General features: G+C 40.9%; 1 protein-coding gene and 1 long non-coding RNA gene across 8 annotated transcripts; one reads left to right on the forward strand and one right to left on the reverse strand.

Moving 5' to 3' along the window:
- Positions 1-40049: 40049 nt before the first annotated feature.
- LOC115343622 lies at positions 40050-45611 on the reverse strand. The gene is made up of 2 exons (XR_003924207.1): positions 45382-45611; positions 40050-45059 (listed from the first exon to the last, which is right to left on the reverse strand). It is a non-coding gene; the product is annotated as an uncharacterized LOC115343622 (long non-coding RNA).
- A 350-nt stretch (positions 45612-45961) lies between these two features.
- TAB3 (TGF-beta activated kinase 1 (MAP3K7) binding protein 3) lies at positions 45962-94656 on the forward strand. 7 transcript variants are annotated; one of them, XM_030019826.2, is made up of 8 exons: positions 45971-46154; positions 73980-74168; positions 77210-78344; positions 78489-78662; positions 81893-82053; positions 85326-85419; positions 87019-87102; positions 89973-94656. In XM_030019826.2, the coding sequence occupies exons 2-8, from the start codon at positions 74067-74069 to the stop codon at positions 90119-90121; spliced, it is 1899 nt and encodes a 632-aa protein (XP_029875686.1). In that variant the 5' UTR covers positions 45971-46154; positions 73980-74066; the 3' UTR covers positions 90122-94656. The 7 variants fall into 7 exon arrangements, with proteins under 7 accessions (XP_040980735.1, XP_029875686.1, XP_040980734.1 ...); XM_041124800.1 differs by having other exon boundaries at positions 78525-78662; XM_030019827.2 differs by having other exon boundaries at positions 45972-46154; positions 78585-78662.
- Positions 94657-126314: the final 31658 nt, after the last annotated feature.

The raw sequence follows: 126314 nt of genomic DNA on the forward strand, positions 1-126314 counted from the left end.
GGAAAGCAGCAATCATGTCAGCAGGTAGGATTCATCTCGCTGTCGGATAGCGGAGGGAAGATGTTCGATGTTTTGCAAGGTATGGGCAAGCGGCTCCAGCATTCAGAGAGTGACTGAAGAAGGCATAAAGTTGTCAAGTGTTTTCCTTACCTCTATGGCTGCGGTCAGCTAGAAGCCGCCTGTCCAGAAGGGAGGGCTTGAAAGATTACGTGCAGCTCTATAAACTGATGAAACCTGAATCTGAGCTGTTCCAGCTTAAGTAGCTACTGTTCACTAGCAAAGATGCATTTCTTAAAAAGACACTGCTGTATTTACTTTCATCAGCTGCTGGGAGACCACGCCAAACACTCTACAAAGCGTCTCGCGCTAGGTAAAACAGAAAAACATTTTTCCTCCTCAAGTACTAAGTTGATGAATGTAATTATTTCTAGGTACGTTTGAATGGTAAAACCAGCTTGGCTTTGCTTGTTTGCCCTATTACTACTGATACGTGTTTCTCTTTGAGCAAGATGCTGGAAATAACTGCCTTCAGCAGCACTTGAAGCCCACAGAGCCCCAGCGTGAGACGTGGGGTTTGCCCGACGCATTGGCACGTCTCTCACTCGCGGTCCCTCGGGAGGGGGGATGCTAATCGGCCGCTTGTCTGCTGCAGGGAACATTTCCCACGTTCCTCCTTCTCTTGGCCCTTTGCAGGAAATCTGGAAAATTTCCCAGGCCTGGCGTCTCTGAACAATTCCCCTAAATGCCCCAGGGGCATCTACAAGCCCTGGGTACCAGGACACAGGGAGACAAATTCCCAGGCTTTGTTCGTTTTAACTTATTTCAGGCTGTCTTCAGTTCCAGAGAGGTGTAATGGTAAACCAAAGCAGACCGCAGTCAGCTATTTTTTTTTTTTGATGAGGCTTTTCAAACAAACGTTTGAAGAAAAAGCAACATGAAATGCAATTTTAAGGGTAGAAATAAGATGCTTTTCTGATTACTTAACATATCTAAACCAGAGGGCTGTGAAATGAACAGCCCCAGGCGGGTCTGACCGGGAGGGCTCCGGAGCTGGCGTGGGGCTGTGTGACGGATTCCAGGAGAGAGGGACTCCCTCTCCCCCGCTGCCTTGTGTAAACCCGAAATTATTCCTTTTCCTCTCCAAAAAAACTCCCTTTCTGGAGTAAATAGCATTTGTCATTACCAGGAGGGGATGCTGACACTCCTTTTTTCTTACAGCTGGCATCATTCATGTATGTGCGGTCGGGCTATCAGACCGAGCAGACGGGCTAGCTTACAAAAGTAGTATCAGCACATTTGAGTCGATAACACATTTTTTATCATTAAATAAGTCTCCTAAAAATTCCTGCTTCAGCCATCAGCGAAATATTTTACCTACTAACAAACAACCGCATCTGGCTGCTGTGCCGCATTCAGAAATCATTAAGTCAGGCCATTAGAATTCATTACATTTTCTTAAAAAATCACAATGGGCATATTATCATGTAGACACACGCACATACACCCACACATTGTTTTCTGCCCAGGGAACATTCCCTGTCACCTTTCTCAGCAATCATGCGCACACCAGGAGCATCTTTGATTTTAATGAACTCAAGATTTTCCCATAACTGCCCGTCTCCAGGGCTCTGAGAAAACAAACACTCAGGAACGGGGCTCATTTGGCTGCATTGTCACAGTCTCTATCGGCTATTACAATCTCGTTCCTACAATACGCGCTCAACAGCATCGGAGACCCTCGCCGTTATGACACGCGTAGATCAAAAGGGGTTCAAAAGCCTTCCACAGGTTTTAAGGCTTAGTCCTGCTGGTAATAACATCAATGATGAAATTGCATTTGTATTTGATCGGAGCAACAGCAGGCACCTTGGGTCTCATCCTGGGAAGTACTGAGCTGCCGCAGCCCCCAGTAAATCCAAAGGGAGTAGTAGCTCAGCACCACGCCAAAGCACATCTGTATTTATTAAGAATATATTTACCAGCTAGTCCAATTAAACTTGACTGCCTGTTCATGGAGGCTTTCTGCCCAGTAGCAGCTATGCAGGTATCAGCCGACAAACTGTAACACAGCAGCAACCGGAGCAAAAGGTCCTGGTGCTGATCTCTTCATCTTCTGAGCTGTACATTGTTCACAAACATTGATACGAGTCCAATAAAGGTCATAGCTCATTCATATCTAGCTTTAGGTGAAAGAACACCAAAGCCTTTTTTGTGCTGACAATGCTTCCCAAAATTTATTGTGACCTTCAAGAACCTGAAAATATTCTGCACCGTCATCATCTCAGGGTCAGTATACATTCAATATTCATTAAAAAAGGAAACTGCAGGGGTGACAGAAATCTGATGGTATAGATTAGCTGCTGAGATTTCTGAATTCCCAAATCATCTGGCGCAGAAGCAGCCAGGGGAGCGGGGGGAGCAGAGAGCTCTGGCAATTATCTTGTCCGAGTTAGTTACGCCTCCAGTTACGGTAGACACGCGGCCATAGGTACTTCAGTAACCGGTTGGCTCTCATTTTAGCTATTCCCTTCTCCCCAGCACCATGTCTTTGAGACCAGACCAGACAAGCTGCCCTCTCTCATGTCCTCAGACCATTCGTTACTTCGCTTCAGCTTGCCTCCGGTCATCAATTCGACACCTGAAATCCCCCTGATGGGGTTTGACCTGGCGAGGTGCTGAGTGACCCCGCGCAGTGCTCCGCAGAGCCGGAGACCAGGTTTGGAGAGAACTCCACACCTCCAGAGGTGTGACCCAAAACCCGACCGTTTCAAATTCTCTTCCTTCCTAATCCTTTTTGTGCCTTCGTCCAGCAAACAGTACCGCATTCTGGTTTCCATCACTTTCCTTCCCGTCATTTCTCCAGTGTATTTTCTGTCTAGCTATTTGATTTTTGAGCTCAGTAACTCACCAATTACAGCGTCTGCTTGGCATGATTTAGATTTTACCTACTTCATTATTGCACTAACGCTGGGGCTCCTGGCAATGAGTGTTAATTGTATCAAAGGCAGTTGTTCATATTAACGTATAATGTTCTTAGTTGACTGGGAGGGGAGGTTATTTTTACCGTAGAGTTAGAAAACATGCTTAGGCTAAATCTACTTAAATCAAGCAAATCCTGATGTGAGACAAATCTAGAGGTTTCTGGGCTGAGCCAGAATGATCAGGTGTTGTGCTGCTTCTGGAATGGCACAAAAGCGCATCTGGATTTCCTAGTCAGTATATTTTTTTATTCTCCTATTACTCTGAGTTTTAATTTCATAGTTTCCACCTTTGTATTTCGGAATCCCTTTCACTTTGTTAAATGCACCTCTCATAGAACTTTTTTCTTTAAAACACGTTACAGCCTATCCGCTTATTTGTATAAGCAAATCTGACAATATAAATAAAACAACAAAATACATCCAAGGGTCTAAAGAGGGTATAAATGGATAAAAATAAATCACACCGCTGGAAAGGGAAATGGAGAGAACTACGGAAAACACAGTAGTCACAGTAGTGTAGTAGCATACGTTAAGAAAGGTAACGTAGCTAGTAAACGAATGCACTCTAATTATCATCCACTTTCTTTTCTTTCTGTGCTATATATTTTCTTGCTTAGCACATTGCATGGTTCATTCTGCATTGCTGTTTTTGAATGAGTTGAGTGCTGTTTCCAAAAAGCTTTAATTTTGAGAAGAAAACACTTCTTTTTAGTAGATTTTCATATTGTTTTCTGGATTAAATACTTATCTGTCTGTTACTGTTCATGAATTCTGATGTTACCTTGTCTTGGAATCAGTAAGACACAAATAAGAATTTATGCTGTAGGAATAAGCAGGCTGAGGAGAAGAATTTAACCTTCTGCTATATTTCACTATAACTTGGAGATGGGTTCTTGAATATAAACCTAAAGTCATCTCTCAAAAACTATAAAATAAAGCCTTATTTTAATTGAGTTCACCATAAGTGTAGTCTTAAGCATGTTCTCCATTTCCAGATGAATTTCCAGAGGTCTCTGGACGTGATTTAATCACCCCAGCCCTGTTATCTTTCCGTAGAAACTAGGAACCACAGGCGAAAGCCTTAAGATGTTGCACGGGGCATAATTCAAGTGGCCTGGAGGTAGACAGTGAAGAACGGACCTTGCCAGGATCTCAAACACGCAACGTTCTCTCCCGCCTTCCCGCGGGAAAGCCTCCATCTCTCCTTGCTGTCACTGGGCTGATCCATGTTGACGTGGCTGCTCATCAGGGCTCTCCGGGCCGGGACCCTGGTCCCGCTGGGTGTAAACGGACCCTGGTAAAACCAGAACTGAGGAGTCCTGTGCAACACCATGTTTGCAGCTGGTTTTTCAAAAACGCGCAGGAAAGGCCAATAAGTAAAAGTAACCATGCAATAACTGAATGATGTCTGAACAAATGGACAGCTTGGACGTGTTTAAACAGAAAATGGACTAATGAATAAGATGTCTGTAGTCCATGAGAGGGCTAACAAACGTCTACACAAGAGTACTCTGGTGTTGTACAGTGCAGGCACACAGACTAGGGTATTTCCAAATAGAGAACTCAACGGTACACCGCGTATCCCCAGCCGACAGCACAGCTCTGTCCAGGGTTAACATAGGCAGAAAGCCCTAGCTTGTCAAACGGGACATTCGGCTGCTGGATCCCAAACGTGCTGTTTGACCACGACCTCTTACACCCCCCTTATGAAGACACGTCTTCAGAAGAAAGCCAAGCTTTGTGCCCAAGGCTAGGCAAAATGAACGCGGTCTCTGAAGAGCTGGGATTCCAGACAAACCCGAGCGGTGACGTGAAGCCAGCGGTAATCAACCTCATCCCGGAGTGCCAATACTAGCCCTGGACTACCCAGAATGGCTACTCTTGTCACTGCTATGCCAGTACCGCTTGATGTGAGAGTAGCCACTGGGGGAGGCAGGTCCTGGAAGAAACCGTCAAGATGACCTGCCTTTGGCAAGACTGAATTTGATGCGGTCTTTGCGTGGAAGTGCAGCTCAAACCGACCTGGGCCAATGGCTGACTTTTGCTATTGGTGTCTCTGAAAACGTATGTATTCAAAACAACAAGCAAAGCAGCTGAAGAACATTCTGGACACGGCTTTGAGTTTATCCACACTATTTCCTATCCTGGCGTATTTCTAACTCATATTAGATTAAGGATGTTTAGCGTTATGTTCATTATAGCGTCTTTCGTTGGAATTTTTCTCTTGGGTATGAAGAGATAATCCACATGAATATTTTTTTCCATTATGGGCCACATTATTAAGTCCATTATTGTATTTTAATTGATGCTATTATAGCACATTAAGTACTTTGGCATGGGTTAGAGATAGTTTGTTAATAACACCATTACTAAAATACTAAAAGCTGCATTTCTATACTGGTTGATGTTGAAGCTTTCAAAATTGTACTCATTCTGTCACGTAGCTTGGGATCACAAATCTGGCATTATCCTACTGTCTTTTATAGTGCTTCTAACTTCTCTAATAATCTGCTGTTGCAACAATGCCCCTATATATCACTGAACCAGAGGTGACGCAGAACAATATATCACTTCTGGTCACAGTCATTGGCTGTGTCAAACAAAATTTTATCCTACCCAAAAACTCTGAATGACTTCAGCTTTGCTATTTAGATGAGTATCGACAGAATAACTCTCAAGATATTTATAGAATTTACTCTTAGCAGATTGTGGGGCTTATTTACATTCTGTTGGGGTGGTTTTTTCCCAGTATTTGTTTCAGATGCCTTTGTGGCTCTTACATCCTCAGCAGAATTGTAAACACCTTTATCATCACCAAATCCTTTCCTGCAACATGCTGCATGAATTAACAGATTGAATGTCAGCCACAGTATTTCTATTTCTATTCATCATGGACAAATTTACAGTTTTCTGTCCTGTGTCATGTTCCAGGTTAAACAGAATTAAAGACTAGCAAAAAGCACAGGCACCTTCCTTTTTTAAAATACTAAGCAAGCTGGTTTACAGTGAAATAGAGTAAATGGGAAGGCTCTGATTAACATGTGGGCTGAGCTTTCTTTCAAGATAGGATTTTACTTCAAAAAGGCTGAGATGAAACATCTAGTAAGAATTTCCATCACTATGAAGTAAAGAAGGTAATCATTTAAGCTTGTACTCAATACTTATGCTTGGGTCTCAACTTAAGCAGCCGGGGTTTTTATCTGTACTATTTAACACTGTAAGATGTTCCTGGCATTGCAACTTAATCAGGTATGCTTTTAAATTATTACAACAGTCTCTGGGACAGTTTTGGCCTAGGGTAACTCGTACTCTCCATATTCTGTATCCTCGGGCTACGAGTTAGCACAGGTCAGGGACCATCCCCAAGACACAATTTGCATATGACTACGCGGCTTGGGAGGCTAAGAAAGACCAACGGTGTGGATGCAGACTCTTCTGCACCAGCTGACTTCACTGCCAGAGTGTCATCCTCGGCACATTTAATTTGCTAACAGAGACGTAGCCAGGTAGTGCCGTTGAAATGATGGCAACTTTAACAGGTCACATATATAATCTTCTACCGTTTTCTGCAGAAGCCCAAGTCACAGAAATGAATGAGACAGCCTATTTTCCAGCCAGAATGTGGAAAGACCATTCCCATCATCTTCAGTGAGAGATGAATCAGGTCTTGTAGGCAGAAAGCTATAAAGTAAAGGAACAAGGAAACCCAATCTTTTTTCTCTATAAGACTGCCAATCCAAGCGTGTTATTCATGAAACTCGAACAGCTCACATAAATTTCTGAAAGCTTGAGAGGGGGCTATCTGAATTGGACTATTTGACAGTTATACCCCTCACCCCAAATACTACAGCCCAGATCGGTGCAGCCCATTCCTGGCCTTGAGTCACGGTCAGGTTAAACGCAGCCCCTATGCCCAGGGATTATGTTTTATGAGCAGTGGTGAGGTGGTGCGGACACCGGGACTGCTCTTGCCTTGGGAGAAAGCAAGCCAGCGGTGAAAGTTCATTTCACCATGTTTTTCTGGGATAAAGCTGAGAGCTCAACCCTTTCCCAGCCATGAGGGGAGTCTAATTCACACCGTGCTGGGGTTTTTCCTTCTTTCTTGCAACGAGTCAGGGAGGGGGACCCTGCCTGGACTCTGTCATTAACCGGTGTGAAGAGCTTAAATACGCCAAAACCCTACCCTGTTGTTTGCGCACAGAATTGCTAAAGAGGAGATGTGATCAACTGGATGGATATCTCTGACCGCGTTGCTCTTCTTGACTTTAATTTCTATCTTCTTATCCCGCTTGACACTGTCCCCACAAAATATAAAATAATCTTTTCCACCGGTGAAAGAAATTAAAGCTACAGGACTGTTCATCACAGTTAAATGAGATTTGAAGGGCACTGCACAGAGGGGCTTTCTAACAGATTGCGATCAAACTGACAGCGACCGCTGTAACTTGCGCCAGCGGCACAACCGGGTATTGACGATGGGTTTTCTTTCAAGGGGAGAAATGCTACTCTACTACATATTCCCACCTTACACCTCCAGAAATGTAGGGCAGAGATTAGGTATAAATTCCTATTTGTCCTAGAATTTATATGTAGATTACAGTGTATGTAAGCCCTTAACTATGTGAAATAGATGAATTAAACTTGACATTTGTAGATAAAGCAAGTCAACAGCTACTTGGTTGCACATTTTTATGGACTCTCTGTCACATACTTTGCTAGGCATAGGTATTTCATCTAACTCTGTGAGATAAGTCTTACTCTCTCGGGCTTTTATTTTTTCAGAGTAGTGTTTCTCCTGTTCTCCCATGTGAGAAATTTTACTCCTCCTCAGATAATTTACTCCTTCCAGGGAAGACTGAGGGGAGTCAGGGTGGCAGCCAATGCGACTAGTGATGGCAATGCTGGAGCAGTGCCACAGTCCACGAACTCCCAGATGAATTACTGGGTTCTCTGAGCTTCTGCCTGGGTTGGTTAGTTGGGTTTTTAACACAAAATGGACTGAAAACAGCTCTCAACAATCTTTTCTCAGCAATGTGGTGTACAGTAGTCTACAGGCTGCAACTGCAGTGATGGGACCCGCAGGCATTGACAGAGAGCAAGAAGCAGTCCTTCCTTCTTTATCCAGGTCTCCTTTTTTTGTGTGGAGAACCACTCATTTTGACTTCTGGGTAAACTCAGCACTGGGAATGAAGGTATTTTGCTAATCCAGCTGCTTTCATTTCCCTGGAGAGGTTTTTTTTTTTTGGACCATCCTGATGACCTTCCCATAACTTTCAGAGCTTTTTTTCCCCATACAGTAGCACTGGACTCCAAGAGCTTCTCAGTTTTAATCCTCGTTCTGCTAGAGGGGTCCTCTTTACTATCAGGAGGTCAATTAATACTCCAACGCTCTATTTCCCCACAAACATCAAGGGATATTGTGGTAATAATTGGAAGCTTTGACAGAGCTCTCATTAGCAGCAGCTTCATTAAAATTTTATTTAAAAGAAATACAAAAGAAAAAAAAGAAGGACTCTCCAGCTGATATTAGAAAAGAGTATTTTATGCAGAGGAGACAACAACTTTGAGAGAAAAAAGTCCGAATGTGTTCGGCGTAACTTCTGTTCTTCTCTAGACATAAAAGGCTCCTCTCTCTGTTTCAGCGCTGTGCTGACTTCCAAGTACCCTTTTGCATGACCCGAGGAAGCATCTGCTAGGTTGGTGCAACAAAGTCATTGGGTTCTCGCCTTTTATTGTGAAAGATATATATATAGATATAGAGATATATATATATAATCCCCAGTCACTGTTGTAATATGCATCCCTTCTCTACTCCCTTTTTTTATCCACAGTGGGATATTATACACCCTGTCCAGCCCCTATAGGAGAGACACACGTGAAACACAGAGATCTTTGCTTCTTGAGCAGCAGCCCAACACCGAACACTGAAGGGATCAGACACCCCGTCTCCTGCAGCATGCGCTGACCTTAAACCAGATAAACTGCTTGCAAAAGGCTGAAAGGAAGGAAGTGAAATCAGGGGAACTGCGTTCTTTCCAGTCTTTTCCATCTACTTGAGTAGTGCTATGTGTAGCAATAGTGTGTAGCAATAGTACGTAGCAAGTCCTTGGGCAGAAATTAAAAAGGCTGATGGAATCCCTGTCATGTCTATGAAGTTCTTTAATATCCATATTAACAGCTGGGAAGAGTATCTTGGTAGACAGATATTTAAAAGCTGTCTTTCCCCAAAGAAAGCTTTCCCCATCCTGCCTCCCAAATGCGCTATTCCATTCCTGCTAATGGATTTGGCAAATGGGCCTTTATTTACACCCCAAAAGGGCACTTTCGTGGTCCTTCTAAAGACCCTGAAACTTGATGTAGCTTGCACATATTCACTTGCATTCAGAGGTTTTGGGGCCAGGGCCCCTCAGACACACAGTGTGAAAAGAGGCTGGCTTAAGGGAAGATGGGCCAAGGAAGATGTTATAACCAAACTGCTGCTTGCGTTACTTAAGTCTGTGTGTTTCCTAAGGGTCACGGATGTGATTTTTTTTATTTGTTAATTACCACCCTGATTGCCATACTCTGGTGCAGTTATATATAGAGCCTCCTTCCCTGAACAGTGGGATTTGGGGGGTTTCAACGCTCTCGGTGTGCCTGAAGCCGCGATGCAAGATCCTCTCTCTTTCAGCATTTAAGGACCGCAATATTGTTCTACGTTCTTATCATCGGCTTTGGGTTCACCATCCCCTTGCAAAAACCAAAGGGCAATTCTAGCACAAAGACACGCTGTAAGAAACAAGAGGGCTCACCACGCAGAGTAGTGTAACAGCTGAGGCTGACTTCATCCCGAGAAGTACGATAAGGGTTTTTAGAAGAAGGTTGGGCACCTGTCTCTGACCTGGCTCTGTAAAGCACGCTCGCTTAGCTTGCTGTTGCGTGCTCTGGGAGCTGAAAAATATCCTCTGTGGCTGCAACGGCTGAGGAACATTGCAGTCAATCATGCTTATCTGCATTGTTACTCTTTTTTGCAGTATTGTTTTCTATAGTGAAAAAGTAATTTGTCCTAAAAGGAATATTGCACGATTCATAATTAAAGGAAAAGAAGGTATTATTGTACAATTATGCCATGTTTGTTCTTTTACCCGGTCGGTTCTGGCCTGATGCAGATTTGTGAGTGGCAAGTGCTATAAATAGCCCAGGGGGGATATTCATCTTTCCCGGGTCTGGCGGGTGAGACACGCCGTCGTGTGCCCGGTCTCCCCATCCTGCCCAGCCTTGCCCCGCCGCCTTCTCCAGGTGCTCCGGTCCGGGCACATCGTGTGCTGCTGGCTAGACCCTGCAAGGCTTCCCGCCGGCGCCGGGCTCTGCGATGGTTCTCGGTGGTGTTTGCATCCGTCAGCCTCCGTGACGGCTCTGCTGTGCCTCTTGGCAGCTAGGAGTGGGAAGCATCCGTAAGGCTTCGGTACCCGATCACATGCGTCAGGACAGATTCAGTAGCCGATCACACGTATCACTTTAACGGAGCATTAAAATGCAGAAGCTCTAATCAGCTGGATTGGTATGTCCAGGCAGTCTTTTGAGGGATGCCGGAGGCTGATGGTGAGATCAGATATCACCCATATCTGCAGAGATGCATGCAATTTCTGACAATACAGACTCTGAAGGCGTTGCCTTGGGACATCAGCTCGAATGAATCTTGTGGGTAAGTAGGGAAATACACCGAAATGTTTAAGACCCTCTTTTCCTGGAGATATGCAGCAGCCTGCCTTAGAGTAATCACTTCTCAAAATCAACTTGTAATAGCAGTTATTACATTTAGCTTTTGCTTTGTTTGAACCTCATCCTGGGAAAGAGTAAGAGGATTTGGATAAAAGCCTAAACCCACTTAATCTTTTAGGTTTTTATGTTTCCTTAATTTGACTTTATTTTTTTAATGTATTTTACATATAAAATTCTTTTATCTAAGGAAGCTAAGTTTACATTATTTTGCTATCCCCGTTGCCTTTATTGCTAAAGCAGGATGAGGCAGTCCATAGAGCTGTAATGCCATTCTGTGGTCACAGGTTACACAGCATTCACCCTGAAGCACACATTATTGACAATATTTTAGTTCTCTAAAGTACCACTCTTGGTATTTCCCAACAGAGAGTACTTTCAGCTTTAAAAAGGGACTATATAGTTATTTTTCCCACCTTGGCTGTTTGCTGAACGGGTTCTTTGCTTATGCACATGGTGAAGACAATGTCCAGAGTTTGGACTCAGTAACTCACTACGCACCACGTTTGGGTGTATGCTCACGAAATCCTGATGTGAACAAATTCCCAGGCAAGGAACTGAGTGTTTCTTAAACACTTAGATACACAAGGGTACCGATACTTTTGCAAGACACAAAACCAAGCCAGGATGAGGTAGGAAGGCAGCAAAACCACGGCAAAGTAATTACGCAGCAGCAAGAGAGCAGCTCTGCCGACACCTCGGTCTGCACTCGTGGCTGGTAACGCCAATTAGCACGCCGCTGCCTCGCCTGCGGCACGTGCTTTAGCGTATGCACATTCGCACGTCTCGTAAATTTTTATCACATTTAGGAAAAATTGTCCTTCTGTTCCCTTTCACCCTTCCGGGAACAGAAGCGTCACCGCGGAGCGGGCGAGAGGCAGTTTCAGAGGCTGCGCCGGTCATTTCTTGGGTGCTGGCGGCTGCCGCCCAGGCGAGGCAGGGTGACTGCCCCAGTATGTCCTGCCTTGTACTGGGAAGTCAAACAAGCTGTTCTGCTGTTCCCCTTTGGGGAACGGGCAGAAAACTTGTAATATACTGAATGAAAGGAATAACTGTTGGTACACGTGCCACCAAATCTTCTAGGAGTGAGCAAGCATTTATTTTTAAGTTCCCATTCTAGGTGCTTACAGCAAATGCAGCATCACAGGTGCCCTTTTACCCCTGCTGCCCCTGCTGCTATTTGCAGCAATGGAAGCCCTCCGGTGCTCTGCAGCACCTCACACTCATCTTGATTAAGAGACTGCTCTCTCCTTAGAGGGCCTGTCACTAGCTCACCCGGTGCCAAGTTTGTGACATATCAAAAAAACTTAGTGGAAAGGGAAAGGAAACGGAACGGAAAGGGAAAGGAAAGGAGGAAAGGAAAGGAAGAGAAAGGCAAGGAAAGGAGGAAAGGAAGGAAAGGAAAGGAAAGGAAAGGAAGGAAAGGAAAGGAAAGAAAGGAAAGGGAAAGGAAAGGAAAAAAACAAAGGAAAGGAAAGGACAGGAAAGGAAAGGAAGGAAAGGAAAGGAACAAAAGGAAAGGAAAGGAAAGGAAGGGGAAGGAGAGCAGAAGCTTCCTTCTCTTCTCTTCTCTTCTCTTCTCTTCTCTTCTCTTCTCTTCTCTTCTCTTCTCTTCTCTTCTCTTTTCTATCTCCCATGATTCTTGAATTAAAAGATAGCTTTTCTGCTTCCTAGGGTGGTGAATACTTTGAAAAGTACTGCTTAGGAAAAAAAAAAAACCACAACGCTTTCCAAATGGTTTCATTGTGTTTACTGAAAAACATAGAGAAATGTTTTAGTCCTGCTAAACTGGGCTGCCAGGCCTGCTCCTGAGCCGGTTCTGCAGACATGATGGATCTGTGCCTACAGGCCTGTCACACGAATACCTGCAACCAGCTAACGCTGTTGTCATTAAGAAGTTTGAAAAGCTGCAGTTTCTTCTCCCTGCATCAAAGGGAGCCCAGATGGGCAGAAGCCAAGCAGTAAATCTCAAAAGAGGGCTTTGTCTAAAACACCACAGTAACCCCTGTGCTAACACTGACGACCTAATGGAGATAGTTAATTCCCAGATAAGCCCGGATCAATAAGCCCAGGGTGAAGCTTGTGCGTATCGACAAGAGTCGCCTTCCTCTAGCAGCTGCAGCATGGGACGGGGCAGGAGGTGGGGGCTGCGCTGGGGGACGCTTCCCAACTCTCATCCTTATCGACGTCTCCCGCTGCAGCAGCCACACTCCCAGCACTGACCAGCTAAACCCAAAAGTACAGAGAAAAGGCAATTCTTCCCAAAGCAGCACGCCTGCATCCTCCCTCCCCGCCGCAGAGTATCCCCCCAGCCCAACTTGCTGATCACAGCCTTCAGGCTCAGATACTGTTGTGATGGGGTTTAGCGCAAAACCGTGGCTGACAGGCAACAGATCGAGGAATAAACAGCAAAACCCTTGTTTTTTAAAACCGAAGAGCCACATGCCTCTCAGAGGACGGAGCTGCATAGAATAAGGACTTTTGCATTAGTGGGTTGCCCTGCAGTATGACAGGTGTCTCTTAGGCACCTGCCTTGCAAGCAGAGAAGAGAAGAAAAGAGAGGAAAAGAGAAGAAAAGAGAATTGGAGAGGAGAGGAGAGGAGAGGAGAGGAGAGGAGAGGAGAGGAGAGAAGAGAAGAGAAGAGAAGAGAAGAGAAGAGAAGAGAAGAGAAGAGAAGAGAAGAGAAGAGAGGAGAAGAGAAGAGAAGAGAAAAGAGAAGAGAAGAGGATGACTTTGCAAGGGGAAAGATCACACACAGAAAGTCTCCATTTAGTTTATCAGGCTATGGAGCTTGTGGGGACTGTGTCAATTTTTTTCAGAAATGTTTTTCTACAGAGCCAGTGTTGAAAAAAATGTGCACGATACTCAGTTTTCCACAAAACCTCCATTGATTTCTGTGGCCCAGATTCAACAAAATGCCTACGTATGCTCTTAATTTTGGCCTATTCTGTACCTTAGTAAAACAAAGGGGCAGGGAATACTTCTGCCCCACTAAAATCAAACCTTTCCTTACTGTCACAGCAGAGCCCAGCCCCAACCTTGCTCTGCAGAAGACTGTGTTTGTGGGTAGTTTGATTGCCCAGAGATCGAACACGAGGAAAACACAGAGCACTTGAGCTGGAAGAGCAAATTGGACCCAACAGCTGAGCAACACGGCGGTAGATGATGGAGTGCTGAAAAATGTACGCTGAAGGAAGAATGGAAGTACAATATTAGATGCTTAGCATTTATTTAAATTAACAAAAAAATCTTTTTAAAAAGCAGGCAAAGGATGTGGAAAAGATCTAGAGAAAAATGGAGTCCACGTTTTTATGTCCATGTTGCTAGCAACATTTCTTAGGCTATTTGTAATGATGTTTAAGACTAGGAATCTTTGACATTGCTTCCAACAAGCAGGCAGGCTAATCAAACTGACAACAGAAGCTATAGCAGCAGTTTGGTAAGAAAAAAGACAATCATTATAGGTCTTTGTACAAACACAATCCAGTTATATTAACTTAATACGGGGAGAAAATCTTTATTAGAAAGACACCATTTAACCTGAAAAGCAATCATGTGTCAAGCAAGTCCCACTTCCAAATGCCTCTAAGTGCTCTTCTGTGCAGGATTTATCATTTTCAAAGATTTTTAGTACTGTTTGATTTTTTCCACATCCAGCTGAGTGATCCCCTTCATGAGAGGGCACTGGCAGAAATCAGCCAAAGATCTCGCTGCTTGAAAATGACAGCAGTTTTGATAAGGTTCAGTACAACTTCTCTTGACACTGGTTTTCTGATAAGGGTCCTGCATGTGACCACAGCCAGCAGAATTACTGGCTCAGCATTAGGCATTTAAACGTTGCCATCCACCTAAGGCTCATACGTATCAATCTGAATATTACTTTGCTGACTCCCTCTTTGCAGGTACGTGATGACACACTAATCGGGGGAGGTATAACATAAAAATATGAGAAATGCGTATCAAATCTTGATTTTTAAAGCACCAAAATAATGGTTTCTTTTTCAAGCGGAGACACCAAAGATATTCTGCTGAACAGCTGCAGTGTTGGAGGAGGTAAAAGCGTGGCAGTGGTATCCAGCTTTTTCTGCACGGCAGCTCCGCAGTTGAGGAGGGACTACGGTCACTTAGATTTCGCCTGATTCTTGGTATGCAACAGTAGAATATCAAGACAAAAGATTTTGCAATAATTTTTTTCTAAAATCCAGGCAAGTTGCCTTGGTTACCCATTCTTCTCCAGCTAGACTCTTCACTGTGAGCTGAGAAGTTGACTTGACTCTTCTTTGTGAATGGAAATGCTGAAATTTCTCTTTCTATGTATGTGTGTACCTCACCAGTCGCAAAACCACCGAAACCACACCGCAGCTCCCCGTAGCCTCAGAGGGCACCGCGGGACTGACATCCCAGCGCTCCTCACTACAAGGAGGTGCAGCACCGAACTCACGGGTGACTCCGTTGTGACAGACACAGCTTTCCAAGCAGCAGAACTATTCACACTGGTGGGGTAACTTGTGAATAAAATTACCTGGCAACTATGAATTTTGCAGATTTAGGCCCTGTTTACTTGACTTGCCGTTGGTTGCTGTGACCAATCAAATCTAACCCGAGTTTCAGAGTGGAAAAACGTGCCAAATGCTGTTACTTTTGTCATTTAATACATTGTGACTTTACAACGTTGAAAAATCCCCAAGGCATACGTTACGCCAATTAGCTGGGTTTCAATAGTTGAATACATCTGAATAATAAATTCAATTACTACCTCTGTATATGTTATGGAAATGGGATGACATGAGGCCATACTGATGTTTATTTAGCTGTCTGAGGATGACACCGTTAAGACGAGAAAAAAATTTAGAAAAGATTATCATCTTCATTGCTGAAACAAGAGTGAAGCTAAGTCCTGCCCTTAAGCGGTCTGGAGAGCCGCGAGGGCCTGACGAGAAGCTGGTGTGGCTGGCCGGGGAGTTCCCATCAGCTTCCGCGGGCAATGGCTCAGGTCCTGGGCTTATGCCCAGTTAATAATAATATCATCGTGAGTGTAGAGGAAATATGGCCAGCAAGACTATTTTTTGCAAGGCAGCAGAATATATCCCCTGAAAAAGCAATCTGGTGGTTGGTGCAAGAGAGGAGCAAAACCTCAAAACCCTTCTTTTACGCTAACTTCAAGGTTTCATACTGGGAGTTTCCCCCGGTGAGGTCCAGCAACACTCATTTCTTGCACAGGCCTGAAGGAATTGGAATTCTCTTAGAGAGCTCAACTGGTTTGTGATAAACCCTTGTTCAAAACTCTGAGGTAGAAAAAAACCCAGACATGCGTTGTGAATTATACTGTGTCTTCTTTCTAATTTGAATTAACCTACATTCCTTCATTTTTTTAGGTTTTGTTTTTCTTGTTTTAACTGAAAAGCCAAAGAAAAATCAAAGGAGCAGTCTTAAATAAAACTTGTGATAATTTGTCATTTTACATGATATAAGTATATTCATGTTAGTTGAAATGGCTTTCTCTGCAGATAAATGCGTACGACAACTGTATTCTCAGCTCAGGAGAGAACATCAAATTGATTACACATGTATACACTGTGAAAACATGAAAATTTGCCTACTTTGTTTCACCAACATTTGACTACGCAGAAGTCATGAAACTACGACTTTGAGCATTGGCCTTAAGGACTAAACAAACAGAGCATAAGGAAAATCTTGCATCCCTTACAATTTTTGTGTTATAACCCCTCCTGGCTGACCTAATCACTCTTTATCCTAACCTTGTATTTAATTATGAGCCAAATAATTATTCTGCACTAACCATAGCATAAACGTCATGTTAATCAATTTAGGTCACTAGAAGCAATTCCTATTGAATCCCTATTCATCAAAGTTACCATCAATAAAAAGGCAGACAATTTAAAGCACTGACTGCAATTAAGGAAGCCTGGAGGCAAGGCTTTGCCTGAGCAGTGTTGCTTTTCAGCTGTCCATGCACTCCGGCTGTTTTCTGCCAGCTCTGAGGTGTCCTCTGGTGGTTATAACATCAACAGGACCAGCCACTCACTGGCCAAAGCTTTCCTGAAATCAGATCAAATGCCCCAAAAGGCAGATAATGGCTCAGGTTAGATGTAGGTAAAATAGAAGAGATTTTTTAATACAAAAAATTATCTGAAAAAGCTTTTATATGAGACATTTTTTTTCTTTCTTTGTAGCACAGGGAGTTGCCCACCTCCGTGGATTTCCACTGCCATCTAACCCATCCCTTGCTACGGCAGGGACCTAGTGTGATGTCCTGCTCTTTTCCCGAGCCACATTACACCTGCTTTGGTTATATTTTGCTTCTAACTCTATCAATCAGAAGTGCTGGCAAATATTTTGTGCCCTGCAATGCCTAGGTGTTTGCAGTATAATGCAAACCCCATTCCCGTTGCTCCATTAGCAGCCCGTGGACCAGTTTGCAGGGGTGACGGTGGTCCCTTCCGAATCTGCATTCCCAAAAATATTTCCTTGCAGAAGCTAAACTGCATGATCTTGCCTTTTGACACATCCTGTGTGAAGCTATGCTTATTCAAACACTCACTTTTTACTACATTACTGCTGCTCAAAACAGTAAGAGCAAACCTAATATAACCCGTACTGCAGCAGAGGAATTGCAGGTCAGAGATGTGAAGCCCAGTCTCACTGATACTTACTACAGAGAAAATCTCTGTAGGGTAAACATTGTCCAGGCTAAAAGCAGAGAAGGAATATGGACAGAAGGAGAGAATAAATCAGCATCTTAGGAATACTTAACAATGTGACCCTTGCTCCTTCTATACTGCTGACAATAACTTCCTCACCTTTAGCTGAAAATATGTATCTGAGGCTGGAGGGGATGGTAGGGTATAAAGATTTTATTAGAGCTCACTTGGTATGGCACACCAAGAGAAATACAGTATGCAGGTCATCTCAAATTAGTGCCGATAAAACTTTTATGTACTCTTTCCGAGTACTTATATGATACTCCCATCTCAGTGCTAGCCAAGTGCCATGTAGCATCCAAGTGCCTTGCTACACCACACCGCCCTGGAAGCCATAAAAAGGATGTACCAAATCAAAATGCATGGAGCTAAGAATGGTTTAAAATTATTATTGAAGCATTTTTTTATCTCTCTGCTGAGAAAGAAAATTATTTTATATGACTGAGGCCATGCTGTCCCAACCGTGCAAAATGCCAAAGGAGGGTCTCCAACAAGGGAAATCTCAGTGATGGAAAGCAAAATACCCACTGGTGCTTTACTATACTTTTTTCTGTGGCACTGGGCCAGACTGATGATGAGGAGCAATCGTACCTCAGCCCACTACAAACCCACAGTGCCAGCTCTGCCCTGCTGTTCGTAGATATCTGACCAGGAGCAAGGAGTCTGGGGATGCCAGCAGGTACAGGCAGGAGCATCATTTTCGTGGCTTTTTCAAAGCCTGTGCATTGCAAAGCAGTGAATTTTAAACATTTGAATGGTGACAAACTGAATATTGCCTTTTTAAATGTGGGGAAAGAGGTTGGTATGCAAGAAAGAGAAAAAAAAATGTAAAATTAGTAATGAAGAGAGACTACTTCAATGTGCTGAGTCCTTGGAAATTAGAGTTAATCCCAGAGAAAAGGATTTACAGGTAAAGGTCAGGTGCATAAATCATTAGCGCATTAATCTATGCATAATTTCATATTTACTGTAACTGCCTGAGGAAGCTTAATTTATTCTCCTTGTGCTCAGATAATAACAATGATTTTGGTCAGAGGTCTTTCTAATCAGTTATCTGCACCTGGTTTAACTTGCATATCCAGGAACACACTCCCTGATACAAAATGGCCAACCCCACTTCTCCTCCATTTTTAATACATTTTTTCAAAGGAAACTCTTCGCTGTGAAAAGATCACCCAGCGGGGATCCAAAAACTGAGAAATAGTACTGAGCTGTCAGGCTTAACATCCTCCTTCGGTCTTGCCCATTTCATTCTGCCCCAGCTGTTTTCCCTAGTGCTGTAATGAATAGGCCAATTGATTTCTTTTTTAGTACAAGGTCATTGCAATTTCCATTTTTAAGTATGAATTGGGCACTGAAACCCAATGTCATCGTTGTGCTTGGTAGTCTTTCCTGTAGCTAATGTTGCCAGGTTTAAATGTCTTGTTTCCAGACACTCATGATTTAGTAAGCTTTAACATTTGCACCAAAATTTTCCAGGCTGGAGGCTTGCTTTGAGTTGTCTCTTGTCGTTGATTTTAAGTTTAAGTCACAGTCATCCAGCTGTTTCAGGGAATTAAGGGAAAGTGTTTGTAGCGAAAAAATGAAGTATGACAGAGAGGGTCATGCTGGTGTCAGCAGCATGTCCTGCTCACTGCCAGGAAAATCTATCCACTCAAGCGTCGTAAGCGGCGAGCATTAAGAAGCAGAGCTTGTTTATAGTTGGTAAAGACTTATTAGGGGTTAACGGTGAATTTTCCAAATATTATAAATGAACTTTAGCACCTTGCAGCTTCACTGCTTACATACTCAGCGTCCTTAGTGAAGAACTGATCGCGTTTTCCCACCAAGCGACAGGGACTAAGGCATTTTACCGCTCGGTTGCTTCCTCTGGCTACCCAAAGTTGGAGAGACCGAGAACAGCTCCAGCGCTGGTCCTCCCCTCGGTGCCTCTGCCACCACTTGGGGATTAAGGCGAGAGCAAAGACCGCTCTTTGGAAACGCAAGTGATGAGGACCCAGACCTACAGAAAGCCGGGGAAAAGACAGGGACAAAGCGCCCAACTGAGAGTGAAAGAAGGGTGCTTGAAAATGTTGAGCAATTTTGCTTATTGCCGTCACCATCACCTCTACCTCCGAAATCCGATTTGTCCCTGTTTTGGCAAGGTGCCCTCTTGGGTCAGTTTTGGACAAGCACTTCTTTAAATCAGACCTGCTGGCAAACGGGGCAACCTGGATTCTCTGCAGATGGGTGGGAGCTGAAAAGCATCACATGTGCTTTTGAGGCTGGTATTCTGAAATGGGATATTGAAATGGGATGCTGGGAACCAACTTCATGATTCCCGTTCTAGCTGAACAGACGCGCACTGGGAGACAAAGTATTAATCATCGGTGGAGGTGCTATTAGGAAAGGAAAAGCCACTATTATTCTGATAGGGTGATTATTACAGAGAAAAGTTTAAGGATTTTAATTTCTCGCCAAACATGAGGAAGATTCTTGTGCTAGTAAAGACTGAGGTTGGCCTATGCAGAATTAAATCTCTGTATCGGAAGCGACAACCTGCCTCAGCAGAACCCCTAATCTGCCTCGTAATTAACTATGAGCTCCAAAGAGCCTGGATCAGCCATTCAGGTTGCCAGCTGCAAATTAAAGGACACAGCGAAGCTTAAGGCCTTGGTATGCCTAGGTAAAATGCTTTCTTCCTTAAATTAATAATGTCACAGTCTTTTATAGCATTTAACACTGCCAGATCGAAGTACTTCATAACTAAGGTCGGTATCATCGTCCCCTTTTTCCACAAAAGGAGAAGTGGCAGCACAGGGAGGTGAAGTAGCACATCCACGATCACCCAGTGTGCCCAGTGGCACTTGCCACCCCATAACTGGGGACTCCTGAGTCTCAATCTGGTGCTGCAACTACCAGATTTTCTTTTTTCGGAGAGAAACTATTTTCTACATAGAGTCAGAAACAGCATTTAAACCTGACAGGAAAAGTAACACAGAAGAGAGGCTGGGGAATGCATAGGCTGTATAAATGCTTGCAGAGGGATTAGGCCTCGCCTCGTATGCTGGTTTAGTTGGTGGGAAACTGTGCTACAGCTCAGACCTCCAAATTGAGCCTCAAGGCATCAGCGAAAATGGAACGAACTCTGCAACTTCTTGTATGATTCCCGATAAAAGGAAAAATTCTTGCTCCAGAAGCCGATGCAGCATACCGATGTGGTGCAGCAGGACGAGGCAGCCGGACAGCGCCGGCCTACGTAGCTTTTCAGAGTCCGGCGCTCTGGCTTCTGTCAAGAGACTCCTTAAATTATAGATGAGCCAACGTGAAGCTTTTCAGAGGCGCACGTCAGACCCTGTGTAGCACAAAAGGCATTGCCAGCATCTTTTCACAGGAAAAACAGACACAATGCGCTAGGACTGGAGAGTGATTGTCTCGTTTGGCTCAGGAAACCCGTCCCGTGCTCTCACTGGCCTGTCTCTGCCCTAGCTGGTTTCTCATCGGCAAAACCGTGGCAATGCTACTTTTTGGCAAAGTACTTTCCGCGTGAAACTGCTCCGAGAGGGCAAATTATTATTATTGTTTCTTGCTCTTCACAGTTGGTTCGCTTGCACAGGGGAACTTGAAAAACAAACACACAGATGCGTGGCCGGGGAAAGAATTAGAGGGCACCCCGCCTGGACCTCCACCCGTGATACGGGGTTCAGCAGACATGGCCAAACACACTTATCCTACAGCCCAGAGTCCGTGTAGCAACTTGCCTCAGCCTTAATCCCTGTTAATTTAGTCAGACATTTTATAGAACTGAATTTCCACAAATGAGATCACAAACTGGTTCAAAAGTACTACTCCGCCTCTAAACGCTCAGTTTTGGATATACGCTAGAAAGGTAAGTTGTGTTTAGCTTCAACTGCTAACGTACACAAATCAGAAGCTTGCAGAAAAAATGCTGCCCCATATTAAGGTTTTTTTCTTAATTTGCAGTTTTGAAGACGTCCTGTCAGAAGCACTTACGTGGCAGAAGGATGATGTATGGTGACGCTGCATTGCTCTATCGACACGTATTGCAAAATAATTAGCACAAATACAAATGGTTTCTTTAAATGTCATATAAAAGCTACAAAAGGAGCTAAGGCAGTCATCTGAACCAGCGCTGATAGTCACTGCAGCCACGGCACCTGAGAGGAGGACGTGGTCAATGAGACCTCAGGCAACGGGACTATCCACCGGCTCTAATGCCTTTCAGCTCATGACTCCTTTCACTAAAATGAACTTTCTAAAGGTAGGGCGAGGATATTCTTTCCCAAGATCTGACATTTACTTTTCTCCTTTTTCCAATACACTGAAGTAATCTCTCAGCAGAGATCACAACAATACGTGACTGGATAACCCGGCGCTTCCTGCTTTCTTCTTCATTTTCTAGTTTGTTTTCGCACACACCTGAACTCAAAAAGGTCAGCTCCTGAACACCGCACATCGCTTCTGCTCGTCAGAGCTACAGAGGTTTTGAGTGCTGAGCACAGGTTAAAAATGGGGAAATGCACAGGGTGTTACCAACACAGCCTCCACCATGCTCTTGAGGTTACAGCTGTGTGCCTTCTCCTCCGCCCCGACTGCTGCTGCAAGGCTGGAGCATCCTCAGAGCTGTCTTTTTAACACAGGAGCATGCCCGAGGGACTGCTCGCCTTTCATTTCCTCATTTTCATCCACGATTCCTCGCTCTCATACGGTTATGTCCACGTAAGCCAAGCAAACACCATGTCATTAGTCTGCCTTTACTGTGATTTTAAGAGCAACCTGCACACTGATTCCATATCAGGTCAAGCCCCAAATCAGTGCGAACAGCGTACTTTCCACTAACTTCCCGTTAACTGAATACATACATAGCAACTACCATGGTGGACACTAGCGAACAACCAAGCCTTTACCTCAGTATTTCCAATGTCTAAATTTAGCCCTGACGCAGAAAGTGCTCTCTCCTGTCTTTGGAACAAAGCTCCACCGTGTCTATCGCCGTCAAAGCCGTGCTCTGCTTTCCTGTTTTCACCTGTTTGAATCACGAGCATGCTCATTTACCTTACAGAAAGAAAGTGATTACATCTGCAAAAATCAAAACTGTGGTGCATTAGTGGTTGCATTCTTAAGGTTGCATATGACCTACACTTTATATTATATTGGTTTTGATATTGCCAGACTGAGCACCAGAGTGGAAGATTATTTTTCCGAACGATTCCGCTTTCTATCCTACAATCTACTAAACAAAACTTTCTCAACTGTGAATCTCAGCTAGCAGTGATGTAATTCACAGCCGTTTACTTAACTTAGTTCAGTCCACATTGAAATATATATGGTATACTTATCTTCAATTGCATCAAAATTGCTATTTGTTAAGAAATAAAAAAGCATAATTATGTGCTAAACTTGCATTTTTAAACAAAATGTCTGATTATCACAGGCTAAATGATTGTCTCTGATGTGCCAATATACTGATGCACCCGTGCAAATTCAGGCTTTGGGTCTGACTGCAATACAAAACGTAAAAGATGCCCAATCCCTGAAAATTTCATGTTAAACTTGAGATAAGAGACAGAAGCAGTCACTAGAGGGAGACAATGCAATTTCATAGAAGAACACCTCCAGAAAACTTTTCAGTTGGAGAATTTATAAAAAGCTGGATAACCCATGCCTGTGAGTCTCGTGGGTTAACTTGCTGGTATTACCTTGCACAGTGAACTCAGAACTACAGGATCAACGACGATATTTGCCTATGTTGGAAGCAGAGAACAGATTACTACAGAAAAAAAGAACTAACCTGCCCACTTTTGTCATGAGCAGTATTCCCTCTTAAATTGCTTTTCCTGAGAACCTGAGACAAAAGACTGTCATAGTCTTTGTACCTGTGTACCTGTTGCATGACTAAAAACCCTTCCACCTTGTGCTGGTCTTGGCTGGGATAGAGTTAATTTTCTTCATAGCAGCTGGTATGGGGCTATGTTTTGGATTTGTGAAATCCAAAAACAGTGTTGAAAACACTGCTGAAAACAGTGTTGATAACCGAGGGATGTTTCGGTTACTGCTGAGCAGTGCTTACCCAGCGCCAAGGGCTTTTCTGCTCCTCAGCCCACCCCACCAGCGCGGAGGCTGGGGGGGCACAAGGAGTTGGGGGGACACAGCCGGGACAGCTGACCCCGACTGACCCGAGGGATATCCCAGACCATGGGACGTCGTGCTCGGCACATAAAGCTGGGGAAGAAGAAGAAGGGGGGACGTTGGGAGCGATGGCGTTTGTCTTCCCAAGTCCCCGTTCGGCGTGCTGGAGCCCTGCTGTCCTGGAGATGGCCGAACACCTGCCTGCCCGTGGGAAGTGGGGAATGCATTCCCGGGTTTGCTTTGCTTGCCTGCGTGGCTTTTGCTTTACTTAGTTAACTGTCTTTATCTCAACCCGCGAGTTTTCTCACTTTTACCCTTCTGATTCTCTCCCCCATGCCACCGGGGGGGAGCGAGCGAGCGGCTGCGTGGGGCCAAGCTGCTGGCTGGGGTTAAACCGTGACACCCCTGAAGTGATGACTCCTTTTATTTTGCACTTTTAGCCTCTGAATGATCTGAACTGTCCTGACATTACTGTTCATTTAGCCATGAAGAAATTAAAACCCCTGGTACACATTTTCCTAACCCCTACTGACTTTTGTCCTATGAAGTACTCTGTGTTTTACAAATTTATTTAAAAGTAACTGACAAGCTTCCTCAGAAACAAAGCCTTGGGACCTCCGAGAAAATATGGAAACGTGATGAGGCACTGATAGGAAACCATTGGTTACATACTGGATTCAGAATATATTTAATTTTAAGTTTTAAGGGCTAGAAAGGAAAGTTAACAAATTCACAAGCTCTGACGTACGATATGGGCCTATTGCTTTTGGTAAAAATACTCACCCTCATTAACCAAAACGAACTCACCGCAGCAGCCATTCCTCTGCTTCATTCTCACTTCCTTCCTTTAGTTTTCTGTTTCATCCCTTTCCCCATTCTTCTTTGCCTTCTGCTGCCTGTGTCAGCATCATCGATGACCGGAGGTTTAGCGTTCTGTGCGTGTCCGACTACGGACCCATCAGACGATTTTGATGAAAGATGCTAAGAGAGGGGCAGCATAAATGTTCACCGTTTCACAACCAGCTTTATTATGACTAAGACCTGGATAAAGCAAATTGCATATTGGATTCTTTGCCGGGAGTACTTGGGTCAGTGAAGCCAACAGGTTTCATGGTAAGTTGAGGAAATTCAGGCAAAACACTGAGTGAGGATTGGCAGTAAAATAGTAGTCCCTGAGAGGGACTATAAAAGGATTGAAAATACTGCTGCCTCAGGGACCTCCTTGAACTTTCTCAAAGGCTTTTTTTCAATACAGGAAATTCATATTAGTTTAGCTGCGCTGAATTAGCAATATTCTTCCATGAGACAATTGTTTATGCTAATCTAATCACCATTATTCATTTGTAACAGTATACACACTGGAGGCTACCTAGTATAGCTATTTTGGTTTTAATAATAGTAATAGCTAAAATTATGCAAAATTTGTTTTAGATGGACCTAGAAGTATGCAAAATCAGCATCTGATGCAAAAGGCGCTAGTCTGAGGTAAAACATTTGTCAAACAGATGCTTTACCAATATCTACCACTCGAGTCTCGTCATCTGTAATTATGGAGCAAATGCTTCCTCCCCAAGCCTGCTTTCTGTTTACCTTTCAGACCCCTCATGAGAAAAAACTAAACCATAATCAGCTTCGGATTAATTTGTGTTCTCTGTCTTCACGGGAAAATATAATTCTACAGCCTCCCATTTCTGCCACTTGTGACAAAACTGAAGACGTCCTGCTTGCTAAGTCTGCTTGCAAGCATCCAGTGACAAGTGCTGTACCAGCTGCCCTCAAGTGTGACAAAGGACGTTTGTTGTTTTCTTTTACCAAAATCACAGTTTTACTTTTTTACTTAAGAAAAAAAAAATCCCTCTCCTCTCTTCAATTCTTTTATCTGCCTAAATCTTATGCAAATGACAAAGGTAATTATGTAAATTGCAGAGTGAAAACTGATGTATTCATTTACTCAGGGCTGAAAATGAAGGAAATGAATATTCAAAGCAGTGTGATGTACCACTGTGTGAGGCGACAAGATTTCAGCCAAACTGAATTACCTGTTTATTGGCAGCATCTTCGAACTGGATCTTGCTTTTATGAGTAACAAGGTCACTTGTCAACTAGTTCTCACTGAACTCAGCAATCAGAAGAAACAGTGAACCGCCACCTCCTGTCTTTCACCAGAAGCAAAATCCTGCACACAGCAATCCCCCTCCTTCTCAATTCAGAGGATCTGGACAACTTCTGGAAGAATGAATAGCATTTCTTGTGGAAACCCTGTTTCTGCTAAATTGGATTTAGGTGCAGTTCACTTCTGTCTCCACCCCAGGCGTTACACTTTCTTAATATATATTTAAAAAAAAATCCAAAGAAAAAGCACAATTCAGAAACCCTACAGCTGGGATGCCTTAGTGTTTTTTTCACCTAATCCTTGCCTCTTGTCACAATACTCAGCATTTTTCTTAGTTTGGGAGATCACTGTGGCGCTGCCTTCGATGGAAGGGTGAATTCACCTGCCTGATCCTACACAAAGAGCATTTGGGATTTATGATGATGGATGTGGTATTCAAAAGAAGTAAGGTCAGCTAAGGCACGAGTGAGCTGTATACTCCTGAAACAGTCTGGACTGGAAAGCCTCTGCAAACTGACTTTTTTCATCTCAGAAGAAGGGTCTGTTGCTTTTTTCTCCTTGAGCTCTGATTTGTGGTTTTGCTTGAGGGAAGAAGTGAAGAGTAGGCTGCTTGAATGATTTCAACGGACTGGTTTCCATGTCTTTAGAGCTGCTTGAACAGGCTTCTGTGTCATTACCAGGACTCTGCCTGTACGTATGATAAACTGTAAACTCTTCAGATGGCAAAGCAGATGAGATTTGGGGGAGAATTTGCATGAATTTCCTACAACTGGATAAAATAGCTGTTCAAATTACTGTGCAAGTCCACAGAGGTATAGCAGGTGGACTCTATTCCCATTTCTATCCCTTTAACACCCCTCTCTGCAAGAGTCCTTCTTAGGCACGGTAACAAAATTTTACTCACAGAAATACTTCTAGAGTTTATTTCAGAGTAACCTTAATGGATTTATTTACATCCTGACAATTGTATCAGGCACTTCAAAATACTGTTAATGACTCTGATAGTAGCAAGAAAAATGCATCATTTATCTATACTCACTTTCTGCTCCTAACTTAATTCAAGGTGTCATCTACAGATAAAAACTGTTGCCACTAATTTCACTCCTTCCATATGACTCAGTAGCCATTTACAGACATCGTTATGCTGACAATCTCCTCTGTATCCCATGTTAATTCTAGCTTCTTATTGTTTCTGAGTGTCATTCCCTTATTATTGTGCATGCAATTTCTGAAAATGCATTAGCGTTGGATATGCCTATATCGTTTTAAATTAGGGAATAATCCTTGTATTTTCAATGAGGTGTTATTTGAATAAAATATCAATAGAAACCTCTATACCCCTGTTGCAAACTGCAAAATAATTTTCTCCTTGTTATTTGAAAGCGTTCATCCAAAATTCCATACTTCCAAACATCAATTTCCTGAACAGTCTGTTTTTCTTCCTACCACAATATTTTGTTCACTGTCATTATAATGAATAACCATATTCTTTGCCATAATTAGCATTATATTAACATAGCCTCATATCCTCCCTGCTAATGCTCTGACTATGATATTCAGAATACCTGTACTGACCAACAGGTAATGTGTGTTACACCGCTTTGCTGAAAATTGTTGTGCTGAGGGTTGTGCTACACCACTTAATTATTAAAATTAGGCATTCATCTGGCTTTCACCTGTTCTGTCTAGACATGCTTGTAAAATCCAGGCTGCTGCCTTTCTTTTGTAGGTTTTCCTTAGTACGAAGTGAAAAGTACCAAACCGGTGTCCGCAGCCTGTTCTGCAGTTTCTCCTGCCCTCTGCTGGATGCGATACTACAACAGCTCCAGGAATTCCTTGTCTTCATTTTTGTGCTTCAGCAAGGTGCAGAATTTACCCGCCTCTTTCTGCTTCCCAAGCGAATATTACTATTTATGCCCTTTCTCTAAGGTGGTCACCTGTATTTGTGCAAAGGAAAGACAAAAAATTATAGCTACTCTTTTATTTAACAGGAAATACAAAATAGATAAGGGGGTTTAGGTTTCAGCTTTGGCACACTTCTCGCTCATACTTCAGCTTAAGTAAGCGTGTGAGCTCTCTGAAATCCATTTAAACATAGGCGTACCATGAAGTTAAACACTGTATGTTTGCTGTCCACTTAATCATAGAATAACTTACACTGGACAGGCTCTCTGGAGCTCATCTGGTCCAAGCTCCTGCTTGAAGCATGTCCCGAAAGGTTGTTGTGCCCAGTGGAGTTTTGAGTACCTCCTGGGATGGGGACCCCAGCACCCCTCTGGTCAAACTTCTTCCAGCGTTTGACCACCCTCACGGCGAAAACATCCTCTGATCATTATCCACAAGCTCTCAACTGGCTCATCACCCCGCCACCCATTTGCTCAGAGCACAAGCCTTCCTCACTGCCCTCCCGGCTTGTCTTTACTGAAGAGCCTATCCCCACCTCTGCAGCACTCCAGCCGTATAAACTATCTCACCACGTAGGTCCCAACAAACGCACAGCTCTGCAACTGTGCAGAGACTTCCAATTTCTCCTTGTTGTTTCCCCTGCAGCATGCGTTTGCGTACAGGCACTGGAAATGGAGCCCGTCACGCTGCGTTCACGGAGAAGTACCAGACCCTCCCCGTGGTGCTGTCCCTTCCCCACTGCTCCCTGTTGTCACCACCCACTCAGAAGAGGAGGGTGAGTGACTCGGATTCGCAAATCCCCAGCAGCGTGGACTAAGGTGAGACCACTCTCCAGGTCCGTATACAAACATTTATGAGATTCCCACAGTGATTAGATGTCCTAAACTAGGTTTTCCGATAGTTGGTTAGGTATATAACAAATTGTGGCAAGCGGTTAAGGTACGCCTTGCATTACTTAACATCTCTAAGAGAAAAGAGAAACAGAATGGGGGAGAGAGAGAGATGAAGGGATCACCGGCCCTGCTTCCAGCGTTGGTCCAGCCAACGGAGCGTTTCTAGTTTGTAAGAGCGCTCTTCTGTGGAATTCCAGACACCTTCCCTTTCCTCCTTCTCTTTTCATGGCACCTATTTTCACCCTCTATGTTCACCGTATCAGTACGACCCACCCTCCTCCTACGGTGGGAGCTTCGTTTCAGGTTCTCCCCCCTTGCCCCAGATGATAGCATGATTTGGGTTGAGAAAGGAGTGATGTAGTCACGTATGTTTAGCGTGATCTCCGTAATCTTCATTAGTGTATGCAGGGGTGTCAACTTTAAGATGCATTTTGCAGATAACGAGGCAAAGATCATTCATCGGACACGATGGCCCCGAAAACAGAGAGTTAATAAGCTTCAGAAGTTGCACCAGGGCAGAACCGTCCCTTCTCCACAGGGCTTCCTCCCGCAGCCGCATCCTTCGCTATTCCTCTCACGTGGGTAGAGCGTCAGCCTTATCGGTTCATTGAGTACCAGGCCTGCATTATTCAGTTCAGGGTACTTGCCAGTGTTTGAGACATTCCTCGGAAAGGCTCGCAGGGCCTTCGCCCCTCTTATCTTTACCAAGTTTTGTCTCTCACCATTGTTCATGCTTCCCTCAAGCTGCTTCTCTCAATCTTTGTTTGGCGAGTTACAAGCCGCCTCTTAGACCTGTGCCTTCACTTCTCTATAGGTTATGATAAACCTTCCCCAGCTTACACAGTTTCAAGCTGTCCTCGCTAGGTTTGAAGCCTGCTGAAGACACTCTTTCCACGTTGTCAGATGGATCCTGCTCTGGCTTTGAAGTCCTTGCTCCTCCAAAACGATCACGTGCGTGCAGAAGTCAAACTCCTGCCTGTGACACCAGCCATGCACTGAGTGTTGATCCACTGGAGGCACCCACTCCTGCCCAAAACCCCCCCAGTTTTTCAAAAGCCCATTATGCTGTACCCCTGACCAAGTCATGTATGTATACTCCCTCATGAAGAGGCTGGGCTCTAAAAACAAAAAAAAAAAGCTGTAACACTAGTGGCAAATTTCATAAGCATCAGCAAAGACAACAGTATGTTAAACATGATCTTAATTTGTGACATGCCCTTGAAGCTATGTTACATGCTGAGAATGCTGACACCATGTAAGTGGCATGTTCTATGCCCTTATCTGCACTGCTTTGCACACAAAATGCATTGGCAATCTCTCTCAGATAGAGAATTCAAATCAAAACCAAGTAAAAATATATCTAGTCATACCACTGACGTAAATTATCAGGGTAGAAAAGTTTTAAATGGCAAGAGGGAAAAATTCCCATTTTTAATGTACTTTCAGTTCTCTTGAAAGACTCCTAACTAGAATTTCCAGTGACATCTGTTTACTCTCATGTCACACATACGCTTGACACTATGAAGTCAAAATTTCTTTCTGTCTCATAATTGTAGTCAAGCCTAACCAAAGGCATCAGTTCTAATTATGACAGGTATGGTCCTTGATGCTGATACACCTTTTTGCTTATTTGCATTTCTGTTGAAGCCACTGCTGAGGATGCTATATATTTAATTACCTTTCTACAGTTCATTTTCACCCATGCAAACATAATTACTTCGATCTGGACTAAGTATATACCTACAGAATATACTAAAACATTATTTGTCTGATGACTTTTCTTCATCACGATCAACTTTAGCCTGTAATCTGTATATTGTTCTTTACCGTGCTGTTATTTCTCTTTAATTTTGCTTATGCTTGGAGGTGTTCAAGGTTCCAAATAAAATGGTCCTGCCACTAAGGAACTTCTTTCTAACCTGACAGGTATATACAGAGAAGGCAGGATACAATGAGGACCAGACATAGGTATGATTCCGATCTCAGTGGACTGGCAAAAGTTTTTACTGCTTTCCTAGGAATTATTTTGGATTTCAACACGTGAAAGTAGAATCTGATCAAGAATATTTGTACAGCCCAAGCAATCCTTTATGCTGCCCATACGTCAATGGCAAAAGATTCACTATCTTCACAAAAGTAAAAAAAGAGATGAAGGCTTTGATTTAAGATTAGAAACCCTACGCTATCAGGAGATAAATGAAAAATGAAGTGAGCTACTTTCTATGTAGGAAGAAGATGAGATGACACCAGACATGGAAAAATCCTAGCAGCGAGGAGTCCAGATGTGGAGTGTAACACACTGCGGCAAACTAGAGCAACTAAAACAAAGCAGCATTTTCAGGATTTCTAGAAAACTTTAGAATTCAAAACCATACAAACCAGGTGAAAGATTCTTCATAGCCTTCTGAAAAGGAGGCAGCTACTGAAGGATCACAGTTACACAAACATAACCCTCTTTAAAAAGGCCCGGGGTGGAGCTAGGAAATTGTAGACCAGTTTGACCTTGGTGGTAGGCAAGATCCTAAAGATATTAATAAGAGATGAGATCACAAGGAACACGGACTGGGCAAAGTGATTAAAGGACATAATCTACTTGGATTTCAAAAAGGTATTTGACATAAAACTGCAAAGTAGATTAATGCACAATGGTAGCAAGCATAACATAGAAGGTGTCACCCTTGAATGAATAATGAGAAGCACAGATACACCAATACTATCTGCAACTGCACTCTCAGAAGAAGTATGTTAAAAAGTCAGATTCATTTGACATACAGTCTGCAAATGTACTACTAACACACATTAAGGCTAATTTGCTGTCCTGAGGCTGCTGGTCTCTTAAAGACATAGTGGACATAGTTTGCTCTTAGTTACACTAGTGAAGTCAGTAGAGTTGCTCAAGGGTACAATGGCAGGATATCCTGGAATCTACCCTGGGTCACTTGCCTTTGCTTAGCAGGTGTGTTTCCCATATTATTCTGTTAGAGCTAGGGTTTTTTGGTTGTTTCCCCCAGCTCCCAGCATACTGCATCAATTTTTTACTTTAGTGTCTCATCAATACAGGTGGACTGTTTGCTAGCAGAGATTTACCACAGTGGGTGCTGAAGGCTATACACATTCCATATTAGGTATCACATTTTCCTGTCAAACTATATTATTTTGACTTGTCGATATTACTTTGGATTTACAATGTAGATGAGAGAAGTATTTAGCCCTTGTTCTGAACCACTAAGTTCTTTGATGGTCACCTTCCAGAACCTGATTCTGTCTGTATCCTTTGTATATTTATATAAATATAAATCCAGGGCAAACCAGAGAAAGCTGTTTCACTAATATAAATAAAAAACCATAGCATTGAAAGGATTAAATGCGTACTTTGGGCCAGATCGTCTGAAAAATCTATTGCATCAATTACAGCAAAAGAGAATTTAGCTTATGTAGCTTCTTTACTGCTGATCCCTTGTAATGCCAAAAGGAAGTTCCAATCATTTACAAGCTGACGTATATAAAATGTGAATCCACTGGGACGTTGTAAGTCTCCTTTGGAAACCTTGTCAACTTCAACAGCTCAGGCTAATATCAGCAACTGCTGCGATAGTTGTTCAGAACAGTCATTCCTTTTCCCAAGTGTAAAGTTGAAACGGCAAGATAAAGTTGCTGCTTACACTCGTGTTGTTACTTCAGTTGGTTATATTTATCACATTACTACTGGAAAGCTTGGCAGTTCGCTGAAGCATCGTGATGAACCAAAGTTAATGATAGCAGGGAAGCCAGCTCTGTTCCAAATTTGTCATGTGGATGTGATGCCATGCACGGTGCACTGCGGTATCAATGAAAGAATCAGAGTCAGCTGATCACTGCAGATTCAGTCACTAAAAACTACCACACATCCACAACCTAAAGTTTCCCGACAGCAAGCGGCAATCACACTTCTGGTACTAGGAGAGGCTGCTGGCAGGGAAAGGTCCAGAAGTGTGTATACCAAAGTGGCGATGAATCTCTAAGTTCAGCTGGGTAACTGAGAAGGAAATTTGACTCAAACCTGTTGACAGCCATGCATGTGCAAGTCACAATGCCATTCAGATGTGTTGTGTTGGGAGTTTGGTTTATTTTGGTGGGGGTGATGTTGCACCAAAACATGTTCTGAATTTGTTTTTGGACTCTATCAGAAGTATTAGCAGCACTTGACAGTAAAAAAAGTTCCTCTCTATATCATAGACCTCATACATACCCAGCCCTCCGATTTAGCAAAGCTGCACAACCTGGGTTGGGAAAATGCACTTCTCAGCTATTTACATCTATCTTTTTGCTAATGGTGCTCCCCTTTTGTTGGAGCTCTATCAGCTAAGAATTTCACACATCCCTTCCCAAAAGGAAGAGAAAGCCAAAGAAACCATGTACTGATCCTGCTTCTTGTCCATGCCACAAATTTACTGTAAAACTCATCATAGGCAACCTTAGGGCTTACAGTCCATGACCCCTTCCTTGTGGACGAAATGCACTATAAAAAAGAACCTTATCTTTTATTTTTAATTACGTCTCCAGTCTTTCTCTTTGTCAGAATAGTCGTAAGCTGTTAGAAAGCAAAAGAAGGGAATCTAGTTGCCAAGAGACTCTTGGAAGATGATAAATAAACAAAAAACAACCTTTCCTCCCTACAAACATTTAAAATCTCCAAGAGAGGTGTCTGTCTCTCTCACAATAGATTGTAGGCTGGTATTTCAGCCTCTTCCTTTTCACTGGAAGCCTGGCTAATTTCTTGGCTACTGTTTCTCTCAATCCTCCTCAACACCTCCTTGACTGATACTTCAAGTTTTTGGTCATTCAGATATGGTGCATTAGAAAGAACACAGAAAGAAACACATGTGTGTGGGAAGTACTGTGACAGAGGAACTTAGAAAAGATGTAATTGTGATATTTAAGAAGGATACAATTGCTTCACTACACAATCTAACAGAAGAGAAAACCAAACTCACAAATTTCCTACAACAGAGAGAAAATGACTACTGGACAAAGAAATGGCACGTTTATCTACTATGGTCTATCCTAACACAGAAAAATTGAGTAAAGCCAGGAAGAATAAGGTTTACTGAAATGATCTGTGAGTATCAAAGGCATGGGGAATCATCTCACATGCCAGGAGCTGGCACAGAGTATAAGACATTTTTGGAGAGTCATGCCTGAAACACTTTTGTTTTCCCACGCATGAATGGCCTTTTCTCCTCTTCTGGGCAACATACTTCACCTCAATGAGTTATCAAAAATATAACCAAAAGTGATTTTTGACCCCATCACAAAAGCATTTTACATTTGTACCAAGCTCTGCTGAGTTTCATTTTTTCTTACATGGACCCTGAATTTTATACAGTTATGACTTTAAACCCTTGAGCTTTGTGGCCTGAAGCAAGCAGACCCAATCAAGCCCAGAATGCAGACAGCACAGAGACAGCATGAAATTACTTTTGCCCACCTTATTCTCTGCTGGAGCCACATGCCAGGCTAAATACAGAATATGGCCCATCGTTCTACATGACTTGAATTAGAATTGTTAACCAAGCTGACGTTCACTTTGGAAATATGTTCTTACTAAGAATATTTCTGTTAAAACATTAAGACAGCAACAATGTAAATATGTTAACGTATGAACTACTTTTTGTCTGTGTTCACCTTACAATTTTATTAGAAAATGGGTGCTGATTTCTAAACAGCTTGCTTACAAAACTTTTTTTTTTTTTAATGAAAATTATCAAACTGCATTTTTTTCCATGTAACACAGTAGACTACAGTGCCTGCTCATTACTTACAGGTCAATTCTGCTGAGCCAAAACCTGCGCTCTGATTTAGACTCATGCAGCACCCCAGTAATAAAACCACAACGGCTTACTATGGTAGTGAGAGGCAGGTTTTTTTCCGAGAACGTACAGAAGCCCACGATGGGGAGAACAGAAGTGTCAATATTCTGTGCTTTCTGTAAAGCTGTGGAAAAAGATACACATGGCTAACAGATCCCTCCGTCTTCATGGACGCTTGCTTCCTTTTCCTAGGAATTAATGACCATGGAATTGCTCCCTTTTGGTGTGCTATCTATAAATTGAGGGCTGTGCTGCTGCTGAGGGTTTAGACCCTCACGATAGTGTGTAAGAAAAAATGTCTTATAAAGAAAAAGAAGTCCTATACAGAAAAAAAAAAATCCTAGAAAGGATTTCGGTGAGGAAAGGGTACTCAAATAAAGCTGTGAATGTGCCTGAATCTGTCTGTTTAGCCTTGTGACTAATCGAGCATCCCACAAAACAAAGGCAACTGAGGGAAGGCAGTACCAACTAGGCATGCAGATTAAATTGTTACAAAGATATGTGTTGAACAACTTTAGATAAAATGAATCACATTACTATGAAAAATTATAGTCTGTGCAATTACACAGACTGAAGATGCTTCTAATTACCCAGTGTTAATTATCTACTTAAAATACTTTGGGGAGGATGAACGAATAGGAGATCTGTCAGGAACTACATTTCTACTGTTTATTGTTAGGAAGCAATCACAGCATATGAGCTAAACTGTCTTAAATGAAAACTTGGAGAGCAAAACAAAGGTGGTTTGTATCTTGGAGAGCAAATGTCTCAATGTAAGTACATTTTAACTGTACTGGCAAAATCACATGTGAGAAAAAATTTAAACTGCCTCACAATTTCTACGCCAAATTCAGGACTTGACAACACATATTACGAATGCTCTGGTGTCACTGAAGATGCAGAGGTGTAACTGAGGCAGGTACTTTTCACACTACTTAAAGAAAAAACCTCCTGCATAGGTTTTTTTGCCAGTATTAAATGTCTCTGAAATGCTACTATTCCAGCCCAGACTGTCCCCTACACACACTTAGACCCTGCTCTTCACTGTTGCAAATTATGAGACGTGGTGCAAGGTAGTAAGTCCTTACATGCAACCACATTTCAGTGTAGGGACACTTCCACCACTGGCAGATGTCAATAAACCATTACATTTGTCTTACAAATAGTTGCAGAACAAATGGAGTTGGGATCTAACAAAACTTAGTGAGATGCTAAGGCCTCGCAGATATCAGCAAGAACTGCACAGGAACAACAGTTTGTACAGGAGTGGGGATTTCTATACCATGGCAGTAGCGTAACATAGAAGACATAAATAGTCAGAGATGAGACAGATGAAGACATAATTCAGGCAAAAACCAAGAGTTTGAAGAAAGTTATATATATAAGAAGACATTAGACTGGAACTACCATTTCAATTTTAATAACAAAGCTCACCCTGTAAGCACTTACCTAAACTGAGCTGACAAAGCCTTCATTTCAGTTAGGACTCCAGGTTATCATACTGCATGCATGATAGCAAAAGGACAGTGATCTAAACACACCTAATTATAGACTTTTCCTGTTCTTAGGCTACATTAAATCAAACTTCAAACAATTTAGCCTCTGGTAACCTTGACCCGGAAAGCAACTGCTGTTTTGGTCTATTAACAATCTTTAACGAGTGTACTGCTCTTGTAAGAGATTCTGGGTGGTCACTTGGTTTCAGGGTTATTAGCCTGCCAAAGTAAAATCTAGATAAGACTCTCAGCTTACACTGACAACTGAGAGGACTGAAATGGAAATATAAATTGACAGTATGGGTTTCTCTGATGTCTGGGGATCCTGTCATTAACAACTAAAAACCATACAGCAATGAAAATTTGCACATTGTCATAACTCATGGAAGAAAAATCCCAGAAAAAACCCATAATTTACCTATAGGAAGAAAGATATGCATGTTTAATTCTCTTTCAGCTGAGTATGTCTTCCTCTTGATTCTCTTCTTCTATATTAAGGGTCTGAGCCTATGTACACCAAGTCAGGGGAAATCTTCCAGCTATGTTAGGTTTAAGTGTGCTCCTTAAAAATATAAAAACAAAACCAGCTGGGATGGGTTTAAGAGCTAATTTCTGTACACTATATATATTTTCTATAGTTACTTGAAAAATAATCAGTGCTGGTCCCATTTGATTGTTGTCCTAAAATCTGCCTCGACCTTAAACAAAACCAAACCAAACAACAAATCACACAGCTTTTGCAAGTCCTTGCAAACTTATTGACTTCAGTAACTTTTTTGTCTGAGTGAAGCTGCAGGGCTGACAGAATTCAATAGCACAAACTCGCTCCTGGAACTATACCAACTGCCTCTATGTACACCTTGGCACACACATCTTCTGGCTGAAAGACTGCAATGAGATAGGAAATAGAAGCGGTAAAAATCAGCCTCAGCCTCCCCTATGCTGATGGGTCCCAGAAGATTTATGGCGTTGCTAAGAAAGGCGCAGAGCCAGGAGTCCTACGAATCCTCCACTCCGGGGATACTAGTGGAGTTTTGTCTATGCTTTGACTCTGGCTGCCTTCCCATGCAAACGATGCATAAGGATTAGCTTCTGTGCCAAAGTAAGCGCAAATAATTTTGCCTTGACTTGAATGTTAACAAGTAGCAGACCCTCTGTAAGTGAGGTTTGAAAAGTAATTTTAAAAAGCAGCTATTTCTTTAAACTTCAGTGTACTTTCTAATTACTGTAAAACTGAATGGTTTTCACTTGAAACCAGACGCAATATAGCCTGATAACTTTGGGTGACAAGTTTTGGAGTGGGGTCCTCGTTTCCAAGGACGAATAACATCATTCCAGCTATTACACTGCTGAAAGTACCTTTTCAAAGGCATATGTAGACTCTGAAACAAAACATTTTCTTGGGGAGAAGGTAGACAAAAAAGTAACTTTCCATACCTGCAGACCATTTAAAGCACAGTCTTCAATAGTAGTGCCATCAGCCACTGTCTAATGTGAAAAACGTAATCCATGTCAAGAACATGCTTTTGTGTTTTATTGCAATAAAGGAGTTCGTGGCTCCCTTGTGGCAACGTAAATTAAAAATACACAGCTATCTGTATGTAGCTACCTCACTTTACATATAATTGAAAGTGTGTGTAAAGAAAACAATGCTAGGGAGAGGCTGAAAAATATGATTCTTCATAATGACACTACCATTAATGACAAGTGGAATATTTACCCTAATTTGTTTACTGTTTCACCTAGTTCCCTGATACTATTTCTCTGAAATATGGAGTATTCACTTTCTCTTTTCCATTAATTTCAATGTAATAATGAAAATTTTCATTCTTTTTAACTTGCATTCACTGTGTTTACTATCGCGTTGGCACAGACTTTGACACAAAGGAAAATACATTCCATTTTTCCGGTAGAAAGCTGCACGTCAGATTAAAGGGTTATTTAAAAGGCATTAGTTCCCTGAGTTCTGTCTCTCTAATACTCAGCATTTACGTTTTTTTTTTTCTTTTTCTTTTTCCTTCCCCTCTGTGAACTTTGCCTAGCTTTTCAAACTACTGGCCTGAAGGAAGCCACTCTATATTTTGCTTGGTCCAACTTTATGGTTTTTTAATTGCTACAGTTCTCTTTCCTTTCTTTTGCTTGTTCTTATTCCTGCAGTACCTGACAGAAGGTTAAACAGAACTCCTTTCTGTGCTCTGCTAACCTGTCTAGAGAAAAATACACAAGGCTGGACTGGGACAGCCTTGAATAGTACAGAACAAATGCATCTAAGCTATGCATTTTAAAATAGTTGCCCAATTCTATAAAATTTAAGTCTTCCATATAAAACCAGCAGCAATAAGTTCCTCCTCATCTTCAGAGGATCTACTTCTTTTTATTAAGGAGAAAAATGGTGGACTAAATTTGAGGACTGTTTAGTTTTAAAGAGAGCGGAAGGTGTTGAATCTTTATTACGAGTGTCTCAGTGAAAAGACTTTTCCATAGACCATTTGGAATTTCCTACAGATGGTCTTATTCAGCATTCATCTAATTCTGCCTGGTGACAGCAGTGTTTTTTTCCAGTTTTCATATGCTTTGTATTAGGTCCTGTAACTAGCTTTTCCCAAACAACCAGTGGTCTGTGGATCACAACAGAATCATAGATACTTGATGCTGTGTGGCTTGATTAATTAGTTGCTTTGAAGTTATTACCAAGGAATATGTGGCACCTAGCAAAAGGACTTCAGCAGAGAGACAAATCTAAGGAGAAGTGAAGATTTTTTTTGCATCAGCTGTCTTCACATTTCACTTCAATTGGGGTAAACCTCACTGGAACTGCTGGACGCACCTGCTACTATTGACCACAGCATCAGGTAGAAAGAAGGGACAATGCTTTTCAGCTAGATGACAATGAAAGAAGTCCCGCTTGGAAACTAAGGCAACTCAGCAAGCAAGCTGACTAACAACTCAAACACCACGTATGACCTGGTATGACTTTGACAAACAGAAGCTATGTACCCTCAGCTCTACATGAGACACATTTGTAAGTGACTCTGCAAAATCTCGTTGCTGCATACAACAGTCCGTAGTGCCAAGGCTGCAGAAGGACATGGTATTACAAGCACTGAAGTCATATTGCGCACAGTCCTTGAGAACCACCAACATTGTCTCGTGCTCTGCTCTGACCTTAGATTATCATTAGACCTTTACAATATTCACAGATGTCACAGGCTGCTGGGAGTTTAGTACTTTACTGATTATTGTCCTGAGGTGGGAGATTGGAACCGGGAACGCAGTCACAGATGTCTTCAGAGTAAAGTGTTAGCTTCTCGGGAATTGAGGGAACTATTTCAATAAAGTGTTGCAGCACAAGCTGTGGTTTAAAAAATGTCTTGGCCTCACTCTCCCTGAACTACCAGTGTTCTTCAAGAACCCCACCTTTCCTCTACAAGTGGTGCTGCTGACTTACAGAACTACTCCAGCTGTAAGGTGTTATGCAGTACTAGCAAGATAATCATAAACTGGAAATCAAGGATCAAGACATTTTTAACTATTTAATTATGGGGGTCTACCTTAAAGCTTCCTTTTCAAGGTCCAGGAAGTTAAATGCTTTGTCCAGTGACTTGAGACAAAATCCTCCATTAACTACCTAGCAACACATGCAGGTCATAAATTACGTTAATCTCTGGCTACTAACCCACTCTATGTACTATGACACCACTGCAGCCTCTGTGCAGATGTCTCTACAACAAGAGTTGGTTGTGCTGTAGTTGGGCACGCTCACATTAACTTTTATCTAGCTAGAAACAGCAACAGGAGTAATACAGACCCAGCAGCACACACTTCATCACTGACTGCACAAACCTGCAGACAACCCTGCGTATATATACATGTATACACATATAAAGTTTGTGAACCCTCACTAAAACCGACAGTGCTATGTTTTTATGACTGTTAAATTGCCTGCTAGCTAGATTAAACTTGGTTTGGTTATGCCCCATCATTTACTGAGTAAAGATACTGTAAGTGCTAGCTCAATAGATTGAATGCTAACAGTGTTTTCCATAGATCTTATGCCCTACTAAAGTAGTCTTACTGCTGCCCCAAAATATTTCAGTAGGGCTGAAACTAAACATTCCATAGAGGGCTGTAAAATACAATCAAAACAATCACAGAATGAGATATATTGTATTTCAGTTAATGAGTAGGAAATCTCCCAAACATCATGTAAATATTTGGGTTTTATTCGTATCCTGCAGCACTGTTCCAACATTCTGTAGTATTACAGAGCATGGTTTGAAAATCATTTTCTATTATACTTATGTGTCTTTCCAGCAATATAGCAACAGATAGCAAAAGGAAGTATTTGCATCACAGTCAAAACACACTGCTCCTCCCCTCCGGAACAAACCACACAGCTCTAACACCCTTTACGTTTCTCTTGCCCAACAGATACGAGTAGGAAAGCAAGAAAAAATGTAAGAAACATTTGATCTTCAGCGAGTAGTGCTTTCTGTATGTTGCAACGAACTCTTACGCATTCCCATAAGTACAGGTATTTCATTTCTACAGATTGGGTTTTTCTGACCCAATCATTCTGACTGCTCTTACTAGCAACCTTATCTGATGTGATGTGGTAATCTGCTATCTGCCCATATTCCTGTTCACAGGATAAGCTGGCACTGAGCAATGACTGGGCCACTGACAGTATGTGATGACGAGTTTAGACAAGCAATCAGTACAATTCAAAAGTACTATCTCCCTTTCAAATGTCACACCTCAGTGAAAAATCTGGGAACTGGAAATACCGCCCTGATACTACTAGATCCGATTACAGGAATCGTGGCAAAAATTTTACTGTCATCTTGAATGAACTGCAAACCACCAAATAATCCTAAGTTAAGAAAAGCACATGCGATCTTCTGTCGTGATAATTTACAAATGTATCTCTTTTATCCCTAAGAATTTCAAAATCCTTTACCAGCAACTTTGCAAATCACATACTCAACAATCTAGGTATATCTATGTAACACATGCAGGTTGTAAACGGTAAAACGGACTTACACCACAGTCATTGTGTCCACTGCGGAAGTACAGCCACACCTAAGATAAAAAAGGACAGCTAATTTTACAGAATACAGTAGTCCTACACAATAGCACTGGCACAGAAGGACCAAATGACATCATTCATTTAAATTCCTGTTGCCACAGGGAAACTCTAGGTATTTAGAAACTGGAATCGGCCAGAGCACCAAAGTTAATTGCAATGAAAAATACTCCCAAAGGAATCAATTATATAGATCAGCCAAAAGATAAATACAGTCTTCATGTCACTTTAGGAAAAAAAAATAAAAATCGCAAATCCTCTTTGAATTGTATTATTAAAACCTTTGAACCCTAACAATGAAAACGCATGCTTGTAAAGGCATACATGCAAGCATGTCTCTTCACTTCTCTCACACTATATATCCCATTCAAACACTCAGAGAAGACTTATGCCATGACACTTTATATGTTACTACTGATTTGATTCATCAGTCTTTCAGCACCAAGTAACTCTAGTGACAATGTCTATGCCAGGACTGCAGCAGTTAAGAAGACTCTGCAAAGGAACACTTGAAATTTTTCATAAGTTCTTAAGCATGCTTATGGAGAATGTGTATTTCTGTAGAATCTAGTTCTTCCAAGTCACAGGCTAGAAATCTGTAAAGCAGCAAACTTAATTATGAAAATTTCAAAGAGAAAAATGGGGACTTCTCTACAGCTTTTCTTCGAGGAGGGTGAAAGCCAACTAAAAGGTGCACACTGGCCCTAGCTCTACTGCTCTCCCCAGTGTCTGTGTCGTACTCTGTGTCAAAAAACCATTCCCTAAACAGCAGCAGAGTTCTGTCCCTGCTTGCTAGACTCACTCACAGAACTTGAGAATACAAAGGCACGCCTTGAAAATGTCCTGGTATATACACAGATGTGATCGTAGTGTTGTATGTCTGAAGTGGAGAACACGAGACATGGAAAAGATAATAGTGAGGGATAACGCTTTCTCATTTACCTGACATACATGCACATTTACACATACACCAACACATTCCCCAAACTGTGTTAGGTAGCCCTTCAGAGGGTGTAACAACTGACCGTTGCTTAGATCTGCATTTCATAAGGCAGAAAAGATTACATCTTAAGACAAAGTAGTAACATTTTTTGAGTGCTCTCAGGAATCTTTTCCATTTTCTCAGAGGTTTATTTTGACTTCTCAATTTCAGTATTGCTGTATTTACTCTTAAGTTTCAAGATATCTTCATTCTGAACTCAACTTCTTGATCCATGATCTGTTAAAACAATAAATACTTTATACTGTTGTCTCAGTGTCACGTGGCTGACAGCAATGTGAAACGGAAAAATAACCAGGATATGTAGTAGAGTCAAAACAGCTCTGCTGCAAAAGGAAAAGTACAAAGGGTGATGCATAGATCCAAAAAGTTTTGGCTACATTTGAAATTTAGTAGATGAATTGTGCTCTAGAAATTGTTTTTAGGGCATAGAATTCACCTTAAAATGAGGAAAGGACAAGGATACATTCCTTAAAATGTAAGGAAAGAGAGAGAAGTAAGGTGGTTTCATAAACACAGGATTTATTAAAGAATAGCTAGATGGTTTGAGAAGTTTTAACTGACATATCAGGATGACAAGTTTCTATTTAATTCTGTAGGCAGAATTAAAATTGTTATACAAAGGATATCCTTCACTGTGAGCTCTAGTTCTACAGGCTTCCACCTAAATAACTCTGCTTAGACCCTGAAGTCTGCAACTTCTTGTACACAAGTAAACTATCACAGGAGTCAGCAGGATCTGATGCTAACACAAGGCATTACCAGAGGCCTACAGATTACTCTGCTTAGACTTCATCCCAAGATAATTTCCTTCCATATGGAAAACGATATGAAAAAATGGTGCCTCCTTACTCTAGACACACATTCCTGGCTTTGTATAATGATGTCAATTACTTCAAGTACAAAAAGACAAAAAAATGTTACTTCTTTTTGTAACTATGACAAATGGATTCATACTGTATTCTACTTCACGCACCATCAAATAAAACCATTAAGCAAATTTCAGTGACAAAACACACATTACTGACCACACTGTAACAGAGAGAAAGAACTCAGTTTGACTTTTTAGATTCAAGACTCAGTTCACAGTGCTTACATTGAAAAATTGTGCTTTTGATTTCTAAATGGAACTAACTCAGTACAGGAACTATTCAGACAGAAAACATATGGAATACTAGAAGGTCATTTTTGTCAAGATACTCTTCTGGCTGCAATTCTTAGGCACAAACATGCAGAAAATTGCTTTCTTCCAAAATAGGAAAATGGGTCTCTTAGATTGCTGTTCATAAAGAGAAAAGGGGAGCAGAAATAACTACATTTTTGTTCTGTTTAAAAATGAACATAGCGTGGAATTTAAATCCCAACCTGAGGCCTTTCAAAGATGGGTAGTAATAACTGCCATAAGCATTACATTTTTAAAAAGTCACACAAAACCCAGGGGCATTTTCATCTAGAAGTTATTACAGAACTGGATTTAACAATGAATTCCATTCTACTTTGAGTTACTGTCTGAGCTGCAAGTATTGAGATCTGGTTTTCAAATTTTCATTGCATGTATTGCATTTTTTAAAATGCAGGAAAAAAGGGTAACATACTTCAGAGCCCTGTCTGATGCACTGGTTCTCACACAGCTGTCTAAGAACTGCCCTGATTACTCAGTGCCAGCTCTCCTTGTTTCCAGCTGCTAAATCCCATTAGAAGCAGCTAAAAATACATTAAATACTTTCTTAATATTACTTTTCCATATAATCAATTGTTGTAGTTGTCATATGGATAAGAGGAGACAGAAGAACTAGATCAGCAATAAAATGAACTCCTTTCAGAGATGTGTTCAGTGAAGCTAAAACATATACAATCTTTGATTTCTGGGGTAATCAGGCACCTAATACCCATAAGGATTTTTCTCCTCAATTCTTGAGCAGAGCACTGGCTCTGCTATGATTAATTGTGAAGTTTCAAGACTGATTAATTTGCCAGTAGCACAATCCTGCTCTCAAATCTATGACTAGCTAAGGGCAGATGAAAAATACGAAGTCTCTGCAAATTTCTGTTGGAACACTCCTGCTTTGAAAATGGGACGGGTGCAGATAAATCAAGCAATTGCTAGATGATAGTCTTCCATTACAGTTCATTGCAGAGGGCTGCAGAGGAAAAGCATCATTTTCAAACAAAAATAAAGGACTGGTTGCTGCTGAACTGAAATGGAGCCATGGCGCTTACTTGCATGACGCTACGCTGGCTAGCCGGGACATGTGCATAAGAGTCAACAGCTAACAAAGGGCTGTTTCTTACATTTTAAGAAAGTGAGAGACTAGATAGAGCTACTGGAACTATTCACTGGTCCAAAAGCACGCATTTATATTTGGGAATTATGGATTTTTGTTGAGGAATGAGCACTTTAGCACCTTGGTATTAATTCCAATCACAGGATAAGAATCAGTCTCTGTTAGATAACAGTATTGTTGCACCAAGATCCTGTTTACTTCTGGGTTTGCATCTTGCCTCTGCAGAAATGCTACTCAGGCTTGGCTTGTTTCCGATGTAGGAATTAGAATACAGGAATCCCTTAATTAACTTCACGTAGCCTCTGATACAGCAGCCAAGGCCTCCGCATACAGAAGATGACATGGAGAATCAGTAATGGCAACACAAGATACATGTCCCCTCCTTTCACCCCTTCACCCTGCACTTCCCACTTCCCTACCAGAGAGAGACAGAAGGTGGTTACAGGAACTCTGCATCTGCTCCAATTAATTTCAGTGCAATGGTGTTTCTGTGACTCTGACAAACAGCGATAAGCAAGAAGAAGAAGAAAAAAAAAAAAGGTCTACCTAAGAGAGGTGCTAGCTGAACAGAGAAAAATATTGGAACATAAAAAAAACCCCAAGAAACACAAATCATGGTCTTTATCATTTGGGAGGAGACGCTTTAGACCAGCTTACACTGGCACACAAACAGAAGAACGTAACCTCAAACTACGGCCCAGTCTGTGGATGAAAAATCCATGTACACCCACTAAACCATCTGCAAGGCTCTGCCTCAACAGGAAGATTTCAGCCTCGGTTGATGTCAATGAAAAGTCCATGCTGGATCAGCCTGTATCATCGCAACTGCCCGAAGTCTGTCCTGCGAGCAGAGGGACACAAAAACATTACTCGGAATGGCACAGGATGAGGAGACCCGAGGGTAGCACCGCAGCACACAGGCATTTTTCTGCTCACAGCTATCGCCTGCTGCGCGAGCAAGAACGTGTCCACACACCTTATCGTTCCTGTCAATATTCAGAAAAAAACAACGCCCCAAAGTTTCGGTTAGGGCCCGGCCGCGCTCGGAAGGAGGGTTCTGTCAAGGGGATGCTACCTCCCACCCGCCGACCGCCCCGCTCCCAGCCCCGGGTGCCCGCCGGGCAGTCCAGCTCCCTCTCCCCGGCCGTCCCCCCCACTCACACCTCTCCTCCCCTCCGCCGACCCCGTTCCTGCGCGATAACGCCGGGACACGGGCCGGCCGACCTCCAGCGAGCCCCAAAACCGGCTCCGGGAAACCTTTATTTAAACGACCTGAGGAAAAAAAAAAAAAAAAAAAAATCGCGGCGTGAAGGCCAGGAATACCGGCGGATCCCACACCCGGGCGCCGCCGCCGCCTCCTCACAGACCCAACGGCCCCGCCCCGCCCCGCCCCGCCTCGCGCCCGCCGCCGTCCGTTACGGCGCGCGTTCGAACCTCCCCCTCCCCCCTCCGCCCCTCCCGCCTCCGCCGCCCAAGTCTCGCGAGGGCGGGGGCAGCCCCCGGCGCGCGGGCCGCGCCATGTCGGAGCCTGGTCGGCGCAGGCCGGGCCCCTCCCCCCGCCGCGCGCCCGGCGGCCTCTAACGCCCCGCGCTGAGCGTGCAGGCGCGAGCCCCGGCCGATCCCGGAAGCGCTTCCCCGGCCGCGCGCAGCCCTCCAGGCCCCCCCCCCTCCCTTTCCCTCTCCCCCCCCCGCCCCCTCCTCTCTTCCCCCCCCCTTCCCCCTCCCCTTTTCTCGCGCAGACCCGGTGCCGCCGGGAGAACGCCCCCCCCCCCCCCCCCCCGCTCCGCGCGCCCTCACCGGGGGGGGCACGCGCCTCTCTCCCCCCCCCCCCCCCGGCAAACGTTCGCCGTCCCGGAGGCCCGGGGCTGAGGTGAGGTGAGGGGCCGGGCGGGCGGGAATGCAGCCGCCGCCGGAGCCGAGCCCCCAGCGCAGAACGGTGAGGGGGCAGGCCGGGAGGAGGTTTTGGTGGGGGGGGGCTGCCCCGCTGCCGGGGGGTGCCCCGTTAGGGAGGCAGGCGGGGGGGGTGACCCCCCTACTCCCCCCCCCCCCCCTCTCCCGGGTAAGGGAGAAGCGGGGTGGGAGCGGGCTGGAGCTGGCGGGTTCCCCCCCCCCGGGGGTCCGGGGGGGACACGGGACGGGGACAGACTGCCCGCCGGGGGGGGGGGTGTGGGGGGTGTCCGGTGGGGTGCGGGGGCAGGGGTGCGGTGCTGGGAGGGTGCTGGTGTTGATCCTGGCTCCTGTTTTGCTGCCGCACTCCCACGCACCGAGCGCAGGAAACTTTGGTCTTTGTTTTTTTCGGAGCCTTTCGGAGAGGGTGGGAGGTTGGCTGCCCGGGGATCCTGAGAGGGTGTCCGCTTAGGAGGGCGGCTGTGGTGTCTGCTGGGCCACAGGTGCTGCTCTTGCTGTGGTAAAAAAAAAAAAAAATAAAAAAAATTAAAAAAAAAAAAAACCCGGCAGAATTTCACAGGTAAGAGAGCTGCCACTGCCTCTTCGACATGTTGACTGCAGTATGATGATGATGCTGCTGTTGTGGCTTGGCTCTGGAGACAGAAGGCCCCCAAAGGTAGGAAGGCCTTAGTTGCGCTCTGTCCAGAATCTTGTCTTCAGGTCAGATGTGAGATCTTATCGGTTGTTTGTATTGGCTGTTGGGAAGAATAGCTTGGGTTTTCTTTTGGTTTGCCTTTTAATATGGGTGGATATGGTGGAAGGATGCTGCTCTTATTTATGGCTTGATACTGTTCCAGTGTTAGCGTTTGACTGTGCAGTTGGTGTGTTTTCCCCTTGTTCAAACATGACTTTGTAACGTGATATTGGCTGTTCTTTCCCTTGCTTTAGCAAGGAGAAAACAAGGAAGGGAAAGGCAGTTGCGTAGATGGCTTCAGAGTAACTATACTCTGGAGTTTGGTAGAGAATCCCTGTCACCAAAAAATCCAGACTGGCCCAGGTATGCCACGCTGGAAGGTAGTCGAAAAACTTAAAGCAGGATACTGTGTTCAGGTAAATATGCATAAAACTGTCTTGGAAGGTTTCAGTGGTATCTAACTTGTAAAGATGCTATTAGTAGTCTATTAATAGGTTTATAGCTGATGAACACAGTAAATATTAGCTAAATAAAGAAATCAGCTAAAAAGATAGCTATTTGTAATGCTTTTATAATTGCTTTTATAATAACTACATTTCAAGATTTTTAGCTTGGCATTGTGTAGTAGCTTTCCTTTTCCCCTCTTCCGTTCTAAATAAATATTGCGAGTGGATAGGCCAACCCGTCCCTCTGATGTATTGATAGGCGTCTGTTATTTTTAGTGCTGGTGTTCACTGTTACAAAATTGAGTAGTAGTTGTTTATAGGCTTATGTTCTGTAACAGGTCCACTTGACCAGTTCTGTTTTCGGAGGGCTTAGTATAAAAGAACTCTTAAAACTTACAGGTAAAGCCTGCATGGTCAAAGGTCAGTGTCTCTTCTGATAGCTTTCATTTTGTTTTCTAGATCTGTGAGAAGAGCAATACTTTCTTCTGCCCCTTTTCAAGTATATTTTCAGTTAGCATATTTCATGTAAAAAGAAGAAATGTTAAATTCATTTCCTCTTAGTAGTGAGAGAGGAACAGGATTCTTAAAAATAAAGTATTTCACAACATTTGTTGAAGCCTGCCCTTTGTCCTGTCTTGTGAATGGTATCAGTTGATAGCAGCAATCTGAGGAATGCCATAACAGCCTGTATTAACGTATATATAGACTGTCTCGGTTCATCCATAAAATCACTAGCGTATTAAATTTTACACACGTTAGTAAAGGATAATAAAATCAGCATTTAAGTCTGCCTTTAATCTTAAATCTTTTGGTTTAGGTAGGTACAGTGAGTTGGATAAGTGTGATGGATGCTTATAAGGAAACTATACTTTTATGATGTATTTTTACCTGGCTCGGGTCATAACCTTTACTGTAAGTGATGGCAGATAAATGTAAAGAGATCCGTGAGATCTGTGTCCATTCTTTCTTGTTGTTTCCTAGATCTCGTTGAGCCTCCTTTTTCCTTCCATTAGTCATCATCTTGAGGAAGACAAGATAAGTTGAATAGGTGTAGTGAAAACGAGTGCTCTTTTCCACCCAGCTTTGGTGATACACCTGTACTGATGTCTGTCCATTGAGTTGCAGATGAGTAAATGGTAATCCTAGTGGTAAAGGATTCCTTTGAACTTGTCCAAGAGAATACACTAACATGATTCTTAAGGTTATCTGGTAACAGCTTGCCTCTTTCTGTCCCCTCTCAAAAATTATGTACTGCTTCAGTGAAGTTAAGTTTTCGGTTGCACTGGTCTGTAGATGCTTTCTCCTGACTTTAAACCTGTGGTGATTCATTTTCTATGCATTTTTAAATAGCATTAAGTAGCCTCAAAGTATGACCTGCAAAAGTGTTCTCAGTTAGGGTCAGAGTTACATGTTTCCTTGCGCACTGCAGTATATAATAAATACGGAACTTAGGAAGATGTTTTATTGAGTTATTTTTCAAAGAGCTTTATCTTCAGGTGGGATGATAGTTCAAATTACTTCTACAGCAGCAGTGTTTTAGCAGAATCGCTAACAATACAAGCAGAAGCCTTTGATTTACTTCTTTGACACCAAAGATATTCTAGTGATGGTCCAAACGTCGAGTAAATTATAAAATCCAGTAATTCTGGATAATGTCAAGTCTACCATGTATGCTTAGTCATCCAACTCAACTATGGTATGACACGTTTTGCTCTAGGAGCATCTGTATGATGCTCTTCTTTGCTGTGAACTGAATTAGGTGCAGTGCCTGGTGTGTATGCACCTGTGTGCATGCATGAATATGAGTAAAGATATTTGCAGTGAAAGAGTTATTTTTGTTACATGGTACATTTGAAAGGCAGGTGACAAATGGATAGCGAAACTAAGAGGGAGTTGATACAAAGCCTCGAGACTTTTTCATAAGCACCTTTTGGACTACTTTTGACTGCAAGTGTTTCAAGTTACAAGGTAGAAATATCTGTGACTTGTGGTTTTGCAATATTTTTTCCTGTCCCTGTTACTGTCTTTACTCAAACAGAAAAATAAAGCTAAACTGGAAATTGGTGGTGCTGCCTAGTGCAGTAAACTGATATTAGGGTATTAGTTTCAAATCCCTGCCAAACTTTTCTGGTATTATTTGTCTTTTTTTGGAAGTTGGAGCTATCCTGTTACCTATATAATGTAAATTTTCTGTAGATTGTTACTTCTGTATGGGCATAATAGACTAAAATATTGTCTGAAGGGCTATGAGCTGTCTTGTTCTCGTGAAGGACCAAGAATCGTTTTGTCGAGATTGAATTTTGATTGATTTGTCTGGTGATGTCATGGTGCCTATTCGCCATGTGCGAAGCATTCTTTCTAAATGGAAGGATGAGAGTTTTGAAATACTTGTTTAGACTCATGTATGCAAATGTTGAAGGTGTTGGTTGAAAACAGTTCTAGGATAGGTTCTTGTACTCTGCCAAACCTTAAAGTATCAGTCAAAGTTGTCCTTTGAAAGGCTTTCACATTGTGAATATGCTAGTAACACTACGCAAATTTGTCTCTCCAGCTTCAGACAAACGATGTAAGTATGACCTGATAGTGTAGATGGTTCTGGGGTACTGAGTATCCATTCCGAGTACCTCTTATTCTGCATGAGGTGGATAGTCGGTCAGTGACTTCTGTGCTGTGTCGGTCAGTGCTTAAAAGCTGTCACTGTGGTACAAGTATCCAGGAGACTCATGGGCCCAACTACCAGAAGAAACATCACTGAATCCTTTTTATTGACATGAGAAGCTGGAATACATCTGGCAAAATTCAGTATGTAATAAGAAGGTGAGACAAAGTTACAATGTTGCTATTTAACCATACAGATCAGGATGGGCAGCAAGTTCTTAATGTTTGGGGGTTTTCTTCTTCTTTTTCTCTTTTTGAAGATTAATTGTACTAGATAGCTCACACACTGTGATCTATCTCAGTTAATGTCAGAGTGGAACTAACATTTCAATATTCTTACACCCTGTTGATTACTAGGTTGAATGTTTCTCCCTCTTCAAGTACTGTTTCGTAATAGCCAGCATAGCACTGTAGTATAAAAGTGAAAAATGTCATCTCTGTTAAGGTTATATACAGCTTTGTGTTCTTAAGAAGCATTAGTTCTTGCATTCCGGGTGGGCTTTATTTTATTCAGGGCCTGAATTTAAAGTAGTGGTATTGTAAAAGCATCTTCAATGTATTACCAGGTTTTGTCCTAACCTAGCTCTTTTGTAAGCAAAATTACTTCTTTTGCTCTTTTCAGAGGGTTGTATAAAGCAGGATGGCTTCATAAGCAAAGAGTAAAGCTACAGAATAGAGTTAAAGGTTCTGCTGTAGTAGTGTTCAGTAACCTGACTGTTACAGCTGAAGTATAGAAGTTTTCCTACCTGCGTGTGGGCTTGCTGGTAGGTAATTAAGAATGTTTTCTTAAAAACACCTTTCAGCATATTATGTTCAATCAATCATGTTCCACACGCAGTATGCTTTAATGAAATGCTTTCAAATGAAATTGTATATCCACTAAAGTGTATATTAATTTGAAAAGTGGATCAATTTCTGTGAAATCATGGTTGATCTAGGGATACTTTTAGAAAAAAAATTCTAATACTATCAGTACTTGTCTTGGATGTTGTAAAAAAAAAAAAAAAAAAGATACTTTTCTAAAATGTATTGTGTTGACTGTTTCTTAGCAGATTTGATGACAAGATCCACAGCAGTGCTAGTGTTTTAATCTTGTTGCAGCTTTAAGCTTTCATTTTTCCCATTTTTCCCTTCCTTGGTTATGTTCTAAGGTAATTTGTCCTGAACTCTCATCTGTTTGAACAATTCATACTAGTGTACAATGTCACAACTTACTGAAAATAGCTGGCGAAAGGCTTGTTGTGTTTCTATGTATGTCATAGCATCATAGCATTTGTCATTTGTCACATTGGTATAAATCCGCAAGTACAATTCTTTTTGTTCTGTGGGGAGTTTGTATGCTTTGGCTTAACTCAAGCTGTGGACATTTATTCACAGCACTCGAAAGAGTTAGGGATTTGTTTTCTTCTTTGTTTTTTTTGGCTTTGGGCATGGGATCAATAATAGTTCAGAGCAAGTAGAGGGGGTGGTTGTTTTTTGTTGGTTTGGGGGGGTTTGTTTTGTTTTGTGTTTTTACCTGGATGTTGTGCAAGTTATGAAAGGAATGTAAAATTTGGCTTTCATGTTCTTGAAGATCAGCTTGCAGAAGTAGTAAGCCAGGCACTAGGTCTTTTGTGGAGCATTACTGTTGAAATGTATCTGCCTGCCTTTCCTCAAATTCTTAAGATTATCTTGATGGAATAGTAGTTCTCGCTGTAATCCTGCTAACGTCAGATCAAAAATGACATGTCCAGGTAAGGCAAAGTGTTAATGTGGTACAATTTCACTCTGTTGCTTCATATTTGCTCAAAAAACTTTAATAGAATAAATTTCTCCTAGCGAGTATTTCTACATCAAATAACATCTTTCTTCCCACTGCTGACTTGAAGGTGGTAAAAACTTTTTATTATTTTCTGGGTAATTCTACTGAAATGCCACTATATGTCCTTCCCTGGTACAAATCGAATTTTAGCTGCTAGGTGACCTGGTAGTGTACAGATGTGACTTTAGTAATCTTGGAATTGCCGAGTAAGTGTTGTAACTGAACGCGGAACGCTTGCATGAATTTATATTTAAAAAGAGACGTTTTTGTCAGTGCTTTCATAGATTAGCGTGGGTTTTGCAACTCATTAGTAAGTTTCAAATGGACAGCGTGGAGTAGCAGTTATTTTAGTCTGGGTCTGTGCTTCATTTCCTGCAGTTAGGACAGCATTGTAAAAACGTGGTTATAGAAGTTTGCTTGCTGTTATTTCTTCCGGAGTATCAGCGTTTTATACAGGTATTTCAAAGCAGATCTCGCTGTTTGTCTGAAAATGCCTCATGTGCTGTGAGCTTGAGCTTTTTGAATAATCATTCAGGATGGTGTATGCAGTTTTGTACTTTCTCTTGCTTCTGTACTGAAGAGGTTAGCCTTGGATGTGTACTGGTTCCAGTAGCGGGTAGTGACAGTGAGATAAGTCCCTGATCGCATCCAGCTTCCTTCTGTGTTGGTTTGAGCTTATTAGCACTTCCTGTAACACCCATATTCTTTCACTATTGTTTTCTTGGAATATCCAGTTTAAAGGAAGAGGGGACGGAAGGGGAAAGCAGTTTCTACTGTATCTGTTGCAGAGGAATTAAGTTTATAAATGGCAGAATGTAGACCCTCTTAAATGAAACCTGCCTCTGCTTTTGAAGCTCTTTCTCTAGGTACAGTAAATGGTGGTTTTGCCTTAAAGAAAGTTCCAAGTCAAGTAAATGTTCTACCTGCCAATCCTTTTTCAGATTTGGGAGTTGAGGTAAATGAGGCTGAAGATAGCCTTAGGCTAAGAGAGACCTAAGTAGGATCAGCTTTTTTGATCTGTTATTAGAAATGATCTTCGACTGTATTAAAAAAAAAAAAAAAAAAAAAGTGAAAAAGTCACCAAAGTGTTGAAATACAGTTCCTTCATCTAGGAGGAAGGGCTCCGTGAGAGGGAGATGGATTAGTGGCTTCTGTAGAGGACAACTCTGTACAGCAGGTCTTGATGTTTTTAGTACCATTAACTGGATGACATCTTCCTATAGTAATGCAGACACTGAGGGATCTTCACTGATCTTTCCTGTTGTTCCTCAGCAAGGCACTAGTACCAACAACACAGACATTGCTGGTACTGTGACAAACAGTACTTCTATTTCTGGAGCAACACCCAGTCACTTGAAAGCTGCTTTTCCCTAACTGAGACCACTTTCTGTAAAAGTTGTAACAAAAACACATAGCAAGTCTCCCAAGAGCGTATGTTACCCAAGATGTGATCAGGGCACAGAGGCTTGTGTTGTTTGGTTCTTATCTGTACAGGTCAGTTCTGAGCTTTTCATTTTCAGAAGTCCTGGTGCCGTTTGTTTTCATGTACATCCATTAGTGAGAGGTCAAAACACAGTGTTAGTGGACAGGTGTCTTCAGTCTGATGGAGGATTCCCCTCCTAGAAACAACAGAGAAGATGAGGGAAGAACTCCTACTTCTCTCACCTTTTGAGGAATCCATATCTTCTCAAAGAGAAGATTTTGCTTACTCTTCTGGTGGTTGGGGGAGGTGGGGAGAACTTTTTATTGCCAGTCTTGGGCTCACTGAAGCGGTCGTGGTAGGGATTGCTGTTCACTGACTTGGTATCTCTAACTGGATGAAGGGGAAGTGGTGTTAGGGAACTGGCAGGAAAGGATCAAAAGAAGTTTGACTCTATTCTTTTGTGAATTCAGTTTAAAAAAAAAACCCACAAAACCAAACAAACCCCAGTCCTTTTCTGTCATGTGTGTGTGTTCCCCCCCTTGATTCCTGTTAAAATCTACATCACAGATCACTGTTCAGTCCATCTTTCTGTAAGGAAGTCTGAAGAATTCTTTTAATGTGTCTTGCTTTCTGAAAGATCCGAAAGGTAAGGGTTTCATAAGTACTTAGAGTGCTAGAAGAAGGGGGGGGGGGGGGAGAGAAAAAGGTTTAAGTATTTCTCTTTGATTTATAGTCTTTGGTTCAGGAGGGAAGAAAGTAGTTATTGCATTAACATTTTAGTATCTCTTGTTCTTATGTTTTTATTATGTGATAGAACACAGATTCCAGAAAGTACAGGCATGTTTTACGGTGAAAGTTGTGCGCTCATGACGGTGGCAAATTTCTGCTTTGGGGTACTCTGAATAAATTTGCCTGAGCATAATCATTGGTCTGCTGTATCCACTTGTCCATTTGTGGAGTATTTGAGTTTAAGCTTTGTTAGTAGTAGTTTATAGTAAAGGCTACTGATATTTTGAATTAGTTCCTAAATGCTACTTTCTGAACTGAGCATGTTTGTATGCCTTTTTTGCCACTGTTGGTTGTATTGCCATCAGTAAAAATGGTTAAGATGACTACCACGTGCTTATGTAAGCTGCACTCATTTTTAAATGAAACTATTTATGGTACAGGCTACTTAGTCTGTTCAGAAAATGAAAACTACATCCTTAGGGGGAATGCATTTAGACTTGCTTAGACCTTTCTTTTGTCTGCTTTCTGAGTCTTTTTTTTTTTTTTTTTTTTTTTACTGCAGCTGTTTTTTGGGGGGGTTGTTTGTTTTGTTTTCCCAGCAAGTGTATGGTATACTTAAACTTGCAGGGTAAGTTATTTCTGTGTATACTAGAATTTATGAATTATGTAAACATGTTACATAATCATAAATAATCTTAATTTTTATTAAACTATAAGAAATGTCAGGCAATCAGAAAAACTTGATGTTTTCCATAGTTTGTTCATGAGTAGCGATGATCACATGTTATATAGTAGGAGCAACTTGGTTGGTTAACTGATAGTATGTACAGAATGACAGAATGCTACTAGAAGACTATCCAGTAGGCAGGTACTCTACAAAAAAATTGCTGGATTTTTTGCAATATTCAAGAAGTATTGTGGTGGTTATTTCAGGAATAAAGCAGTAAAGTTGTATTGCAATGGTATTAAATAGTATTTAACTAGGGGTCCTTTAACAGTTAAGTACATTGCTAGCCATGAAAAAAAGAATGCTTAAGCATTAAATGAGTTTACTAAGGTGTAAACCTCAACACTGAATTATAATAGGTTATTGCTATGCATATATTTGAGTACATAGAGTTTGTGTTATTTTTATGAAATAAGTTACAGATAGTCAAAGATGAGTAACTTCTGAATATATTAATGTAATTGTAAAACTTTCTGCTGAGTAACTTTTCAGGAGGGATCTGTGAGGATTGCAAACTTCTTTTTAGGTGTTTGTTTTAATTCTTTCATGACACTGGATTAAACTCATATTACTTTTATGTATCTCTCATTAAAATACATTTTTCAAGCACAGTATAGGTATTTTGCATAGTTGGCTGTGCTCTTTGGGTTGTTTTCTCTCTTCTGTGATTCTTCTTGTTTGCTAATCCCTGAAATTCATTCACAACTAATCTGGTCCTGTGGTCAAGGCTAAGAACTCTTCCCAGTTCTTCCAAATGAAAAAGAAAATGAAGACTCAGAAAGGCAGTTTTTCAGGGAGGTTGGGAAGAATCAAGCCTTCTCCAAGGTTTAGGTTCTTGGCTTGCTTGAATGTAGATAATTTGGATTTCACAGGGATACTGATTTTCTGTCATTTAACCTTGAAAATAAGACTTCTAGAAATGTTACCTGTTTTTCTTCAGTGTCTAAAACACTGAGTAAAGTATGACCAACCAGATACATTGGTTGCAACCAGAACTATTGGTTGCATAGTTGGTTGCAGCTGTGAGGTGCCTTTGTGTCCCAGAAGGAAATCTGCTAAATGGAATCAAAGATTTATGACTTGAACTGCTTTTGTAATGGGATAGTCTAACTTGTAATAGTCTTTTCTGCCTTGCCTAAAGCGAGAGTCTGCTTTTGAGATCTGGTGAGATCTCATTGTGACATTTTGATCTAACACTTCTCCCTCTCACCCCTGGCTGCCCACTTCTGTCTCAGTGTTTTGTATCTGATAATGGCACAAGGTTTCATGGGGTTTTGAGGTGAATCGGGGAGCTGATCCAGATTGAGCTATTTAGGGTTTGTAAATCAAAGTTCAGCTTTAATAATGTTCGGTTCACCATTTGGTCCCTAAGTGTTTGTGCTGGTGCGTTGGGAGGAGCAAGTGTTCAGAGGAAAGGAGAAGCAAATTCTTTTTGCAGAATTACTGTATTTTTGCTGGTTTAAAGTGATTATGAAACAGTCAGATGAGACTTCCTACGTGATAATTTTCTTTTGTGGAAACACCTAGAGTTTGTGCTATAGCTGAGCATTTTATGCTTGTAAATACTTCACTGGACAAAGAGATTTTTTTCCTCCAAAACTTATTTCCTGAAGTTAAAGAGTTTTTGTGCCTAATGCTCAATTGTTTTGATTTTTGATGTTTTTCAGAGTTCAACAACAGTAGCAAAACCCTGTCTCTTTTTCTGGGATTGCTGTTGTTTGTTTGGTGTTTTCAGTTGTGACACTATATGCTGGAGAAAAAATGGATGGATTTGGATGTTCAGTATTTCTTTTCCCTTATAACTATGTATTTTTGTCTCCCTGCATAGAAGGGAAGTAGACTGCAGCCCTACATTCCCCGTTAAAAAAGTTTTTATGAAGCTTGATATTTGGGTGTAGTTATGTTTATAATTTTTGGTGTGGGGTTTGGGTTTTTTTTTCCTTCTGTTAATTCTTTTGCACTTCTGATGTTTAAGAATTTCTTTTCTTCTCACTTTTTGCTGGAAATAGCATTCGATAGCACCTTAATCAGAAGTTCTAATATTACATAATTTCCTAGTAAGTTAAGTCTTTCTACTGACTCCTGGACTAGCCTAGGTTATGTCTATTCTATTATATAGTCTTCTCTAAAGACACAGGGTTTTTTTACACTGGTAATTTAAAAACTGACTACCAATGTAAAACGCATTTGAAAGTTCAATTTTATTTAGGTAAAAGCAGTTGTATGAACAGTTCTATAAATTGGGAACATGTCATTTTGAACTCTAGTAATGAGATTTCCTTTAATTCTTTGGCTCTTATTTGAAAGTAATCATTTGAATTTTGAAATTTGCTTTTTGTAATAAATTATTAAAAATTCTCACCCTGCATACAGTTTAAGCATTCTTATTATGATTCTTTCACAATGGTGTTCAATTATTGGCAAGTTTGGTGTACATAGTGAATACTTTGACACAAATAAGTAGGTATTCAATACCACAGTGTTTGAACTTGTAGCTTGAATGTATGCCTGTTCTTCTTTATGTGCAGTTTCTGTTTGTTCTGGAATCAGTTCAGTTGAATTGAGCGTGTATAACTACATAAAGAATGTCTTTACTCTTACACATACTTGGAAATTTGTTTATTATAAAGGCAGTGTCTCATTAGAAGAGTATTTTGTCTGTGTCCAGTTAATTTACTTTTCAAGTATGTAGAAGGTTGCTCTTCTGATCAAAGTGAATGGTTGGGTGTGGAAACCTGACATTCTCAAAGTAATAGAGATCTTGTATTTGAGCAAGTATGTACAGAGAGTTGAACATACGTTTTCTTTTACAAGTGTTCAAATTTGTGTGAAATTTATTTTTAATTAACTTGAAAATTAGACAAAATATCTAATAAGATAGTTGAATTAATAGTGACTCCATAGGTTAAACTGTTTACACAGTAATGGAGAATTAGGGGGCCTCGAGTATCCAAGGTCTTGTGTATATCCTGAAAGGAGCCTAGTAATCCTTCCTGGTAAATAAGTTTGCTAAAATACTATACTATTATGTAAATCTGGTAACTAGGGATTCTTTTGATTGTGGTTCTTGGGTAAATACTGTTTTTAAAAAGATTCCACTCTTTTTTAGCCAAGAAAAACTCCAAACTTTAAACAGTACTGAATTTGGTTTACTATAATGGAAAACTGGTGATGTGAACTATTCATTAAGGTAAGAATCAATTACTTTTGTATTACAAGGGTTTTTAAAAAGATAAATTATCTTTGTTTTTTAAATCTGATGCTGAGTCAAAGGAACAGGCATCTTACAGAGGTATCTAAATACTTAATTTGTACATTTCTCCAGCAATTGGATGGAACAGAGAGTCTTCATATGGTGTATAGTCTAACTTAACAGGTCTGTTACAGTATTGCTCAGCTCATCTGGGCATTCCAAGTTTTAAATGCGCAGTCCCATTTCGCAAAATTATTCTTAAAATATGCTTATTCATAGCATCTTAGAAGTATGTTTATATCTAATTTTTAGATATGTTTGAATTCTGTTTCAAAATAAAGTAATAGTGTTTAATTATCCAGAAGTATAGCATTGTTTTCCATCCTGTAGGGGAAGAATGACAGAGTACAAAATAGGAACCCTTCTGAATAAGGCTTGTGCTTAAGCAGCACAATAAATGTCAAAGATTCTCAGCTTCTTCCCTCTACTCCGTCTGTTCTACAAGCAGAGAAAACCCGAAGCATACACGTGAGTCCAGGTCATGCAAATGCTTAGAGCTGTGATTTGTTTGTGTTTAATGTTTGTGAGAATTCTGAAGAAGTCATTGGGCTATTTTGTTAAGCAGAGGGTATGGCTACTTGTGCAGTGATTTCAGAATCAAGGCATCAGGTTACAATGTTATTTTAACCTATTTTTGCTTTCAACTGCTTTTTTGGTTCTGAAATGTACAAATCTGTCACTTTGTGCTGCTGGTGTCTAGGGCAGACACTATCTGTCACTTACTGGCTTCAGGGGAATACTCTGGTGGCAGTCTGTTTGGCTGGCAAGGAGATGACTGCAAATTATTTTAAACTTTAGATTTTTCTGCTGTCTAACTTCCTGTTGTATACAAGGCTGCATTTGATTTGTGGGAAGGTACATGACCGTGATTTTTATTCTCTGTGTTCTCAGCAAATGACGCTCCTCTAAGACTCCAGGGAGTTAGACCAAAAGACCTGTGTTTCAGATTGAAATTCTTTGTGTCTAAATAAAGAGCTGTGCATGCTCCATATTGTTACTCTCTACAAAACATAGAGACATGGCCACTTCTTAACAGTAAAGAAATTGGGAGGTTGGCTAAAGAACTAACTTCATACCACATCTCTGCTGCAGCATCTAAGCAAAGAAACTACCGTATCAGGTGAAAGAAAGACTTTTGCATTCTTGCAGCTTGCATCTGCAACCACTCAAACTATTGGATGGATATCTGTTGCACTCTCTGTGCTTGTGAATGTGAATAGCACTGAGCACAGCGCAAATACCAGGGCAATTTTAGTGTAGTGTAAAGAACGTTTCAAGCAGTTCTTTTGCTACTGCTTTACCAAGTTATCCACAAGACCCGTATGTCCCGTAAGAACAGAGAGGTCTGTTAAAACAAAAAAGGACGGTGCTTTTGGAGGATGCCCCTACCTTGAGCTGCTGGACAGCATCTTGTTTCAGAGAAGTGAAATAATCCAAACATCTCAAAGAGAGTAGAATGAGCTAGTGACTATTTTAAGTCGAAGCTGTCTTTGAGCCCTATTTTTTTTTTTTTCTTCTTCTAAAGCAGGATTATGAGGATAGCTTCCTAAAAGGGAAATGAAATCAGCGCAGTTTATCCTACCAACCTTAATGGAGTACAGTAGGGCAGATCAGTGTGGAAATGATCTGGCTTTAGAGAGATGCTGATTGCTTTAAGTGTTTAACATGCATGTTTAACTTACATTTGGAAGAATATTTGTCATATAGAATAAAAATAAGGTATTTTAAAAATTGAAATTGTGAATACAGACTTTTGGGTGAAAGGCTTTGAAAAGCAAAATACTGCTTATTCCTGAAAGTTTCAGAAAGTGTGCTTCATTCATTTTGTCTCATTCAGATTTATACCTATTTTTTTTCTGTAGCTGTACCTGATGAAAGTGAAATTTCCTCGCAACTTCTCCATGAGACAGCCATGCAGTGTCAACTGTGGAAAGACTGGCTAGTAGTAGAGGTCCCCTTTCCCTTTAATTTTTATACTGTAAGCCTGATTTTATAAAGCCACAGAGCCACAGAGTTGTTTAACATGTTCCTGCTATAGCTTGTGATCACAGGCTCTGTGAAAGAGGGCTGTAGCTCCATAATCACAAAATTGGTCTTTTTATACTCAGCTGTATGTAAAAAGTCATGCATGCTTCAGCCAGGAATTGCGTTAATCTCATCACTTGGATCTGAAATTTTCTGGCCGGGTACCAGACCAACAAAAATAAACAAATGTTATGACTGATGACCTGAATACTGACAACCTGCCACTGCAGACAATGTCATTGAGTAACCAAGGTGTCAGGACTGCAAACTCGGTTTTCCTTAAGCTACGAAAGTCATGACTGAAAGCCTCTGAGAGAGAGGTAAAGCATGGTCTTTAGAATCAGTTTGTGCTGTTATATAGCTGAGTGACCTACGAGTAATTGTAATTCATAAAGCTTCTAATTTAATGTTAAATTGTTAGAAAAATCAGTTTCCAATCCTGTCCTCTGCTCAGAGCACGCAAAAGAGAATGAAAGTTATTTGGCAATATGAAGCGGAAATTAGTATCGTTTGTGCAAAAGTTCAGTGCTGGTGGCTGCCCTTTTATTGCTGCTATCTGTAGTTTCTCAGCCTGCCCTGTCTGGTGTTAAAACACCTGATTTGGTGCCAGGTTTTCTGTAAGGAAGAGGACACTCTAAAGCTTTTATCAAGTAAAGCTATTGGATACTGTTCAAGTCCTTTGAAGCTGTACAAGGATTTTGGCAGGAATGCATCAGTGCATCTTAGGATGAACAATTGTATTCATATTCCGGTGTTTCCATTATCTTTTTGGGCTTGTTCTATTTCTAATCTTGGCCAAAGATTATGGAACAAGTGGGTCTGAAATATCTAGATTTCCTCATGGAGATTTGCCATTGAAGCAGTTCCACAGACAGGGCAGCTACAGCTTTATCTGAGTGTCAGTTGTTTAAACATTACCTTATACTACCAAGGCTTCTCACTGCAACAGTTATAACATAGACCTTGCTTGTGGAAAGAGGGAAACTCACAGATTTCCTTCTACCAGACTTTTTTTGTATCCTATTAGTATTCTTTATAGAGAATGCTGAAGCCAGTGCAGAATGAAAACATTTTAAAATATCTGCAGTGCATAGTATCTGAAGCACATCTCCCCAGAAAGGCAGTCTGGGACTAAGCTGAGATCTTAAAATAAGAGAGAGAAAAACCTCCATCTAGGGCTTATATGACAGCTGTATATATACACATATATATAGCTACATACACATACGCGTGTGTGTATGTATGTATGTTGTTGGCAGATGATGTTTTTATTTTAAGGTATCTTTTCTGTTTTGCTAGGAAATTGGGTACAGTAATTCCTGAACTATGGCACACACTCAAGCATCTATAGATGCACGCGTATGCTTATAGATAACCTCAGTGTGTTAATATGTTATATTGACATAAACATATATAGATAAAATAAATACAATTGACACAATGTTATGTGTAACCTCTTAATATGACCTGGTTTTGTGACACCCTTATGGGTGGGTGTTCATGCAAAGACTTGTCAGAAAATACCACAAAATAGGCAAGGTTCACATTACAGTTCCTTATCTTAACAAATTCTCCTGGAATGATAGAAAAGACAGGCATGCTGCATATCTTGTCCACCATATTTTATAGCAGTTAGTCATATCAAGGAAATTTACGCAGTCAGGCCACCAAAGCTTAATTCAAAACTTCAGAAGTGGAAGTTGATGTTTTGTGGTATGTAAGGAGTATATGGTTCGTATTTCTCTGTGCTGTCGATAATCTTTTGCATTGTTCTGTATTGACTCCTGTCAGTTCCTTGTTTGTTCTGTTTCTGCTCTCCCCTTATTTCTGTCTTATTTGTTGTTCCTGTTTATATGCGCCTGTCCACTTCCCTCCACTGTTTCCTCTGTGTAGAGTCATATACTCCATCAGTACGTGTTTGCTGGGGATCCTGAAATGAGGTTTTCTCATCCCCTCACTCAACTCCACTTCCTTCTAATCTAGGGGTTTTCTTCTGGTTTAAGGTGGCCAAAGTGAGGAGAGGCTAGTAGTAGTCAGGCCAGAAACAGTGTTGCATAGGTGTTCCTGCTTCCCAGTACCATTTTCTTTTCTTTCTCAACTGGTCATCTTGGGTATGAGTTGTAGTCAATACAGTATGCAGGCAGTCTTTGCAGTAGATGTTGCTTTTTGCGCTGTTGTCAGTTACATGGTCTGCTGATAAATTTACACAGGTCACTTAAATTGAAACTAATGCAGTTAGTATCTCCTTTTATCTCTGCAGGAAAATGAATACTTCTTTACACGTATAAATATGCTTTGCAATCATTTTCTTATTGGTGCAGAAAAATGTGAAAGTTTGAGACAGGGTGTGTTACAGAAATTGTCTGCGTCCTCTCCTGTAACGCTCTTCCATATGTGAAGTTATCAACAAAATAGAAATCTTTGGTTCAGTCAGTGTATTCAATACAGAGTATTTTCAAGCTTTGTCATATAAAAACCCATCAGAGACTTAACAGAGAAATTGTACTAGCCTGGTTATTTTTAACTTGTTTACAGCACTATTACTGTTAGCCATCACAAAAGTCTGTCAGGGATATTTCAGAAGCAGGAAACCTGATGTTTAAACAGTTGATTTAGAATTTTTTTCTCCTCTTTCTACCTTAAGAATAGCTTAATTCAAATAGTTCAAGGTTTCTTTGGTTGCATAGAGAATTAGATTTTATGTTTTAAAGTTTGTTGTCATAAATCGCTCATCCTATTGCTAATTCACAGCGTGGTTGACTAAAAGGAGTGAATTTAAACTTTGTAGTTCTTGCATTGCTTCAGCGGGATCTGAGAGGATGGCCAAGCTTTTACTTCGCTGTGAAATTGTTTGCTGAGCCACCCAAGTAAATGAAATAACTGGTTAAAAATTCAAATGGTATAGCCCTGAATGCATGAAGTGCAGTGGTGTGCCTTTTATGGAAGTATCAGCAGGCTCAGATGACTAATGTGATTATGTTGCTTTTACTCTGTAAATGGTCAATTGTCTCTTTCAAATTTATTGATAGCAGTTCATTTATTTAGAGCAAATATTTTTAATAGGGAGAAGCCCAAATCAAAGTGAAAAGTGAGGGAGACATTTAGGCTAATTATGTGAATAGCCAGTTGAATGTGTAACAGTTGATTTATGAGTATGGTTAACTCTGAAATTTTACAAGTTCTATGTAGGTAAACCAAATGACAATTTGGTTCATATTTTTTTTAAAATCATGACTGTTGTCTACAGACTTTGTGAAACTTCGGGCTTTAGTGAATACTTACTGCTCTGAATTCCTGCAAAAGTATAGTGTTTCATTTTGTGGAAATCTCTTGTGGAAGGACTCGCTGTATTTTGACCAGTATAAATATATGTTGCAACAAAGCCTGTTCTCAATGTCTTACAAGCAAATTCAAAGTGTAGCAGTGAATTTGTGATGTGGGAGCAGGAGCTAATACTGAGAATCACTTATCTTGTGTAGGACCTATAAACATCTTTTAGGCTGGAACAGTGTTAAATTCCTGTTGAGCTGGTTGAAATTCAGACTGGTAACCTGCAGATAACTCTCCATCCATAGCAATAGTCTGAGACATTTCAACTTCGAGAAATGTTAATCTCACACTTCTGAGAAGGAAACTCAGTTTCTGGAACAGTTTGTGTATTAAACAATAGTCCAGTATTTTTGCAGTTTGTTAGCTCAATTTCCCTCTAGTATAAACCTCAGCTACTAGTAATTGTTAAATGTGGAAATATGAATAGCAGACTGTACTTTAAAAAATAAATAATGCTGAAGTTTATGATCCATGGATTTGCAGTAGACTTTTTTCCTATGCTTTGTAGTATATACTCAGTTTCATGTTTTCTTATATCCTTTTTGGCTCATTTTGATTCCCCAAATAGGATATAATGGCCAAAAAAATTTTGCATCATTATAAAACTGCTTTTAAGAGGGCCAACACTTACATTTTATGAATTAGGAAATCTGACAGTATGCTGGTTCACTGCAGGTTTGTTTCAGCCACAGCCTATATTTCACAAACATTCAGTCAATAATTGTAGATTGTATGTCCTGGTAAGAAAGCCAATTCATTGTCCGCATAGCCTTGTGATAATCTCAGGATTACCTGTGAGGCATTAAAAACTCACTTGTGTTTACAATTTCTAGTTGCACCTTGTATTCTGCAGAATTCTGGAAATAGTACTTGCTGCATAGTAGCATCATTCCTGAACTATCTCACTGCCTTGAAAACTTACTTCTCTTGTAACTTTGTTGTGTAGCGAGAGCCGCTTCTAGTTGCTTTTTGGAATGGGAGACCCATAAATTCCTAATTAAGTATTTCCTAGTATCTGATGCGGCCTTTCAATATATAAAAGAGGCTTATAAGAAAGATGGAGGGAGACTTTTCACCAAGGCCTGTAGTGACTGTATGAGGGGCAACGGTTTTAAACTGCAAGACGGTAGGTTTAGATTGGACATGAGGAAGGAATTTCTTATGGTGAGGGTGGTGAGGCACTGGAACAGGTTTCCCAGAGAAGTTGTGGATGCCTCATCCCTGGAAGCGTTCAAGGCCAGGTTGGATGGGGCTTTGAGCAACCTGGTCTAGTGGAAGGGGTCCCTGCCCATGGCAGGGGCGTTGGACTTGATCTTTAAGGTCCCTTCCAACCCAAACCATTCTATGATTCTGTGATCTACTCGGTAGAGGAATTGCTGGCCAAGAATCTCTGAGTTACTTGCCAAAATGAGTATCATCATTCCAGTTAAGCAGTCTTCTCATTATTATTCAGTTTTCAGTATCTCCTGGTGTAATGTACCATATAGCTATTGAAAGTAAATTCTACTTTGTGGAGATTTGACTTGTATGTAGGGTAGAGATGACTTTTATTCCTTTTGCTTCCAAAGCAGTGGAATAAATAAGGTCTCTTATTGTCAGATACTAGTCCTACCTTAAAGGACAGAAATTTAATCATGACCAATGCCACAGAATGATGTGTGACTTGTTTTGAAAATGTTAGATCTTTGTAGAGCAATACTTCCAACTCCTTTTCCGCCTGGCAACTTGGTGTCTCAGTGCCTGATTTTTTTTTAATCTGTGTAAACACTAAACTGTTTATATTGTTCCTGTGACTTTTTTTTTTTATGTCTTCTGTCATAGATGGAAGAGGAGAAACAGTAAATAGATAACACTAGTCCTTTTAGATGTTGATGGCTCACAAGGGTGACAGACTGTAATGAAAGGGAGAAAAAGCAAATGCCAAAGCACACAAAGCAACACAAAATACATGCCTAAGAGGGAATAGTGACTGATTATGACTTTTTGAATTTGAGTAACAACCTGTATCATTAACGTGCTTGCTCACAGACCACAGATGAAACCTTATTATGCTTCGGTCATATTTCTAGGCAATGTCAGTGTTGTGCCAAAAATGGATCTCTTCCATCCAGGTTTCTCTTACCTCAGAATTACATATTGCTTTTGCGTGATGAAGACAGCCCATACTGTATCACAATGTTCCTCATTTATAGAATCTGTGGAAATAGTTTCAAACATGGATAAAACAGATCATTGCTTAAGTTTAAGCTAATGGGGGGAGGGGAGGAGGAATGTCTTCATTGCTTTACATTCCTATTTCATCAATGTGAGATAATAGTATTCTTGTCATGCTGGCTTTAATGAATTACATTGCATTTCAGTACTCTGAGCTGTTCTATGCCATCAAATGACACATCTGTGTAACTATTCTATGGCTGCGTAACTATCTTATGGCTAAATGGACAGGGATGTCAAACCAAGAGTTCTTAGGTGAGCTTGTATAAATTTACCATAATATAAGAGACCAGTTGGTCAGCAGTGATAGCTTGTCAGCTTTATTTTTAGTTTTATTTTGCTGTATACCTCTATACCACAATGTGTTTCACATTGCCTTCCTACCATCCAGTAGCTTTATGAATCTGTTGATCTTCTTTTATACGAGTGAATGAATGTTCATCATAAGACAGTTTGACTAACCATGAAGTTGTTTTTTTAGTGATGTAGCCAGTCATTCAGAGCAGTGACAGCAGCATGCTGAGCTCAACTTTAAATATTGACGGCTTTTCTCTTGCTTTGTTGAACTTGTTTTGTCAGTTCATAAAGACATACTATCTTTAAAGTCTGTTGTACTTGTCTTTCCTACTCTGTGAAACAATACAGTCCCAAAGCTGTGGGATGTATCACCCTGTAAATAAAAAAGCTTCTGTAGCAAATGGTCATTGTGATTTGTGAGGTGGGAGAGTTGTTCTTAGCTATATGTAATACTAAAAATTATTTTAGCTGGGCTGTTGCAGGGAAAAGTAATCCTTGCTTTTTGTCATACATCATGTTTAAACAGAGTGAGTGTGTGACTGAAGATGGTTGTGAGGAAAAATTGCCCTCTTGGCACTGTTATAACAGTTTAGTTTCTCGTATTTCTGAGGCTTTAAGATCTTCCACCTAGCGAATCTTTATGCAGGTGTCACATTACCATAAAAGTATTTGCCTTCCTTTGCTGCAATCCAAAGTCTTAGTTGGATTGATATGACTGTTCTGACATTTGTGGTATGAGTTAATTGTTTTTTGTTTATTTGAACAGTTAAATAACTGGAAACTTAGTGTACCAAATTGTTCGCTTTATTATTCCCAGTATCAGTATAACGTGATGACTTTAAACCACTTACAGTCAGTTTAATATTCTACTGCAGGCACCTTTGAATTTAAGCCAACAGTGGTTCCAGAGGCTGCTCAAGGATTAGAGGTGAGATTACGTGATAGCATCTGCAGCCAGGTCACATGCCAGGCATGTTTACAAGGCTATAATTGGGTGCAGATACCTATTAAATAGTAGATATGTGTGGGATGGGATGTTAAAAAACATATTTTTGCTTAGTTAATTCTTCACGAGAAGCAACTCTGTTTGAATCATCATCTTCAAATTTCATGGTTTTATTCAAGCTTATTTACAAGAATGTTGCTATTTAACAGGTTTTCTGCTGTGTGTTTGCAGTCATTGTAGGAAGCACCACAGTAATTATACACCTTAACATCTGCTTGAGTATTGAAATACGGAAGTGGAATTTGGTATGTGATCATGTAGTAATGTAGACTCTGGCCGAAATCATATTTATTTGTTAAAACCACAGTGTTAGGTGAAAACCAAAAGATATTAATATCTTATCTAATAAAGTGCTTTCTAAATCTGTCGGCTGAGCTAATTCCCTTCTTGTCTTCTCATGTTTTACTATTGGCGTGCAGTGTATGCAGGGTATTCTAGCCTTTGGAAGCATGTAACCAATGCATCAACGGAGACAAAGGTATAATCATATAAGTGATAAAGAGCTGGCTGCCTATAATCATTTGGTCAGTCATAGTTTTCAGAAAGAATTTTTGTAGAGAACAGTATTGCATGGACTGTGGGGAAGTGACGTGGAGTTTGAAGTAGTTTCAGTTCTGACCTCTTCCTGGTGGTGTACCTTCTGAGCTCAGCTGACAGTCAGCTTTCTTGCAGTGCCACAACCATGTTCTCTAACTGCAGTATTGACAGTACTTGGCAAAATCCCCGTCCTGATTTAGTGCTGTTCATACAAGAACAGCTTTGGTTCTTTTGTTCTGAGTCTGCTTCACATGAAGGTGCATTTTTGTTACGGCTTGAACTGATCATTTGGCTTGCGTGTGCTGAGAAGAGGGAGGTGGTGTTCCTGGTCCAGTATCCCCTTCCCGTTTTTACCCTTTTTTCTTCCTTTCCACAGTGGTGTGGTATTCAGTGGGCCGTGCATTGTGCAGGGTAAGCTTATTAAAGTAGTAAAAAGTGATTTTTTTTTTTTTTTATTATTATTAATTGTTTTGGCAGGTTGAGTTAGTTCAGCTGAGTTGACTGGAGTGGGAAGAAGGGTGGAGAAAGCTGTTCAGTTGTGTGTGAGTTGTTACTCACTACAACCGATCTCATTGCTTTTTCATGCTGCTTCATATGCAGTAAATCTTGGTATCCTTGGAGGACTGTAGCCAAATCTCTAGATGACTCTGGAGGCAGTGGAAGTTTGTCCACATCTATTATAGAAGCTAAATTGACATCTACCCGGTAAGCAGTCCTTGCTTATAGGGTAACTTCTTCATTCAAGAAACTGTAACAAACATGTAATTCGCTGAATAGTTTTCAGTTTATATACATGTATGTGTAAATACAAACTTTGAAATCCTTTCCCAATAAGACAGTTTCTAGGGACTTAACTTGCCCAAGTTGGTTTTTTGTTTTTTTGTGGTTTTTTTTTTTTTTTAATTCCCAAATAATAATAAATGCTTTGGACTAGTTGCTGAATTTGAGTGCTGAAGCTGGAATAGGTGCTATTTACTTTTGTGAGAGGCGGAATGTTTTCGCCATCTTTCTTGGGCCATAGGGTTTAACAAAGATACTTCTAGTAAGCAGGATCATCTTTTAAATACAGCTTAAATCTTTGTATTACAGTAGTACAATGAAATAATTTTCACAGTTGGGAAAATAACAGATTATTTGGAGAATCTGTTATGCACTGTGCCTGGTAAAGGAGAACACTGTAGTTCAGTATCTGGATGACTTTCTGGTAGGATTATTTCCGTACTATAAGACATCCTGAATGTAGGAATCTAGAGGTAAGCAGTCATGAAACATGAATGTCCTAATACATGTTACTAATAACAACTGCTTTTTTAAAATTGTATATAAAAAAGTTGGGATCTGCATACATTTTTTTTTTTTACTTCCTAAGCACTCTGTGTGCTCTAGGTTTGCTGTATACTTTAGTAATATTACTTTGTAGAGCAAGTCTAGTAATGGGAGTTTTTTTGTGCTTCGAGCATGAATGGTCTGTGTTCTTCTAAAAGGCTTTTCAGACTAGAGCAGATTTTTTTTCAGAAAGATGAATAATTTATTCTTCAGACCAACTTCAGCAAAATATAAGTAGTAGGAAAATAAGTAGGAAAAATGCAATGACAAAACTGAAAAAGTAATTTCAAGAACTGTAGCTAACATGGATTGAAATTGCCTCAAGAAGGAATATGATTCATAAGATGCACTCGCAACTTCTTTTCATTTAATAAATTTAGAACAAAAGATGTAAAATGTCACTCAGATTCAGAACTCATGCTGTGGAGCCAGTTAGTCTAGCATGGCTTTGAAAACAAAATGGTATGTTTTAGTAAAGTCATTACAAATGAGTGTTAAGCTTTTATTATTGTTCTTCCATTTAAAGAACATTGTATTTTTCTTTTGGACATGATCTCATTTTCATTTACCCTGCCATTTTTGGTGAAAGTAAAATTCTGTACTGATCTAGATAAATGAAACTGAATTTTAGAATTTTGTATCTTTTTCTGCTTCCTCAGTTCCTGTCCTCACTCTTCACAGTTCTCCCTCTATTCACTACCAGAGAAATAAGGAAAGTTCCTGTTCAGGGAAGGTATTCAGACTGTTATTGCTCTTCTGTTTGGCTCAGCACAGGGATAAAGTTCTGAGTAGCACTGATACCAGTGTTAGTCAGAAGTTTCTTGCCTAAATGCCAGTAGCAAATATGAACAGGAATGAGGTGTTGGTATTGGCAAATGATATTTAAACAGATAATAGTTAGGAATTATTGTCATGAGTTTGGATTGTGTAACTGTTTATTGAATTTGCTACTTCATATTTACTGTAAGTGAGTTTAAATGTCTCTAAAGTCAAAGTAACTTTTGCTTGGTGGAGATGTTATATATGTTCATTTTTCTTTCAGCTTACTGATTTATATTAACATTAATTTTGTTCTTTCTGTTTTGAAGATTCCATAATTAAGAAGTTGATATTGTTTTACTGTTTGTCCACCTAAATTTCATGGTATCTTCATACTCCAGTTCTTGCAATGTTTAGACAGAATAGAGCATCCAGCTTTGCTAGCTTTCCCTGAATTCTTTTCTACCTCTTGGCTAAAAGCCTGTCAGTCCAGTGCCAATGTTTGAAGGAATTGCCCTATGAGTGTTTAATTAAAAAAATTTCTACTGCATTTATGAATCTGAAGGCCAAAATTTATCTTCAACACTGCGATCAAACAGATATGAACAAGGAGGAAAAAGATAGATTAATTTACAAATACTGGGTTGAGTTCATGTGAATGCCATTCCATAAATATACTCTTTATCTGTAGGCATCAGCGTGCATTTGATTAGAAGTCAGGACAATGAAATTTAAGAATTACATTTGTGTAGTATTCAGAGGAAAAATTGAGGTTCTTTACCTGACGGTACTTAAATCCATCTGTGTTTTCTCATCCTTGTAATCTAAAGATTTAAATAAACTTTTAAGATGAAGGAATTTATGTAAAATGTATAGAAGCAGAATGCCTTTGGCATGTTGCTTTTGTAAACTGATTTGTTTATTATTGTGTTTTGTCTTGTTGCTTTTTTCCACTTATCCTTCAAGGCCCAACTGTTATTATAAAACTCTTAACAATTAACGTTAAATTGATGAGGCCTGAGAAACTGTCTTCCAGGTAACCTGTTTTCTGGAAGTTCACTCAGGAATTATTTTAGTTGCTGCATACATTGTAATTGCATAAGTGCACCAGTACATAGTTTATAAACTTCCAGATAGTATGTATTGACCTAATCTATTTTTCAATTGGATGTCATTACTGATGATTCATGTGTCTTCATTTTAGGTGATTTAGTGCTTCAAGAATAACAGTAGTGAAATGAATTGCCTTCTGTATATATTTGAACACATCTGTGGGGAGTATCAAGACTATAGTAATTGTACTTTATTTTTCATTATTTCAGAAAAGAGGCATCAGTTGATTGATGGAACTGTTGACTATTTTCTTAACTTCCAAGGTACACAAATGGCTTAGGGAAAGAAGATTAAATTTAAGATACTGTTTCCCTGTACATATAATTTGGGCATGTAAAAGGTGTGAAAAACTGATTAGTGTACTTGTTCAGGACTGGAGTCCTGCTTTGCATAATCCCCAAGGTTCACTAGTGGCTCCGAAGGTCATCTCTGTGTGTTAACACAGCGGGACCAATTCTGCAACAATATCCTTTGGTTTTGCCATTAGAACTGCCATGTATGTAGCAATGTTAATTTGTTCCATCCCTGTGAAACGCTTTTTAACTTGAGTTTGGGTACCCTCAACTCATTTTTGAGAGTTACAGATGAAGCGGCTTGCTTTCATTGTGACTTGGGGTTGGTTGTTGATGTGTTCTGCTCTGTGAACTTTCAATAATTATAAGGCTGGTAGTGTACACCTGGACATGTCAGCATGTCCCTTAGCCTGTGAAAGAAAGAAGTTTTGAAGAATTGCTTTCTTAGTCTCCCATGGCTCAGCAGGAGGTCTTGTCTAGAGCATTTTAGCTGTGTGGTCTGTGCTGTAAGCTCTTGGCTCTCCGAACAACTTGCTTCTCCACCTGCCTGGTGCTGTGGAGCAACATGGGAAGCAAGTATTGTATTCCAGCCAGTCTGTGCCTGCTTAGAGTGGAAAATCTGCAGTCAGTTGTAGGCAGGTCAAGCAGAATAGACGGGACAAAATGCTGGACAATAGGTAGGACAAAATGCTGGGCTCCTAGATACGGCAGTAGTGAATTTTGTGGGTTTGGCTGAAAAATAACAAATTTCCGCAGTAGTGTAACCATAGAATCCAAGGAGTTCTGAATGATTGTGTGTTCATGCTTCTTAAGACAATTATTTCCGGTTTCTTGTAGACTTTTCAAGGCTGTCTGTGTAACTGTGAAGGCTAGAAGCTTCAACTCTTCAAAATGAGAATGGAAATTTCTGTTATCCATTATTTGTGTTTAGAAGAGAACTCTGATAAATTCATAGTTGGCCAATAACTGCCAATTACTTTGAGTGTTAGACCTTTACTCACCACAATTTCAGGAAGTGTTAGAAAACCATCAAAGAAATTATTAATTTAGATTGTTATAAAAGTGTTGTAGAAAAACTTTGTATGTATTGATGGTGGATCTCCAGTCTGCTCACCCATGTTACATTTGAATTTGCATTTGAGGAGAGAAGTGATGCAAAGGCTTTTGCTCATGCAAATGAAATTATTAAAATTATTATCTTCTGTTTCAGATTTTCATATGCTGTCATTGTTATTTCACAGGGGTTTTAACTGCAGGTTATTCTGGTAGGGTGCTCCTGCATTACTGCACTTCATCCCTTGCCTGCTGGGAAAAGGAGAGTTGTCTAGAAACACATAGAGCGTGATTGCTGTCAGGTTTTCTTTGAGAATTCTTGTGGCGGTCTGCTTTTCAGAGTATGATGTTTGTTTGTCATTTACGAAAAATGAGTTTTATAAAAGATCCCCTACTGTGAGTGTAGATATGAAGTTTCAGCTAGCTCGTGTTCTCAGTGGAAGCTTGTTTCCTTTTAAAATAAAAGGGGTCTGCAGCGTTACTGCAGCGGACAGAACTGCATTGTGATTTTACAATGTAAGTTTATTGTAGTATTTCTTAAATCACAGCAGGATAATTCACATATCTCACTGTTCTTTAAACTTGTCTCATTTATCTTGAGAAAGTGTGATGTGACAGATGTAATACTGGATACTAGAATATATCGGATATGACAGAGAACAACCCTTCCTGTAAGCATATGTGTTATTTAATGAATGCTAATGTCAGTTAAGAGCTGTCCACATACAAAGTAGCCAGACAGTCGAGTTGACTTGACCTCTTTTTTTGTTGTGGTGGTGGTTGTTGTTTTGCCTCTTTTCAGAGAAAGGAAGTACTATTTAGAAAGAGGTGAAAAAAGAAAGGTGTGTTTATTAAGTATTCAAAGTAATAAAAAAAAGAAACCACCAAAGCTTTTTTTACCCTAAACCTGACATTTTATATTTCTTTGAAGATGTATGTTCTATGTTCTTGCCTATGAAAACTAAGAGACTTTCTTAGGAAAGATGCAGGAAACTGTTGGAGTTCGTTAGTGCATAAAGGTGTGCATATGTTTGTGCTGGTCTGTTGTACTGCTCTAGACTGCTATTAGAAGTTGAGCTAACCAGTGAAAAACTGACTGGAATACCTATACTATGTGCCACCCAGGTATTCTGGGTTGAGATATACACTGAGGTTGAGATAAGCATAATTTTAATTTGGGACTTTGAGTAGCTAATATATTACTTGAACACCAACTCTGCTGGTATCTGACTTTCATTTCCATTTTTGAAGACAGCACTACATTCTCTGCAGTTATGAATTCAACTGAGTAGTAACGTTGGAAAGGCTTGCGAAGCTTAACAATAATAGATGTGTTACAGGGGCTATGTCACGCACCACCTTCACGCAAAGTCTTTGTGAATCTTTAATCAGAATTCAGCTGCCTTTTGATGACTGCTGTGATCATGAGCCACAAGTGAGAAGAGCATTTGTTGACTCAGACTGTATTTGCCTTCTAGTAGTCCTTGGGTATTGAAGTTCAGATAGAATCTTTTCACTGTTGAATAGAAGAATCCTGAAATGGAAAGAGGGGTTTTTGTCACTAAACATGTCAGTATGAATATAATAGGTGCTTTACAAAAATCTTAGATGGATGCTTATCATAATCCTAAAAAGGACTCTTTAAATTCTGTGTAGCTCTTGTTGTATTTCACAGAAATTGCTCCCAACTTCTTGGATTTGTAACGATGTAAAGAGGAAAGAGTTTAAGGCCTATTACTAGAGGAGTATTTTTGGATAATTGTGCTATTTAGTTTTCCAGTCTGTTATTTCTAGCATGTTGTAAATAAGAGACATGCATGCTTTGCAGTAACTTCAGACTTTTCTACAAACAGTTCAGAATTTCACTGGGAATAAATATGTAACAGTTCCATTTTATGCAGGTCAGATTAATTTAAGTTATGCCTACGTGGTACCACAGTGGGACTGTGTAAAGACCTGAACTAGCACATTCCAGTGAAATGTCATGTAGACATACCCGTGATATGTTAAGTGTTTTAATATTAGAATTTGAGACATGATGATTCCCACTCTTGTGTTTAAGCCTTTGTCTCTCTTGATAGCTAGATCTAAAAAAGTAATACAGTAATTCTTTTACACATGCAGCTGAGGAAGGAGGAAAAGTTGTTGTGACGGCTTGGAAGATAATTGATTGTGTTTCCTTTCTTACAGAAAATGCCAGAAGCCTCAGAAGACCATAATCATTGGAAGGCCTGTTGACTTCCATTTTTTGGTAATCTGGAACATCATCAATCTGGCATGGCGCAGGGCAGTCAACAACTCGATGTGCAGGTACTCCATGATCTCCGACAACGTTTCCCTGAGATACCTGAAGGGGTGGTATCTCAGTGCATGCTTCAGGTATGGTAAAGAGTTTTTAAGAGTTAGTGTATTTTATTTTTGTTGTATGAAAATTCTTTTTAGTAGTATACATAGAGCATAGATTTTCATTCTTCTGGTTTTATTTTGAAAGGGTGGAAGACTCCACTACTTGCATTTTTGTCCTGTCTCTTATATACAAAGATTTTATCATTCTTCGCTTATGCTTGTGGGTTTTTTTTCTGCAGGCTATTCTTCCTTGTCTATGTGACCTGTGACTGTATGCATATAGAGAATAAGGAAAGTGGCTAATGGGATGATTATTGATGCTGGCTACATAAATAACATACATATACTGAAGGAGATTTTAGCAAACAATGACTCATTCTTCCAAGATAAGGAACTGGCCTTAGCTAGGAATCTAAAGGTTTTCTGTCTTCATGGTATCCTTTTGCCACAGCTGTCCAAAGGTTTATTTTTACTTCTCTTCTTCCAAGTCAGGTAGCAGTTCTTTTTTGGTTTGTTTTTTTTGGTTTTGTGTTGTTTTGTTTTGGTTTTGGTTTGGGTTTTTTTTTCCATTTCTTCCTTCCACCTTCATCTAAAATCACAAATTGGAAGTGATAAGAAGTGACAACACATAACCATTTTTCAAAGTCGTGGTTGTCTGGAAATACTTTCCATTAATGGGAAGAGTCAGGAGTGGAATAGAAAACATGGAAGATCTGGTTTAGCCTTGTGTGGCCATTGCTGAGGTGGAACCTAATGTGATAAACTGCTGCATATGAAAGTAGCGAAGCTGTTTTTGCATCTGTCTCTGGCAGAAGAGAAGGTATACTTGTAACTGTGGTTGTAATTTTTGCATTGTGTGTCTTCTAAACCATGCAAATACAAATGAATTGCTTTCAGACAAATTTAAAGCAGGGGAAGCCCTGCAATGTAAAGCTTTACTTACCCTGACAGTCATCTCTTCTGGACTCTTAAGTACATGATCCTTTTGATGAACTATGTTTAAGTCATGGACATCTTTAAACTGATAAAATCAAAGAATCCCTAATGCTGCAGAAGCATATGGTGTTCTATATCTATAATATGGTGTTCTGGATAGCTACTTAACATTACATTGCAAGTATCTGTCTTTTTTTTAAGTGTATAATCTGTTTCCAAACGCACTTTATATTTGTTTTAAGATACATGAGCTGGTTTCCATTAACCTTTTGCAATACATGCTCTAGATTTAAACCAGTGTGAGTTTTAGACCTATCAAAAATTGAAGGTCCTTTGAAATGACGAATATATTCCATACCCCGAGAAAATCAGATTAGGGCCTGTCCTATCTACGTTCTCTCTACCTCCACCCTGAAGTGACCTAAGGAAGATGAGGACTCTCTTTATGAAGTCCTCTTTAGATGGCAAGTGGCTGATGGTAGCGGTTAACTTTTTTGAGACTGCTGTCTTGGCACTGTGGTGCTGGTTATTATTACAAAGTCTGTTTCCCACATGTTCGGGTTTTAAATTTTTCTGTGATACTTCTGGATATTCTCATTAACCATTGGGGTCTAGAAGGGGAGCTTGGAATGAAGGGGAAGTAGTCAAGGAGTAAGAGCCATACGTAATTAAGTGCTGGACTCTTTTTTCATGTTCAATATTAAGTCTTCATCTGAGAACATGCTGAATATGTGTGTTCATCTGATAGTGAAATCATATGAAATTTTGGGAAAGTCATCTTCACTTTAGTATTAAGACTGACTAGGTATCAGTCCTTTAGAAAAGAAATGTAACTGTGACTTATCAACTAATAGATAGGCTGTTGAAAATAGTTATTGCAAGGCCACATGACTATTAATATGTATACAAACTTTGTATAGTGATAGCGTTTAAAATAGTGAAACCATTATTAATGTATATTCCTTAGAATGGTATTCTTAGCATGCTAAGGAATGCAGGGCTGTATGCATGTATATATAAATATGTACACACTTGTTATGGTAAGGAGGTGCTGTGTGTCACAGAAGGTGTACCAGTCTTGAATCACATGTAACCAAGTTAGGATGCTGAAGGCCAGATGTAGTTCAACTTAACTTAAAGTGAAATTATTTTTCTTTAACTACTGTTTAAAAAAACCCTGAACCACAACTGATACAGGCTGTTGTATGAGAAAGTGGCAAGAAAAAAAATAAATCCACAATCTGGAATGCTTTCTAGTGATTTTACTCTTTTGGAAAAGCTATCATTTGTGTCGTTCTTTTAACAAGATTAGATTAAGCTAAAATGAGTGGAGAGGGGAAGAAGGGAAAGGGAATTCCCCATTTCGCTTTTCATTTGATTCATAATTTATTGTCTGTATAGTTTCAGCTGCTGGCACCACAGAACAAGTCAAACATTTACAGGGGTTATTTGGTTTCCTCACTGATGTATGAATGAACCTTTTTTTAGCCTTGAACCTGAATTCTTAAAGGCAGTTGAAATTGCGTCAGAATTGTAAGGTGCTTTATGGAATTGCCAGTACTTTTTCAAGCAATATTTCTTCTGACTTCATTTTCAAGGCACTAAATTCTCTTCTACCAAGAGAAGATGGTTTAAAATGTTGGGCTTTTAAACTTTCAGGTAAAGAGAAATACTCAGGTAAACAGTAAATAAAGATGAAAACAATAAACACTCAGGTAAACATTAAAATGTCATCTGCATTATTCTTTTGACTTCCCAGAGTTTGCAATTTTGATCTAGTTTAATTTGATCTGTGCTGTTACTAGAAGTAGTTAATTGTACATACGTGTTCCTTGCAGAAGATGCCAAGAGTTCTAACCAAACTGTCCCCAAAACTGGACTTGATTTTTTTTTTTTTTTAATATGTCATACTGTAGCTAGTGTTACCATAGCATTTTGCTAGCTGCAATGTGAGTTATGTACTACTTGCATACTATGACTTAGAAGGTGTTACCTTTATTTCAAAATTTGTGTCTTTTGAAACGTTATCCCTAGTTGTGTTCAAGCTAGGCTTGATGGCAGCTTCAGTTGAATGCTTGTTGAATGCTGGCTTTTTCTTTTGCTGTTTGACAATAACAGGTGTCAATTCTTACTCCTAGAACAACAACAACCTAGATGCCTGTTGTCGAGCCCTTGCACAGGAGAGCAACAAATACTTATATATGGAGTACCATAGCCCCGATGACACCAGAATGAATAGAAATAGCCTTTTGCACATTAATCTGGGTATTCATCCTCATACCAGCTATCATGCAGGGGATGGAGCTCAACTTAATGGTGGTCGTACACTGGTACACAGTTCAAGTGATGGACATATTGATCCACAACGCACAGCAGGTAAACAGCTGATATGCTTAGTTCAAGAACCACATTCTGCTCCCGCTGTTGTGGCAGCTTCTCCCAGTTACAATCCATTTTTCATGAATGACCAGAATAGAAATGCAGCTACTCCTCCTCCACAGCCACCTCCACAGCCATCTTCCATACAACCAGGAATGAACACGTCTGCTATGCAAGGCCCTCCTCCCACGTATATGCACATACCTCGGTACAGTACAAATCCCATTACTGTTACAGTATCACAAAACCTCCCCTCTGGACAGAGTGTACCCAGAGCTCTACAAATTCTTCCACAGATTCCAAGCAATCTTTATGGGACTCCTGGCTCTATTTATATAAGACAAACATCTCAAAGTTCTTCAGGACGACAGACTCCTCAGAATACACAGTGGCATTCATCGCCACAGGGCCCAGTTCCACATTATACTCCCCGTCCTCTACCTGTGTATCCACATCAACAGAACTACCAACCTTCTCAGTATTCTCCTAAACAACCCCAGATCCCTCAGTCAGCTTTTCGATCACCACCGGCATCCCAGTGTCCCTCTCCCTTTGGCTCTCCTCAACACCAAGTTCAACCTCCTCAGCTGGGTCATCAGAGTTCACATGTTTTCATGCCTCCTAGTCCTTCAACTGTCCCACCCCATCCATATCAGCAAGCATCCCAGACTTTTCAAAAACAAGGCGGTCACTCTGTATCGTATCTTCCTCCTTTTGCTGGACCTAGTTTATCCAAAGGTTCCATGAATAAAATAGAAATTACAGTTGAGCCACCGCAAAGACCTGGGACTGCAATGAACAGAAGTCCTTCACCAATAAGTAATCAACCATCTCAACGAAACCAGCACTCGCTGTATACAGCCACTACTCCTCCTTCAAGCTCTCCATCAAGAGGTATGTCGGGTCAACCCAAACCTCCATTTAGTGTTAATCCAGTATATATTACCTACACTCAACCAACTGGACCTACAGGTGCACCAACACAGTCTCCTCGGGTAATGGTATCTCAGCCAAACCCAACCATTTTTAAAATCACAGTAGGTCGAGCACCGACTGAGAATCTTTTAAATTTAGTGGACCAAGAAGAGCGTTCTGCAGCACCAGAACCTATTCAGCCTATTTCTGTAATCCCAGGATCTGGAGGAGAAAAAGGAAGCCATAAGTATCAGAGAAGTTCTAGTTCTGGATCAGACGACTATGCTTACACTCAAGGTAAATGTTTCATCCTGCAAATTGTATTATTGTAAAATGCATTTTCAGCTTGATTTTGCTGCTTACTAAGAATTTTTGAACCTGTACAGACAAGAATAGAAATTGCACCAAAAATCATCTAATGAGAGAGTTTGTTCTGATTTTTAAAAAATTTTGCCAAATTTCAGTCTAATACATAAAGAATTTCTGAGGTTCTTAAAGTTGCTATACTTTTGATGTTAGGGGAATTTCTTAAAAGAAAACACTGCAGCCAACAACAGTAGATGGTTTGTTCGTATACTGTGTGTCCAGTTTGTAAATTCTGCATTGAACTGTGTCATAAATTTACATGTGGATTTTACTACTTTTTTTATTTGTTCCATACTTGAATGCTTTATAAAACCTGAAGCACTAACTTCTGCAGGGAATTTGAATCCAATTTACTTGGTTTAGATTGAAGAATATTAAGTGAAAGAGGAGAGGGAGGTAGGATTGCAGCTGAAATTACTTCAGGTGTGCATACAAATAATATTTCTATTTTGAAAGGTATTAAAATAATTATTTTGAAGAACTTAATCAAAAGTTCACTTCTTCCATTTAGAGTTTTCAAAGAGGAGGAAGAGATTGGCAGATGAATTTTAGGATGTGCGTTCTGCTGCATTGGGATAGAACGTAGTTAGTCTTAATGCCGTGTATAAATGAAGAATAAAGTAATTTAGTAAGGAAAAAAAAAAAAGGTGAAATTTAACCTTTAGCTGAAAACTGCTTTTCTCAGAGTAATCTGCTTTATAGATTTGAAACATTTAAAATTGAGCAAATGAATCAGTCTGCAAGCATTCAAACCAATCATTTGGGGTAATGACAGAATGATAATCAGCAGCAATTATTTAAAGAATGTGCTTTGTTTCTGGATTTGCATTTGGAAAAGAGACTCTATTCCTCCGTTGCTCCTTCTAGCCTTCCTTTCACTTTAGATAGCTGAAATAATGGTCATAAAGCTGACCTGTAGTTCTTGATTTCATATTTCACTTTGTGTCTTTTGAGCTATTCTAACTCATCAACAAAGAGCTGTAGACCTGGTAGACCCAATTAGAAATGTTACTTGGAGAGAACGAACTCTATAGTAGGTCTGTAACTCTTAGGCCATATGCTTTGTTTGGTAGCATTCCTATTACAGCTTCGTTAAAGATTTTCAGTTACGTGAGAAAACTGTAAGTAGCTTCACATAACTGAGAAAGACATACTTTGAAATGCTTAAATCTGGTTTTGCCTTTGTATCTTTCACTAGATTTGTGTATTTGGAAAACAAAATCAAACTAGTTAGTATATGCTTTTTGGGGCATCTGCTTTTGTGGCAATACCTACCACAGCTGGGACTTTATTACAGCCTTTGGTATTGCTGCACTCTGAACTCTTGATAGGAATAAATTGTAGAATAATAGACGTTATATTCTTTACTACCACAAAGGAGTCCTAAAGAAAAGTATATTTAACAGCTTAATACGGGGAACAAGTTTATTTAATTTTCTTCTGAATATGAACCACTGTGAAAAGTGTTACCAAAAATCCATTCTGGTGTCTGTACTTTCACTGTTTCTTTGTAGTGTGAGTCATGTTTGATGAGTTGTACTACAGTATAATGTGAAGCTATGTAATATAATCATATCAGATGTTAAGTTGGAGGAGTCTCACAAAGACAAGGTTTGATAGTACTTAGTGGAAAATCATACAGCCTGGTATGTGTACTTTTTCTTTTCCCTTTAAATTTTGCGATCTCTTACTCTACTTGGATGAGTTATGCTACCTCAAAAAGTAGAGAACAGTTTTGTTCAGTAATACTGGTGCCTGTATTATAAAAACATCTGATGTTATTCTTGGATAGGATTTTCAGTGTTTATTCTTCGGCCGTGAATTGGTGGATCCATACAAAATCCAAACTATAGTGCTACATTTTTGCACAGAATGCTGACAACTGATAAAAAACACTGTCATTTTTATGCTCCTGACTGTTACTTTTTTTTCGTCCTCCTCCAGTAAGCTATGTCATATTGTTGCTTATTTTTCTAACTTTTTTAGCTAGTATGCAAATGTTCTTGAAATATTATGTGGTTTTTTTCTTTGCCTGTGTTGGATAGGGCTGAAGAAAAGGGCAGGTGCTAGCTGGTGCTTTGTATGAAATAGCATTTTGCAGATTCTACAATGTCTTCATACATTTGAACAGTTCGCTGGAACATTGTTATATGAGCAGTGTGCTTGTTTGAATACCCACAGCAAATTTCTTTTATTTTTCTCTGTCCTAGTAGACTTTAATCAGGTAAAACCAGACAGATCAGAAAATGCTAAGCATCACACTGATTAACTTGGCCAGTTTTGCATCATGATGAAATACTGAGGAAATGCTTTTCCTGCAGAAACTGAGTATTATTTTCTAGCTAGTCAAAATTCTTTCTTTGGCTGCTCTGGGAGCCCAACATCAGCTTGTGACTGAGAGTCATAAATTTCAGTACTGTGACAAAAATAAGAGAGAATGATTAACAGCAGAGAGATATTAGAGGATAGTGAATCGGCTGTATTGTAGAATTAAAGACTCTGAAACACCTGAGCTGCCCCCACTTTTTATTTTCTGGATTCTCTGGCCTGTTTTATTGAAGTTCTATAGTTTTGCTTTTGAGCACTGGGGAACTTACAGTATTGAGAATTACGGTACTTTCTCTGAAAAGCTGAGACTACTTTAAGTTATTTTAGCATAACCTATTATAGCAGTGAAAAAAACAATTCAGTACTGACATTTGGCTGATGTCTCAAGGCTAGTGTGTCAGCTGCTCTTGAGCAGCAGATATGAAGTGTGTGCTACCTTCTGATCTTACCTCTGGTATTTAATTTTATTTTTTTTTTGTCAGTACAGTATTAATAGAACTAGGTTGCTGTTTCATCCTGAGAAGCTGTCTCCTTGTACAGGTGCCTTTGTATTTTTGAGACGAGAAAGACCAAATGCAAAAAAAGAAGCTTTGACCAAAATGGTAATATCAACTTCGAGTTACTGTCTAAAATGTGTTTTTATTCTGGAAGAACTTTGTTCTAAATTGTAGTTCATTTGGCATGAAAGCATCTTCACACTGATATTTGGCTGCATGTTTATGATCACTTTTTTTTTTCCAGAAAGGTCACTCATGAATCTTATGCATAAGTTAAGAATTCAGTTTTCCAGGTTTTTGTGTGCTAGTAACTATTTCTTTTGTGTAAAACATTAGCCTTGCTGTTACATCAACGAGCAAGGATGGAGAGATTAGCAAAGGAACTGAAGCTTGAGAAAGAAGAGCTCGAACGCCTGAAAGCTGAAGTCAATGGTATGGAGCATGATCTAATGCAGAGGCGGCTTCGAAGAGTTAGCTGTACAACTGCAATTCCAACAGTAAGCAATTTGTTAGTATTTTAATTCAAGATACAAATTTATTTTTTATGTTTCCATGGACTGAAGTATTCTACAGAAAAATATTTTGGGGTATAAAATCTTCAATCTTTGGAGATGATTTTCTTGTAAGTTCTTGGCTTGTCATAAGCCAGCTCTTATAATTTAAGAGGCAGATATGTGTCCAGCTTTCTTAGTGTTCGCAACAGAATTTCTGAGACTTTTATACATGTGCTTTTCTGGACTACAGAACTGAATAGATAGTTACTTTCCTAACGACCTATAAAAGTGTATGTCCAAATCTATTTAAAGAGCCTGAGCCATACACAGCTTGGTGTTCATGCAGCAGTGTTAATTTTTTTTTTTTATTTTATTTTTTTTAAAAAAAGTCTTTGTTGTATTGAGGTATTTTGTTGTTTGAGTAGTTGTACCTCATAGACAATCGTGTGCCAGGTAACTTTTCAGTGGTGGTGTTGGCTCAAATAGTTGGCACCTCTCTCTCCTCTTTTCCTTGTTGATTCTTCCTATCTGTGTGACTTCCACCTGCAAGTGACTCTAGCCCAAACATCTGTATGGCTCTGATAGGAGAATTCATCTGACTGAAAAATAACTTCCACTTTGTGCAATTGTTAGCCACATCAGTTCAGACTTACTGTGTTGACATAAACAATGCACACAGATGTAGGCTGGAATACAGAGTAGGGGCTGTTAGTGGCTTAACTAGTATGGCTGCTGTATGTCTTGCCTGTCTCAGGGCAGCATTTGGCAGGTATGTTCCTGGTAGGAATAGAGAGACGCTGTCTGAGTGTGCAGGGATGAGGTTAGGAAAGCCAGAGTCCAGCTGGAGTTGAATCTGGCACAGGATGTCAAAGACAAAAAGAAGGGCTTCCATTAGTACATAGGTGACAAAAGGAAGGCTAGTGAAAATGTGGGCCCATTGCTCAATGAGATGGGGGACCTGGTTACATAGGACATGGAAAATGCTGAGCTACTGACTGCTGCCTTTGCCTCAGTCTTTATGGGCCCTCAGGAATCCCGAGTCCCAGAGACCCCAGGAACAGTCTGGAACAAGGAAGGTATACCCTTGGTGGAAGAGGATCAGGTCAGGGAATACTTAAGCAAAGTGGACATGCATGAGTTCCTGGTCCTCAATGGGATGCACCCACAAGTGCTGAGGGAGCTGGCAGATGTCGTTGCAAGGTCACTCTAGATAATCTTTGATTGATTATGGTGTTTGGGAGAAGTGCCTGAAGACTAGAGAAGAGCAGATGTCACTCCTGTCTTCAAGAACGAGGACCCAGAGAACTACAGGCTCGTCAGCCTCACCTTGATCCCTGGGAAAGTGATGGAGCAGCTAATTCTGGAGCCCATTTCCAGGCACATGAAGGACAAGAAACTGATCAGCAGTTGTCAGCATGGATTCACCAAGGGGAAGTCAAGCTTGACCAATTTTATAAACTTCTAGGATGAAAAGACTGCCCTGGTAGATGGGGGGAGAGCAGTGGTTATTGTCTACGTAGACTTCAGTAAGGCTTTCAACATTGTCTCCTGTAAGATCTTCATAGAGAAGCTGAAGTATGGGCTGGATGAGCAGACAGTGAGGTGGATTGAAAACTGGCTGAACAGCCAGGCCAAGACTGTGGTAATCAGTGGCACAAAGTCTGGTTGGAGGCCAGTAACTAGCAGTGTACCGCAGGGGTCACTACTGGGTCTGATGCAGTTTAACATCTTCCTTAATGATCTGGGTGATGGGGCAGAGTGTGCCCTCAGCCAGCTTGCTGATGACACAAAACTGGGAGAGTTGTGCTCCCATTCAGAGGGACCTCAGCGTGCTGGAGAAATGGGCTGGCAGGAACCTCATGCCATTCAGCAAGGGGAAGTATCAGGTCCTGCGCTTGGGGAGGAACAACCCCATGCATCAGTACAAGCTGGGGGTTGGCCAGCTGGAAAGCAATTTTGCAGAAAAGGCCCTGGTGGTCCTAGTGGCGACCAAGCTGAAAATGGGCCAGCAATGTGGCAAAGAAGGCTAATGATAACCTGGGCTGCATTAGGAGTGTTGCCAGCAAGGGGAGAGGGGTTACCCTTCCCCTTTTTTCAGCACTGGTGAGGCCACACTTGGAGTATGGTGTCCAGGAGAGGGCTTCCCAGTACAAGAGAGAGACGTCGTCATACTGGAGAGTCCAGTGGACGGTCACAAAGATGATTAAGCATCTCTCCTGCGAGGACAGGCTGAGAGAGCTAGGACTGTTCAGGCTGGAGAAGAGAAGGCTCGGAGGGGATCTTATCAACGTATCAAATACCTGAAGGGAGGGTGCAAAGATGACAGAACCAGGCCATTTCTACTGGTGCCCAGTGACAGGACCAGAGGCAGTGGGCACAAACTGAAACACAGGAGGGTCCCTCTGAACATCAGGAACAACTTTATTACTATGTGGTTGACTGAGCACTGGCACAGGTTGCCCAGGGAGGTTGTGGAGTCTTTATCTTTGGAGATACTCAAAAGCTGTCTGCCATCTGGGCAGAGGGTTTGGACCAGATGACCTCCAGAGGTCCCTTCCAACTTCAGACATGCTGTGATTTTTGTGACTCTGTCTGTGATGCCACAATGTATCCTGGAATAAGACAGTTATTCCTACATATGTGTTAATAATCACTGCTGCTAGCATTAAGAACGCTTTGTATTCCAGTAACTTAGGGTTTCTTAATGATATGCAAATATATGGACTTAAATAACTGATTATTCTGTTAAGAATAATTACTGTCTTGAAGCATTGAACGATATAAATATACAGGGCTAGAAGGTTTGGCATGTTGGAGCTCCTTGGGGTGATGCAAATAAATAAAATTCAGACCTTATGTGGTCACAATCAAGTAATAATTAATGTGAGCTGCAGCTCATATTGTTTCCTGATCATCTTGATGTAAACTCACATAGTAAGTCATCAATTTATACAGAATTTCATAAGGTGTATGGTTTTATAAACTTGAGCTCAGCTATGTCTTCTTACTAATGAATTTTACTATTAAGTAACTTGTTCATTTTTGTTGGTTTGGTTTGTTTTCCTCCTGAAATGCAAATAGAAGAATGTTTTTTTGAGGGAATAAATTGGGTAGGGGGAAAAGGACAGACAGTGGAATCTTGGTTATTTTTTTCTGTGCCTTATCTATACTCCAGTTTCTCATAAAGCTGTTGACAAAGATATAGCAATGTTATTTCTATGTCAGATAGGATGCTGACTTTCCCACAGTTACTATTTTGGGTTGTTTCTTTCTAGCCTGAGGAAATGACCAGATTGAGAAGCGTCAACAGACAGCTCCAGATAAATGTTGACTGTACACTGAAAGAAGTTGATCTCCTTCAATCTAGAGGTATAGAATTGATAGGTTTTTTTAAAAACATAATTTAGATATGGGTGGGAGTGTTGATCCGCTTGAGGGTAGGAAGGCTCTACAGCGGGATCTGGAAAGGCTGGATCAATGGGCCGAGGCCAAGTGTATGAGATTCAACAAGGCCAAGTGCCAGGTCCTGCACTTGGGTCACAACAACCCCATGCGGCGCTACAGGCTTGGGGAAGAGCGGCTGGAAAGCTGCCCGGCAGAAAAAGACCTGGGGGTGTTGGTCGACAGCCGGCTGAATATGAGCCAGCAGTGTGCCCAGGTGGCCAAGAAGGCCAACGGCATCCTGGCCTCTATCAGAAATAGTGTGGCCAGCAGGAGCAGGGAAGTGACTGTCCCCCTGTACTCGGCACTGGTGAGGCCGCACCTCCAATACTGTGTTCAGTTTTGGGTCCCTCACTACAAGACAGACATTGAGGGGCTGGAGTGTGTCCAGAGAAGAGCAACGAAGCTGGTGAAGAGTCTAGAGCACAGGTCTTGTGAGGAGCGGATGAGGGAACCGGGGTTGTTTAGTCTGGAGAAAAGGAGGCTGAGGGGAGACCTTATCGCTCTCTACAACTGCCTGGAAGGAGGTTGTAGAGAGGTGGGGGTCGGTTTTTTCTCCCAAGTAAGAAGTGATAGGACAAGAGAAAATGGCCTCAAGTTGCGCCAGGGGAGGTTTAGATTGGGTATTAGGAAGGATTTCTTCAGCGAAAGGGTTGTCAGGCATTGGAACAGGCTGCCCAGGGAAGTGGTGGAGTCACCATCCTTGGAGGTATTTAAAAGATGTGTAGATGTGGTGCTTAGGGGCATGGTTTAGTGGTGGACTTGGCAGTGCTAGGTTAACAGTTGGACTTGATGATCTTAAAGGTCTTTTCCAACCTAAATGATTCTACGATTCTAATATAGTATGTGCTTTAAATGTGGATATTTGGACTCTTTAAAGTTCAATTTTGATTATCAACTTCTCTCTAAAAGGTGTCTTTGTCAGTTGTGACCTCATAAACTTGACTTGCTAATATTTCTGTTGGCCAAGTTAAATTACATTACCAAGAAAGTGGTGACTTAAAAGTGACTTTGTCAAGAGCAAATAAAAAAAAAAAAAATTCTCCTTAGTGAAGGTTCTTTACTTAAAAATTTAACTTTTTGCTGACAAGGGTTCTGAACAAGTAATACAAAACAGAGCTACAGGTTGCAACCGAGAAGTTGGCAAACAGAAATCTACTTAGGTCTTTAAAAATCCTCTTTCTGCAACAGAAACTTGACATAAGTACAGTCAAATAGATTAGAATATGCATAGTCCTCCTTTTTTACCAAGAATGTGTCCTACAGAAAGATTTACATTTTCACATTTTTAAAGCAGTACAGAATGTTGAGCTGGAGTTGATTCTTCAGTATGGGATTAGCCTGCTAAAGAATACTAGAACCAACACGAAACTGAAAATATGTGACAAAAGACTACTCAGGAAATATACATAATATATAATGTCATAATAAAAAGATGTAGAAAATCTGAAGACTCTAGATGTTCGTATTCCTGGCATAGGCATGTAAATAACCTTTGAGTTAACGCTTTCTTTTCTTTTCTGACAGGGAACTTTGATCCGAAAGCCACATGTAACTTCTATGATAACATAGAGCCTGGTCCTGTTGTGCCACCAAAGCCATATAAAAAGGGTAGGTCAACAAACAAGCACCAAGTTACCTAATCTGCATGGAGAAAGCTTTTTTTTTTTCTCTCTTTCTTCTCCTTTTTTTAAAAACCCCTGTGATGACAGGAAGCAATTCTAATTATTATAACTTCTCTCTATAAACCAAACCAGAACATTTTTATATAAGTGCAGTAATCCTGTCTACAACTTGTTTTCCTCAGGCAAGTTGTTGCAAATGAATGTTCCGTTAATATGTTGTTTGTAAATACTGTTACTCACTATTAGAAAAAGGGTTGAAAGTATACAAACTTTTATGTGTTAACTTGAGCTTCCTAATTATTTTTTTTAAATACTTCTAGGTTAAAGGCTCTATGTCAGGTTTGTTTATCTGTCTTCTAATACGTGTTGTTAGAATTTTATAGTTTAGTTGGGATCTTTTATGCAAGTTGAAATGGTCACAGCAGCTTTTTAAAATTTGCATTTATATTTTAATTATATTTTAACTTGATTGGTCACACTTTACCTATTTTCTGTGTGGAGCGTGAATTTCACAATAGTCCTGAAGTTTAAGCACAGGAAGGGCTTCAGACATTGTAAGGACAAGGCAGAACACATTTCCTTGCACTGGTCTAAAGAGAAAACAGACTCCTAGGGGCAGTGGAGCTCAGCAGCTCTGAACTCCACTACGTTTAGGGGTGACATTGAAGCAGAATCCTACCTTTTGTCTCAGGTATTTTTGAACCTTTGGTTTTTGTTTTTACTTCCTGAAATCTCTTAAAAGAATGGTTTCAAATGTTAGTGGAAGTTTTTAAACACTTTGTGTCTTTCTGCTGAAATAGTCAGTCTGGGATCCTGTGCTCTGATACAGACAAAACAGTGGTCTTTTCTCTGAAAATGTTACGTGTGATAAGATTTGTAATATTGTGTCTCCTCTTACTGTAACTAGCATGTACGAAACTTGTTAGTGGAAAAGAAGTCACTGCTCTGAATCAGTAATCATATAGTCTGCTTGAAAATCCAGATTTTGTAAATAAGTTCTAGTTGCTGATAAGCGCTTCACAAAGGTTTTTGCAGTTGAATATTGAATTCACATACGGAAATTCTTCCCCCTCTCTTGAAACAAGTATTTTACCCTTCAGTAGAATAAAATGGTTAGTATGTGGAAATTTAAAAGGAAGAGATGATTCTATGATTCTATGAAAAGAAGGCCCAGAACTGCTGCTCGTGGTTCAAAAAAAAAAAAAAAAAAAAAACCAAACAAGAAGAAAAAATCAAACCAATACTGGGATGAGTTCCCTGCATAGGTGGTAGTGTCCAGGAAAGACAGTAGCAGCAGGTGAGCAGTGGCATGAAAGCAGCTGCCTGAATTCATGTTAAATTGCAGTGCATGTGGTTGATTTAAGGGACTGCTACTTTGTGATGCTTGAGGAGATCTTCTTAATTACACTAGGCTATTTGATTTATTATTTCAAAGCAAAATAATGTGCAAAACTTGCATGAAATAAGTGATTTTATTTGGTAATTGCAAGGATAGTGTCTTGTAAGGATTTGTAAGACTTTTATGACTAGCTTCCCGGTTTTGTCTGTCAAATTATTAGAGATCGGTTTTGGGGCTGGTGTACTGTATTCTGAGCTTGGCTTTTAACATGGAGTCATCAAAATAATTTCTTTTTTTCTTTAAAAATTCCATTTCCTTAATATTCAGCTGTTGAAGGCGTGGGCAGATAGACAGGTATGGGCAGACAAGGGTCTGCTGCGTGCTGCCATCTGGCTAGTCAACATGAATGCAGCCTAGTGCCCACACTGCTTGCTTGCTTAGAAGGAATTTGTTGAGGCCAAGCGCTGTTAATGTGACTATGCAACTTCTGGACTGGAGAGGGTTTACATCTGAGCAAGGAGGTTACTTTTATTTTCTTTAAGTATGCCTCTGAAGACAAACCTAAGTACTATTTGCACCAACTTTGTCATCAGCCATCTGCTAGAGTTCTTAGCAGATGACAGCAATGTGTGCACTTTGAATTACATATTACAGTCCTTTTTTACAACTTAAGTTCTCTTTTAATTAAGCTGTTGTACAGATGTTTGTTTAGCAGATGGGTATCTTAACCTTATGTTCTAGGTATGTGTGCTAATGTTGTTTTGAATACTAGCATTTTGTAAAATGTTGTGTTTCCACATCCTAGGAGTATTTGTCACTTTTAGTGACAAAGCTGAGTCTTTCCGTGGGTTAATACCTAATGTATGATTTGCATACGTACTGATTTTATGAATGAAAACAGACTTAAGTGCTGTTTCACATACACACATCCCTCTGCAAAGCCACGAGGAGGAAAAACAATCATCTTGTTTTGAAACACGCCTACCCTTTTATTTTTATGTTGTATTTTCTTCAGCCTGGATAAATGCTAGAAAAAGATGCAGAAAATGTATCATCTGTCAGACTGTTTGAAGGAACTAAGTTAGAAGTAGTCTTTCACTTCAGGTAAAGTAGGGTTATTGGAATTTAGGATGTGGTAATAGACTGCTGTACATAAACCTATGAAATCATTCCTTAACAGGATGGTGTTGCAGTGCCAGTAACAAACTCTTCAGTGTGTTTTAAGCTATTAAACCTTTAGCAGTATCAGTGACCTAACAGTGGTGACTGCTTTTTTTTGTTTTTAATGTAATATGGTTAAGTGACTGTTTACAGAAGTGAAATACTTTAAATATGCAGATTTCACAAACTGAATTAGAAGTGCTTTAGCAGAAGACCTTTAATGTTACCTAAGCGGAAAGGTTTCCGTATTCATTTTAAGATAGAATGTTTAATGAGGTGACAAACCAGTAGTATGATCTTGGCTATCATCGTTCTCTTCTGAAAAAGAAAAAATGTTTTCCTTTGGCTTTTTTTAGAGCATCAAACCAGCTCCAAACAGACTCCACGGACTCAGCCAAGAGATGAAGACTTTGAAGGGGCTCCATGGAATTGTGATAGCTGCACCTTTCTAAATCACCCAGCACTAAATCGCTGTGAGCAGTGTGAAATGCCACGATACACCTGAAAAATCAGGAAGGGGCTGCACTGGGTTGAAAACAGGCTCTCAAGCCAACAGCTGTAGGAGGAGGAAACATGGGGAACCTTTCAGTCCATCTGCCCAGCCTTTGCCAGTCAACAATCTTCATATTGCAAGGGGTGGGAGTAATGTGTTAAGATGTTTCTGCTTGTGCTACACTAAAAATAAATAAATTAAGGGTGAAATTCTTTCTTATCCCATTGCAGTGAGCAAAGCAGAAAATGAAACCTGAAAATGTAAAAGGATTAATTTTGGGAAGAATGTATACAGGAGAGCAAGTAACTACTGGTGTTTAGTCCTGTGGTTATAGTTACTGCTTAGTGGCTCTAAAAAAAAAAAAAAAAAATAAAATACTGGTTTTTTTTTTTAAAAATATAGGACTCTTAGTAATGGTGTGAAATGTTACACTTAACCAGGAAAACTGAAGAGCCAGAGCTGACTTAACCTGGCCACAGCTAGCTGGAAAACAAAGGCTCCCTGTGCTTCTAGATTGTAAGCTACTGAAAAAGAAGACAGGTAAATGCAATGATAAATTTTGCAATGTATAAAAAACAAGGAGAAGGGTATTTGTAATTGCTGCTTTTTTTCAGGGTAACTTATGTCTACAAAAAAATTGCTGTTTGAAATAGTAACCTAAGGTGACTAAATGAGATACCGTATGAGTGTTACAGAGAGTTTAATCAGAGGTAATTTTTTTACAATCCCTTTTGCTTGTACAGTGCTCACCTGGCTGTGTCAACACGGTAATAAACTAAGAATGAATTCTGCCGTATTACAGATGAAAATACTGCTGCATGCTTTCATTAGGCCATTGTGTTTCAAAGCTAAAAGTATGCTTTTATATACAACAATCTTCTAAGCCTGTGCTGTGTAGCAGCACAGTGACGTATGCCAAACACAGACTACTCCAAATTCGGTTTGGAAGACTTGAGCTCAGCCATGGTTGTGTATGAGAAGAGTTTGTACCCAGTTCCTTAGGCCTTTTCAGCTTCCAATTTGTGAAGAATTCATGATGTTTACAGCACAGAAGGTACTTTGTGCCCCAGCTCAAAGTTAGCTGAAAAATAATTAATCAGTTAGCTCTTCAGTAAAGGTTTATTTGCACATTGTTAATAAACCAGCCTGTATAAAATAGCAGATGCCAGATCCTGAAAAAGTACACACTGCATTTTTTTTATTTTGGTCAGGAAATATTTGCCGTAGGTTGAAGAACACAAGACTTGCAACTGAAGATCATACTGGTACTTTTATGCGTATGATATACTGTATTATAAAGGTGATGTTCAGTTTGTTTGGATGCTTCAGGTTGCTGTAATAAAGCACTCAATACTAGTGAAATCGAACTTGGGTTTGGGCAGCTGAATGATTATGTTACACAACTGTGCGACTGAGTAGGATGTTCCTGTGTACTGGTCAGAAGCTGATACAGTGCATTTCAGTTTTTGTGGTATAACTTTGTCAAGATTCAGAAACGCAACCAAGCACGTCAGCTGAGTTATGGTAATTGACTTTGCAACTGTGAGGCAAAATGTGCTAGCTAAACCTTACCAGAAGAGATTTAAACTACTTCATTTTAAATTGTTCTTAGCTCATGGCAGCCACATCCATATGGTCAATTACCGCAATTCACTTGATGTGTGATAACATGTTAAACTGTGGTAGAACAATCATGTGTCTGAATCCTTATCTAAAATAAAGCAGCGTTTGTAAGGGGTGGGTGGAGGAAAACTCATCTTGTCTGCATTGCTCAATCTGGTGTCTTCTCTCCCTGCAGTTTATAAAGATAACAGTAAAAATCAAACTGTGATCTTAAATGGGGAACCAATATTTTATCTGGCATTTTTCAATATGTTCTTGCACTAATTAAATCTTCAGCATAATTTTAAATAAGCTAAGAGATCTCCAGCAATCAGTGTGTACCACTGATGAGCAAAACAAAGTCAAAGGCATCAGAGCTAGTTTTCCTTCCTTCCTTCCTTCCTTCCTTCCTTCCTTCCTTCCTTCCTTCCTTCCTTCCTTCCTTCCTTCCTTCCTTGTGATTTATATTATTATGTGGGGAGCTCATCACATGTGGAAAAGGGGTAAAAAAATTAGTGTCAAATGAGGTTAGAAGGCAAATATTAATTTTGTTCATGTAAGTGGACAGTTTGACAAAACTGAGATAACTGGAAAACAGATGAGCAGAAGCATTGTACCTAGGATAAGCAGTACTGTTGCTGCTATCAGCCGTATAATGAATTACTCAAAACAATACCAGTAACTTCATGACTTTTCTGTCGTGATGCCTTTGCCTTTGTATTATTTCAATTTTCTGTTTATTCGTACTTCTGCTGAAGTTCTAGAAGCATTTGTTTTTGCTGGAATTACAAAATGATAGCAACTGAAATGACAGTCAGCAAATGAGAGTAGGTGTGTCATGCATCAATACAGTTGTGCCATTTTCAGACAGAATAGATGCTACTTTTGAGGGGCGGGGGGGGGGGGGCAGGGAATGCATGCAGTCCAATAATTCCCTGAACCGTAATAACCATAAACGGAGACTTGCTAATCTTAGTCATAGCTTCACCAGAGGAAGTGAAGGAAGGCTGCCGTGACAGCAAGATACTTTCTGGAAGACTGAGTGCCGTTAAATTGCAAATTAATTCCTTTGTACCAATAATTTTACTCCAGTTTTTCAATTACTCTCATTTGTTGCTTGTACAAAAAAAAAACCCCAACCCTTCTGTTGTATTCTTTTACGTGTAAATGCTCATACTCAAACATTAATAGTAAAGACTTTACATGGTGCTTGAATATTTCTAGTTTGTTAGAATGTAAATTGTATTTTGAATATTGGAAGATCCATTTTCCTTCTGAAAGCAGGTGACGCCCTTCACACCCCAACTGAATTGTAAATTATGCCAAAAAGATTGGTTGATGTAATATTTATTGAATGCACATAAAACCCTAATGTCAGTTGGCATACAAAATGCACTGTATTGTATAAAACCTTTGTGTGTGCGTGTGTGTGCGTGAATGGTGGGATGCTGATGCCATTGTGTTGAGTTAATGCACTACCTGTGTTTTCTTTTTTTTTTTTTCCTTAACAACTGAGCTTTCCCTCAACCATGCTACTAGAGTGGTAGAGTTTGTAACTGACTTGGACATTCAGATATCCAAAATGATTTCGCTGTTCATTGAAATTTTATAAAGCTTATTTTATATTTACTGTGCTATTAAGATGAATTCCCTTTACTTATAGAATACTACTGTAGTTCTTTAAAAGTTTATTTAGAGTGGGGCTTGTGGAAAATGATTCAGAATATAGTAAACCAAAAGAAATCCTGAACTTTGGATCTACTTTTAATTTGATGTAATTATTAGTCTTGTTTGGGTGAAGAGGAAAGGGGTGGGAAGTCAAGCAAAAGGAAGTACCTTGTAAAATGTAGTCTTAGATCAGATTGAATTGTGTATCTGTGTGTCTGTGGTATGTGTGTGTTTCCCTTGAAAAATGGGAGGTGTGGTGAAAAGGTGTAATAATTCTTAAAAGAGCTGGTCTCAGTACTTTCTGATTATGATATACTACTAAATCACATTTTTTAAAAAAAAAAAACTTTTCTTTCAGTTACTTTATCTGTCCCAGTTATACATCTCTCATTTCAATTTCTAAATACCTTTACATTTAATACTGATTGTAAAAACCCTTGAAAATGAAATAAATATACTTGAGTTGAAATGGGGACAAAACAAAATAAAAACAATAAAGAATGTTTTTTAAAAGAATGTGAGAATATTAGATATGTTAAAAAGAAGCTTGTCATCAGGATGATAGTTTTTGTTTTAAAATTCAGTGGTATACCCTAGAATGTGAAAATGACTATCCTGATGAGAAGCGGACAGTTGGACATAAACAATTCATCAGCTTGTTTGGTACCACAGAATTTACGTGCTCTGTACTACAGTGACTCTAAATCCCGTAAAGAAAGAAGACATGCACAGATATCACATCTCATAGTCAGTACTGTCTCTATGTGCTGCTGCATTTGTTTTGTTTCAAAATGTCAATATTATATGAAGCTAGCCATGACTGAATTTTGCCAGATTTCTTCAGTTTGGGGCTTTCATTGCTGTTTATGTCCATAAATATTAATGCGAATATTTTTCTTGGTTTTGAATAATCAGAAATCAATGGAGTTAATGCAATATTATAATCCTGCATTTTCAGTACCTTTGAAGCCGATTTTAAAAAACTGTGTTCTTGAAACTTATTTATTTATGGTGGCACCAGTGTATCTAATCCATATTTCCTGCTGTGTGAAACCCTGTTAAATTTTTTCATTAAAAAAAGAAGACACGATCTTGTTTAATCCTGTATATATGGTGTCTACATTCTAGATTTGTGTATGCTGTGAATGAACTTATTACTAAGAGATGAAATTGTATAAAAGCATTCAGAGGCTATGCATGCATGGTACCTCCAGAAAGTGCTTACTCCGAATTGCAGATTCCTGCAAAAATAAATTAATAAAACTAAGCAAACATCACATCCCGCATTTGTTCTTGTATGTAGTAGGAAACATTTGAAAAATACAGCCTTTTTGCTTTCATAGCCTGATTGTTTCTGGTCTTCTACTTGAACCCATAGCTATAGCAGATTTGTTTCGGGGGCTTTGGGGGTTTTCTTTTTGGTGGTCAATATGATTCTCGCAAGGCACCTGGTGAATACTGAACTGGGGTCCAGATCCTGTTCCTGTGAATGTGGACGGCTTGTGTAAGCAGGAGTCCCATTTAGATGGTGGATATTCTGTGCAGCTTCTGGTGTAGAAACAGGACACATAGGATGTTCAGAATGTGAAGTTGAGCTCATCACTTTTCTCTTATTTTTGAATGGAAAGTTGATACTAAAGGAGTAGCTTTATCTACTATAGCAGATAATCACCTTTTGTTTGCTGCCTTGATTGCAGGCATTCCTGCTTATCCTCGATAGTATTGACTATCTATCTGGGTTGCAAAAGTCCATCTTCTGCTGTAACCTCTTACAGAAAGGCAATTCTCTGGGAGAGGGTAGAGAATTTGAAATGCATAAATCGGTATGCAGGCAATTTCTTTTTATTAGTATGTCTTCTCGGTTATCTGGATTGTATCAGCTCACCGTGATCTAAAACTTGAAAGCTCTGTAGCTGCGCTACACCTGTACTTTGTTCACATACAGTTTCAGTCATTAAACACATTCTGGTCTAACAAACCTACCACAGCTTTGGTTTAGAGCTTTTGTTAGCAAACATACCTAAGAATTTAGTTTTGCATTCCTTTTGCTAAATTGAATTTATAAAACTTTCAGGGTAGGTTTGTATTTTAATCAAGCATTCGATTCTTTCACTTCAGAAATCACAGCAATTGAAACTTTTAATTTTTTTAAAAAAGAATTAATTTGAAAGCTTTAAAAAAAGTTTAAAAGTGTTAAGGTACCTGTAAAATATATTACGCTAATGGAGAATGCACAAAGCCAAAAGACACTAGATCTAACAGCTGCCAGTGGCCACTATTCTTTTGTTGTTGCTGTTTCCCTCAAGTCACGAGGAGGATCTGCCTGAAATAATTGCATAAATCTAGTTGATTTATTCGTAAGAATTGCTTGGTTTTGACAGTACTGTACCATGTCTTAAACCTGTGGCGCTTAGAGAGATGTTTTGTCTTGTGGTCTGGTATTCCAGGCATTAAGTGCTGCTGCTTCTCATCAGTCAAGGTGATCCATAGTGCTGGGTAAGTACTGTGTATTCTTTAATTGCACCCTCTCTGATTGTAGATAGGCTTTTTGGAAAGAGGTGACTTAAATAACTAACTTCACCTAACAGCTGTACTCAAATCATCGTATATTAAATAGGTGAGCTGATGTTTTGTGGAAGCCTTGTAAAGTTGTTGGAGAAGAGGCTATGTTAATTTTTAGATAGAGGGTCTGCGATTGTGATGTGTTCTAGTTTGACGGGAAAAGCCAGGCCAGATCCATAAAAGCCTCTTGCAGGAGTGATGCTTTATTTTACAAAATATTCTGTTTCTCTAGAAAGCAGTAATGTATTGGCGTTTTTTAAAAGAGATAAATAATTAAAATACATTCATCATGAAAACTCCACTCTGCAGATAATTTCCTTCCAGTTAGGCAAGGCTTAAAACCTTGCACGTATTTGCTGATTTTACAAGTTGTATTTTGAAGGTTTTGACAAATTAATTGTCCTTTATTCCCAAACCATAGTGATCTTGTTGAAGTTAACAAAGGCTCCCTTGCTAGGTTTGCTTAAAAAAAAGTAGCTACAGTTCTGTTACTGCTTTAGAAACAAAATCAAAAAGCCTCTGAATAAAAGAGATGCAACACAGGTGCTACTTGATTTTTGACTAAAAGCTTAATTTTTTGGAAGTGGGAAAAAAGTTTAGGCATGTAGGGGTGTTTTTTTTAGGAAAAATAGATATTTGGGGAAGAATTTTGCTAGGTGAGGGAGGTTGTCATAGGTGTGAAAGTGATACTCTGATTCCAGACTGGTAGGGCTCACCGGTCTGTTGTCTAATAATTGGTACTGAATTCTGGCGTTAATTACAAAGACCGGGAGTAGCCGCGTGCCTGCAACCGCTGGTGGCCAACCGCTTGGCCGAAATGGGGCACGTGGCTACCTTTTGGGAGCGTTTACTGGCCGTATGTTGTGGCCCCGTGTCACGTGCTGGGACGTGCAGGGTGGTGTGTGACGGTGAAGCATCGTGGGTTCCAACGAGTTGGTGGTTTGTCCCTTGGGCGTCGTGGGACGAGCCGGGGAGAGCTGGTCCCTCTGGCGTGTCTTGGGGTGCGATCGCCCACTGGACTTGTCACTTCACGGGGACTGCCTTCGCGTTAGTCACCTGATGGGTAGATGTTACCACAGCAGGAAAGATCGTCGGCCTTTTGGGAAAGAATAATAAAAAAAAAAAAAAAAAAAACAAACAAAAAAAAACCAAACCAAAAAAACCAAGACAAATGGGACCAAAAACTCCCCACTCTTGGGGAAGAGGTGGTTCAGGGGCTGCCTGGGAGTCGTGGGTTTGGGTCAGCCGAAACTGGGGCTTCCCTGCCCTAAATCAAAGAGCTGAGTCACAACTCGATGAATATTCATCGCAAGCTCTGAAGAGCTCTCTGCTGGCTTGGTTTCGAGTATCCTGAACCAACCTTGCAAATTCCTGGCATTGGGGATCGTATTTCACCTGAAAGTTTTCTACTGTAATTTTGAGCCTGTGCAATTAATTCTAATGAGTTGGCAAAGCCGAAGTTGCTGTTGGCAATGTAAGCGGGTCTGTGCGGAGTACCCCGTGCTCTGGAAAGTGCCTGGTGTGACTCTGGGGTCCAGGTCCACGTGTAGTTCCCCTCTGACCCGTCCCACGAGGAGGGCGAGAATACGAGTCAGATACACTTTCTGAGCAGATACGTGGGTTTAGAGTAAGCTGGGTCTGAGAAAACCCTGCAGAGAGCGACTTGTGTCTTTATGATGATTTGTGAATCCTTTCACCTAACTAGATCTGTGTATACGCTTTGCTTTCTTCGTGATGAGCAGCTGCAGTGGTGAAAAGCCATTGTCGTCTTTCATCACTGCAGATACTGAAGCCTAATGGTTTGGCTTGGTGGTAACTGATTTTAACTCTTTTTTTCCCCACAATTGTCTCAAATGATTGTTCATAAGCCAAACAGATGTTCTTTTCTCTCTTTTTTTTTTTTTTTTTTTTTTTTTTTTTTTGACTGATAGTGATACATGACCATGAATCTGTTGCTGATCATTATCTTTTTCAAACTCTGAAAATTTCAAAGCTACAGTGGGTAGGTAAAGAGCTTCAGGTACATTCATACTCCTCTTCACAACACTGATACCTCAGGTCAGTGTTGTACCACACAGAAAGAACTAGATAAATACTTTATAAAGCAAATCTTAAAAAATACATGTCACTTTCAAACTTACTTCAGGCTTTACTATTACTTTTTAATGAAACTGTTTGAGAAGCAGACTGGCTGACTTGATGCTGTAGCCCTTTCAAGAAACTCAAGCCAATGTTGCGGGTAAGAATTGTTATCTCTAGTAAAACAGCAACTGCCAGACAAAATTTGCATACCCTGTTTTGTACAGCTGAAGTGAAATATTTGAAATAAGTTTATTTTTTGAATATGTATGTTGGCGTTACTTATCACAATTGATTAAATAAAAAGCTAAGTGATTTGCATGCAAAACGTTCTCATCTAGTAGTCCATGTAGTACAGTATTAAAACAGAGAACCATCAATCAGATTTTTTGAGACTGATAACAAGATCCTTTTTATTTTCAACTGCAGCAATATTAAACTTAGCAAACATGATACCCTGTGCACTTTAAATGTTCTATCATGTTTTCCCATTTGATTGCCTTCCAGTTCTAGTCCAAGATGAAAAATACCCTGCTTTGGCCAAGTAGGTTCCCCAAGTATTTGATGGTTCCTTAACTGAGGTTATCTGATGGATAGCAAAATGTTCTCCAAATTACTGACTTTCAGGTCTGTAACTCAAATTCTCACCTTGTGAGCATCGCCTTCTCTTCAGCAATGCTTCTGTAAATGAAGCAGACCCTTCGAAGTGAAAAAATCCAAATAGATTAACTATGAACTTTTAAAAACAACTCTGTGAGTGTTGAACAGCTGTGTGCATGCAGGATCTGTCATGAAAAATAATCTTCATTATTGAAATGTTATTCTGAGATGTTATTCCATCTGGAATAGCAGCTGATGCAATTTGTATCCCAGTGCAAGAGCCACTGTTCATGCAGAGCTTCAAGTGATTCTCCCCCTCCCAATTCAATCTTCTAGAAAAGCAGAGAATAGGTTAGATGTATCAATGTGCTTTTTTTGACTGGCTCTTTCCTAGGTTGCTAGTTAATCCCTAAATTTGGATATTTTGTCCCCCCCAGTGGGGTGCAAAGCTCTACCATTTGTGATTTTTTTACAGTGTCTGGTTTTTTTGATAAATCTTTGGTAAGAATTCCATTCTCGTGAGAGGTTGACTATTTCTAATCCCAGCTACGTGTTCTCTGTATCTAGAACTGAGAAGCAAGAGCCTTTTTTCCTTCTCCTTGTCTTTCTGATCTTACCTGGATCGATGGCAATACTGAGTCTCCCTGCAGTCACCCAGGTCGCTGATCTCGGAGCACTGCCATGTCCTGGTGCCCTCTTCAAATCCATTCTCCCTCACTGGGAATCGAATGGAATTGGCTTACTGTGTTGACAGGGTCCCTGCGTGTCGCAGATGACTGATTTACATCACTTACTTAAAGAATCACTGTCAAAGGTATTAGCAAAAAGTGATTTTTAATGTGAATTTGTAAAAGTGCAACTTGGCGAACCTGGCCATTGAACTTTGTTCTGTTAGTTACTACGTGGAAGAAACATACAAAGGAAAATCTAGTTAGAATTGATTTAAAATGATTTACATGCAGACCAGAGATGCAAAAGGGTAAGAGAGACCCTCCTGCAGAGTCACGAGGTTCAGAGTGGACCCCCTTGCTTTCTGAACTCCTCCTCAGAGAGGAGTCGAGGTGCGGCTGGATCCAGACTTAGTCCCAGACTTGGTCAATGGTTTATGTCTAATAGAATTAATACAAAGGGTAAGAAACCAGCCCCCACTGAATTACTATGCCAATTTGTTGGGGAATCCTACACAACTTTGAGGTAGCAGCAATTGAAGTATTACAGTAAATCACAAGACTAGGTTATACGATTTTTTTTAACAATTACTAATCATCAGCCAATTATCAGACTGTTTTAATAAATTTTGCTATAATCAACACTGCAAAGTTTCCTAAATCAAATCGCACACACACAAACACATATAGAGATACAGAAGTTAATCTATGATCAAGATTTTTCTCTCTTTGCCAACTGTAGAAAATTATTGGTACCAGATGATCTTTGAAACTTCACAAAATCTAACTCTAGTGAATGAATTACTTTTCTCCTTCATCAGCATTTGTCAGCAGACAATCTTTGACCCCTTCTTCTTTATCAGCATCTATCAGCGGATGATTTTTGGAAATCCTCGTGAAATCTACTATTTAAAATCCTTGCAAATTCTACCCTGTGAGGCATCCCAGTGCAGTCGGCTGTGGTCCCAGGGAGCACAAAGGGTCTTACTTAGGATTGCTATTTATAGGATCATGAGATGATGGGCTTTGGTCGGTGTATTTCCATTCCGGCCATAGTTCTTGTCAGGTAATTCTGGCACCTTCCAGGGCGGGCCGTGATCCCGGCAGCAGGAGTTTCAGGTGCGGTTAGGGAGTCCGACCTCGCTGTACCGTAGCCAGGACAAGAACATCCCAGCTTGCCCCAACGCACTGCACTTGTAGCCAAAACAAGAACACAACGTTGGCTGGTCCTGACACGGCAATGTGGCCCGGGGGGTCTGCACCACCACCTTGTGCTACCGGGGTTATGGAAAACAAGATTATTGTAGGGTGGGTGGATACCCTGTCTCAGGCAAGGAGACCGAGAAGGCTGTGGAGGAAAATGGAAGCGTATACAACTGCTCTTGTGTGCCGGGCGAGGAGCCAGGAGAGACCCCGTGGCTGAGCCCGGGTGCTGGGGATCCACCTTGGACACGGGCACGTGTGTTCTCCTTCCCACCGAGGGACCTCCATCCCGTCCGCTGGAGCGGGGATCAGGCTGAGACCGCTGGTGCCGCTTGCGTTCGCGTGAACGCTGAGCATCTCCGTCCACGTGGATCTGTGTGCCGGGCCGTCCGTATCCGTACTCCGGTGTGTACGTGTGGACCTGGGGCCACGGAGGAGCTGCAGCCTCGTCTCCTTCGGGCTGCAGGGTTTGGCAACTCCGCACCGCTGGCAGCGCGTAGCCGTAGAAATGCGGTTCGGGAGGTGCAGTCGTTCGGGAGAACGACGCACGTAAACCCCAGGAAAGAGACACAACCCTACCAATGACAACAGAGCAATAGCAGGACGTTAGGCTACATGTGGCTAAGCTCTTTAAGTAAGTGTATTCTGGTTGTGACACGAGTCTTCTATCCACCAAGGAGGGAAATACAGATGTTTTCGTGAGCTATGAAAATCACCAAGCGTGTGAAATTCCCACGTGGTGATGCCTGGCTTTAAAAATGGAAACAAGTTTATTACAGCAATAAATGCAGAGTGTGTAAATGCTTCCCAGTAGTTTTCAAAGCTGTACCTTAAAACTAGAAGTGAAAGATAACCACTTTGCTCTTTTTCCAGCTCACAAATTCTACTGACATCAAATTTGTTCTACGAGAAAAACTGCTTTGAAAGGAATTCTCTGCCCTGACAAATGAGGGACCTGTTCCTTACCCAGAGGAATAACTTACTGTCTCCAGGAGAAGAATTTTGTCTTGTCTGGGTTTTTCTAACTTCTGCAAATATTCAGACCTTTATCAAGTCATGCTCTTCTTCAGCTGCCACATTTTTTTTCCTCCTGTTCTTGCCAGTTGCAGGCAAAGGCATCGCTGGCCTGATGCTGAAGACCTGCTGTGGGACAGAGATACACGTGGGTGTAATCTAGATGTGTTTAATAAACCCGTCGTGCCAGTTTCTTATGGGAAGAGGCCGCCACTTGCGCTGTTCCGTTAGGATTCAGGCATCCCAGCACCACCTCTGACACCGGTTCCTCTCACGATCTTGGTCACCTCCCAGAGCCTCTGCTTCTCTCTCTCTGATTTTGGGGCAATCAATCTGAACTACCCATTTTGAAACCGTGCTGAGCCAAGTGCAAGCGCATTATCATTAAACACATCTGAACATCTGAGGGTGCCCGTGTAATGCCATATAGCTGTCTCTTACCTTTTTTTTCCATGCCTGGCCAGAAGAGAGTGTTTTGGAGCCGAGTTGTACAACCGCGTGCGCGGGTCCTGCTGAAGTAAAGAGGATCCTTTACGTGCATCTGGGTCAGTAAGCGAGTTTTGGCAGATTAATTTTTTCGTTACAGAACATGTGAGAAACTACAGCCAGTTGCTATTTTTATTTGCAGCGTTCAGGTGTGAGAAGAGTCAGATGATAGGAACATCAAGAGAAAAATATGTTGTTTTGTATGTGTAGTTATTTACTGTATTCAAGACATTGTGATTACCAATAAAAAGTTAGTGGTTATCCTTCACCACTTAAAAAAACCACACCTCTCGAAAAGAATGGGGTAATTTGAAATACGAGCATCTTCCTCTCAGCCTGAAAACAGTAGAGACATACAATATTGATCATTCACAACAGTTATATGAGACCACAGTTACAAAAAGATTTTCTTACCCACTTATTTGGAAGGCCTAACCAAGGTTTATCGGTCTGAACCTCGCTGTTTTTAGCTTTCTACTTTTTCTAGTGATACTCATTTGTTTTCTTCTCATATTGACAAACTTCAGAATCACTGAATGTTATCATATATTTCAGTAGTTACATTGAAAAATTTGCATCTTATGAACTATACAAAAAAATCTAGCCAAAGCTGGGCTTTTCCTTATTGCCACGGCAAGGTTTGTGGCTAGTGATTGTCCCTTACTGTCACAGTGGGAACAGTGCCGTCTTTCGCCTCTGGAACTCTTCCCAAAGGCAATGAAAAAGGGTCAGATAAAACATACATAAGCTGGTCCTTTCGATATTATTTTGCAATAAATTGCAATTAAACAGCCTTATTTTCTCTCTCTCTCTTCTTCATTTGTTTTTTCCTACCTGATTGGGTGCACAGCGTAAATCAGTTCGTTACTTCAGGGATTATGTGTCTCAGGCATGCGCCAACATAAACGTTCTACCAAGAGGTGACAGATACCTCAGACATATTCTCATATAAAATATGGAAAAAGGTGCAATGAATGTCTTCCAGCCTCCACAGGATCTATGTTCACAAACATATTAGTTCCTGTATAAGGGCATATTTACGCTGTGAACCAAAAGAGAGGTAAGAGGATGACCAGAACGATGGACAACTGCAGCAGAACACCAGTGTCTGGACAAGTGCTGTGGGATGGCTGCACTGGTTTCAGCCCTTACGCGCATCGGGGGTTACAACCCCCCACCGAAGGGTAGCCTACGCTGCTGCTGAAGAAACAAAAATTGCGGTAACGTCTTTAACCGCTAATGTCGTTTCCGAAATGGTCATCGGAGAGTATCTTTGGTCACAAGAGCCTGTGACCAGGTAGTGACGTACCCCCAGACCTGTGAGAGGCAAAAGACTGCGCGAGTTTGTGTGGGAAATTTTATGCTCTTTCTCCCGGAGGCAGCAACGGGAAGATTCCGAAAGAGGCAGAAATGGGGAACACGCAACTGAAGAACAGAGAGTTGGGTTGGGTTTTTCTAAGTAAAGCAAACTAGTGACCTTAAAGGTGATGTTTATCTCACCTAAGCTTAGATAGCCACATGGCTGAAGTCTACATCTGAACTGCTCGGTTTGGGTCCTCTTAATACGGAGAGGAGCCAGCACTCTGCGTAGGCGTCTCTTGTAAAATAAAACATATTTCACCCTAAAAATGACTCTTCCCCTTTGCATGTAGAAAACCAAGCCACCTACTTTTAATCGGATAAGTCCTACCTTAAGACTCAATTATATTCCTGTTATTTCAGACTGCTGCTTCAAGGAGCGTAGGTGTGAAATACCCCAATTTATTGATGTCCACTTGCAGTGACTGTGGGGATGGAGGTTGGAGTACTGGGGGCCCATGCATATAATTTCTGGGTGCTGTTTTTGTGTTACCAATATCATAGGGGCAACTGCTTGCTTCCTAAGAACATGATGACAATAAATCATTTTCCCTGAACATGTCAGATCAAAGAAATACTGACGCATAATGATACCAAACTCCTTTACTTGTAACTCTCCTCATCTATAAGCAGTCCCCCTGGGCATGATATTTTTTTTCTGTGTTCGGTTCTGTCAGAGATCTATTGTGAGGTAGAAAAGTGGGGAAAGTAAGATTAGGAACAACTATATTTTTGTTTTGTTGTCTGTTCAAGGGGGGAAAAAAAAAAAAAAAAAAAGCAGTCTACATCCTGGTTGTCTGCCTGCCTCTCATTTAAAACAAATGCTGCAGAAAGACCATTTTCTCATTACCTCTTCTGTTTGGCTCCAGACACATTGTACATGGGAGGGACAAAAAAATGCCCCCGTCAGAAATAGACCCCACTTCACCTTCTTTCCGAGCTGCTGGCGTTCGGCAGGGACCCAGCTGGTGCTGGCTGCGGGGCTGCCGCGCCGACCTCCCGACCAGCGGCTTTGGCAGCGATGCGGCCGTATCCTCCGGTGACTTTGGCCAGCGTTTAGGGAAATGGAATAAAAAAACCCCGCCTGATTTCACTAGAATTTTGTAGAGGCCACGTAGCGCAAACTAATTATTCTACTTCGTAAACTCAGGCTTTGTAAACATTAAAAAAAAAAAAAGAAAAGAGTTTGACTAATATTGCAGAGCATCACTAGATAACATGCCAAAACACCCCAGCTACACAACGCCCAGCAAACTGCCACTCAACAGAATAAATACTTACTGAGACATCACCTGCAAGCAGGAAAAATGCTTTCAAGCCATAAGCATTTAATGCATCCTACGGCTAAGACTGGACATGGGAGACAAGCTCAGCTCACAGTGGGAAGAGGGTGGCTGTGCTTTCTTGGTCTAATATATTGTAGTACACTATCTTTGGTTTGCCACCATTTGAAAAATCAGACATGAAAAGTCTGCAGCAGATTATATCTCTTCCTACAGCATATGAAGGGTCTTAATCTAGATTAAGCCTCTAAATGTCACACCATCACAGAAACCCCCATTACTTCCCCCCAACCCCCTCTTTTTTTAATTCATTGTTTTTAAAAAAAAAAAAAAAAAATAAGGTAAGGCGGCCTGATGTGCTGCACTAATTCTGAACACTGCAGAAAGGTCCACTAATAACACTAAATCTAAATGACTTAGTTTATCCCGTCAGCTTTGACAGGATAAGATGCGGGTAAAACCCCAGATATTCCTTTAAAATGTACCTCTTAGTCACCAGGGTACATTTATTTCCACATTGCAGTAGTACAGAATTTCTAACAGGTTAATCCCAAAGCCCTTCTCAAAGATTTCAGCCATTCCCTACAAAGAATAACTGTATTATTTGAGCACTGACAGAGCGGCCCGTGTCTTCCAGGAGGAGGAGAAAGGGGAGAAGAAGGAGCCAAGAGCATGAGTTCTGTGGACAGGGGAGCAGTTACGACCTGCTACGCGCCCGTCCGTTTTATCACCATGACAGATTTTGAAAGCAACAACAATACGAATTAATCTCAGATTACATTGGTGCGATGCACGGACATCTCACACGAAATGTTCTGCTATTGTTTCCCACTTTCCTATTTACAGCGTTCTGCAATTGCTGTGGTGGTGTTCAACTGCAGTTAAATCACTGAATTCAGCAAAGAAAAAACTACCTACAAAGGGAGTATCCATGATATGAACCACAAGATGGGTACTCATATCTGTTTTGGTTTTCTTTTCATCCGAGAGGAAAATATTGATAGTTTTACCTGGTGTTTACCTGCCCTGTAAGCAGGCTGTTTGGTAATGCAGGTGTGGGGGTGTGTGTACACAAATATAACAGATAATCCAGCTTACTGATGCCTTGTGGCTGGTCCCAGTGGAGCTGTACACTCGCATGCATTGAATTCATCTGTTAAAACAATAAGAAATACATTATGGTGTTGAAATGATAGGAAACTTACCAACAGGTGCAGTAAAAAATGGCATTATAGCCTGATAATTCTTTGTCTGGCTTAGTAGGTCTGACTAAAACTAAACTGTATAGGTTTCTCTATTTTTGAATGAATCAAGTAGTATGTATGCTTACAAAGTATTTATATTTTCTTTTAAGGTCACTGGTATGGTAAATTTTAACGCTACATAACTTGCTGCATTGTGATTAATCTCTTAAACCCCTCCAAATTAATTCTAAATAAGAGAGACAACAGTTAGAAGAAAGCTGTTTAACCAACATGCAGCAGGCACAGAGAGAAGAGAAACACGTCAAAACTTCTGCAGACACTTCATTTTATTGAACCAAAAATGTCCTGAAGGTGATGCCTGCTAAATAAACCAAATTAATTATATTATATTTCAGGAAGATAATTAGTGTGTATGACACTTAGATGTCAGCTGCAAAACATCCAGGTGTTAGCACGTAATCATACAACCATCACAGCACAACTTGTAGTCGAAGGCTTATTTTAGACAAGCTAATTTAGAAGCCTCCCTTCTTTTCTTGTTTATGTATTTTGGTTTAAAAGCAAAAAATCCCTCTCCCACCTTAACAGCGATTGCTTTTATTTTTCCTTTCCCTGCCCTAGTCGTCCAGCCCATGCCCAGGTGCCCAAACCAGCATCCCCAGTCTCCCCTCGGAGCCCCGTTGTCCTTTGGGCAAGGCTTGCCCCGCGTCCAAAGCGTCACTCGGAGGATCCGAGCTGCGGCCGTTTAGCAAAACCCGCGCAGCTCGAGGAAAAGGGGCTTTTTGGAGGCGATGCTCCGATCCTAAAGCAAAGGTGAAACCTGACATAAGAGATTTGTCAACATAACAGATATGTTGCCTTGTGAAAAGTTTGGAATTCTGCCGTTACATGCCACAGGGCCTTTTATACTTGGCCAGCTTTGAAAAAAAAAAAATCATATGGTGCAGTTCCAAATGGCTGGAAAAATATTAAAAAAAAAAAAAAAAAAAAATCAATACAAGGCTCTACTCCACTGCCTGAGCAGCAGAAGGGACTCCAACGTAAAATTAGAAACAAGTCCTACATCTCCTCTTTTGCTACTCAGTAAAAACCTGTTTTTCCTGACCCTATGGATCTGGAGGTGACGTCCTGTGTCCTCTCCCGCCTTCGTACCCTAAGACCATCCACGAAGCTGCCAGCCTAGCCTTGGCAGCAGCGTTTCTAAAACCACAGTTCCCACTAGCGCGTGACTCACAATTTGGTCAAACCCCAGAAAACTTCACTTTCTTCCCGAGCTGCTGCCGGTTCCCTGCGGGGACGTGCTGCCGTCACCCCATCCCGGCAGCCGGCGTCTCCCTCAGGATTCTTTTTCCTTTCAGCCCTCCCGCTGCTCGCTTCACATAGGAAACAAAGAGAAACAGGGTCAGGCTTTCGTGGGGTTTTTTTGTCCCCTCTCCATTCCTCCTATTCGGACAACAGGCATTTAGGTTTATCCACGTATTGCCGGGGAGATGACACCGGTAACTTCTTATATATTTTAATATTTAGGTAAATACGAGATTTAGAGGCCCATGAGCGAACAAGGTTCCTGGGAAAGGCTCCTTTTAAGCAAAGGCAGGCTGTCCGGGTTTGGGCTGAATGCTTTTTCTACGCTCCGAGGGCAGAAGCGCGGCCCTCGGCTCCCTCTCCGTGCCGAACAGCCGGTGCCGCTTCCTTCTGCCGATGTTCCTTCGGCACAGCGAGCTGCAGGACCTGAGCGTGTATTGGGTAAAAGATTTCTTGAGTTGGAAAGGCCTTGCAAGAGGTCCAGGGATTTACTTGGTCAAAGTCATTTAAAGGAATTGAAGCCTTTAGGCATTGAAGCCCTAGGGAGTAATTCATGAAGTCTGCCCTGCGGCATCACCTGGCTTCTGAAGATGTCTAAAGCCGATCAGCACTTCTACGAGTGCCCAGGTACATGCTCCTACATCCCCAAAAAACAGGCTGGTCTGGAAGGATAGGTAGAAGGTGGTGTAAGTGCCTAGAGAAACCTGACGAGTTCATCATTGCGATGTTTGCGTAACAGCCTAAAGGTTAGGTAAAAGAGGATGGAGACACTACACTTATTATCTTCTCGTGCAGCTCTGTTTAACTGCAGAGAAACCAACATTTTGTCTTCTGGAAATTGATTTCTTGTGCTTATGTTGTCTATAGTGTTTGTGTTCTCGCCATCTGAGACTACAGCGGGTATTAATCTATCAGACATGCCCAGCTAATGCTAAGGCAGTTGCAAATATATACTTGTAACACTGAAGTTGCCATTCAGCGAAAGCTTTCCATTCCAAATCCAGACAAAAACAAATATAAAGGGGTTAAATTTCTGGAATATGACATAATGCATCTTGATCGTGTCACTGTATGAAAGAAATTTAGATTCACAGACAGGCAACCGATCTAGCAGGTACAGCGAATCTCAGGCTGACATCCTCGTCTTTCTAGTGGTGCAGCGGTCAGTTTAACATCAGCTCCATCGAGATCCACGTGCCACAGCTCCTACGCTGAGCAGACGTGCTGATATCATCAGTCCTTCGCTAGGTGCAGCAGAATTACCAAGTACAAACATGCTTAGTAGCCCTCTCTTGAGGTCAACGCTGTGCTGCCGAGTCTCTCGGTAAAGCTGAGATAAGCCGTAAGCCAAAGGAACACCAGGAAAGCTTTTCTTTCCCTTTCTCACCACCAAGCCTACCAGACTCATCAAACAGCTCCGCTAATCCTGAGCTGGAATAATGAAATACTTATTTTTCTAACAAAACAAGCGAAGAAAAAAAATTCTTGAGAAGTTAAGCAGCTGGCCTCCAAGAGGACAGCATCAAAACCAACGTGTCCCCCCAATATTCTCTGCCAGCAGCAAAGCGTTACCGCTCTCCCCACTTTAAGGGAAAAACCACAGAAACGATCATCGTGTGACCGGTCCGCAGTCGCACAGCGTACCCGTAGTGGAGCTGGATCCGTACCTCTTGTGCACGTGATGTAAGCCCAGCCCTGACATCGGCGGCGCTATGCAAGGAAACGTCATCACTGTTTTCTTAATCAGTCACACAAAGCAAAATTAAACTGACAGTACTAAACAATCTTCATTCTTAGTACAAGTTATTAGACAACTGCTGAAGGAAATAACTGTGAGCAAGTCATAGTACTGGTAAAAAAAAACCCTGAATCAACTTTCTAGGTACTGTTAGGAAAATCTACTTTACCGAAAGCCAGTATAATATGAATTAACTAATTAATGATTTACATGTGTTAACTTACTACAAAAAGGGTTCAATATGGGTAATAAAAGCCTTGGAAATTAAGGAAAACATCCTTTGTTACATCAAAATTAGAAACAAACAAAAGATAGCGTTTTTAGTGTTGTACCAAGGTAAAATAAAACCCTCCCTGTGGAGGGATACAATGCATTAGCTGGTCCTTACCAGTTTTGATGAAATTTAAATAAGTAAATGGAAAGTCTTTAAAAACGCAGAAGAGCAATGTAAAAGATGTTTGCTGTCAGTCCATAACTCAAACTGAGTTATCCCCTCTGTTGGATACGCATCAGCTCAGCCACAAATAACCGTGAGATTGCTCGGACTGAGCCCGCATAAAGCAGGCTCAACTGAAGCATTATTTTATTACTGTTTGGTCCATGAGTTTATGCTCACCAAAAATCATGACTTAAGTATCGAGCCTGCAATGGCATTTTTCACACTGAAAACAAAAAAGCCTCTTGCACAAAATCGATTTCAGTAAAAATTCTCAGGATAAGGTACAAGGAGAATGTTTCAAAACCTAGCTACAAAGGAAAAAAGAGCTCCCTTCCTCCAAAACTTCTCCCCAAATCCACCTTGTCACAGGCACGCCCTCTGTGTTACGGCCCCGAATTAGAGCATCTGGGAAAATAAACAGCCACCTCGTTTCATCTCCTTATGAAACTCTGAAGTCTAGGTCACGACCGCATCCAGCCTTGATTCGGCCAGGTACCTGCCCACGTAGGAACCCCCGCAGACGTACCCCTCCGGCTGCCCGGGGTGCTGGCGGCCACCCTTGGGTGCTGATGCAGAGAGGCACAGCGGTCAAAAATTGAACTCGAGTCATCCGAGACATTCGAGAAGCTGCCCCTGAATTAGCAGCGGGGGAAACCTGGCACCTGGCTGCGTTTTCCAGAAACTCTTGTGGTGCGTAGAACGTAATCGTTCAAGCGCAGGCCCCCGAGAAAACACTGCTCAACCCTTTTAGCTGTGGGTTTGACAAGGCGCAGACATCTTTCGTCTTCCCAGAGCTCGCGGTGGCAGCTGGGAAACTCAGCACCTCGCGGAGCCGGGCTGGCCGATACGCCATGGGCCGCTAGCAAAAGCGATGCTGGGCAGCAGCCCTCAACGGGGCGACCAAGTTGGTTAGACATCCTTCTTTTTTCACCGCTCCTTTCTCACTCTTTTTATAAGTCATCTGGAGATACCTGAATTTATCACGTTCACGTAACTCTGCCTAAAACAAAGTAGATCCACATAACGCAAGTAGAACATTCACTGAGAACTACCTGGTACCGATTTGGATGTACGACAATTCTTAACGTACTTCACAGGAATATTTATGAGAGTGGAATAACCGTGGTGTCCAGCGTTCGACGTGCATTCTTGTAACGTCTGAATTACAATACTTAAAGAATTTACAATGTAGAGTAAAAGGTATTACACTGGAACATACAGTTTTATTTATTTATAGAAGCCAATTTTATTATACAGGAAAACATGGAATGAATCACCACTAACACTAGTGCAATTTCTTATTTCCAGCACTAACACACCTTTGCAATAATAGAAACTCAGTGAAGGGCATTAATGGAAAAAGTCTCATTGGTGTTCATGTGCTCTGTTCTCCTTTCGGTAAGAAAAAGCATTTTTTTTGTCCACATCTTCCAGTGCAACCTTTTCAATCTATTTGTTACTTGTTTTGATAGTTCGGACTGTATATGCCGAGAGTAGTACTGTAGATACGAGTCCAGGCAAACCAGAGAATGAATAGCGAAATTTGGTGCCAGAACATGGAGGTTACTTTATCTTGTAAACATAATGACAAGGCATTTAGAACAAGGCTCAATATCATCAAAGTAAATAGCAAATACCCAGCAGTCCATTTATTTTCCTTTTCTTCCTATCAGAAATAATTACTGTTTAAAGATCCCTACCTGAAGACCTATCATCTTGAGAAAAGATCAAAAGTAATAATCACATCCTTCAAAACTGATAAGAAATGAAACTGTACAAATTAAATTTTCCCCATTTTGTCTGGCAAAAACTGTCAATCATATAAGGTAGAGCAAACGATTCTCTGATTAAAAGAGCAGAAGCAGCACATTTTTTCCCCCCAAAGAGAAAGTAGAAAAAACTCCACAGCAGATTCTATGTAAAATACAGACATTAGACACTGGAAGAATATAAAAGATGCTGTGGCTAAGTTTCAGGTTCGCTGTAGCTCTCTTCCTTTTACTGCAGTTTATAAAATTATTAAAGCAGACACTCAGCACAAAGCCCTTTTCATACTTCCCTATCTGCAGGGAAATTTTGAAATTATTTTTCCTCAAATAAAGCCTCTCCACCTTATTTCATTTCTATTAAGTGGGGCACCAAAACCTGAAACAATAACAACTGAATAAATTATAGATACCATGCTATTTTTAACAGTCAGAACATCTTTTACCTGGTAAAAAGAAGAACCAATAAGGAGTAAAGCACTGGTGGCAGGCTTTGGGGTTTTTTTCTTTGTGTCTAATCTTCACAGCTCCCCAGAATAACACAGAAGTGATTTTGCCCGTTTGGTCTTGCTTTATTCACAGGACCCAGGTGGAGGTACTTACTGGTACCTCACCAGCTGCATCCAAGCAGAGTTAAGGGTTTAGCTCCCTGCGATGCTGCACGACCCTTCTGAGCACATTCCTCTTAATCTCATTCATGCAGTCAGCATTTCTAGTAAATTTAATATGAAATGTCAAGGCTTGCATTTAAAATTCCCTAAACAATTCTTTTTTTTCCCCCAACACAAGCATTTAAGCCCTTTTGAGGAAAAAGGGTTAGCTGGAGAAGTTTATCGTGATGTCGGTAGGCTATGAAAGGAAAAACTGAAATGAAGTCGTAAAGCAGAACTGGATAGAAGGCTTAATTTGGGGATTTTCTTCTTCTTTATGTCTTAATCTATGTTTCATATTCAAAGAAGATGATACCTTCTTCCCCATGAAGCAATACAAGAAAAAAAAAAAGGAGCATAACTATAAGAAAAAGTGTAGTCATGAAGCAGAGACAAAAATGAAAAACAGGCACTGAAGTGAATGTGAGCTATTGAAAGAGAAAAAGGGATAAGGAATTTTTTTTTTTTCTGAATAAAAAAGCATGCATTCAAATTTAAAGTGTAATTAAACAGAAGGCTGGCTGGCAATCTAATATAGGTAAGATATCAAATAAGCGTTGCACAGCGGTGAAGCATTTTGGCTTAACCAAGCCGATGAATGAAATAAAGACAGTATGTCCCAACTCTTAACATCACCAGAAATTAAGGTATATCTGAATTGCCGGTACCACTAGGTATAAAATTACTTAGACTCTTGTCCTTTCAGAGGCTAGCCTGATCATCTGCCACACTTATTTCCTAGCTAAAGATTTGATATTATATTACAGTACTGCCTGTGTTGTCCAGAACTCCTAAATTAATGATGTTAAATATTTCCGTGCCTTGAAGCAATAAAGAAACTCAAGTAAATGCATTACAAATGCTATTAAAAAAAAAAAAAAAAAAGAAAAATTCACGTATACACATATTAACTCCACCTCACTTAGACACTTTGGTGTCCAGCAAAGTAAGCAGCCTCGGGGTCCGTCTCCCTCTGCTAACCGCATTGCCCCTCTGCAGGGCAACGTGGGCTGTAAGTCCAGATGTTAACTCAAGTCCAGATGTTAACTCAGATCACCGAAGATCCCGACTGCGCTCCAGCGGTGACTTTCTGTGCCGAATACAAACGGGGGTCAAAGCTGTGAAACTTCAGACTACCTAAACCGGGGGGATGGCACAGCTGCAAAAGAAAATACTGTCGCTTGAAGACCTTTTAGTGCGTTTTAGTTAGAGAACATGATACCCGCACCCAAGGACGTCCTTGTTCGGAGAGGGAGACCAGCAGGATTCAATACCGAGCGCGGAACCATCAGTCTCGCAAGGGTTCACCACCCAGCTACCGCTGCAACAGGGCGGCACGTTGTCCTTCGGCTGGCGGCTCTCTATGGGAAACCAACGCGCGAAAGGTCCGAGCCCTGAAAGCACACACGCAAACGCAGAGGTTAGGAAGTTTCCTCAAGGGAGGGGGAAATTTTTAGCCATCAGGCTGGTATTTGATTTTTTTACGGTGTCTCTGGTTAGTCCGCAGTTTATTTATACAGGAGTCCAACATGTAAATGCCATGGGTTTAACATAAAATTGTAATAACAAGGGTCGTAAATCAGCTAATGGTGGAATGTTGTGTAATGATTAACTGAAAAGCCAAAATAATAGAACTTAATAAACGATCATGTTAGGGTAGGAAAAAAAACCCTTTCCTTTCAAACATAAAGGGTATGAGCCCTCACAGACAGTCATAGAAACTTCAGGTTTGTTGTCTGGCAGCTGGAACTGTTCTTCCTTACATACTATGTGGAACTAATGGTTTTCCAAAAATAAACAGTCGTTGTGACCTTGAGTAACAAATATGTAGCTTTTGAGGGTGGTAAAATTCCTTAACTTTTCAGGGTTCTTCTAGCTGATTCAGTAATGACCTGCTAGTGCCTTTCAAAGGATAAATATAACATAAAAATCAATACTGAGTTACAGAAATTTTTGGTACCTTTCCCATTATTGATTAAACTCTTTTTAGAATTTAAGGCAATGAAACATTTATTACTTTTTCCAACTTTTTTTTTCCCTGAAAAATTCTTACTCCAGTTTTTCCGTCCTATCTTTACACTTCCTGATTTCACCTTGCTTCAGGCACTCTAGAGTTTTCAAAGAGTCTGTGATGTGAGATACACCCCAAGATCTTCCGTACTTAAATTTGTTCTGCCTATTTTACAAAGTCTCCTAGAAGGACAATCCTTTAAAAGACTGCTGTACTGGATCTGCATATTCATCGCTCGCATTCATCAAGGAACCCAGACCTCTTGCTGCTACTGAGGAAGCGTGCCAGTTGTTCAGAGCTAATTTCTTATTCTGGAAACACTCACCTACTTCTTTCTCATTGAAGCTGATGTTAACATTAAAATACAGTTAAACACCTTTTCCGAATGGAGGCGTTTCTCTGGATCAGAGCTATTACCTCCAGCACTTTGTCCTGGGTATAATTTTCTTGCATTTGCCTGTCCTGAAAAGACAAAGAAGAAATGCACCGTCAGTGGAAGCTAAAATCCCTTCCTGTCCTTCAACTAAAAGATGGGAAAAGCACAAGAGAAAATACAACAGAAGTACTGACTAGACATGTTTTGATTTACAGATATTTATTAATCTTATATCATGTTTCGATTATAAATAAAATAGTGATAAACTGTTCCTTCATTGGTTTTTTATAAAGCTCTTAAGGTATCAAATGGCAACATGCATCGATAGATTTGTTTCGTTGCAAAACCAAGGTGCCATGTATTCACAACTCATAGAGACTTATTATGATATCTGCTCTCATTTTTATACTTCACCTTTTAAATACTTACACAAAAATCAGCTTAAGCAGACCAAAAAACACTCAGAGCACAGGCTATGTTTTGCACATCGCATAATTCATTTTTGGGTTTATATGAAACAGTACCAAAGATCCGTACCAATTTCAAATGAGAGGTACTGCACTTAGCGATACCCCAGCATACCGAGCGATAGGCGCCGTGCAATTTCAAATTGAGATGTGGTAGCAGATACCAGCAAATTGATGCATTTGTTTAAACTCCGGGTTCATTCCACAGAAAAGGCGCAGCCGTGTTTCAGTGCTGGGTGAAAGGAGCTTCCAAATTGTCTGGAAAGCGTTGACGTATCTTATAGAATTTAAAGGCAATAGCTTTCTTTTTCTTAAAATCCAAGTACAAATCCTTCCTCATTGCATTTACTAAGTTGGCCAGGTTTCAGCTGGGTTAGAGTTAATTTTCTTGCTAGTAGCTGGTATGGTGTTATGTTTTGGATTCAGTATGAGAAGAATGTTGATAACACAGGGATGTTTTCAGTTGTTGCTAAGGAGTGTTTAGACTAAAGTCAAGGATTTTTCAGCTTCTCATACCCAGCCAGCAAGGAGGCTGGAGGGGCACAAGAGGTTGGGAGGGGACACAGCCAGGACAGCTGACCCAAACTGGCCAAAGGGGTATTCCATACCATATGATGTCATGTCCAGTATATAAACCGGGGGGAGTTGGCCCAGGGGGATCGCTGCTCGGGAACTAACTGGGCATCGGTCGGCAAGTGGCGAGCAATTGCATTGTGCATCACTTGTTTTGTATATTCCAATCCTTTTATTATTATTGTAATTTCGTTATTCTTATCATTATTAGTTTCTTCCTTTCTGTTCTATTAAACTGTTCTTATCTCAGCCCTCGAGTTTTACTTTTTTTTTTTTCCAATTCTCTCCCCCATCCCACTGGGATGGGGGGAGTGAGCGAGCGGCTGCGTGGCGCTTCGTTTCTGGCTGGGGTTAAACCACGACACTAAGCACATAGCAAGCACTGAAATAAATGCTGCTCTGAGATGGGTCAAAATTTTTCCCTGTGCAAGTTAATGTAAGAACAGAAGTACTGCCTGATATGAGCAGAATTTGTAGCAATTGTTTGAGGCTTGTGCTTGGGGGGGAACAGGGTAAATCACGCATGCACTGCTGTTGTGAGAGGTCTATGTCAGGCAGAAAGGGACTGACTGCTTCTTCTTCATTTCATAGTCATCAAATCATCATCGTCCTCCCACCAGCAGCCCTCAACTCCGCTCCACCAACACTCGCAAAGCAAACGGTGGAAGAGGACGCGCGCGCCCCGGTGACCCCCCCGCAACCCGCTCTCCCGAGCCTCAGCAGGTCCCCAGGACCACTGGGAAAACGTGGCTGGGTGGTGGGAAGCGCCGCCGGAGTCAGCCGCGGTCGGCAGCTCCCCAGCTCCCCGGCAGCCCAGGCGTGAGCCCTGCGCTGGGCAAGCCGCACCGCCAGTCCTGTGCCAGCGGCCACCGCGCTGGATTTTCCGGCAACAGCTTCCCTTGAGCTACTGAAAACCCCAGTGGACAGCCAAGCCACTTTTATTCCCACTATTCGCACTTCATTGCCTGTTATTTAATGATGGGAAGGATGAAAAAGATGTCCTTGGGCACTGGCTAACTTCTGCTGCTGCTGATGAAAATAAGGAGAACGCGTCCTGTCTTCTCTCGATCCCAGTTCATAGTCTGGGTAACCGCTGGAGTAAACCCTCTCTTTAGACGTAGCCATGGTCCAGTCAACACGCGCCCACATCCCTAAACCTTCTTCACTTCTTCCTGCTCGCTCTGATGAAGTTTAAGCGTTTGAAAATGTTATTAATGTGCAAACAAGCCCGGATCAGACCCCAGAGACTCAATCAACAGCCCACTACACAATCTTTTTCTGGAGGAGCTACGTAAACATCACTTGGCTGATTTTAAATGACTAATCACGGCTTGGAAAAGCAATGTTCTCATCAAAAATTGTTTCTTACCAGCAATTAAGTTCTGGGGTTTTAACTGCCTTTGGGGTATTTTACATAAGCACTGCTCCTTAACTCCATCAGGAACAGCAGAAACAGAATGAAGGTTATTTTGAAATTAAAATGGCCATGCAAGGCAACAAGCACTCTGGCTCAAAACTTGATCTGGAGCTGATGGGTCATCACAGTTAATATGTAATAGATCTGTGATACAATATAAATCATACAAGTCCTGCCGGGCAGTCTGGAAAGCACAATAATTAAAAGGATTTTACATATTCATCCACCTACCCACATTTTCATTTTAGAATAGTCTGTGAACTTTTTGCATTCTAATAACGAACCGCCTTATTCACTGTTCTGCACCCCCATCAGGAAAAAAATCAAACTACAATTAAGATAATTATTCATCATATTACAGATTACATCCTAAAAAGCAGAAATTACTATTTAATTAAAAATAGGGAGTCAGGAAAATAAAAATCAGCTATTTGACATATTATGACTATATGAAGCACTGTAGTGTAAGTTTCTCTTTTAACACTTCACAAAGGGAAGTAATGGAAAAATAATTAACTTCAAGTAGAATAATCCTGACATACTCACACTACTTTACATCACAGGGAAAAATAAAAGGTACATAGAAATAAAGAGAAGATAAACTCTAGTAGACCCAACAGATTTTCTATCTAAAAGCTGTTTCCCAAAGTCCAGTTAGAGGACAGAAAAATGCTGCCAAGTCCAACAGCTCAAACACTACATGATTTGAAAAATACATTTTTTTGTATCTTCTTCTTGTGCTTGAGAAAAAGTGAAAACTAGACGCTTTAAGATATGTTTATATATATAACCACACCTGCAAGTAATAATTTTAATCCAGAACTCTAAGTACTGTGAAACTTGCATTAAAATAATTAAAGCTAACAATGGCAATCCCATTAGGCGGAAAAGTGATCCCTAGGGAGGGAGAAAGTGGAAAAGCAAAGAACCGATGGCCAGAAAACCAGCTGCAGTGCCCCGGAGGAAGGGAATAAATCCTATATATCGCCCGTGCCCCTTAGAGTATACACCTACCTACCTCCATTTGGTAAATACACCGTCCCTGGGGCAGTAATGAGACGTCGTGACTTTCCTTACCAATTAAAAGGCTAATAGCAGCAGAGAGGCTGTGGCAGTGAAGAACATCCACTCCCGCCCCGCTGGGATGAGTAATTTCCTAATGAAGAGCTTTACCTTCCACCCCAGAGTCATGGCTGTATCGTTGAAACCTGGTTTGGGTATAGCTGTAAATAATTAAATGCCACTGGCTGCAACTCATTTATTGCCCACGCAGGAGTGCCACCGGGGCTTTTCCTAATTCATTAATAAGGAGCAGCGGAGTCTCGTATTGCCAAATGGGTGAGCAGTAATCAGGAGAAAAGCATGTGCATTGGGTGAAGGAGTACGGCAGAACAGCGAATTCATCTTTAATATAATATTGGATACTGTAACACTCAGATAATACTGGATCCTGACTATATGAGGGAACAAAAAGAAGCAGGCTGACAATTCTTCCATTCGAATGAGTTTTGTGACCTTTTCCAGCCGTATCCTCAGTAATGGCACTTTGGCTCCGACTGGAGCTAATCCTGCAAAATCTGATCTTCGTATATTGGACTGCCCAAAATAAATCCCTCTTTGCCTGACAACATCTCTTTCCTGGGGAGAGCAACAAACAGCAGCTGTTGCAAAGGGCACAGCCATTCCTTTTTCTTATTTCTCAGAAACCGTCAAACTTTCTTCATCTGCAAAGATAAACCCAGAAAAACAGTGGGGAGAAAGTCTAGACCACACGAAAACCATTTCTATTTGTCCTTCCTCCTGCCAACGGAGCACAGGAGGGAAGACGAACAGATTTGGGATAAGAGGTGGAAAATAACCCCTTGGATTTGCCGGGAAGGTTTTTGACCATTCTTGAGGTTTGGATGAAAAAGCTGCCTGCAAGGAAGAAACGGGATCAGGGCTGGTAGCCAGACACCATTACCCCCTGCCCGCCAGCTTCTGCCTGCCCTATCAGTGAGATAACGCGGACCTAAGCCTAATAAATACGTATGGCAACTCCTCGGTTAGGTGGCAGGGTGGAGCAGCATCAGACAACCTCCGTCACGTTAGGCAAAGGGTTGCGACCGATGGCTAAACCTCCAAAGAGTTATCATTGATTGGTATTTAGTCCGAGTCAAAGTCAGAGCGCGCTTGCAGAAAAACAAGTCTTTGGGGAAATTTTAGTGTGCTTGGCCACCACCACCTTCTCGTAGCTTGCCCTAAAAAATCAGATTATTTTGCAAATTATGCGGCTTTGACAGCCTCGATGTCGCAGAGCCCGGCCAGCGCTCAGCCTGCCTTTTGCTGCAGCTGTGGCTTTTGGGGCAGATCAGGGGGAAAACAGGGGCTCTCCGGAGAGCTGCGGTTGCGGAGCCAAGTCCCGTGTATGGAAAAAGGAGGGAACGTAATAAAAGGCGTAAGTCCTTTTGATATAAAAGTTACAGGTCCGCTTGTGGAGGAGCCAGGAGAAAGGGGGTTCGAGCCCACACGATGCAGGAGGGCTTCTCTCACTCGCTCTCTGGTTTTTGCACAGGTCGTTCAGGCAACGGAAGGGAACATCACCCAAAGGAAAAGAAAATTTGTTGAACGTTACCCACCGGTGCCTTGCTTGACAAAATATAGAAGGAAACCTCAGAAAATCCAGCTTCATTTTGCCAGAAAGCTGTAATCTGGAGTCAGTTGGGTGAGAACTGGGAAAATGAAGCTACGGCTCCGAAAAGGAGGCAGAAGGGAGGAGGGAGGGAAGGGCAAGTGGAAGTGATGAGAGCACCACCTCCACGCTCAAGCTGTTAATGATATCCACCTGTTTTTCACCACTGAGAATATTAGTTTCCTCCCTCTGAAAGTTAAGGTAATGCATTCTATTAAACAGGAAAGAGTTTGAAGTGACTAATAGCCACTCTTGTGCAGAGGTTTCGGCATGGTATTTTTATACTTCTCCTTCCTACTCCATCAGTAAAGCGGCAGAGAAAGCCATGTTGAGTAGCGTTACACAATTAATGCAATTTACGCACTGGCATTTTCCATCAATAACCTTTTGCCGAGATTTAATTATAAAACTTGGTGGACTGCTTTTACATACCGAAACAAATTTTAATTAAAACTTTTGAAGTGTTTTAATTCAACTTCCTTTACACAATTTGCTTGATAAATTTGATAAACAATTGCAATGACGGTACTCTGGATTTTTTTTTCATTGGTTTTATTTTTGTCAAGAACCCTAGCAGGTTTCTAAATGTCACCCGGGCAAAGCCGACGTGAAGTGAATGGCGGAGCGGGAGCTGCCCTTGGCTGCCATCCCGTCTTTGACCAAACGACGCGTATCTGTCCAGGTCCTGCCGTTTGCGAGCGACAGCCCTGAGCAAAAGCATCCCAGACCCCTGGCGTGCCCCCGGGGTGAGTTACTCAGCCCTACCGCGAGCACGGTGCTTGGTTTTTAGGGGAAGCAAGGAGAACACCAGACCGTTAGACGTAACGAATAACCGAGGTGGGAATCTTTTTACTGCCTCACGGTCGGAGGGAGTTAGCGGAGCTGGCGTGGGCGGCTTGCTGTGCTACCACACGGGGGAAAGCAGGATTTTGCGTCCCATTGCTGGCTCTGTGCTCCCAGGGGAATTCCAGCTGCACTCACAGCGGGGACGGGATGAAGCCCTTACTGGTCCTGATGGGGTAAGGGCGAGGCTTAAATCTCTGTACAACTGCAGGCATCACAAACAGGATGAATATATCCGTAATTAAGTAGGGTTAAGAGACCCTCCCCTTCTTCATCTCCACTAGAATACCCAACATGGTATTTTTAAAATGGCTATACAGCACAGTAACGAATAACTGAGTGATGTTTACCGCACTGCAATCGCCTAGCACACGTATTAAGAAATGGTTAGTTGGATTTAAGTCTTACTCTGAGTCGTTTAAACACGCAGGGGGTGCCCACAACAAAACAGCCGGTGAATAAAGAGGAGAAAAATAAAGGAAAGAAAATGACTGAACGGGATCCACAGTGCCAGGTTGTTACCTGACTGATTCAGCCACCGGTCGCTGACAGAACACCGGTGTCCTCGCGGGTTGTTTGCCCATCTCCTGACAACGGGGTGAGGAACTCTTTCAGGATCCGGTAGACAAGTAGCTACAGGAGGACAAAGTGTAATCTCAGCGGACATCCTGATGCCCGAAGAGGTGGTCCAGGGTTAGTTGGCGACAAGAATCCCCTTGCGTATGTGGCACACAGCTGCCCGTGCACAGCTTTTTTGGGGAATAAACAAAGGGCTTCTGTTCGTCATACTGCCAACTGAGCACCTTTAATTACTAATGAAATTAGCTTTCCTTAGAAAATAATGCAGTCAACAAGTGTCTTTTTTTATTATTATTATAAACAGCCGGTGCTTTTCAGCAAAAGCAAAATGTGGTTAAGAAAGCTAACACAATTCTCTGGTCCTTTGTTAAGAAAAACAATTGTGCTTTGAACTTTTAATGAATCAAAAGCTTCAGATTTAAAGCAGAACTTACCATAACCATATAGAAGGTTTTTTTATATTGCAGTTGTTTATAAACTACATAATCATTTGCAGTTTTCTCTCAAGTCACTTGTGGCCTTAACTTAACGCTAACCTAGGCAGCACTAGCAAATGATGAAAAAGTCAAAGCAGCGAAACAAACGTATGTTTGTTGAAAATGAACATAGTAAATATCTGTGCAAAAGGCTTTTGAGTACAAAACATGTCTTACTTAAATAATAAGAGTCCCATGCATAGGGCCAGCAATGTCTAGTTACTCAGCTGATCACATAAGAGTTTCATTTTTACAGTTAGGACCACATTTCCTTAACGTCTGCTCTGGTCGGAAAACGACAGTGGTGACAACTCTGGTTTTTTGTTCTTTGGAAAATTTCCACCATATGGGCTGCTAGCAAAGGTCAATCTAAGGAACAAAGGGGACTGGAAGACTCAATCAATCTTACCTGTGCACATCTCCAAATGAAGTGATACCATCACCTGAGGGCTTTTTTAAAATTCCTTTAATTAATTCCTTTCTCATAGTCTTTAAAAGTTTGTCTTCACTGAAGAAACATTACTTTTGAATGGACTATATTTATTCTACTTTGTTTAAATTAGAAGCATTATGTGACTTGGCCTGAAAAACTATCTATTAAAATGACTCTGATAACAGTCTGGTTTAGTTCAAGCCCAGGACACCAAGGCTATGTCTGCAAAAGGATTGCTTAATGCAGAGAAATAAGATTGCAGGGAAGCAATTTTGCTGTGGTAATACAGAGGGTTTAGATCAGTCCCCACCTAAAATGCCAACGAAGCCAATAAAAGCACAGCATCGCCACTGTGTCTGATGTATGTGGGTGCTAAGATATCAACCGAGCAAAGTATCCATATGCCCACGGGTAGCACAGCTCTGCTGGCAAAGGGTTACGGTGGGGGCCCGACGGCAGCACGGACGTTGGGATGGAGAGGGAGTATTTGAATTTATACAAATGCAAGTATACAGCCCATCAAAGACTTCTTTTTTTTTTTTCTCTCCTGAATGCCGTTTTCCAGAAGCAGTACTCTGCTCTTGTCATGATATAAGCCAGCTCCTTAAAAAAAAAACTTATCCTGAACCCCAACGAACACGCAATGTGGACTTCAGCGTAACTCTTCGTTAGATCATCCCTCCGTAGAGTCTCTTTCTTTTGGACTGTAGCTACATGGCCGCGCGTCAAGGTGCAAGAGGAAGGATTAGCTCTATAAAGGAGAATAAGGAGTACGTATGCTCTGAAGAAAGTATCTGTAAAGTCTGATGCTGTCTGGCATCTAGATGCATGATTACATATGCCCTGAGGCTGCCAGACGTTATCTCCCTACAGAAGCAGGGTGAGGGCACAGATGGAGAACCCCCAGCTTCTTGTTCCTGTTCTGAAACGGGAATGCTTTCACTGACGTGGAGTCCTCACTCAAAGTGGTGGAGTAGATACGCAAACCCAACATAATGAACAAACAGCTGTTAGCAGCCTTCCGAATGGATAAAATGTTTGTGGTTTTTTTCAGGGCTGGAGAAGAGAGAGAGAGGCATCTTGGAGATGCCTGGGCAAAGGTTGTAGCTCAGTGTAATTTCAAGCACCACAATGATGAGAACCCACGCCTTATGCACTACAAACCCTCTAACTTCAAAATATAATTAAAAAAAAAAAAAAAGGAGGCATGGATCCTACTTACGTCCTTTTTCTTCACTATGGAACATCAGTTCATTTCAAAGTCCAGGCAGTGTCCAAGATTAAAAACCCATAGAGAGAAAGAAATTACCTAATTATACTTTAATGGCTACTTTGTGCCTACGGACTATTAGGTCTGTGCGTAACCTTGGCACTGGAACTTCATGACTTCTGAGTGAAAATTCGTAACATTAACAGTCTTAGGGGAATTTCTGTAAACGAGAATTACCACACCTCTTGTTTTTTTTTTTTTATTATGAAAGAGCTCGCTGTCTTTCCTCATATGTGTTTAGTACTACACATTTACTGCAAACTAGTTTGGCAGTCCTGACCTACAGTGTGTAAATGAACTGCTCATATGCTGATGTTATCTTTGCTTCTATTGGAAGGTAGTACAGCTGTGACTCAGGTTTTTGCATAAGTATTTAAATTACGATTTCACCATTTTCATTTTGAGAATACTGTGCCAAATGCTGCTGTGATAGCTTCAACAAATGCCACTTTGAAAGGCAAGTGGGAACAACTGATTCTTTTTTTAAATGAAGCTATAACAAAATTTCCCAACAATTTCAGATATTCAAGGATATTCTGTAACCCAGTATCATCTCAATGTTATGACCTTCAACCATCCTGTTGCTTGTTACATTGATCTACTACTGTGTTAAGCTGGGTTCTGAACTGCTAAAAATCTGGTATGTTTTTTTCTATCTTTCCTAAGTGCTTATCTATCTCTCACAACAAATAATAAAACTGTACCTGCATATTCCAATATAAAACGTGCACATAAATTGGGACTTGGTATTTTGCATACTCATGAGTAAACAAATAACCTACTTCAAGAATAGCAAATAAAATCTTTCAGCACTATTATAATATGTTTAATTTAATTGATTATTTAATTAATATGAATTTTACTTCTTAACATTTAGAAGCTTGACAAACCCTGCATTGTATACACTTGTTTGTTGGTGTAATATCAGCAGTGAAACAAAAAGACTTGGTATCAATCAAAGAAATGATCACAAGGTCTAAAATCTCTTGCTGGGTATGACAGCCCTTGACAGCTCTTGAGTTAAAAGTTCATCAATGAGCTGAAACCCAAACCAAGGTAAGGTACAATTTGTTTACTTTAAGGCTGATGTATTAGAGGGTCACAGGATAGAGGCATCACATTGTACACGAAGTGGTTTGCACCTTGGTGAAGATTAACTAGAGTCCCAGTAAGAATAGCTTGCGTCGGTAATACAAACCTATTTCCTGGGGGGCGAGTGTCTTGCAGAGACTTAATAATACATTTCTTGAAGTTTAACTGAGACACAATAATCATTATTTAGAGAGCAATATTAAAGTTATCATCATGTATTTTGCTTCATGATGAAGACAGGCTTCTTGCACATTCCAGACAGGTCACGAACCCCCCTTTTCCCCTTCTTACTTAAAACAAAACCAAAAAACCTGTAGAATATCTGATGCCTCCAGTATTTGTAGGGTGAGAGCTCTAGAAGCTTTTCTCCTCTTTAAAGCAGTTTCTTCCACTGAAGAGTCAGTTCTTCAGCACTGAAGAATTGATTCTTCTTGAAAAACCAAGGTTGACAAGCAGCACTGGCACATTCATTTCCATAAACTGCTGTCCACAAAAGACTTGGAGTTAGATTCTAGTTATAAGCAGACAGAGATTGAAACCATTTACGTAGTTTTTCAAGTAACCTTCCTTCAAAGGGGGCAGCACTCAGCTTTAGTATTTGTGGAAGAAAATAATGTTGACACTGAAACATCATGCGGGGGCGGGGGCATTAATATTTGTGTTACGCATCCTCTCAGCTGTAAGCTGAATCCTGTTGCTGGACATGGAGTAGGAATACAGAAGGGATTTCTGCGCTCATAAAAGCTGATGACAAACAGTTCATGAATCTTGAATTCCTCTGTATCAAACAGAAAGCTCTATGGCAGGTTTTCAGTAACCCGCTCACCTGCAAGACAGCAGCGATATACTCAAGACTCCTGAAGCTGTTTATGAAGTAGCATAGGAAATGTGGGTGCTGTTGAGCACCCCGACTAACCCATCCTGTCGCCAAAACAAACAGAAGACAACTCCAAGGGCTTCAGAGGTGCGAGGGAAAACGCTTGCTCCAGACAGCGACAACTGCTCACCGAAGCCGTCCTGTCTGCAAGCTCTTTTCTAGTTGCACAAGACCCAAGAAGGGTATAGGTGGTCAGGAAGCTAGAGCTGCTGGATCATCACTTCTCAGAGTGCTCCATCCCTGCAGAACTGAAAAGTACCGATGCTGGAGATCCTTCCAACTGAAGTGAATGTGCTTTCAAGGATAGTCAGAGAAGGAACGCCCAGATCAGCAGCCCATGGATTTAAAGAAAAAAACCCCACCAAACCCACAAAGAAATGACTCCCAAACTGATGTCTTCCCGTTACAAAAATTTAAGGAAACCATGTTTTTACATTTTGCTAACTACAGTTTAACTGTGGTCTCTGTGGAAGCACGTTATCCCATGCTTGCCTTTCGGGTTGCTTTGAAGTACCTGGTGGTATAATCCCCTATGAAAAATGGAGTATTAGACTAAAGCAATTGGGAATCTGAAAAAGTCATTTTGCTTAAACTCCGACTAGCAACTGCTTGAAAGATTATCTCTCAAAACTAAGACAACTAAGGTAATAAGCCCACACAATAGGCCTGACTCTTCCAAAACAAATACGTACATAGGGTAACACAGTAATAATGCCAGTTGAATAACGCTGAAATAGAACAGTGGGTGAAAACTGATTCATACGGAGCGAACTGGTTTTGTCCAAGTAAACCAGCATTTCCTTTTCCCTGGCCTTTATTATGAGCTGGCTCAAGCCTTCAGCGTGTGCTGGAGACAAGCGGTGGCTGACCTCATCCCAGACGGGCTGAGCCGGGGCAGCACCTCTGATCCACCGGTTGCAGCACCCCTGATCCACTGGTCCCAGCCCCTGCTCCCAGCAGGGTCAGCGAGAGCAGGGCCGTGTCCCATCGGGTTCTGAGTAGCTTGAAGGATGGAGACACCACCACGTCTCTGAGCAGCCTGCTCCCCTGTGTGACCACCCTCAGAGGAAAAAAACGTTTGCTTTTGTTTGAATGGAATTTCTTGTTTCACTTTGTGCGCGTTGCCTCTCGTCCTGTCACCGGTCGCCACAGAGAAGGGTCTGGCTCCACGGCCTTTAGTCCCTGCATCAGGTGTTTCTATATGAGCTTTCTCCCAGCTGAGCAGTCCCAGATCTCCCGGCTTCTCCTATACGACAGATGCTCCAACCCTTTAACCACCTTCGTGGCCTATCGCTCTGGTATGTCCGTGTCTCTCTCGTACTGGCGATCCCGGAGCTGGACCCAGCACTCCAGACGTGTCCCACCAGGGCTGATGAGAGGGGAAGGATCACCTCCCTCCATCTGCTGGCGATGCTCTGCCTGACACAGCCCAGGGTGCTGTTGGTCTTCTTTCTTGCAATTGCTGCCTCGTGTTCGACTTGGTGTCCGCCAGG

This window comes from Aquila chrysaetos, chromosome 7 (genome assembly GCF_900496995.4).
Source record: "Aquila chrysaetos chrysaetos chromosome 7, bAquChr1.4, whole genome shotgun sequence".
Lineage (NCBI taxonomy): Eukaryota > Metazoa > Chordata > Aves > Accipitriformes > Accipitridae > Aquila > Aquila chrysaetos.

Coding starts and splice junctions, on each gene's coding strand:
- TAB3 (XM_030019825.2), top strand. CDS start 74,067: ATGGCGCAGGGCAGTCAACAACTCGATGTGCAGGTACTCCATGATCTC. Junction 82,054..85,325: donor GTACAACTGCAATTCCAACA/GTAAGCAATTTG, acceptor GTTTCTTTCTAG/CCTGAGGAAATGACCAGATT. Junction 87,103..89,972: donor ACCAAAGCCATATAAAAAGG/GTAGGTCAACAA, acceptor GGCTTTTTTTAG/AGCATCAAACCAGCTCCAAA.